The sequence below is a fragment of the Triturus cristatus genome, chromosome 5_2 (genome assembly GCF_964204655.1).
Source record: "Triturus cristatus chromosome 5_2, aTriCri1.1, whole genome shotgun sequence".
Taxonomy (NCBI): domain Eukaryota; kingdom Metazoa; phylum Chordata; class Amphibia; order Caudata; family Salamandridae; genus Triturus; species Triturus cristatus.
Window position 1 is genome coordinate 1,109,010,908 of NC_140588.1, and position 144,179 is coordinate 1,109,155,086.

General features: G+C 43.0%; 1 protein-coding gene across 1 annotated transcript; it reads left to right on the forward strand.

Moving 5' to 3' along the window:
* The first annotated feature begins 32,637 nt into the window (after positions 1-32,637).
* LOC146829794 (nicotinamide N-methyltransferase-like) lies at positions 32,638-86,259 on the forward strand. Its single transcript, XM_085606733.1, has 3 exons — positions 32,638-32,812; positions 35,809-36,016; positions 85,479-86,259. The coding sequence occupies exons 1-3, from the start codon at positions 32,665-32,667 to the stop codon at positions 85,912-85,914; spliced, it is 792 nt and encodes a 263-aa protein (XP_085462859.1). The 5' UTR covers positions 32,638-32,664; the 3' UTR covers positions 85,915-86,259.
* Positions 86,260-144,179: the final 57,920 nt, after the last annotated feature.

Here is a 144,179-nt window from a genome sequence, read left to right on the forward strand (position 1 = left end):
GAGAAATTAAAGCAGACTTTTTTTTAGTGGTGAAGAGAGTATTTACATGCATCTGAAGGTTACTGGTATTATAGTACCTCCATTTACTTTTTATCTGGAGTAACATGGATTTTCTGACATTCGTGCTCAGTAATGATGTATATTTTGTGAATAGGTGTAATATGATTTCATGCAAAATCTCTTGAAGGTCACAGTCCTTGACCTTTGACCCAAATGATTGCTTCTGGAAGTGTGCTAAGGATGTAACTTTGTAACAGTGAAATTGTTTGCGCTAAGTGAGGTATCATTGGAAATGTCATTGTCTGATCTCACAGGTCAACTAGTCAAATATTTTAAGAAGTTAGAAAACTGTGACCTTTGACCCCTAAATACACATTTTTGGACATTTGTTTTTGTTCTGTTACCCTTGGATTAATTTTAGCAAGTGTGGTCTTATCAGACTTGTGAAGAAAAGTTAAAAAAAACATATTTGCTTAAATTGTTGGAGAAGTCAAAAATCTTTGACCTTTGACCTCTAATTACACGTATTGTAAGTGTTTAAAGATGCTTTTTCCATTATTGGTAGCTAATTATTGCAGTGTTTGAATCATCATGTTAGCTTTTTATATTTTCCTTGGCTAAATTGGTATGGGGTCATGTGGTTTGACCTTTGACCTCCGTTACTGTTAGATCATTTGTTACAAGTAAGGTATTATTGGAATTGTCGTGATGTGTACGTACATCCAATTAGTTACTGTGTTGGAGTAGGTTTTTCGACCTTTGACCTCTAATTACACTTGTTTAGGTGTTTCAAGGTTGTTGTTGCACTCCCTTGGATTATTTGTTGCTAGTGTTGCATAATTGTAATTGTCTTATAAAGCGCGTGATCAGGAGGGTCCGCGGAGCCACCGTGGCCATAGATATAGAAACTTTTATTTTTTTATTTTCTCAGCAACTACTGAACGGATTTACTCCATTTAAAAAAAGGTCTCTCTCTGAACCAAGGGCTACCTTTTTGCTAAATTTGCTGTAATTCTGTTCAGCAGTTTCAGCTGTAACCGTGTCTAAAATTTCCTATGGGAAATTGATTTTCTTACCTCTATTTTTTGAATTTCTCAGGAAATACTGAACGGATTTACTCCATTTAAAAAAAAAGGTCACTTTCTAAGTCAAGGGCTACCTTTTTGCCAAATTTGGTATAATTCCGTTCAGCAGTTCAAGCTGTAGCCGTTTCTAAAGTTTCCTATGGGAATTGACATGGAGAAAACACGTTTTAGGACCCTCCTTTTTTCTCAGCCCCCGCTTGACGAATCACCCTGAAAGTTTCAAGACTAGAGCAGGCCACAAGTTTTGAAATTTTCGCGAAGATTCTTCAACCAGCGCAAAAGATATTGAGAAAACAAAAAACAAGTTTCCTATGGAAACTAGTTCCTAACTATAACTACCTATTGGCAACCACCAGTAGGTAATATATATATAATTGTAACATCCACTTTCTTAAGTGAACCTTTAAGATTTTCGTATTTCTTTCTATGATTGGATGTTGGGTATTATATTTGAACTATATACCCAAAACATTTCACACATTTGTGAGTTGATACAACATTCTTACATTTCCAGTGGAGAATATAAATTCAGTAAATGTATTTCACATATGGAAAATTATACTTAAAAGCATTTTTTTAAGTTAAGTTTGTCTAAATATTTATAATTGTAATTGTCTTGAAAGATACTTGCATTTTCATTGGTGAATCATGTCTGTTGACTTTTACCTTTAATTTCACTTTATAGTCTTTCAAGGTTATTAATCCATTATGGTTGGCCCTTTCCAGTCCCTAAACCCCCTATACCTCTACCTACCTCTGCTGTTCTTGGTATCCCTACTGCAACCTCCAGAGCGATGCCTGCAGCTGGTTTGTCAAAAGAAGAAACTCAATTGAGAAGCATTAGGCACCCAACTCTAAAGTGGTACTCTGCACCCGGCCCTCCGTTCTGTTGGAGGTGTATGTTTGGTGCTGCTTTGTGCCCCCACTGAGCTTGTGCTAATCCACAGCGCGTGGCTCCTGCAACCAATCTACTTACCTGTAAGCAGTGTATCCCCAGACACCCCAAGTCTCCTTTGCAATGCATTGGGCCAAGCTCCTACTTTGACCTCTGCACATAGCTGCCCCTGTGCAGCTGGTGCTGCAGTTTTGGTGCCTACATCACCCTTTTCCCTTGATGACCTTTGGTCCCAAAGACTGGAACCATAATTGTGGTACTTATCTGTTTAACCTCAATATTGTTTTCCCCACAGGATAACACCGTACTATTCTGTTGAAAGTGAAAAGCAATCTTATTGAAAAAAAATCGGATTGTGAAGAACTGGGTCTTAAAATAAAATACAAAGTATATTTTTCTAAATTAGTGTGGAGTTCCTTTTTGACACATGTGTCTACTATGGATCAGGTTTGAGCAATAAATGTCCAACACTCCTCTGTGTTAGGCCTAAGGCTCCTCGCCTACACTACCACCAATAGAGCACTTTGGGTTTTACATTGAACCCTGTGCATATTTGGGAATCCCAGGGACTCTATGCATGGTATTACCACCTAGTGGCAATATCATATACAGAGCCAGCTTTCTACACTTTTTCACATAATTCACTGTAAAAACTCCTCTCAGTTTGCAGTCAGAGAAAGAAAAGTAAACACCATTCCTACTGCATTTTATTTTATCAGCAGACATAGCAAGATATTTGACCTCTGTCTGTGATGCAGCCTCAAATGTGATGTTTCTTAACCCACCAACCTTTTCATTGCACCATTCACCTATGCCTACTATCAAACACCAATGTGCACAGACACCCATAGACCACACTGCTTAGGCATACATACACGTTGATTATTGTTGACAAATGGATTGTTTGATTTAACCCTACAGAGAACCCTTTCTTTGTGATAATGTTAAATGCCCAAGTTTTAGATGAGTTATTCACCCCCCTGTTTGGTTAATGTCTCGTAATGTGGCAATCTGATATGCAACTCCCTGCACGGGTCAAAAGACAAACCCACCAGGCAACAATTCACATAAACACCTGACAGAGACAGATTTAACATTACACTGGGCATGTTTGGTACAGTAGTTTGATTCATGTACATATGAGTTTACAGGTGACTCTATCACATGAGACAGCCTGCAGAGGCTGAGACAGGAATAGTCTTGCTCTGTGAAGGAAGGGCGTTCACATCAGTGATGGACTTCTATGGCATTACCGCATTGTCAGCAGCTGCAGGAGCATGCCAGTATGGCCCTGGAGCTCTCCACACCACCGATCCACAGACGTCGCAATCTGTAGCGGAACCACGCCACAGCTTTGCAGGCCTCTTTGCATCATTACCTCCACAGTCTGCTGCTCGGGCGCAGAGTGCAAAATAAATCCCCTCCATCTGCTTCTGGTCTTCAAGGGACAGTATGCTTCATTTTCAATCAGCCATCAGGTCTCCCGGGGCTTGATCATGTCGTTGATTGGTCCCATACTTCAGGAGCCTCACTGAGGAGCAGCCATCTTGCTGGCCCACTCTATAGCGCTCCTGTGACTCATGCAAATTTAGTGGCTAGTGTTCCAATTGCCATTAATACAATACATACTTTTTAACACTGTCAATGTTCCCAGATTTGAAGAGCTGAAGAGATCTCAGCTGTGCACTTTTGGTAGCTATAGAATACCTTATTTCAGGAACAGTAAAAGACGAGTAGTATCTCATCCAATGCTAATGATGATGAGATATGTCAGATATGTCTGGCGTAGAGAACACACCTTATTTGGAGAACAAAATAAGTTACACAAGTACAAGCCTATATGGTGAAATAACACAATGCAACTATGAGACTTAGAGCAAGAATGGGAGAACTATTAGACCAGATGTTTTAACAAGCATTTTCAATGCAATAGGGCTCACATTTTGTTTAGTCAGAGTTATTTACATTGCAAATGACAATGTTTTATTTATGTGTTTTTGTTTGGAGTATAGTGGATGTATGAATAGAGATAGAGCTTCAGCACTGTACAGACGACTAGAATGATGAATTACCATCGGGACTACATAAGCAGCTGCAGTATTGTGTAGAGGATTTAGAATGAGGAATTACCGTTGAGGGAAGAGAAGAAGGTAGCAACAATGTGAAGAGTATTTAAAATGAGGAATTATCGATGGGATAAGAGAAGCAGTTAGGAACACTGGTTAGAGTAGTGAGAATGAGAAATTATTGACGAGAGGATGTAGAATGAGGAGTTATAGATGAGAGCAGACGAGCAGCTGCAGCACTGTGTAGAGGAGTTAGAATGATGACTTAGTATTGGCACCAGAGAAGCCTGTAGCAGCTCTGGCTACAGGACTAAGAATGATGAATTACCAATAGGAACAGATGCTGCTGTAGCACTTCTTAGAGGAGTTAGAATCAGTAATTACAAGTGGGTCTAGAGAAGCAGCTGCATCAGTGTTTAGAGGAGTAAGAATGGGGAATTATTTTTGGCATTTGTGAAATAGCTAGCTGCAGTGGCTATAGGAGTACGAATGAGTAATTCCCAGTGGGAAGAGAGATGCAGCTGCAGTTATGCTTAAAGGATTAATAATTTAGAATTACTATTGGGAATAGAGATGCTGGTGTAGCAGTATTGTATAGAAGGCAGAGTGAGTAATTGTCGATGGGACTGGAGAGGGCTGATTTAACAGGAAACAAATCCTGGATGCAAATACACAGAACAAAAGGAGCAGCAAACACGCCTGACACACTGGCACACATAGCAAACATAAACACAGTGCTCAAAGGCCATTATTACAGGTTCATGTTTAAAAATACAAAATGCAAAAAGCAGTGGTACTACATTTATGAACTTGAAAAGGATGAAAGGCTGGGTGAACCCCCCGGGATGGGAAATTTTGATTTGGGAACAGGCCCACAATCTCAGTTGGAAAAAAATAACAACAAAAAAATGTATAAGTTGTGCCAAATGGACCACAGAAGGAATAATAATCTGGCCACCACAACATATAACATCAGAGGAGGTGTTGGAGTTTTGGACTATGGAACGTCTTACTAAAAGTCTTATGGTCTAAGGACTGTATCACAAGACCACTGCAGCAGTCAGCGTACATTATATTATCAGATAAGAAAGACATGTCACATACAAGTTCTTATAAGCGAATTAAACACAAAAATAGCTCCCTAAATAAACAAAACCAAAAGGCAAGCAGATAAATGAACAAATAAGGAGTTTGGAGCATGAAACTCTCACATAACAAACAAACACGGTGCTACAAAGCCATTTGTGGTGGTTAATGATTAAGAAAGAAAAAGCAGAAAAAGAAATCCTGCACACATGAACATGGAACAAAATGCCCAGCAAGCACGTCTGCCACACCGGCACACTCACCAAACAACCACCGTGCTTTTTATTAGTATTTGAGTGGCGTTACTTTGCTGTTTGTTTGTTGCATTTAGCTTTTTACAGCTAAAAAGCAGCATGAAAGCCACAACCTAAGCAAAGCTGGTCCCCTCTGTGCCAGCTCCTACGTCACCATTCTGTGACTCTTTAAAACTGGTTACAACAATTCTATACATTTTCTAAAATTGCTCCTTTTAAATTGGTGCAGCAGACAGAATTTCGAGATAACGATAAAGAAAGTCCGAAGTCTAATAAAACGAGGCAACTCAAAGTTCAGAGGTCACCCAATGTGAGTCACTGCAAAAAAAGGGGCGACGACCAGGAAACAATTTAAAAACAAGCATACACAACCTGTACAATTAACACATTTAGTATCCTATTCCTCCATCTCTCAGCTAAAGAGCCCAACATAATTATATTGCTATGATGCCAACACAACATAACCTAAGCGTTTGTTCCCCTGGGTGTGGTCAGGGACCTCTTGGTACCCGGCAGTGAAGCCATCTTGGGTTGCCTGACCCCGAGGGCATTGCGTACAAGGTTTGTCCGCACTGGTCTCATAGAGGCAGCCATGTTGTCAGGCATCATTCACTTGCAGCTCTGGTGGCCATCTTTTAGAGGTTAACGGATTCCCTTTGAAGCCTCCATAACGGTGCAGAGAGTTCGGAAAACTCAACAGGAATAGTAAATACTTCATTTCATAGAGAATACACTTTATATTTGAAATAAATACTTTGGGAGAATTCATTGTAACATTTTTTTGTACTAAATCACTAATCCTTTTTGAAAATAAATGTAATTTTCATTTTTAATGTGGTCTCGTTAATGGTTCAACAGTGCCATGTCTCTGCGCTGTTGGTCAAGTACCACAATCAAAAACCAAAATGTCACGTGTGTCCCTTTCCTTGTGACCATTTAAAATGAGGACTGGCGAGATCGGCAGCAGGGCGTAAAAAAAAGTGTTGTGAAAAGCCTACCTCAAATTTACAATGAAACTGTAGCTCTTGTGGAAACCACAGCACTATTAATAAAAAATAAAGTAAGAAGAAGCTAGCAAAAGCAGGCGGCCCCCATATTGAAATTGAAAGCGCACGCCTGGTGATTTGACCAGATATGTAATTTGACCCAAGAAATAAAGTAGTCCTCAGAGGAATACCTAAACTCTGACAGTGTAGGGAGATTGTACTCGGCTGGTGCTCTGTAGCTGGAAAGCGGAAACAGAAAGGAGGTAAAAGAGGAAGAATTGATCAGTAGCAAGGAAGGATTTTCAAAGAACAGTGGCAAAGACAAATAAAAAGTGAAAGCAACCAGGGGGTGGAGTTTAACTCCTCAGAGCCTTCACAGAGTATCTACAATAGGTCGCTAAGCGACAGCGCAAGCGCTATTACGCTCAACCTAAAAATGTATATGACTTCCTCATTAAGGAAAATTTGAAAAAATATTCAAAGGTGCAAGACGAGATTGGGTTCCTACTCCCACATTTTGAGGACTACCAATGTCTCAGTAGGCTTTTGGGCCCATTCCCCTGGATATTCCCAACCCAACTATTCTTAAATATTTATGAAAGTGCGGATCATACAATGAGGTGTCATCCAGACTATTCTTGAAAATGTAGTGGTTGAATAGGTTTCAATGGACCTTCTTAATAAAGAATGGTCGGTCCTTATGGCATCGCATGATAAAACACGTATGGAAACACATTTGAAACTGAGCTAATACAAAGTACAGAGTGGATGGCGCTGCTCCCTACGAAAGTTGAGTGCTGCCAAAATTGTTCTTTTTAACAGACTTCTAGAGATGGTACACCACATAAGGGGACATTGTCCACCTGCTTTGGTAAGGTACTATGTTTAATAACCTTTAGATAGAGGTGTGGAGAAGAGGGATAAAGTGGACATAAGAGTCCCCTGACAGTGCAGACAGTTCTATGTCACTTTGACCTATACCCTGACATTGCACATGAACAGACACTGCAGACTGCAAAGCATTAGCCACTGCAGTTTCTGCATCCATAGACTTTGGAGAATGGAATTTTGCCCTACCAATCAAATCTTGGTTACAGGAAATGTACAATGGTGTCTCTTATGAACATGGGATGTATACACTGTATGATCTGTTAGATACATTTCAGGTTACCTAATTTAGTATTGTTGGTGATCTATGATGCCCTATTTTTCTAGATTGACAGTGAAGATTACCTGCAACTGCCCTAGCATAAATGCGTAGTTGCTGCTTGATCAAATTCCTGGTCCACCTAGAGGGAAAAAAGAGAGAGAGAGAGTGTGCCTACGATCTGACCCTTTACTGAGCATTGTTCGTACAGCCAGGAGAACCCAAAGCAGAGTGAGGTTGCCTTGAACAAACTGTACAAAGTGGTGCTGTGTGTCTTCTGCCACCAAAAGCACCTCAGTGAGGGCATTAGCTCAAGGCAAGCTACCATAAACCTAGAAGCTGTATATAGGCTAAACATCTGTATTTACCAGTTGTTGAAGTTCCTTGTCCACTATGCTCCTCTTGTTGAAAGAGTAACAACTAGACCCAGATTACTAAAGCGTATATGAAGATGCTTCCCAGGAGGCACACAGACTTGGTACACCTTCTAGCTACCGACTTACCTGAATGATGTTTCTTTGGCACATTCCAACAGTCTTGCCAGTGTGACATGATTGTTCATCTTCTTCACCTTCATCACAAACATCATCAAAGTGTTTTCATGGGTACCGTTTCCACCATGTGAAGAAAAAAGATAATTTAATGATAAAGTACTACTATTTACACATCCTCAAGCTGCACCCGTCCATTTATTGCACACTCACCCTCTAAACATGCAGAGGTAGATAGTAAGTAGCAATTTCAGATGCAAAGCATCCCATCAGAAACTCACATGCAGAACATGATTGGTATTAGTGAAACCATAAAGTGCTAACCCAAGATCAATCAAATCACTGCAAAAAAGGTAAAGGTCACCCTCACTTACCCCCACATCACACACATACCAGCAGACAACCATACCCACAATAATCAGGCATCAACACATGACAGGCAACCCATAAATGATTCCCATACATTCATAACAAAAAGAAATATAACACATACTCTCTCAAACATCATTAAATATCAGCACACATAATTAATCAGTACTGTATATTTGTTCAATCATCAAATGTGATTGGACACCCATGCACATCAGTTATCAGTATTCATGTGTCCAATCACATACCCCACAGACAACAGTTCATAGTGTCTGACCCTTACTCAACCCAAAAAAACAACATTCAAACACCCAAGCATTCCAACAGACAAACTTGAAGGTCATCAGACACCTTTGCAGGCCATCAGAGAGCTGTGCACAACATCATGTACCCACAAAATGCACCTATGCAACATGCACCTTTCCACATTCACAAACACATATGAACCATGCGTATTTAGTAACCCTGGGCGTAGTTTGCGAAGTAGCGCTGCGCGTAGGAACGTGAAGTGCACTTCGCACTACCTGAGCTACGCGTAGCTTCGCAAACTGCATAGTGCACTGTGCAAGATGCTGTTCGCACTGATCGCACAGATCCGGATGCTTGTCCGCACTGTGCAATCAATGCAAACTGCATCTTGCACAGTGCAAGCGGTCGTTTTCTGCGGCTCGAGTAGATTTCTACTCAAGCTGCAGCTTTTCTCAATGCGGACTAGTAGTTTCTCATAGCGAGCGGTCGCAAGCATACGCAACCACACGCAATGAGAAACCTGACCTCCACGCGTTGAGAAGCTCACCTGGAGGTTTATTTTCCACACTCGCGATCGGCAACTTGATGTTGCTGATCGCAAACAAGGAAAAAGTCTCGCCAGGATGTCATTTTGGTTGCTCGCGGTCTCAAACTAAGGAAGTATATATAGATTAAAGATGCATTAAATAAACTCCAGCTTTCAAGTGTTGTTGTACTTAAAATGTATTTTATTCACTGGTTTTAAAACATAATTGTGCTATGCATTTATAAAAAGCAATATACATACATAGGTACGTATCTATAGTACAAATAATGCTTATATACAGAGGGATATGCTGTCAATTTCTGTTTGCATATGGTGCTTCCTCTAAGCAGAGGTTCCTTTGTTGAATGTGTTAGGTGATTTTATTCCAGATGAAGATCAGCCCTGTACCATGTATCGCGTTGTGGGTGATACAAATCAGCTTGAATGTGTATCTTCTGGCTACTCGTAAACAATGCAGGGCTTTCAAGGCAAGAAAGATGTGGTCTTGCAGTGTTATATGGAAGAGTAGTCTGTCAACCAATTTCTGAGTCCATTGTAGTCTTTTCATGGTCGTTAAAGGTGATCTGTGGTAGAGGCTATTGGTGTAATCGAGTTTGGACAGAACAAGGGAGATGGTATCTTTGACCTTGTGCGGAAATACCAAATGGGGAAGATTCATCACAGAGTTTTTATAGTAACAAAGGTTGATCTAACTGGTGTGTCCACTTGGGTTTTCATTGATAGCTTGGAGTCCACAGTCATTCAGAGGTTTCTTCTTCCTTTGATACTTTAGATGGTGTTCCCAGTTCATTAGGCCAGACAGGGAGTGGGTCATAATGTTTTTAATCACTATACATGAGTATTTTTGTGTTTGGAAGTATTCAATTTGAGATGGTGGGATGGTGTGACATCATCCACTGATTCATGTCTCTGAGTCAACTGAAAATTGGAGAGTTCCCAAAGTCTTTAGAGCATTCCAGTTTATGGAGTATTTGCATGTCATCTGCATAGTTATAGTATGTGAGGTGAAATTGATTGATCAGTGCTGGTAATGACATCATGGAGATGTTGAAAAGCATGGGTGATGTGATAGAGACTTGAGGGCCCCAGCTTTTGTAGAGTACAGTTTGGTTGAGAAAGGTGGGGTATGGATGACATTGGTTCTGTTGCGAAGGTAGGATGTGATCCAGTCTAGGGCAGTACCCTCTATGCTGCATTCGTAGAGTCTTTGTATCAGAGTGTCATGGTCAACTGTGTCAAAGGCAGCCTAGATGACCAAGAGAAGAAGCACCTGTGCTTTTGGTTCAAGGCAACCTCGCTCTCATTTTGTTTCTGCTGTCTGTGCCAAGAATGTTCAGTTCAGGGACAGGCTGTAGTGACACTTTTCCCTCTTCTAGTTGAACCAGGAACTTCGACAAAACTCAACTACACATGTTTAGCTTAGGGACAGTTTGTAGGTGAATGCTGGTTGTGGGGACTCCCAAATAGTGTGAGTGGTCCCTTCTTGGTGTATGTGGGTCATAGATAATGATGATAGTCCTGATCAGACTACATCCTCAGGGTAACAGTCCCAAAAGCCTGTTGCCCCCTCCTGGTATACAAGAGGTCACAGACACAGGTGATGGTCCACAGTCTCAGTTGAAAATGCAACAGCCAAAATCTCAGTTGTATGTGTGATGGCTCACCACACAGGGTCACTGATTTCCACAAGAGAACACAATCTCATACTCTGTTGACTTGGATCCACTTGCCAGTGTGCCAGCTGTGCCCCGCTCCCTCCAGGCTCTCTCATTTACCTTACAGTATCTGCTGGTGTTCCATGCAGAGGCCATGTTTTATGGGCGATGGGTGATGGCCCTTGACCCATTTGGGAGATTGGCACACCTTGGTCCTGATTCCAGTAGAAAGAAGTCTTGGTGAGATTCCCTTTCCTGATGAGGCATGCTTTTCAACAAAGTTTGGTGCACGGGGTACCATCATTCTACTCAGTCACACATGTGATTTTGTGTCTTACCTTTGGAGTTCACGTTGGAGGTGTTGACTCCTTTGAATTGCTTCCTCCTCTGCACTGCCCTTTGTCAAAAGGACAGTTTTCCACATGATACATGGCTCTAATTCTGAGTGACTCACAACAAAGGCCAAGTGAGTAACCAAGGATCGTCCCTGGCTAACTGCCTTCACTGATATATACGCCCTAAAAGTTCAAAGGACTAAGCTGCCTTCTCTATCGGATTCCCTGGTAATGCCAGCCTTTTCAGTCCCACCATCTCTCAGACAATGAGCCCAGTCCCCACTGTCGGGTATTTCTGCCTGGAATCAAACAGCCCCTTGATGTGCACAGAGTATGTCCTGCTCCTCTCCCTTCAGTGTGTGTATGTGCATGTGGCCCCCATCCTAGCTCTCAGGAATGTTAGCAATACACATCTCCTCTCTGAAGGTTCCAGTCATCTCCAGGCCATGGACCTCTAAAATAAGACCTACTGGCCTACGTCTTAATGTTGTGTACCACCCACAGGCACACACATGCAAACCAGCACATACTCAAGTATCATGTTATGTTATGTCATATTGATTTGTATAGCGGACTTATCACCTGAGAGGGTAACCAGGTTCTTGGGCAGGTGTGTAGGTCTGTGGGCCCCAAGGTGCTTCCAAAAAGAGCCAAATCTTCAGCTTCTTGTAGAAATCAAGAAGTGAGGAGGAGGCTCTGATGTGTTGCGGGAGGTCGTTCCATGTCTTGAGTGCAACGTAGGAGATTGAGTGACCTCCAGTTTTGCTGATTGGGTGGTAGGAAAGTTGGAGGAAAAATGTGGTGTGAAAGATTGAAGAGAGCTTCGTCCATGGTCTGACCTTTCTAGGTGCTACTGTTTTGAGGCCTGAGGATTCTCCCACATAGAGATAAAATTTAAAAGAAAAATGGTCTGACAGACCTGAGGCATGGGTGTATCTACTTGTAGGTTAGGAGAGTTCATGAATATGAGTTCCAGTGTGTGCCCAGTTATGTGCATTGGGCCTATGACTTGACTATTGGCAGCAGAGGATACATTGACTGCTCCGCAACTATTGATTAGTAAGATCCGCTCCGTGCTGATGGAAGACCCAGAAACAGTGCAGCACATGTCTCCTAGCCAGGCCTGTAGCAATCCATTTTGAGAGCCGAGGTCCTGGAATCAGGACCAAGGTGTGCTTGATTTTGATATCAGGATCCATGAAGAGCTTAGAAACAACTGATAAATGCCTTCCCTTCTGAAGACGTGTGCGTGCTGGGCTGCCTCGCTCAGTCCATAATCTGTGCATTGTTATTCGTTCATTGAATTCTTAGCAAAAACTGATTGCATATCCATTTTAAAACTACAAGCCTGATTTTACAAGAGCAACAACCATATAAAACCAACTTAAAAATTTCATGGACAGACTGGGACTGAAGGGCAATAATTAACACTTGCATTTGTCACTCTGATTGCAGTTGAGTAGTTATTTGCTTTACTGGCCTCAATTAGGCAAATTGGCAGCTTGCATTCAAAGGCAGCAAGCAGCATGAGCCCCGAGCACCGGTTGGGGGCAGGGATGTATAGACTCTTCAGCTTTAAGTACTATTGGTTACTGAAGTCCTCCATACAGTGATGTAAGCCCCAGAGACAGTGCAGAAGTGACCTTGGCTTTTGTTTGGGTCCTACACACACCCTGCATCCTGTACTACCAGGTATTTATTGTACTGTTTGTCTTTCCTACTTGAGTGTATAGCCTTTGCTTGCACCAACTGGTTACCTGTTCCATAGCATTAGCCATTCAAAGTATGGTCATTATTGTGGGCGCAGTGCCAGGCATCATAACCAAGGGATGCCCAGCACAACATCTTTTGATTCCTCTGTGGTCTGTGGGTAGGAAGGCATGCAAAAATCATGGCATAGGGATTTTTCAAAGTCAAGGTGAGCTCAACGTCAGAGAGGATGCGTCTGAAGTGGAACAGGTGCAGGCTGAGGTGCGCACTGTCAAAATTCCAACTGGTAAATCCCCTGAGGCTGGTTTTTATTTTCTACTAGGTTTTATTACCAAGTCATGACTCATTTGGCTGGGTGTGGAGCGTGCATGGTATAAAATGCAGTGAGAAATTGGTAGCAACCTATTTCCCAGCTGGTGCCTGAAGAAATGCCCATCCTAGCAGGTCTGTCCTTTCATGGGCACCTCTCTAGGCCACTGCGTGTGCAAAACCTTAGAGGCATATTATCAGCAGCTCTCTTCAGGTCTTCGGTAAAGTTGCACCAATATTCGTAAAGTGTTAAAGTATGGCAGCAGGATCCTATTACACCCTCCTTTCTCCAGAGAAGCTGTCATATGAAAGGGCCAGTGCCAAAGAACATCAGGCATTTTAACTGAAGTAAGAAGCCTGCAAGACCCCAGGATGTGGAGACCTCCCCGTATTCTAGAACTGCTTTATGGAACTGCCTTATTGAAAAGCGATGCAACTAACCCTTATAGCAGAGTTGCCTTACATTATTACAATACTGTCCAAAGGAGTTGTCTAAAGGTTTAGGCAAATATAAAGACTTGTGGTGGATGTAACATGATATACAGACATACCATAATAATAACAGATTCAGCTGCAGAGCATATACATTTGTCTGATCATTTTGATATAGACACATTTACAATCATCAATTTAGTGTGGTAGGAGCATGCAGTTTGTTTCCTGGCTATTGTTAGTCTCAAGATTTTACCCATGACCTGTGGATTATCAGTGATTCTCTGAAACTTGTTAGGATGTATAAATGTATAGGTAATGTTTAAGTGACCTTTCTCTTAATTTGGTGATGAATTAAGAGCTCCTTAAGGTTGGTTGCGTTCCCATTGTATATTTTACCAGGTTTTTTATTGTTCTTATGGTCACACTGTTTGTAAAATATACATTTTAATTGTTTGTAATGTGGCACTTTTTACGGCTATATATGCCAAATAAAAAGAAATATAACAACAACATCTTCTACCTCAACTCTCTGACTCATTTCAAACTTCTTGCTACTACTTTTTCCAGTGCACTCCCCTATTTATCACCATATACCTCTAGCAATATATGCTCTACCTCTACTCTCTCATTCAACCCAAACCCCATACCACTACCATGATATCCAAAATACCCCTTTCTAGACTCCTCCCTTCTCTAACCCTCCTTGAATCACCTCAGACCTCTTTCACTATAATGATCCCCAATAACAAGCCTTTCTAAACCCGTCCCTCCGACTCTTCCACCTCCACATCCCTTTTACTCATCCCAAGCTTCCTCCTACTGCTATGACCTCAAAAACAAACAAAAAAGTCTAAATCCTTCCCTCTTCCATCCCTCCACTCTCATTTTTTATCTAAATAACTGACTAACACGTCCACCTCCCAAATCAATTTAATATTTCACTATACTAATTATCCACTAATGCTTTATGGGTTTCGTATTAGCGCGCTACTCGCCAAAAAAGTGCTTCAACACCACATCAGGGGTAACAAGCATTATATAAATGCAAAAACATTTCCCTCTTCTATCCTTCTATCCTTCTGAATCTAAATAACTGACTAACATATCCACCACTCAAATACCTTTCATATTTCACTATACTAATTCACCATTAAGCCTTTTTGGGTTAGGAGTAGAATGCTACTCTCCGAAAAAGCACTTTAACGCCTGGTCAGGGGTAGTAAACGCTATGTTAGTGCAATTATGATTTCCCTTAAAATTCAAATTCTAAGAATAGACCTTTCTCCAGCCTCCATCACTACTATGTATGGGTTGCCACACTCCAGCCACAGAAATGCAGGTAATTTACTTATACACATTATTACCATCTAGTGGCAATATCACGTACAGATGCAGCTTCCTATATTTTTTCACATAATTACGTTAACAACTCTCACTGTGCAGTCAGAGAAAGAAAAGTAAACACAAATCCGGCAGCAATTTGTCAGAAGACATAGCCAGACATTTGACCTCTGTCTTCGAAGCACCTTCACATGTGAAAAGGTAAACACAGACAGGTTCAACATCACCCTGTCGTAAGTTGATATGCCGGCTCTGCTATTTTTGAAGCACAGTATTTTTGTGGTTGATGTTTTGTCATACAATCCAGTGTTGCAGTGCCTTCCAATCAGTAACAATGGCTTGAAAGAGTTTAGCTAGCCGAGGCACACATATTTACTAGCCCCTTCCACATAGATTTCTGCTCTAAAAGCCTTTTGTGTTTTATGAGTGTCTCAAAAGGTCCCTGTTCCTTGTGGTTCTTCCCCAGACATGCATCTTTATACAGTGAGCCAAGAGATGGCTCGTGTTACATAGTGTGTACATGTTTGTGGCACTTCACTTCCTCAATTCTTCCTCCCAGGGCCCTCATTACAAGCAGTCCTATGTGGTAACTCTTTATTACCGCACATATCACAATTATGAGATCTGTGATAAAAATCAGCAGGCCAGATATGGCGGTAGTTATTTGGTGCAGTAAGTACCAACATCTTCATGTTATTGCCTAAAAGCTCATGATGACACCAGAATAATATCAATCAACTCAGGTTTTATCAGGTGTAATAATTGTTTCATCAGAGAGTGGCTATCTCATAATCAGGATTTAGGTGTGCAGTTATGTGTGTGTCACCCCTTTTACTCCCTCTGCATGGTAGTACTAGGCATAGGAGCGCTTCCTTCTCCCCTGTGTGTACCATCAATTTCATTAGGATATTTTCTCATCCATTGCGTGCACTACCACATGCTCAACACCTCCAAAAAGAATTCCTTATCATGACTCCCCTTATCACACTCCCAAGATCGACCTCTGGATGAGACATCTTACAGCCTTCAACTGCTCTCCGTACATTATTGAATCAGCTAAATCCCTTGGAATCACACTAGACATGCACTTGAACATGTAGAAACACATCAGCAATGCAACCAAGGAAGCTAAACACCAGATCTAAGGAATCTCAAACCACTACTTTCACAGGATGACTTCAAATTGCTGAGACACGCTCTAGGATTGCTTAATATAGACTATGATAGTTCCACATTCTGTGGTCTTCCCAAACATAACTTGGCCCCACAAAGGGCTTTGATTAATGCTGCAGCCAGACTGCTTACTAGTGCAAAAAGAAATTATTACATATCCCCAGCCCTAAAATCCATAAAATAATTTGCCATATGAAGCGAGAATACAGCTAAAGATTGCGTGCATGACTCACAAAGCCCTTCATTTCAAGACCCCTATTTATCTGTCTCAAAAACAAACATTATCATGGGGTTGAAGACTGTCCCGAAGTGCAATTTCATTGCTCCTGAAACCACAGATTTTCCATGAAAAGAGAAGAAGTCGCATTGCCCAGATGATTTAAAACTCTCTTCCTGCGGAGGTTTGTCGAATCTCCTCCACCGCTTCTTTCAAAAAGGAAGTGAAAAAAATCCTACTTAACAAGTTTCTGCCCTAAAACCCTTGGCTCCTCTGCTTCATTTCTGCCCTCTATTCTGATGCCTTGATTACCTACTACATTGTTGTAAACCTGGGATTAACAGCGTTAGTATGCTATGCATATATATGTATTAAATGTTCTTCTCCCATTACTGTATCCATGCTACCTTAAATGTGAAGCACTCTGATACCTACTGGGGTCATATTTGCACCTCACACATATATTTAACAAATGTTATTTTCTCACTATTGTATCATACCTACCCTAATTTTGAAGCTCTCTAATACCCCCTGCGTCATATTTGTGCTATACAAAACTTTATAAATACAAAACAATTGGCATGCACATAACTGTTTAATCCTTTTAAAAACTACATTAGAAATAAAGATGTATATGGGAGTTTGATAACAGTGTATCGCAGTAATGTGAAAAAATATATGAGATGAACTGTATCTGTTAGAGAGTATGTATTTAATAGGTTAGTGGTGAAGGTTTTGGGAAGTAAGAGAAAAATAAATTATTGCCTGTTTATTACATTGTATATTTAACAGAAAAATAGCAATATGAGTAACCCTGGGCGTAGTTCGCGAAGTAGCGCTACGTGTAGCTACGCAAAGTGCACTTCGCACTACGCGAGCTACGTGTAGCACTTTGCGAACTGCGTAGTACCATGTTCGCACTGTGCAATATGCCATTTTCAATGATTGCAAAGTGCCGACAAGCATCCGGCACTGTGCAATCATTGAAAACGGCATCTTGCACAGTGCGAGCTGTAGTTTTCTGCCACTCGAGTAGATTTTTACTCGAGCAGCAGCTATCTCAACGTGGACTGGTAGTTTCTCATCGCGAGTATACGCGACCATTCGCAAAGAGAAACCTGACCTCCCCGCGTTGAGTATCTCGCCGGGAGGTTTATTTTCCACGCTCGCGATCGCCAACTTGATGTTGCTGCTCGTGTACGATGAAAAAGTCTCGCCGGGATGTCATTTTGCTTGCTCGCGGTCGCCACCTTGACGTTGAGGACTGTAAGCAAGCAAAAAATGACCTCTGCACTACGCAACGCTACGCGTGTTTGCACTGTGCTACGTGCAATTTGCGTAGTGCGAAGTAGCTCAAACTTCACGAACTACGCGAGCGTAGCGTAGTGCTTTGCCCAGGCTTAAATATGAGCCCATTCTTATCCATGTTATACATCCATTTAAGGATATAGTATGTATGGAGCCGAAGACAGGCAAGTTACCCCCCACAGAGCTGCAGAAAGGTATAAAACGTACATTATATTAGATGTCAAGAAAAAAATGATACAATAGTGGTAGATAGAGATTTAGAGGAAGGACTAGTAATTCTTGTAAATGGTGTGCCTACCAAAAACAAGATGATGTGATGAGAGTGAGCATATGTTACCAAAGTTAAAAAGCAACTTTATCTCTGGTTTACTAAGAAATGTGGAAAGCCTGCAATATATATCACACATGTGGAGCATCAGACATTTACATCAACAGGTGAGATTGAGAAGTTGGATCAGTCAAGAACAGAAGAAATATATGAACATTAAAGCATCCACCCTTTGCACTTTGCATTCTAAAGAGGTTGTTGGTGACGTCATTGAGCTGTTTCAAATGAAGGAAGCAAATGAGCTCCATTAAAGTCCTCATTACAATGTTGGTCAGAGTTTCCTCCACCCGACACCACCTCTAAATCAGGAAAACCAACTTGCGGTCGTCAGCTCCCCATGACCTGTTATGATGCGACCAAACACTGATCGGTCAGAATCCATTGAGCCCATGTTCTGCCCAACAACCCATTCTCCTATGTGGAAATGGGGAGGGGTGTGGAAAACTATGCACCCTGTTGCAGTCAACCCAAGATGCATGGTTTTACAGGGGGGTCCCTTAGGTACCCCATTGGCCCTTTACCGTAGGCCGCATGATGAAGGGGGCCCTGCTAGGGGCCCCATAAGTCACTTTCAGACAGCCTTTTCCTCTCAGACAGACCGACTCAGGAATGTTGTTGGAAACCGAAATTGTAATCGCTCAGTCAGAAATGCAGTCTGTAGAGCATCGATGAGGGTCCGACTGAAACAAATTACCCAAGAGCCGGTTGGAACTGATTCGGAAAGACCATGCAGTTTACATTCAGACTGCAAACATTGTGATAGATCGGTCAGATTGGAAACCGACTGAGTCGGTCGGATGTTTTCCAACACAGTGTAGGAGATTCTAAATGTCGGGTGGAGACTTTCCACCCAACATCGTAATCAGCCCCTTAGTGAATGGGAAAAAAATTTAGAAGCTCAGTTTTTCTTACATCTTTTTCTTACTGGAGTAAGTGGCAGATATAACGAGCTGCCTGTGCGAATACCTGCCGCTGAGTATATATGTAGTAGACTTTAATCAGAAGACCCTAAATTTTGTCAGTGTATTCCATATTTATTTCACCTATTATTTGAGAGCGACTTGTCTGGCCTGTCATATGCCATGGATCATGTTCTGAAAACAGGAGTTCAAGGAAAGATGAGCACTCGGAATACAATTTGATAAACTTAATGCAGGTCAGCTTGTGACTAATGAATATTGGAATCAGCGTCATGGTGAACTGAAGTGCATTTTATGGAACCTTGGATCACCTACTTGGTACCTGACACTGAGTTGAGCTGAATATGCATGGGATGGCAATTCACAGAACAAATGGCAGTGGCAATATAGCACTGGCCAGCACCTCAACTTTATTTATAAACAGTACTGCACTTAATGTGTACCAGTGTGCTCAATGTAAAACACTGTGCCATTACCCAGTGTTAACATATATAGAGTAAAAACAAATCTCACCCTATTATTCACGCCACAAAATTGATCACAGCGCGTAACCACAAATCTGTCAAGAAGGCCTTATTATCAGGTTGTTTTAATAAGCATCGTCCCATGCAAAAGTCTAAATTATGTAACCTTTGGAATACAGCAACAAATTGGAACACAAATGATCTTGAATGTGTAGACACGAAGTGTGAAGTGTTGCTAGAAGACAACTGACACATGTTTCGTCATTTATACGACTTTTTCAAGGCTTTTAAGAAAAACATTATAACCAACACTTTGAATTACATGGTAGTGTACAAGAGGTTACATATTTCTCCTAATTAACACCAAGCAAAAAGATAATTTAATGGTGTAATTACTCAATGTCAGCTTCAAAAAGAAGGAAAGAAGAAGTAAACAAGAGAGATATCTTAATATGTTTTAGGTACAAAAGTTTGTTTGAGAATAACCAACAAGTTGTTGAAAATATCTCCAAAGCATCCATGTGTGAATAAAATTGAAAAAGAGGAGGGGAAAAACACAAGGATGAAAAGTGCATAGGAAAATAAGAAATAGGTATAAATAGGTATAAATAAGAACCATGAATTTTAAAAGTGCAAGAAAAAGAGCAAAAAACTAATAGTGATAAGTAAAAGAAATAGCAAGTGTGACTTGCTCTACAGAAATGGAGAGTTTGGAGAAATTGTGCAGTTTTAGTTTGAAAATGCCTTCTCACGGGGGGCGTGGCCAGCAGCATGGCGGAGTAGACATGCTCCACGAGAGCTCCGCTGGCCCCGCTCGTGATCCTGTCTGTATCCTGGGTCTCTTCGCCGTTGAAACGGCTGTTTAAGCAGCTGAGTACCGGCGCAGTGTAGCGGTGCCGCCGCCGCGACTTCCGACCTCACCCTGCCTGAGATCTGGGTGGTTTATGGCGCCCGGGACTGGGAAGCGGCCGATTCCAAGATGGCGGCGCCGATGTATTGAGGTGAACTCGGCCCGAGGTGGCGCTGAGTGGTCGTGGTGCTGCTGGAGGCTGATCCGCCAGTCTGCGGCGTCGATCCCCACCAGGAGTGAGGCCTTCCCCAAGGTGGACGACGCGACGAAACAACCCCCCAGGATGTCCCTGCAGCAGTGAGGCTGGCAAGTGAGGAAACGCCATACATCGCGGGGGTGGTGTCGGTGCATCGGACTCCTTCTACGGCCCTGACTAGTGTGGAGGCAGCCGGTCACTCATCACTCCCCCTGGGGTGGCCTGCCCTGAATAAAAAACGTCCTCTCATGCCTCCCCTGACCCATGCGGCGACTGTCAGGCATATATCCCACTTGGGAGGTGACTCTGGAGTTAGCAGTAAGGTTTGTCCGCTCTCCCCCCTTGCTCTGACAGCATGTGATGTTTGCACCCGCGTGGAGGTGGTAAATCTCCGTGTGCAACACCTTGACCTATAGCGCTATCTGTGTGCCTCACCCCGCCTGTTTGGTCTGCGATATCAACAATGTAAGCACTAAGCTGCGCTTTCCAAAATACCATGGGCGAGCCGTCCTGTCCTTGAGGACAGACTATGGGACACTCTGCAGACAAAGTGTGAATTGACTACATGGCCACGAGGGTGGGCGCACCATCCCCCGGAGGTGAGTCACCATGATCAAATCCTTGAGGGTCCTGGAGGCCAGCCGCGCGGCGGCGCTTTGGAACCAGGGATGGAACTATCTGGGAGGGACACCACTATCTCAGATTCAGCGTGTTCAATGAGGAGGCCTTGAGGGGCGCCGCCGGCTCATATTAGCCCTGCTTTCCGTGACATGCTGTGGGTCGCCTATCCCCCGTAGACTTCTCTGTTGACCGCCGCCTTCGTCCCTTCTCCCCTCCTCTTGTGGACTGGTTGACAGCATATGCGGAGGTTTGGATCCCCTGACTGCGGAGCCCTCCCTGTGAGCATAGAATGGTGTCGTAAGTGAGAGTGCGTGGCTGGTTTGCTCCCATTGCGGTCTGGCTGCATCCCTACACTGTGGGGAAAGCCTTAGCGGCCACCGGGCTGCGGTCTCTGCTGCAATACCCTAAGTCAGTTGACACACCACTCGTGCCATAGAGGACAGCCCAGTGATCCTTGTTGGTGCCAGTGTAACTGACCTTCCTTGTGTCTGCCCACCATGACGAAGGACAAGTAGAAAGATAAAGAACCTCATCCGTCCCGGCAGGGTAAACTGGATAGTTTCGCCAAAGTGCTACCAGCTGCACAGGGTACGGAGAGTGGACCTTCCACCGTCCCGGATACGGCGTCCATTCTCCAGGCTATCCGGGAATCCAGGGGGAGCTTGGAGGGGAGAATAGCGGAAATCCGCTCTGAAGTGACACTTCTGCGGCACGATCTCCGCAAGGTCTTGGACAGGGTGACCGAGGCAGAACACCGCATCTCGGAGTTGGAAGATACTTCCCAAGTCACGCGAAAAGATGTTGTGGGCCTTCTCTCGTCTGTGGCGGAGGTGGCATGGAGAGCAGATGATGCAGAAAACCGGGCCAGGAGGAACAATCTTCGATTTGTTGGATTTCCTGAAAAAGTGGAAGTAAGTATTCCAGAACAATTCCTTCTGACCTTCCTGAAAGACTTGCTGCCCCAGGCACCATTCTCGACCTGTTTCATAATAGAACGAGCGCACAGGATGCCCGGCTTTGCTCCACCACCAGGGGCCCCTCCATGACCTCTAATAGCGCGCTTTCTGAACGTTCACGATCGAGACTTAATACTCAGAGAAATCCAGAAGAAAGGAGAGATCCGCTACGAGAATTCTAAAGTGATGGTATTTCCGTATTATTCTCGCGATGTGCAGAATCAGAGACGGACTTTTGATCAAGTTAAAATCAAACTGCGTGCCATGGGGATCCAATATATGTTGCTGCTTCCAGCTAAACTGAAGGTCATTCTCCAGAATAAAACGCTATTTTTCCAAACTCCGGAGGAGGCATGATCCTCGGTGGAGGAACGACCGCAACTACAAAGGCCACCGCTGTCAGGCTCCGCCACGTCCCCACTCAAACGACAGATACGGTCCTAAGACAGGCTCGGGGACAGGCGTCTAGACGGGATCTGCGGCCCAAGTCATCAGCTGGGGCAACACCGGGCAGGACCCTGCGTCCCAGAGGCATGGACATGCTCGTATCGGATTCTGGGGAAGAGACGAGCCGCTCAAAGTCAGCTGATCCTCTGCAGGGCCTGGAGGATATGGGCCACACCGACTTGTCTGAGGGAGATGACTCTGATGGGACACCCAGTGCCCATCCGCTCCTGAACAGTATCCTGGGATTGGAGGCGGCGGATCAAACCTCCCGGGTTCCAGATGACCAGCGCAGACACCCTCGTGTGGAAGGCGAAAATACTTGAGAAGTGGGGCCTGCTGGCCGCTGTCGGACAGTAAGACTTTCCTGAGCTCCAGTGGTTTTCCACTGGTTTACCATTGCACTGGGAAAGTGACTGACGTGTTTGTGTGTGGGGGGTTCTTGATATTGGGTAGTTAATTGGGAGGGAGGGGCGGGGGGATAACAGACCTCTTAACGGATGATTCGCTCCAAAGTTGTCATGTTGACGAATGGGGGGATGGGGAGAACGTCAGAAGAGAGTAGGGTGGGGGGGCTGTTTTCTCGTTTTGCATGTACTTTGGAGATTATTTGATGGGAAAGGAGTTTGTTTGATTCAACCAAGTGCTCACACTGATGCGCAGAGCGGGGGAGGTAGGAGGGGGGAGTATTTCTATTGAACGCAGACACTAGGACAGTACTACATTGCCGGAAGATGAATATACAATAATGACATGTAATGACATGGAATGTCAATGGTTTGGGTAACAAGGTGAGACGGGGATTGGCAACCAAATATCTCAATAGACATAGGCCTGATATAGTATTCCTACAGGAGACGCACCTTTTGGGTACTACATGCTCCTTTCTGGGACGGGGGTGTTACACTACTCTGGCACACGCAGGATTTACCAAGGGCTCCTGTGGGGTGGCGATCCTTGTTAGGAAGTTCCCACCTTTTCATGCTACGCAGACGTGGGTGGACACTGAGGGAACATATGCTGCGGCCGGGTGGGTTTGGAACTATAGGACTTATTTTCTAGCTAGTATCTATGCACCGCCTCGCCTCCAACAACGCACGTTCGACAAATTGACTGGCCTCCTCTTGCACTCTGGCCCCGCCATACACATCCTTGGAGGAGACTTCAACGATGTAGTGAATCCCCTCCTGGATCGCTCCTTAGCCCGAAAGGGCACCCCGGATATCACACCTTTGGCTGTTTTTCTAGAGTCACTGGGCCTATCTGACCTGTGGCGGCGCCACCACCCGCTCCGGTGTACATACTTTTATTTTTCCGGAGCCCATAGGGTGTTCTCCCGCCTGGACTACCTTCTCGCTCCGGCGGGGGAGATGCAATGGGTGGCCAGCATTGACTACCTGGCTAGGGGGATTTCGGACCACTCCCTCTTGCTCATGAAAATAGGTGGTGGAGGTGGATGAAGGTTTCCGCAATGGAGGCTTACTGCATGGGAACTACGGGACGACACTGTAGCTGAAGAGCTCCGTGTTGACTCCCAGCTACATTTAATTGAAAACGAAGGTTCTGTCCCTTCTGCCATTACTCTGTGGGAGGCCTATAAGGCTGTATTGCATGAAAGGGCTCACAATATACTGGCACACAAGAAGAAACGTGCGATTCAAGAGCTTGAAGAGCTAGAACATGCCCTCCTGGACTTGGAAGAGAAAAGTCAGACCACAATGACAGAGGAGGATTTGCGCTGGCTTGAAATAACCAGGCGCGAATACTTAGCGCTTGCGACTAATGAGGTTAAAACATGCCAACTAGCAACCCAACATCGCCTGTATGAAACGGGAGATCGGGCGGGGAAACTGCTGGCGTGGCTGGGGCGGAAGGAAATTGAGTCACGGTGGGTAGGGTCGATAAGGGACCAGGAGACTATTTATACTGCTCTGGAAAATGTCGCGGTCGCGTTTGAGCGCCACTACAGGGCTCTTTAGGGAGCCCGCATTCATGCGGAGGACTCCCAGATACGCCATTACCTTCAGAATATTGACATGCCTGCCCTTACACCCGGCGAACAAGATAGCCTAGAAGGTGACCCGACACTGGCGGAGGTTACTGAGGCCATAGGTCATCAGAAAGCAGGCAAGACTCCGGGTCCTAACGGCTTGCCGAGTGAATTCTTTAAATTGAACACCACGCAGCTGGCACCCCATCTCCTAAAGCTGTTCGTGGAATCAAAAGAACAAGGATGTCTCCCCCAAGACTTTCGTCTAGCCACAGTGGTGGTCATACATAAAGCTGGCAAACCACCAGAGGACTACGGGTCCTATCGCCCCATATCACTCCTTAATATTGAAACAAAAATCTTGGCCACGATTCTCGCACGTCGCCTGCTAAGCGTGATTCTTTCGTTGGTGCACCAAGACCAATCTGGCTTTATGCCCAAACGTGCCACCTGTCTCAATTTGCGACGTCTTGCTAATTGGATGGATACAGTAAGGGGTTGTGACACTCCCCATTTTCTTCTCTCGCTTGATGTGGAGAAAGCGTTTGACATGATCCACTGGCCCTTCATGTGGCATACTCTGGAAACAATGGGCTTCGGCCCGGGTTTTCTAGGGTGGCTGGCGTTATTGTATAATGCACCTGAGGCGCGAGTACGGGTCAATGGCACTCTCTCTGCCAGTTGGCCAATACAACGCGGCACCAGACAAGGCTGCCCCTCTCTCCTTTATTATTTGCCCCCATACTGGAACCCCTACCATGTGTGGTTCATTCCCGACCTGACTTAGGGGGCTTCCTTGGTGCTCCCGGTTCGCTGGAGAAGGAACGCATATGGTTATATGCAGACGATATTCTGCTCTATGTCACGCGGCCTGCTGACACCCTGCCCCGTCTTCTCCACATCTTTGAGGAATATGGCAGCTACGCTGGCTACAAGATCCAGTAAGTGGAGGTCCTGCATCTTACACTTATCCCAGCTGCCTACAGCTGGCCGAGGAGGGCTTTCTTTATTTGGGCCTATATATTACCACGGATACCGCCCTTCGCGTGGGACGCAATATACGACGGGTATTGGTGACTTTTCAAGCAGATGGGAAACGATGGAGGAAATTACTTCTCACTGTCATGGGCAGAGCTGCCATGTATAAAATGGTGACTCTCCCTCAGCTTCTTTATGTTCTTCAGAACACTTATCACAAACTACCTGATACGATTTTTGCTTCTCTTGATAGTGAGTTGCGCCTCCTCCTCTGGGATGGAGCTCACCCACGAATAGCTCTGCGGACCCTGCAATGGAAGCCGTGCCAGATATCAGAGCGGCTCACCTTATCATTATTAATGAGTGGATTCATGCACCAAGAGATCATCCGGCATATCGACTGGAACGGCTTCAATTCCATGAACGCTCCCACCTACACTACCTATATGGGTGTGCGGGCACGGTGCGACTCCTTCCCGCTACCCATCTGGTGATAGAGGCTTGGAAACTTGCTGGGAAGTTGATAAGATAGGAAGGGAAACCTATACGGGAGACCCCATTATGGGAGGGAGCTCATCTGCGTGAGATCAGAAAGCTGAAGGGTTTCAAACAACGGTACCTCATTGGCATTTCCAAAATAGGAGACCTCCTGGAGCGAGGCTCCCTGGCCTCCTTCTCATTCCTTCAATCCAAATACCAAATGCAAAGGGGTTGGACAACAGGGCGCTGCCGGAATATGCTCCCCTTGAGGGCAGACTCCTTCAGGAGGAGATCCAGATGCAGGCGATTTCGCTGACATACAAAACACAGCTCAACAATATGCCAGATAATCTCGGCCCAATTCGTGCGAAGTGGGAACTCACCACAGGACCCCTTGAGGATATAGACTGGGAAGCGGCCCTCATGCATCCACGTGAGGTGGCGATCAGATTAAGATTGTGGCTCATCCAATATAAGATCCTTCATAGGGTCTATTATGATAGGGAACGATTGCACAGGATGGGGAGGGTGGAGGACCCTGCATGCCTCAGATGCTACAAGGAACATGGTACATACATTCACACCCTTTGGGAATGCGCCCACATCCAGCCCTACTGGCATAAAATAGTGGGCAAACTAAATAAAATACTTGGGGCAACAATTGAGATGGATGTGAAATTCCTGCTATTGGGTATTCCCACTGATGTCGATCTTCCATGATATGGGCTCTTACTCGTTAATCTGTGGTTGGTGGTGGCGAAACGGGACAAAGCCAGGTACTAGGGTGCACAACACCTTCCTACACTTACAGAATGGAAATCTAATATGGATTTATACATGGCTGCGGAAAAATTGATATAAGGCGAGGGGCTGCCCACGTAAATTTAGGAAAATTAGGTCCCAGTGGCTAAAGTACTACAAGATCGATTTTGATGTGGACCAGGGAGCCCTTACACTATCTCATGTGAAAGCTGGTTCTGGCTCATGAGAATTGCTTTCCCGCCCTGTGTTTGCAAACAGACCTTTTGGCAGAATGGTCCTATGTATTAGTCGGTTTGTCACTGCTGATATTCATGAACGATTTCTCTTGAGCAACCCTGCTGCGGGATTCGCCAATCAATGCAGTACCTCCATGCCTAAGGTTGATCATACACCTTGTATTGATGACTTCTTATCCCATCTGTCAGTAGTATTGTTATTAAATTGCATTAAATTTATAATAAAGTTATTAAAAAAAAGAAAATGTTTCTCACAGAGAGATAGGCTCCTATGAATGTGTATACCTGTAAAGCACAGCTAGTTTGTTTTCTAACTCTAGAGGAGTTCTATTAGTGAAAATCAATATCTTGCAGAATTTGAGCCACACATGATACATATTCTGAAGAGTAACGTGCTGGATATTAAGGGGCAGATTTTCAAGCCCCTTGCGACACTTTGGTGCCGCTATTGCATCACTTGTGTGACGCAGCAATGGCATAACAAATGCGGCCAATTTAGGGAGATGCATCACATTGTAAAGCCCTGCATCACATTATACCTGCCTCAGGTAAAATGTACGCAGGGTGGGCTTTCCCATGCAAAACGCCATGTAGAACTGACTCAGTGAAATCTACCAGATTTCACTGCATTGCTCAAAACCTTCACTGCTTCAAAATCCCAACACTTGTTCAGATCAGGCATAAGGAATGACGCACAGCTTTTTGAATGGGACTCACCCATCTGTTATGGCACATTGCTGGAGTTGCTTCACTTTCATGAGGAACTCCAGCATTGCATCACTTTTGTGCCAACAGATGCGTCAGAATTTCTTACACATCTGTTACTCCTTGTGCCACGGAGCACTGTATCGTAAATACAGCACATTCATGGTAGCGCAAGGACATTTGGCACTGGCGCAAGGAAACTAACGCATATATGCAGATACGTAAGAGTTGGGTTTCCGAATAGAAATCTGTGTTTCCTTACAAGTTGTTTGTATAGTTTTTGTAGATGTAGCAGGTAGAATAGATACTTCATTTTTTTATATTCCCAACTGGGAAGTAGAAGCTTCAAAATCTTCAATGGGACTTCCTGTATGTAGTGAGTAGAGACAGGTAACTACTCAGGATCCCACATGGCCTACTTTGTAAAGCCGGCATAAGATGTGGTTTTATGATATCTATTGACACAAATCTCTTGTAACAGCCTGAATAGGCACAGAAACAAATTATTCCTTGTCCGTAATTTTCTCCCTGAGCAGTTCACAAATCAGAGGATACTGTTGTTTCCTTCACTTATCCAGTAGTGATGCATTTTATTTGGATGTTGCTTTAAAGATTCAGTTTCTGTGAAGCAGTCAAGCATTCATTGAAATCAAATAGTGCTTTTTCCGCCACTGTGCTGTGACTGTTGAGGTCCGGTTCCTACATTTTAACCCCAAAGAGGATCTCTTTGAGAGTCTGTCTACCTTTGGATTATCTAGGCAGATTGTTTAGTTCTCCTTATAGGTGATGGACCCAACTGAGACCTGAGCCTAATACTCTGGCTGTTAAAAACTTCTTTAGGTCTCAATTTTCCCTTTCCACTACCATGGTATTTCCTAATATTAACTGATGATATTTGACATCTTTCCTTTGGATGGGATAGGGCTTGAGTAGCGTGCATAATGACTCAGCTGCTATTTTGTATGCAGGAGTGGGACAATTCTGTCACACGCTAAACTCATGCGAGTGAGAGTCCAAATCTGTGCATCAATCTTTCTCCATGATGTACTTTTGTAGCATGTTAGTTTAACCCCTTCACTGCTAGGTCTTTTTCCTACCCGGTGCTGAGCCTTTTTATGGCTATTTAGGGTAGTTTGCACTCAGGCCCCCATAACGTTTAGTTTACATAACGTATCCATGCCAAATTTACACCCTTGTTTTCCAACATCCTGAGAATTCTGAAGGTACCCAGTGTTCACATATTCTCCAGGAGAGGACCGGGAAATTAGCTGAGATACAGCTACATTTTGTTTTTATGGCAAAATTGGTAAAAAATGCTGCAGAAGAGTCTGTTTTTTTGTCCTGCAAATGGTATCAGCAAAGGGTGCTGGTGCTAAAGTAAACATCTTCCAAGCTTTCAGGAACAGGCAGACTTGTATCACAAAACCAACATTTTCTACACAGTTTTGACATTTAACTGGGACATATTCTATTTTCTGTGCTTGCAACCTTCTTCCAGTTAGTGGTAGAAATGGGTGTGAAACCAATAATTGATACTGGAAAGCTATACAAATCTAAAAGGTAGACACAATTCTGAACTCAGCAAGGTGTCACTTGTGTAGATCCTTTAAGGTTTTCCTATAGAAAAAAATCTGTTGAAATAAATTAAATATTGAAATTGAGTTGAAACAAAGAGCCATTTGTGCCTACATTTTCACCTTTGAAAGCAATATAATGGTATGTCTGCGGGACCCTTCTGGTTGCAGGGATATCTGAGGCTTATAGGTATACCAAGAACCCGAGGAACCTAGAGACAATAACTGAGCTGCACCTTGCCATGTTATATTATTGTGCATCAGGTGTACAGCAATTATTTTGAGTAAATTATAAAGAGTGAAAAATAGGTATCAAGGAAACCTATGTATTTCCAAAATTGAAACAAGATACAGAGTTTGCACATCTCTGGATTTGTGGGTATCCATAGTAGCATGTTAATTAGAGGGCATTTTTCAAAATTACTTTTTTTTTAAACACTGTCTTATATTTGGAAAGCAGAAATGCATAGAATGACAATTGGTAACAACACTTTTTCAACTATTCGGTATTCACCTTAAACTCCACAAAAAAGGTACCTCACTTGTGTGGGTAGGCCTTGTGCCCACAAAAGTAAATGGGCCAAAATGCAATGTGGACACATCATATTTTTCTACCGAAAACTGACCCTTTTTTTCAAATGTGCTTAGCTGAGGATTTTGGGCAGTAGCTCAGCCAGCATTAAGGGAAACCTAGAAAACCTGTACATTTTGAAAGTTAGACACCAAGGAAATCCAGGATGGGGTGACTTGTGTGGCTCTCGCCAAGTTATGTCACCCAGAATCACTTGGAAACCTTAAAAGTTGTCTAAAACACATTTTCCACACATTTCTGTGATGGAAAGTTCTGTAATCTGTGTGGATCTACAAACTTCCACCCACCCAGCGTTCCCCCAAGTCTCCTGATAAAAATAGTACCTTACTTCTGTAGGGAGCCCCAGTGCCTGCCACAGTAAGCGTCTCAAATCACAACATGGACACATCACATCTTTCCACTGAATAATGTACCTTTCTTTTTACAGTGTGCCATGCTGTTTATTTTGGGCCCTAAACTTAGCTGGCATAAAGCCTAAACTAGTAAATCTGTACATGTTTGAAAACTAGACACCCAGGGAAATCCACAATAGGGTGACTTGTGTGGCTTTCACTGGTTTTGTTACCCAAAATCCCTTCAATCCTGGAATTTTGTAAAAAAACAACAACATTTTTTTCTTCATTTCTGTGATATAAAGTTCTAGAAACTGCAGGTAGCCAGAAACTTCCATGCTCCCTGCATTTCCCAAAGTCACCCGATAAACAGAGTACCTTGCTTGTGTGGGTAGGCCTAGTGTGCATGAACGGGATCGGCCAAAAACATATTGCGGAGACATCAAAATTAGCTATCACAAAGGCCCTTTTTTGCAAGAAGGTCACCAGCATTATTGGTCCCAGGCTTGGTTGGAATATGGGGAAATCAACCAAACCCAGATATTTCTGAAACCTAGACACCTGGGGGAGTCCAGGGAGGTGTGGCTAGTGTGAATCCCCCAAAGTTTACTTTCACAGAATCTCCTGCAAACCTCAAATTTAGGTAAATAAAATCAAGTTTTGCCCACATGTCTCCGATGAAAATTCGGCCTCACTTGTGTGGGTGAGCCAAGTGCCCACAACAGGGAAGGGACCAAAACGTATTGTGGAGGCATCAAAAAGATCAATCTCAAAACGACCTGTGTTTTTGGTCCCGGACTCGGTAACCATCTAAAGAAACATACCAAACCCAGACATTTCTGAAAACTATACACCCCTCAGAGTCAAGGGATGTGTTGCTTGCATGAATCCCCCAATGCTGTTCTACCCAGAATCCCCTGCAAACCTCAAATTTAGTTAATAAAATAACATTTTCCTCACATTTCTGTGTGGGATCACTGCCCCAGTACAAATCTCCTACCACCCACCATTCCCCTCAATCTCCTTAGTAAAATATTACCTCATTTCCCATTGTGGGAGCTTGTACATGGGAGGCCCACAGGGGGATCTCCAGCACTTCCCCCCTGGGCTGGGACAGTTCCTAATGGGTACGTCCTCAGCATGTGAGCGCCATGGCTGAGGATGTAACTGTTATGCCCTTTGGACCCAAGCAATTAAGAACTTTGATCTGCTGACACAATTTATAACCAGTCTTCTTTACTTTACAGTGTTTTGGTCATTTAATCACTAATAAGGATTGACTTAGGGCTACTTGCACAAACCATTTGAGGAGTTGCAAACGGCCCAATTCACACAATTGGTCTATTCCCAGTCACAAAAATGCTTAGCAAGGGGCATTTTGAATACAAAGTGGAATGGTACATACAAATGTCTTGTGACTGAAATACTGTAACAAAACATTTGCAATTTACAGCTAATTGAAAGCTGTTAGGAATCCATTTGCAAATGTGAAGGTGTCACTAAGAGACCCCTTTCCCCTTTGATAATGGTTGAAACATTTTTTTTTAAGGGGAGGCAGTGGTCCAAGAGACCAGTTCCACTACCTAGATTTTCGCTCGGATCAAAAGAGAGTCAGTGGGACATCTTGCCAAAGGCACGCAGCATTGTGGAGCCTTGCTCAGCCTTGCCTTGCTGGAGGATAGCAGCTTCCAAATAGGGACTAAGTCCAATGGTAAAACCTTGAACCAGGGAAGGGGATACATCTTTCTGCCTGGTGAAGCACTCTCCAGTGGAGCATAATCCAGGTTGGTCCCACTGAGAGCAGATTGCTGACAAAATCAGTTTATCCAGCACATCTTGATGATGTTACATAAAGTTTGAAGGACCCTAATGGACCTTGTCAAGAAGGAAACAAGTTGACCTAGATGGTTTTCCTAGTTTTGTGCTGCTTCAGCATAGCTCACATTTCCTTGAAGTCTGTTGGCTACGTGTGCTATAGCCACCAAGGGTTTAATGGAGATTCTCTCAGAATGTTGTTTTGATATAACTAAAGTATTTTTTGTGTTTTGGTATGAGTACCTCCTCTCAAATAGTAACCCCATTTTTAAAAGACATGTTCCCAAAGTGGTGATTCCCTACATCGGAACATTGATCAGATTTTGAGTGAATCTCATATGGTTCTGCTTCAAGTTTTGAGTATTTTTGTGATACTCATAATTTCATTGACAAAAATAAACTAAAAAGAAAAAGCCCAAAACCAAGAGTGTTTAAAGAATGAATATCAAGAGCATATTTTTGAAGGACTTTTATAAAAATTCTATTCATTTTATTGGCAGAAATAACATTGCTGTATCTGTTTCAGTTAAGATGATGGGACATGTGGCACACCTGATAACATTATGCTTTGCAAACAGTATGCTAAATATGTATAATCTTTACTCAGCTGACAGCAAAGAGTAACAGAATTTTGAATGAGGTTTGGAGCAAACGCAAATCAAACCGTTTTCTGTTCCTCAATAATTTGCAATTTAGATTACTTTATTATAAAAATAGGTGCACACACAGAAGGTGTAGATTTTGAAACTTCACATTATTGAAAATGGCATCATTTTCTGAGCTGAAAGAGCTCCATGATCGACACTTGGATCCGACTGCGTTGGTGACTGAATATTTGGCAAAGGATTCTGCCTTCCTCGATGATGTGATAACACGGATATTTCCTTCGTTCAACAAAATCTTCACCTCAGGTCTGTTTTTAATATCTCCTGTCATCCAGCTGAAGGTGGGGAGAAATATTGCGGTTGACCAATATGTAATCTATGTTTATGCATTGAATTCTTGCTTTTGGTGCATCAGTTGTTTAATCGGTTCTGGTTATTCAAAGACAAGAATGATCAATATATGTAAATGCAAATTGATGTAGCTACTGAAGTCAAAAGGATTAATAGACAAAAGACAGAAAGATCAAATTACATTTTTGTGCTTGGGGCAAAAAACACATTGATAATGAAAAGTACATTGTAATTTATATACGTATTTACCATTCATCCATAGATTATTGTTCATTGTGCATTGAAAAGCAAGATGAATGTCAAGAATGTCATTTATTTTGACTCATGTTGCACAAATAATGTACATTTTGAGACTGGAGAATCGAAATAAAATACAGGAGGCTGTTTCTACAACCCAATATGAAAAATGCACTAGATGAGACCATTAAATATTAATGATACTAACATTCTGATGCCTCATGAATGAAATAAGCAAATATATTCCCCTGGTTCTTTTAATGAATCTTGTATATCTCAGTATTTCATGATAATACAATTATGAGCATATGTGCACAGTTTCATATATTCTAGCCTAGATTACATAAACTAGACTTAAATTCACACCAGGCATAAAATGTAGCCCCTCTTTACCTTTAGTTTGCCCTGAGCATGAATAGTGCTCGTTCAAGGGCTGCATTCAAAGGTACTTCTGTCTCCCACATTTATGTAGTCAGCAGTGCTTTCCTATTGCCGCATATTTACATTTTGTATTATATTGGTTTACTCTGGCGTTATTCACAAAGGTAAATCTACTACTAGTAGAATGCACAATGGGTTTTTACTTCTGCGGGTATTAACACAATAGGAGTGTAAAGTCACCCAGGCATTTAGAGCCTAATCACGAGTCTGGCAGTCCTTGGACTGCCAGACTTGTGGTGGGACAGTTTTATGACTGCCACATTACAACCCTAGTGGTCCTGCCACCCTAGGAGCACCGTCTCTGCTAGGGAACCACCGTTCCGGATCTGTTGGCTCAATGGACTAATGCGTCCACTGCAGGGGCCTGTGTTTGACCTTATGGTCACATGTTCAAATACCAGAAGGCCCACTCAGCCTTTCATCCATCTGAGGTCGATAAAATTACTACCATTGAGTTGGGTAACAATAAACATCTGTTTTTCAGCGCAAAGATACCCCCGCATACAAATACACATTCCCTGGCTGTGGCGCAGAGGGCTGCCGTGGTCCAGGCAAGCATATTACAAGTTTCTTCTCTATTAGGGTTATCATGGTGGTTTCTATTCCTTGAAAACCCTGGTAGAAAGGAAACAAAGGGGGTCCTAGAGGGCCCCCTTGTGCCTCATATCCTGTAGATGCAGACGGTGGCAAAACATGTGCCCCCCTCAGTGCTGGAACTTTTTTTGATGTTCTGATTGTGGTGCACTTACTCATTTCGGTATTCACAGAAGTTAGGAGTCCTAACTTTAGGACTCCTAAATGCCTTCTGTGAATACCGAAAGTCTTAAAGTTAGGATTTTTCTCAGTTTAGGAGTACGAGTCACCACACCCATGATATGTCAATCAGTTGCCTCAGGCCTAGGCCTAGGTCACTGAGTCTGCCTGATCACGTATTTCTGACTCGGTGTTGATGAAGAGGTTGTATTGTGTGTTCTGATTTCATTTTTGATCACACATATATCATTGTATTAATTTCCACGTCTTGACGCTCCATTCACTTGGGTGAAGCAGACGGAAGCAGACGGACGCTGGCAGTACTGGTACCAATCTGAATGCCCGTATTGGCTCCTTTCCCTATTCTCCAACTGTGGTCGTCTCTCTACTTGGGAATCTAATATTTTAGCTTATACATGCTGCTCAAATGGGACGACAGGGATAGATAACCTTCGGTACTCATGAATTTGAAACATTGAGGAAGTACACTGCTGTGGGTTTTCTCTAGGACCTATATTGGGATGCTTCCATTTGGCAAATCTCTCTCATTTACAATCATATTTTCCCTGAAGAAGTCCATTTACATGGATGAAATGTGTTGCCTGTCTTCACTGCATACATAGTATGCTCTGTAAAAACAATAAAATAAAAAAAAACAACAATCAAATCCATGCTTTGTGCTATTGTTGTGGTGCATCTCTACATCTTATACTACTATTTGTAACCTATTCAGTGTATGCACCTTTGCAACAGGTGCCTGTAGTGTGTGTGCACAAATTGCATACATATGTTTAAAACTGTACTCTCAGACAACGGGTTAGGAGCAGACTTTATGGTCTGCTGCTCTTTGCTCGACTGAAATATGTGTCATTGCATACATTGACATCATTATTAAAAGCCATGTGTACCTTTAATTTTGACTTGTGAAATATTGTCTAAGAATGGGATTGCACATGTAGAGACCCACAACAGATATGAATATGAGTCCAGTACGTTTTTTGGCCTGACTTCAAGTCATACATATACAGCATCCACATTGTGCTGTGCTGATACAGAAAGAGTGTGTCACCTTCATCCTGTGGATTGACGATGACACATCAAGCTTTTGCTTCTCGCATCTCACCTCCATCGATGACACAACTAAGGTAGTTTGCAGCTGGCCAAGCCTGGTCCCAGTATCTGGCCAAGGCTTCATCATGGTTGCCCTGATTTTTTGTATTTGTCCCGTTCAATCGTGGCCAAATATTCCTGTTGTGCAGTTTATGTTTCTGACCAATACATTTCAGTTTATTCTTTAATAATTAATAACTCAAGGTCAACTTTTTGGATTATTGACATTGTGGTAGTGTTTTGTTCATTTAATTAAGCTCTAGTTGTCACACCAGGTATGTTACACGTTGCCTCTAAAGATAAGCCTTACTGCTCTGTGCCGAGCTACCCAGGGGTGTGCAGAGGTTGATTTAGTTTAATTACTTCAAAAACATAATCAATAATACATTTCTGTATATTTTTCTTACCAGGTGCTGTCAAAGGGGAGCTCCTGATTGAGCTGTCCTGTGGTCCTTACTTCCAATGGACCTTTCCAGCCTGTGACTACTTTTCAGACATCATTCTTGGTGGCTCAACTGATCAATGTGTTGCAGTGATTGAGAAGTGGCAGAGAAATGAGCCCGGAGCTTTGGACTGGAGTCATGTAGCAAAGGCACTTTGTGAGCTTCAGGGCAAAAGGTATGTATTCTGCACCTGATGATGTATTTCAAATGCCTACCTATGTTTACCTTGCCAGCAGTCCTAGCACCAAGGGCTTCAGGATTACTTTCTTGAAATCAGTTGAAATTTGGTGAGCAGCTGGTTCTTGCCATTTTTCTATTGTTGATACTAGACATTTTTAGGGCACTCATAAAACAGTTTTCCATCTTTGAACCTGTAAGTGAGCAAGCATGAACTGTCTCTCACTTTTTCTTGAAATGCATCACATCAAATGGTGTGCAAAGTGGTTTGCAATTTGGTAAATATGTATTTGATCGCACAGATGTTTACCAACTCATTCTGCATCACAAATAGGAGAAGTCGTGATTGGGCATCTCCTCTTTTTCTTATGATTATCAATGAGATGTATCACTGGTTTGTGACTGCAATTGTGGTAATATAAGTTTAAAAAGTTACCCATTTAGGAATTGTATAGGTGTGCCTGCTCCTGTAAATGATATTCCCAAATGGGTTTTTGTTTACAACAGCAGCAGAGCTTTGAAAAACAAATCCCATTTTGGAATTCACCTAAAGGGATGGTGGTATTTTGTTCCCCATAAATGGTCATCCTTGTGTTTGGAGCCAGTCACTGGGAGTCACAAAATGTGCCCCACCTATTGACTAAACATTGGGCAGCTTTTTACATACCCGATGTAACTAAATTCTGCAATGTAACTATATTAGTACAAATGTTTTATTGCAGCTAGTTCAAGAGAACTTGGTATCCAACCCCCAACCACTATTTGTGACCTATCAGTTTGTACAACATTCTCTCAGCTTATCAGCAAATATAAAAGATGAAATGTCAACATTTTGACAAATATAAACTTGTGATTGAGGAAAGAAAAGTTGAGATGAGAAGCATGTGAAGATCTGGAGAGTTGAAATATTTGTTTTTTACTGAAGAAGTGAGGCAGATAGACTTTTTTTGTCACATAATTGGGTATCTCACTTTTCTGGTATCTTTAATCCATTAGGTAAAAAGGTAGAACATTCTCCAATGGATTGGCCTCAAGATCTATCTGTAGCCACCCAAGTTAGTCTCTTTATCACAGTATCCAAGGTGGAGGAGGCGATGGCACAGGGGATTTGCTTGAAAGCGCCAGGCCCAGATGGTGTGCCCTTTGAGCTTTTTGCAAGCAACTCTAAAATGTGGGTACCACTGTTGATTAATGTTTTTAAGTCAGATTTGAAGGCCAAGAAGGGTTCAATCCATTTGTCCTTCATGAATTTGTCCAGTGCCTTCGACACAGTTATCCGGGATACATTGTGGGCCATGATGAGAGGTATGGGTGTAGAGGATGCACTAGTATCCCTTCTCCAGAGGTTTCACCTTAACACTACGGTCGCCATAAGATATGGCACCCGAGGAGAAAAAACTGTGTCAATCGCAAAGGTTGACTGGATCTCAGACCGACAAGCCTACACACCGGTGCCTGACTTCCGGTTGTTGGGGTTACTGCGTCTGCAAGGAGAGGCAGGGAAGTGGCAGGAAAGCAGCATTGAGAGGCAATTGTGGGGCCGTTGCGGAGGCTGCGGCATCTTTGCGGCTTGGACAACGGATTGGCAGCGAGATTGGCCATGAGACAGGGGTGAGTCCAGGCTAGACGTAGGCTCATGCAATACTGCTCGCTAGAGCTTGAATAGAGCTTGTGCCCCCTTGGGAGTGCCCAGCCCAATTTTAGGCACCTCCCGTCGAGGCACAAAAGCACCAAACAAGCACTAAATAAACCTGAGCATCAGTCTCGGCATCAGCACAACCCAGCAATGTGAGCTGAGCATAAGCTACAGCTGACCTTATTCTCACAGGCGACCTAAACTTAAATCTAATAGGTTCTTCCTTGGATAAAGAAGTGTCCTTACAAAATACAATTTGGAACATCCCAATGCAAGGGAAACTTCATCCATGCAAACAAACTAAGTAAATGTAAAATGTAAATGTCAAGGTACTTATAGAGCGCACTGTCACCAGACGGCCACCTTGCGGTGTCGCCTTTGCGGTTTCCTGGCGCTGATACTCATACCGCTGTGGAACCACTCCTGGCTTTCCCTGTGAAGTGTCCACTCCTGGGCACCCCCAGGGTGAAGCCAGGCATCCTTAGCGCGTTGGGGCCGGTGTGGAGGCTAAGCAAGCTATTGCCCAGAGTTGCAGCGTGGGACCCATGATTAGAATAGGCACCGAGGCGAGAATAGACAGGTCCGAGGAAATTGAGCCTGAGCCCCGCCGAGGCGGGAATCGAACCCTGGTCCCTGGCCAGAACTCTGCTTCAGGGTCTGCCACTCTAACCATTGAGCCACACTCCTCCACTAAGGCTGCACAGTTGGCCCTGGAGGAGCTTGAACATCTAAACTTAAGAGCACTAAACGGCAGATCAAGAGGCGACAATCCTTCTGTAACAACACACAGCTCAACAAGAACAAACTCAATACTGGACTATACTTTTGTCTCCCTAGAAGTGTTCCACCAAATTATCTCATTTCAGTTGGGTGACAAAGGAGATAGCAACCACCGGCCACAAGAAATCGAGCTCAGAACAATTGTTCCTATGTTCATGTGGTGCCGGGCTCCTCAAGGATCAGATTTCACCATTGACCTTAAAAGAATCAAACGCTTGACAAGATGAAATGAGGAAATGGGAACATTTCACTCAAACTATGTCAGTTTATGCTACTAAGATCAAACCTCAAACCCAGCAGAGATTCGGCGGAGTGAAGACCATATCACAAACCACTAAGAAAGAAATCAAGCTTACTAAGAACTCCATCTATTGCTCATTGAGACAGCTTTGACGTAAGCCACATGATAAAATACAATTAAACTTACTGTGAAAGAACAAGGCACTATTGAAAAAACAATACAGGGATACAAACAAAGAAGCAGAGAACGCCCTCTGGGCAAAACTACATGCCGACATTAAACAAAATAACAGTGTGAGTTTTTGGAGAACCATAAACCAATTTATTTATCCTAACCATGATGGGATCTCTGGGAGATTTGTGTAAAGGGGAAATAATTCTCGGGATGTATCAGAAGGTCATACCATCAGAATGGTGTGTGCAACAAGTAACCAGACCACACCTGGGAAATCCGAAGAAGCCTTCTTAACTGAGGATTCACCATCGAGCCAAATTAAGATCATTAAATTAAAAGGCAAATAGGCAAGAGCAGGAGAAGGGGCACCCAGCCCAAATGGAATAGCACCGGTACTCTACAAGCAAGAGTCAACTGTTTGGGCTGAAGCGCTAGAACCACTGTTCAGGGAAATAAGGATGACAAACATCTTGCCAGACTCTTGGAGAGGATCGATTATTTCACCAATTTACAAGTCAGGGGAAAGGTCAACTCCACAGAACTATCGGCTAATGGCTTTAATGGACAACGAGGCAAAAAAAATTGTTGGAACGGTACTTGAGGAACTTCAGGCATGGACGAAAGAGAAATCCACAATCCCATGAAACCAGACTAGATTTGCGAAAGAGATGGGGACAACTACAAACATAATAACAATGGCAATGCTTTTTGATACGGCTGAGACTGCAAGGAGGCCCCTGCATCTATGTTTTATCGATTATAAAGCAGCCTTTGATCACACTAATCGTAACAGACTATGGTCCAAACTGCTTCGCTGGGAGCTCCCCCAGTGCCTTCAAACATGCTGATAAACCTGTATACCGACACTTGGGTTCAGATTAAACTGGGCGATGGATCATTCATGTCGAGACGCATATTAACAGACAAAGGGCTTAAACAAGGATGTGTTTTAGCACCTACACTCTTTAACTTGTTTATAACTGATCTTGTACCGATATTAAATGCCTCTAACTCACATGCTCCAAAATTGGGAGACATCTTATTGCCATGTCTCCTATATGCAGACGATATAGTACTGATTAGCTAAAGGAAAGTAGGCCTTCAACATCTTATCAATGCTACACAGGACTATTACAAAGCAAATGGCCTAACAATAAATCTAGATAAAACAATAACCATGACTATCACTAAAAAAAGGGAAATATTTGCAGCATGGTTCAGGGGGGAGACCCGAATTGAGTACACTTCGAAAAATAAATATCTTGGCATGAAGATAGACAAGTGTGGCCAATTTCCTGCACACAGGAGCAGCATTAGTCATAAGGCTTGGCACTGGCAATGCCTTTAAAAGCTTTGAACTCTAAACGGCCCATCGATTCTACCTATAGTGCACGTGGTTCGTGCAAAGCTACTGCCAACAATCACTTATGGCAGTGAGGCGCAGAAAGGAAGAGATGCCAAAATACTTGACTCCACAGTATGAACTACATATAGGATCATATTTAGGGGGCCTAAATATACTTTACCCTTGCAAATCAGACTTGAGTTTGGCATACAGCAGCAATCTATCGCAAGACAAGGGGTATACATCATTACCTGGGATAAAGTACGGAAAGCCCCTCCAGGAACTTTAAATGAACAGCTATGGAAGGAGATAGAACACCATCCCACTTCACTTGCAGCGAGTTATCTTAAAAATGGCTTACTAAAATTGGGATTGAACCAACTCTGGGAAACACCTACAAACACCAGAGTGCTCAAGCAACTGGTTTGGAAAACAGTCAAATATCTTTCATGGCTGCAGGATAAAGCCTGACTCTCAAAAAGGGCTCACGGATGGTTGACTCTGAATACCTACCAGGAGCCAGTCGCTCAAAAGTACTTACATTTGATCTATGCCAAGTATATAAAAATTAGCTTTATGAAGTATAGACTTGGTCTGCTACCCCGCATACAGCATCTCCCACCCTGGTTAAAGGAGAAGACAGGCCCTATGTGCCGCTTATGCGGTTCTGCACACGAAGATCTGCTGCATCTATGTGCCTGTAAAGAACTTTTACAAGAATGGAAACAACTACTGAAAGGTAAACGAGTGGTCCGAACCAGGAGGCAGGCAGTTCTGGCACCTAGGGACCTACAACTGAACTGCTCCTTGAGGATATGCGAAAAGAAAATGCTGGAAACATAGTTATTGAAAAATTAAACCGCATACTCAACTCAGCCTATTGATGACTCTGAATAGTGCTTACAGCCGCCATTGTCATCAGGAACCGGGTCTAGAGTTTGAGGAGGATCGCATATCTAGTGCTCCCTTGTTTCTATGGGCACAAATATGACTCTCAGGAGCGCTAACGTTCTCTTTTGAAGTAAGTACAGATCGCAAAAATGTGGCTCATGCCCAAAAAATACCATGGCTTCACTTTGTGAAGGATACTTATCATGAGATAGGACTGGGGTTTTTAATGATAACGCGGGGAACATTCCATTAAATGCTAAAGCCATTATTTTTCTAGGGCAAATTCGTGCAATCTTGTACATGGGCCGACTACAGTTGCCCCTTACCCGGCTGCCATACTATTTAAATTTTACTACCAATTTACAAACCAGATTTTACTTAATTAGATTTTGTTTATGCACTGTGCACTTTTTATTGGCATTTCCATGCCAAAGTGGGTGGGCTGATAAGTTTGTACCTTGTCCGGGTGACAACTTAACGGGCCAAAGCACTATGCACTTCATCTTATTTTGCACTTCGTATGAAATGCAGAGGAGAACAATTTTATTTCCATTATGAAGGAAACATCGCCTGTGCTCTTTGGCACATATGTTGATGGTTTTAATTTTTTGCACTCACTGGCTGCACCTGACATTTGTATTATGGTAGCCAATTAAACAAAGTTTCTTTGGCTATCAGAAAATGCTGCATAATGATTGGTTCTTATAGTACGCTGCCTGAAATTGACTATTATAGATCAAGAACTTTTATGAATTTGTATGATCCATATACTACTATGTTGTTGTAATGTAATTATGGTATGTAAAGATTTTTTTTGTGGTATTTTATTAATTATTCTTTTAATTTATTGGTTGCACTAGTTAAGTCCATTGTCCAAATCTTATTTTAAACTTTTATGGTTCAGATGAACCGAATAAAGCTCTTCTTGACTGACTGCCTTTGAAAGAGAACATTAAAAAATGGAACCGGTAAGTATATGTTTCACCTATCATTGTACAGTAGCAGCCATATCGAATCAAGGGGAGAATTTTAAGATACCAAACCAAATTAAATATTCAGGGGCCTATTCACAAAATGCATTAGTAAGATGTTTAGTTCTACTACAATGGTACTACTATCATAATACAAACTGCTGTTCACACACCTATGTGTAGTGGTTCCACCTTTGCCTCCCATATCTTTCTTTGTGCAGAGATCTTCACCCCTGCTATAGATAAGTATACATTTTACTTGCAAATATGAGAGGCACAGGGAGGAATTGCTGCAATGGGGAATACTAACTGCGGAAGGGGAGGGGTTAAGGAAGAAGTATAGAGGAGTTAAGGAAGGGTTAGATAGGGGTTTAGATAGGGATATTCACCCATCCACAAAAGAGTAACACCATTACTTTACACAAACTGCTACCTCTGAGGCATTTAGATTGACCAGTCCTGATGATGATCCCATAACCGCTGTTGGGGACTGAAACGTCATCAGCAACAACATCTTAACTCCGTTTAAAAAAAGAAATATATATTATTGTGGAGTACAAGATGTGTTTTCTATTGTGACTACTGTAATCTTTATCACTGAAAAGTCACCTTACCACTATATGCCTGAGGTCAGGAAACTTTTATTTCCAGAACCCTTTCACTTGTTAATTAGTTACTTTATTGTATGTTTGCTTTTGTTTATCAAATGAATAAATAACTGTAATAGGTCCATTGGGACAACAATACACCCAACGCTGATTTCAGATTTGTCGTTATAGACTAAAATCCTCCAAAATAGGGACCGCTGTTTCTAATAATATACTGCTACCCTTGGTCCCTTCCGACCTCCCGTGTTCCTTTTCACAGCCTGTCACTGCCAGGCATACAAAAGAAATAATTCTCTCAAACCGCAATGGGAAATGACTCCCACGAAGGAGGTGAGTTTTTTTTATTTAAAAAGTAATCCCACCATAATCTTTTGTTTTTAAATAAAGAGAAAACTATTTGATCATGTTGCCAGTGCCCTGTACCAAAGATTAAAAGACTTTGACAGAAACTGTTGTGACTGTGGTCTCTGCCAATGTGTTATAAATGGCCACCAGCTTGGTAGGCATTTAAAAATCTGTAGAGCGGTACCTCCACCAAGGTGATAGCCATATTTACTCCATCTCCCTGGTAGGAAAATGGGCTGTCCATTGAAATCTAAATCCGGCCAAAGTTTTGATTGCTTTCCTGAAGACGGCTCAGTGAGGTTCTTTACTGAGGGTCAATTTTCCTAGCGCCACATCAGGCACCCTTCAGTGTTGGCGCAAAGGTGCCTGCACTGTAGGCTGGATTGTTTCTGCACCTTCCTTCACAAAAACAATCAGACATGTTTCCTATTTCTATGTGTAAAGTAAAAAACTAGGAGGAATAATATTTTTCTTGTGCCAAAGTCCAGGGGGGAATGAATGGGAGCACCCACGATCCATTCATGGAACGCCTCCCTGGTGCAGAGTAACTCAAGGCAGCGATTTGCAGGCACATGCAAGGTAGCCTTGCATTACTTGATAAATCTCACATGCGTGGCACAGGGATGATGCACAACCTTAATAAATCCGGCCCTAGATGTCCTGTGCATATATATACATAGAACTGTGCACATAGAGGATGGACACTACAGGCTGGTGTTTAAATGCTGGCCATATTTAAAATTAAATACACTAAATTGGGACCACATTATGTGGCATCACAATTACTCCTACACCCCGAAGATCTCCAACATGCTGCTTTCATGTTCTTTGGAGAAGTTAGTTGAAACCATGGCACATGGCGCACATTCCTCAGCAAACAAGTTCAGAAAGTATGTTCTTATAATGATGTAAAGTAATAAGAGCATAATATGTGTTTGTATCCATTTTATTTTTATGTCCTTTCCTTTTGTTCAATTTACACAATTTAATAATTTTTCATGTCATTATAAGTAATATATAAGGAAAAAATAAATACTCAATATTATATGGCTAACCATTTTATATTAGGATTAGGATTGGGTGAACATAAGGGGTTAAAGGTATTTGGTTATAAGTGATAGGTTAAGATTAGGAAGCAAGTGTGCAAGGGTTTAATCGTAAAAGGTTATGGTGAAGTGGCTTAAGGGTAAACTTTGAATCATTAGGGTAAGGGATTAAATGCTGTTCAGCCTGTACATGGCAACAATTTGAGTGCAGTTGGTATGTTATACAGTTTTAGTTATATCAAGTGTATGTTACACAGTCACAGTTATATCTAGTAAATAAAACTCATGCCCTACGGTAATTATACACATGGTTTTCTGATCCATAACTTCTCTGCAAATGTTGCAGTGCTATTATCAGTGCTATGCTATGTTATATTGATTTGTATTGCACACTAATCATCTGAAAGGGTATCTAAGCTGTAGGGCAGTTGTGTAGGTGCAAGGTCCCCAAGGTGCGTATACAAAGAGGCAGATATTCAACTTCTTGCTGAATTCAAGAAGTAAGAAGGAGGCTCTGACGTTTTGAGGGAGGTTGTTTAATGTCTTGGATGCAATGTAGGAGAATGAGCAGTTTTTATCTTCTTTGGATGTGGGAACCGGGTGTTAGGGAGAGGCAAGCATAACATTTATGTCTGGTTGGTTGATGAAAGTGTATGTTCTGGTCCAGTGCTGGTGCTTTGTATATGTGAGTTTTTGTTTGTGAACGAGGAACCAGTGAAACTTCTTGAGATGTGGTGTAATGTGCGTGCAGCATAGAAGGTCGGATATGAGTCTTGCAGTGGTGTTCTGAATTCTGTGTAGGAGTTGTTTGGGGATTTCAGCATAGCGAGTGTTGCCATAGTCCAGCCTGCTGGGGATGAGTGCTTGCATGACATCCTTCTGGTGTTCTGATGCCACCATTTGAAGATCTTTCACAGCTTGTATAAGATGTGGAAACAGGAGGTGCACACTGCATTGACTGAAACCATTATATTGAGCTTGCCATCTAGGATGAGACTAAGATTTCTATTGTGGTCTGTGGGTGTGGGAGTGTTTCCTAGCTCCAACGGCCACAATGTGGAGTTGCTATAGAGTTGCACAAAGTTGGATCACCATTAGCCTGCTACCATGGTCATGCAGTTGATGAATTTGATCCTGGTGGTGAGTTGGGTGTCATCAGTGTAGGCGGTAACAGTGATACCTTGTGATCTGATGATGTTGGCCAGTGGTGTCATGTATATGTTGAAATGTGTGGGACTGAGAGATAATCCCTGTGGGACTCCGCATATCAATATCTCAGTCTCTGCTGTGAAGGGTGGCAGTCTGACCCTTTGGTTGCTTTCTGTGAGGAAGTATTAGATCCCTCTGAGAGCAGTTCCTTTGTGCCAAGTTTTTGGAGTCTTATGATGATGTGGGTGTATGGTAAACAGTGTAAAAGGCCACAGAGAAGTGAAGAGGGATGAGGGCTGCTGTTTCTCCTCTCCATGCATTGAATGTTGTCAGTGGCCACAATGAGTGTGGTTTTGGTGCTGTGGTTCTTTCTGATTCCTGATTCAGTGTTGTTTAGAAGATAGTGAAGTTCAAGGTGGGTTGTGAGTTGCTTGTTAATAGCCTTAGAAATTTCTTTGGATAGATAGGGGAGCAGAGAGATAGGTCGAATGCTGCTAATTTGATTCAGGTCTGTGGCGGAGTTCTTGAGGATGGCATTGATTTCTGACTGTTTCCATTCATAGGAAAAAGTAGCAGACATGAAAGAGGTTTAGATGATGTGTGTGAGGGTGCTGCTGATTTGTGAGTGAGATCGGGTGTCCCCTATCATGGGCAGTCACAGCAATTGCACTCAGAAGGCTGCTTTTTGAGTAGATTTTCTGGTGCTTGAGTGGATTTTCTACCCCAGCGGGAGCAAAATCAACTTGAATGGCTGTGCACTTGTGCACACCACATACTGACGTTGGTGCTGATTTTTCAGCTGTGTTCACGCAACGGCCACTGAATTGCATCACAAACAGTGTGACATGCGTATCTCCACCCATTTGTGGAAGTGCAGAGTTCTTATGTAACTCCATGGAATCCTAAAGAGTGAAGCTCAGTGACTTCCACCCACCCCTGAATATGAATGCCTAACGGCAACCTTTACAAAATCAAAGGCAGCCATATTCTTTTTACAAAACCCCAGAGAAATCTTAGAAACCACAGGGAAGAATAAGGAAGAGAAGAGGTGGGGTCACGGGGCAAGGACATGGACACGGACATTGACGCCATAAGCGTCTCACCAAGGACAAGGCTGGCGACCAAGTCTGAAACTGAAATAAAGATGGAGGTAAAGACCAAGTCTGCGCCCGACCCAGAAAGAGAAATTAAAACCCACTTAAAACTCCATCTAAACATCGCAAAGCAAGGGAAGTTGAGCCCTGCCCCCTACTTAGCCGAAGACGCCAGTGCTGTAGAAACAGTGGGTAGATCAGTTAAAACCAAAAAGGGAGTAAATGAAGATGACACACCCATAACCGTAAATTGCACTGGCACTGGTACTGGCTCCGGCTCTGGCACTAAAGCCAGTAAGAGGGCTCTGATAACAGACTTTCGAAAAGTATGTCACAGACTCTTATCCGGGAGCCGCAGGGACCGCACGGAATGCAATGAACTCAAGGACCCCAAGGAACTGAGACAGATCAAAAATATATCAGGTACTCAAAACAAAGGCAGTGTGGTATGCAGCACAAACAATAACAAAAATGAAGACAAAAAACAAGCTTAGGGAGCATCGATATCTGTCCTCCTGGATTAGAAGTCCTAATCTAAAGCTCTGGATCCTTTTTCAGTCCATCAAGCTCAACATCTCCAGCAAGCAGAGACTCTTTTTCATTGGGTGGTAGAAACAAGTTGGGACTCCCTCTCCATCCAACAAACATATTTGGAATCATCGCAAATGCTTATGAAAGAAACAGAAGGGGACGTCTTCTATCACCACCAATAGGACCATCAGGACCAAACTCCAAGTCCGTTTGCAATGGCCTATTTTCCCTCTTAATGGCAGACCCATACTTATTGTAACAAGGGGGCTCGGCTGAAAATTACGACCAACTCGCCTTACAAATAAAACTTGATATTCCCAAAACCCCCAATGTATGGAAGATTAACAACTCATTCCATATCAAACCAAGCAGGTGCCCGTCACAAGACACCATCAAGCCCTGTCCTGCAAGGGCAGGGGCAACAGCAGTTAAAGCTCTATTACGTAATAAGCCACTATGTGAGCATAATGATCAAAGGTTGCATTCAGAATCAATTCAATCAAATCCAATACAATTGGAGGCAACGTTGAATCCTCCAATGGCTTCTTTTTGGCCCCAACTACTAAACACTATGGAAACGATTGGAAATGCAATGACATATCATTCAGATAGACTCGACACTCAAGTCGAACTTTCAAACATCCTAGCCATCCACGTACAGGGGATAGAAGCTAATTTGCAAGAACTGAATGACATGATAAAGAAGGTAAAGCTTGACATGGATATCACATTTCATACTTGTCACTGCCCCCAAGTAATTGATAAACTGGCAACGGTACCAACAATGATGTCACAGATGCTAAGGGCTGTCAGGGAACCTGTAGTGAAGTAAGAATGATTGTAGGACATCAAACAGGGATACTTCATGTAGTGTGTTTATTAGCCACAGCTGCTGCAGACCAGAGCAACAGTCACCTCTGGAACCTCTGAGCTACAAGCTCACACAGGACACTCCACATTCCACAGACATGTCTTCTTGATGGAATGAATGCAAGATCAAGACACTATCTCTCTTGTTTACAATGAATAAACCAAATAAACAACAATAAAATGACACAGCATCAATGCAACAAATCATAAACTTACAGTAGACACATTAATAAACATGCAAATGAAACATCATGACATTAATGCACCAAATCATGAACATACAATAAATGACTTAATGAAAATACACATCAATTACGATATCTTAAAGGTTTGACAATATTTTGTCTATCACTCCTACGTACAGGTTCAGGATGAAAAGAACCCCTTGATTCTAACACATCAATATCAGAATGAGAAGATGGAGGAGAAACACAGGAGTGCAAGACCGGTTTGGGTGGAAGAGAAGAATCATTGGGAACAGCAACGTGATTGTGCACTTTCACCACTCCTCCATTATTCGACCATTCATTCTTGCTAGTCCTCACTGCATTCCTAGACACAACCTCAATCCTGACAGGAGGCCTGAATTTCGACAATCCTTTGGGAACGTGACTGGGATCCTTGATACGAATCCAGTCTCCAACCTGCAATTTGTCTTCCACAGGTTTGACTCTGTGCGTAAGGTCATAATGTCCTTTCATTTTACTCTGAGAATTTTCCACCTTTGGCCTCACGACCTGGTCCATTTTTAACATATGATCATTCTTATGTTGACACTCTCTCAACCATGCAGGACATAGTCTAGAAGCAGGTGGGCGTCCTCTTAACATTTCAAATGGTGTAAAGCCTGAAACAGCATTTGGACAACATCTATGTGACCAACGCATTTCTTCAACAGATTTACAGGTATCAAACTTATTCTGTATGGCCCATTGAATACACTCAACTAATGTGCGATTCATTTTTTCCACAAGACCATTTGCCTGTGGATGGTATAGCGCAACACACTTGTGTTTGATGGCATTGCAAGCAAGAAAACACTCCATTTCTTTTGACACAAATTGGACACCATTGCCCGATACAATTTCTTTTGGGAACCCTTCTCTTAAAAATAGATTCTTCAAAAACTTGATTACACTGACAGTATTTGGCTCTTCTACGAACTCCACCTCCCACCACTTGCTGTAGTAATCTACAACCACAATAGCAAACCTTAATTTCCGTGGAAGAATGCTAAAAGGACCAATGAAATCTATAGCAAGCTTGGACCAAACTGTATTTGGTAATTCTACAGGCTGTAAAGGAACCGCCTCCGTTTTAAGACTTTTGTCACTGGAGGCACATACAACACATCCCCGCACAATGGCCACAATGGCAGAATCTATGCCGGGCCACCAATAGCTATCCCTAATTTTCCTTTTTGTTATTGTTTGACCCAGATGACCCTCATGACCATAAAGGATAATGCTTTCCCTCAAAGAAACGGGTGGAACAAATATATCTCCCCGTACAAGCATACCCTTTTCTTCAATCGACAACTCATCTGCAATTTTAAAGTATGGTTGCAAGTTTTGTGGCAGACTTTTTTCTTTAGGCCACCCATTCATGACATACTCTCTGACACTATCCAATTCCAAATCCTTTGAAGATTCATCCAACCATACTGTTGCTCTGGTCTGCAGCAGCTGTGGCTAATAAACACACTACATGAAGTATCCCATCCTCGTCGCCAAATTGTAGTGAAGTAAGAATGATTGTAGGACATCAAACAGGGATACTTCATGTAGTGTGTTTATTAGCCACAACTGCTGCAGACCAGAGCAACAGTCACCTCTGGAACCTCTGAGCTACAAGCTCACACAGGACATTCCACATTCCACAGACATGTCATCTTGATGGAATGAATGCAAGATCACAACAGAACCTCCCACAGAGCCCAACAAAGATCCTAAGCTGGAAACAGACAACCAAGAAGACCAAGGAATTGGCAGGGCGAGTAACAGCCTAAGAGACAAGGATAGATTGAAATCCCCAGAACCTCTATGTGCTCCTATTACAGATGATCCAAGGAGGCCAGATGATCTGACCGGTCAAGCCCACTTCGGAGCACAAGAAGTGGTGTTAATTAACCATGCATCTCAACAATAGGTACACTCAAGCCCCAAACAATCCATCCTTGCAATCTCCCTCACAAAGAGGGAAAGAAAATGCCTGAGGAAAGCAAGAAAACCCAAATCAAACAATTGTGGGCCGAACGTGATGCACCCCAAAAAAATAATGTCCAATGCAAAAGATAAGGAATCGACGGAGAGGGACAACACAGGAAATAACACCAGGCCTGTGATCGGGGTATGGGCACCCCAAAACTCTACCTCAAAGGAGGTCATAATTCCAGAAAGCCCAAAGCAATGAACCAGTGGGAACCAACAAGCAAGGAAAATGTACAGCACATTCTAAGCTCAGGCAGGGCAATAATCCTTCAATCCCCCCATCCTAGACATACAAAAAAACACACTTACTGCCCTGGGTAACACAGCCAGCACAGGTTTCCTCACTTCACAAGAGGTAGAAAAGTGGACCCAGAGGAGAGAAGCAATACCACAGGAGGAAAAGAAAGGGATCAGTTAATGGGCAAAAACAAGGCAGTGCTGGCCGCAAATTCCTGAGTTCCAGAGGAAAAAGTGCACTCAATCACCTAATTCAAGCCCCACCGGACAAAGACGCAACCTGGGCATCAGTAGCTACATCAAGCAAGTGCTCAAAAAAGCAACATACAGACTCTCCAAGGCTAAACATAAGCACATGAATAGAGTTAATTCTGGAATACAGTTTGAGGGGGTCACAAAACATCTTGAATAGAGGGTCTATATTAAAACTATTGGAAGCAGTACCATCCCTGAATCATATAAAATCTTGCGACCTGGACAGAATAGAGTTCAAATCAAATCCCAACCAAACAGGCCACAATTCCACAATAGTAACTTGGATCGACCATAACATCACAGATCAGATATTGCAGCACTTGGAAGAGTTCTCTAATTGGGGCATAGATCTAAAAAGGTAGAGCCTCCCCCCCCCCGGGTATCCCAGCCTGTTACAAAAACAAATACAAAAACAGGGCATCATAAAAGGAGCTAAAGGCCCGGACCTGACAAGCTCTAAGGTAGAAGAAGGTCATTTACGCAGACAAATTACAATAACTATAGCTCAACAAGAGGCAGTGAATCTTAAGGGGCTCCTCCAAGTGACATCGGAACCAGAGCATTGGGAAGTAGCATGAACTAGACTATGCTCATCTCCAGAGAAAACGTGGGGTTGCAGGATCTGCTCCTGGAGTGTAAATGGTTTAAGCATAAAGCTAGAAAAAGCCGACTTCGAAGAAATCATCAATCAGCTTGACATACTCCTTTTCCAAGAAACTTGGCAGATAAACAACTCTCCATTAATTGGTTACAAAGAATACTTCATTCAAGCAAAAAAGGAGGCACAGCACGGAAGGGCAAAGGTGGCTTATCAACCTTCATTTATATCGACTTCCGTTGGACAGATCAAATCATCGACCTTGATTCACCTTGAATGCAATGCACCAAACTAGATCTTCCGCCCTCAATGTGCCTGCTAATTCTGAACATCTACATCCATCCAGCTGGAATGCAGAAGGGGCAAAGAATTAAGCAATTAATCACCACAATCAAAATGTTGAAAGGCACTTGCCCAAATGAAAACATAATAATAACCGGGGACTTCAACATGAACTTAATTCAAGGCCAGGAGAGAAACCTAGCGAGCTTTGTACAGCCGAGATTGGGTAATACAAGCAGACAAGACAGCATGGGAAAGAAATGTGCAGGAAAATTGCACAACCTCTGCATGCACACATTAAATGACTCGTTGGACAGCCCAGCAGCATTCATGCGGGTTGCAAGGAAAACAGGTTCTACAATTGATTTCACCTTAGTAGACCCTGATTTGTTTCCTTATATAACGGACTTTCAAAGAGAGGAACGAGTCGAAAGCAATCACTACCCCCAGACCTTCTCACTAACCATCACCCAATCGGGTCAGAGCGGGCCAAGCCTCTTACATTAGTAACTTAACCCTACAACCTAAAACGGTTAACCTGGAACGTAAAAAGCAGTGACTTCATTATGGAGACATGTAGCACACTATTAACACCTCTAGATGCAAATCAAGACATAATCAAGGCCTGGGAGTCATTTGTAACCGACTTAAACAAAAAATTGCAAAACAACTACACCGGTCACAAAACTGCAAGAAGAGGAGGGGGGCAGTGGTTCACCCTAAACATACGGGCAATAAAAATGTGGCTAAATGAACAACTAAGGACATTCCAAACAAAGGGCTTTCAACCAACACAATTGATCCTTACAACTAAAAAAAACGAAAAAGGAGCTAAAACATGAAAAAAAGTTGGCCAAGCAAACATATAAAGAAAAACTCGAGATCAGAATGATCCAAGCTAGCAAGCAGAGAAATTCAAAACAGTTTTGGGCAAACATTAATTCCATGCTACACAGCAAACATCGCCACTTCAACTAAGACATTATGGAGAAAACTTGGAGTGCTCACATCGAAGCTACATATAACTCCATAGCTCCTCCGAGCGCAGTTACCACAGTCGACGCTCCAAACAATATCAAATGCAAGAAAGTAGAGATGTAACCAAGAATGAGCCAAGGGAAGAATTAGCCCAGATAACGGAAAAACAGGTTTTAAACAAAATCAAACACCTGCGATCTGATGTAGCCCCAGGCCCCAATGGCCTACCAAACGCCCCGTTCAGGGGTATTTCCAACATTTTGGTCCAGCCACTTAACTCCTCTGTTTTCACATAGCTTAAAGACCGGTATTATACCGTACTCTTGGAGGGACAGTATTCTTCAGCCCATACACAAATCAGGGACACGTTCAGACCCTAACAACTATAGACTGATAGCCCTCAAAGATGTAGAGGCATAGACCTATGCATCAAATTTATTAGCAGACCTGGAGTCCTGGTCCTGCAGCATAAATCTGATCCCAAAAACACAGACCGGGTTCCAAGCCAGCATGGGCACCCTGACAAAGTGCCACGATCTAAGCTATGGGCCAAAATGAAAGCTTGGGGAGCCCCTTCTAAATTATTGGGAGCTATCTTCAACTTATACTCGCAAACGCAGGTCCAAATAAAAAAAGGGGGCGACCGGAGCTTACCAAAGACATTTCTGACAACCAACGGCTAATGCAGGGATGTGTTCTGGCGCCCAGCTTATTCAACATCTACACCACCGACCTAGAGAGCAACCTCCGTCTTATTCAGGGTGACCCACCTAAATTGGGAAAGACAACAATAGTGAGCCTGCAATACGCGGACGATATTGTGCTGTTCTCCCAAACTCCACTGGGATTGCAGTGACTTATCGCACAACTAGCGCTATATATTTCAAACGAACAACTGATAATTAATAAAAAAAAATCTAATGTCTCATGCTTCTCTAGCACCCACAAAAAATGCCCGAATTTCATCTGGAGGATAAATTCCAGCATCCTCTTGCAGGTGGATACATATAAATATTTGGGGGTCCTTCTAGACTGTCAACTAAGCTACAAACAACATCAAGACCATGGTCAAACTACAATAAAACCATTATTATTTGCCTTTAAAACTCTGCAGAAAAACCTAATCAGCAGCACAACAAACCATCTACTAAAGGTTGTAGCAGCCAAATCTTTGCCATCTATTATGTACATCTCTGAATTGTTAAACACTAAGGACTCCTCAACCCTAAATTTAGCCCAGTCGAGACTATTCAAGAAACTGTTCATTATCCCACGTCATATCTCTCAGGCACAGATATGTCTGGAATACGGATTAAAAAATCAGATACCAGCCAGACAAGGAGCCATGGTCAAGTACTACTGGAGAATGAGGGCAGCCGAATCCAACATGCTGGCCCACCACTGCTGGGAGGAGGTTGAAAAACAATCAAGGCAGCACCTGTCCATAGTTCTATTTTTAAAACAAGCTCTTTTAACATTGAACCTTGAGGAAGCTGGCACATGCTAATGCCATACTCCGCATTCCAAAAAATGACAAATAAAGAGAATCAACAAACATCATTGCAAACAGATAAAGCCCTATTGGCCGGCAAAAGACATGCATGGATGGAGATGCCAGCCTAGAAACAGTTGAAACCGCCACCATATCTACAAGAAGGCTCCTGAGATCACTACAAGCGGAAACTAACTTTCCTAAGACTGGGGTCCTTCACGACAAAAGATCTCACTCCAAAATGGCCACGGATCTGGTCAACTTCAGATTGCCACCTCTGTGGTAAGGGAGCAGAGTCTCTTTCACACATACTATGCATCTGCCCAGCTTTACACAATGAAAGGAAGATCCTCTTATGACCAGCCCTAAGGGAAACTTAAATAGGGACTCATAAAAGGCTTGAGTGGCTCCTCTGTCCAACTGTCTTGTAAGACTATTACATTCTTGAATTGGGCAGCTCAAGAAATCAAAAACAAGGATTCAGGGTCAAAAGAACTTGGAAAGAAGAATAAATGACTGGTATTTGATCATGAAGTTGGGCAGACTCCTTTCCAGAACTTCTATATTGCACTTCCCTTCACTCCCCTCCCACTCTTAAGCACAAGCACTTTACTTGAAGTTGGAAGCATAGATATGTCCATTCTTGAAATTAGCAGCTTGGAAACAAGGACTCTATGATCAAAGAACTCGGAAAGAGTGACAGAAGACCGGCACTCCATCAAGTAGTCGGGCGGCGTCCCTTCTAGAATTTTATCTTGCACTCTCTCTCTTTCCTTTTTCCCTGTTAGCACAAGCACTTTACTCGAAATAAGAGGGACAATCATGTCTACAACTAATTATTTAAATCTTGTGGTCGAAATACATCATAACATATTTAAGCCTGGGCAAAGCACTACGCTACGCTCGCGTAGTTGCGAAGTTCGTGCTACTTCGCACTACACGAACTGCACGTAGCACAGTGCGAACACGCGTAGCATAGTGTTGAGTAGTGCTGCGGTCATTTCTTGCTTGCTCGCGGTCCTCAACGTCAAGTTGGCGACCGCGAGCAAGCAAAATGACATCCCGGCGAGACTTTTTCCTTGTTCGCGATCAGCAACATCAAGTTGGCGATCGCGAGCATGGAAAATAAACCTCCCGGCAAGATTCCCAACACGAGGAGGTCAGGTTTCTCATTGCGTGTGGTCGCGTATGCTAGCGACCGCTCGCGATGAGAAACTACGAGTTCGCGTTGAGAAAGCTGCCGCTCGAGTAAAAATCTACTCGAGCAGCAGAAAACTACAGCTCGCACTGTGCAAGATGCCATTTTCAATGATTGCACAGTGCCAGTTGCTTGTCCGCACTGTGCAATCATTGAAAACGACATCTGGCACAGTGCGAACAAGGTACTACGCAGTTCGCGAAGTGCTACGCGTAGCTCGCGTAGTGCGAACTGCACTTTGCGTAGCTTCGCGAAGTGCTACTTCGCGAACTACGCCCAGGGTTAAACATATTCTTGGCCTGTGAATGAATTAGACTATGTGTGGGGCATAAATACAAAATTGTTTATTGAAGTTTTTGACCCAGTACACTCATGTTACATTGTATATCTTATGGTGGTATGTTCCATCCTTTTATGAATTTAGGAAATCATATAAAAGTATATTTTCGCTTTACGACACCTTATTGGTGTTTTGGGTTAGGCCCTCAAATATCAATAGGAGTAAGTTATTTTGTTGTTCCCTACCTATATTCACTTTATTAATGTGGTAATAGGCAGGAAAATGTATTTTTTTTCTGCAATTTAAAAAGAAATGTTTTCGGAGAATAGCTCAAGTACGTATGTGGTACTGTGTTTTTTAAACTAACTTTTTTAATAGTTGTAAGTAGTGAAGAAATATCTTGGTATTTCAGCAGAACTCTGTCCAATATATTTTTGAAATGATTGAATATTTTGAAAATTACATTGTTTTTTATTTGTTCTACATATTAAATTTTTTGGTACTTCATACGTAGTTCTCTGTAAATTGTTCAGAAATATTCAGAAGATATATAGAAACTTTTTATAATTTTCCTTACCTATTACCACTTTAATAAAAGTATAGGTAGGGAGAAAATATAAAACGTAATACTTACCTATATCTAAGCCCCTAACTCAGAACACACCCCAAAAATTACCATTTGCCACAGATATCTCTAAGTTAAAATGACTTATGAGCAATTTTCCCTCTAATTGTTTTCCTCTGTGTGAGGCAGTGTGCGGTCTCTGTGCGCTCCACCCACAGCACTGAGTGCCAAGAACCTGATCGCGTGTGTGGGTGAAGTGACAGGGGTTCTGCCTCGGGTTTCCTGCTTGAATGTACAGATAACTGACCTAGGTACTGGAACGGAGAGGCCTGTTTAATTGGGCAGGCAGGGCCGGACTGGGAACCCAACGTAGCACTGGCAATTTTGCTGCACCAGCTCCCACCCCCCAGGGGTGGGGTGGCGGAGGGGGAGTGTCAAGCAGGACTGCTTAAAACTGGTCCCCACACTGGCGCTTTTGTTACTAAGGGCCGATATGGCAGCATTGCTGCAAAACTGCCCCAGTAACAAAACTGGCCCCCACTGCTCCAAAACTGACCACCACCCTTTCAGCCTCCCAGGCAAATGTCTGATGCCTGCTAAGGCCAGTTCAGCCAGGGGGTAGCCTTCATATTGGTGACTGGCGTACAACGGTTGTGTCATGTTCGAAATGAGAAAGCGCAGTGCAGAGCATCTTCAACCACGACAAATCTACACTAACATATATTAGGAAACCCGGCAACCGGCCTCATTCCGCAGCACCAGTGAACCTCTGCTCTCGAAACTACCTACACAGCGGCGGCTCAGGGACATCTTAAGGATTTTAAGGGCCCTCAGCCAAACACATTTTGGGAGCCTCTGTGCGGATCAGCTTTGAATTTATGATCCAGTTTCAGCTTTCTTGTGTCCTTTCGGCCAGATCACAAACAGTGCACAGACACACTGGTTCAAATTCCAAATATGTTTTTAGTTAATATTCAGGAATAGTGATGTATTTTTCCAATATTGTAACACAGTAGAAACTCACTAATACAACTTCAAATAATCACTGCAACATCCTCCCATTTCTCATATCTGAGATCCTGTTTGGATCTAAAAGAAACATTTTTTATGGATGTTTAATGAAACAAAACACATTTGTCATAAAATGTCTGTAATACACTCTCACACATTACACAGATTAAAAATAAATGTAAAGAAAATGCTATTCTTAATAATCTGTTTAAGGATTATTCAAGGTCATCAGGGCAAGACGGGGGTTACTCCACTCTTTAAAACTGATAATCATGAGTTCACTTATCAGCTCTGAAGATGGTTTCCTGTATACACAGGGGGAATGTACACCATGTGTGCTTTCAGAGTCACTATTATTTGTTAGTGATTCTGAAAGCACATGTGGTGTTTTAGGCTTGGTCAGGGCTTTAAGTGGGATGAAAAAACTGGGGGTTCTCTCAAAGGGGCGTGCCTAATGTAATTAAGGGCGTGGCTTAAAAACACGTAAGCTAAAAATCTGTGCTTAGCATAGTGTGCCGCCCTACTTGAATTTTGCTGTTTCTTTCATTTCATTCAGATATATGCCACAACTAGTAACATTATACCTACAAGACAGGACTATTGGCTTTGTCAAAGGTTGTTAGTTGCATAAGATAAATAAGCAAAACTATGGCTGTGTTGAACATAATATTGAAATGCATCAGTTCTGAAATGATCAGACTGTGAAAAAACTATAAAAAGTCCTCTGAAGTTACACCAAAGGCTTTGAGCAGTTCCACTGCTGCAGAATTGAGAATTCTTTTGACCCTGAGGGTGAGAGCAGAAATGAAGAGCCTGATAGGGACCTGTCTCAGCACCAGCTTTTAAAAACTCAGCATCGGCAGGACCCAGCTCACTTAAAGCCCTGGGCTTGCCGCATGCTTTTTGTTAATAGAGTGTGGATGCCGGCAGATTGTGTGCATTTTTGAAAATATACATGTTAATTGTAGAAGCAGGACGTGTGCTTTCAGAATCAGTAACATATATTAGTAATTGTAAAAGCACACGGAATATGTTTAGGCTAGCTGCATTCCTTTAGTTATTGGAGGGCATCAGATTGCGTGTCTTTTTGAAAGTTTTCATGTTAATTGCAGAGCCCGACATACTAATGCACGGGGCTGCATTTAACATTAAAACTTTCAAAAAGGCTCACAATCTGCAGCGCTCTATTAACAAAAGGTGTGCAGCAAGCCTGAAATATCACTTGGGCTTTATCAATCACTAATCCATATTTGTGATTGTGAAAGCTTTTAGGCTTGCTTCAAGCCCTTTCTTAATAGAGTGCGGCTGGGCGGAGATGGCTGCTTGCAGCGTCTGTCATGGTTCTACAGGGATCTGTGATTAACATGAATACTTGTCTCTCAGGGATGTGCTGTGTGTGTGTGCTTTAAAGAAGACAAGGCACGCTCAAGGGTGACATGGGTACGCGCATGTGTGCATACCATACAGGGATCAGTGGGCCTGGCCTACAAGTGTCTGGATTCAGAGTGTACTACTCCCTGCTTGTTGGAAATTGGGTTGTGGTTGAGTGGGGCGAAACCCTACTCAAACAGCAACCACATTCTGTCAGGATGAAAAACAAGCAAATCCCAAATTAACCTGTGCTTAACTCTCTGGTATCATGGCAAAAAGCAGTAAACCGTAAAAATTATTTGACACCAACATGACAAATATCTAATCGGTAGTACCAGAGATATGCAAGTTTAAAGATTTAAGCAAAAACAGTGCCTATAAGCACTAAGCGCCAAATATAGATATCTAGGCACGTCAGACTGGGAAAAAGTCACAGGTTCAGGCCAACCGTGACGCAGCACTGGTCAGATACAGGGATCCAGTTAGACCCGCTGAACAAGAGTACCTTAAAGCGTGGTTGTAAAGCGTTGCGAGATCCCACGCCAAGGATCAGTCGTGTAGTGGAGGAGATGTGAGGTTCTGATGTGGAGACGCGTCACTCAGCAGCGGTTCCTATAAGCTGCAATGCTGCACAGCAAGGTCCTGCATCGTCATCAAGGATGCAGCCAACGAGGGGCTTGTGATGGGAAGTCCCGCATCGGAGATGTGTAACATACCGGCTGGTTTCAAGGACATTGCAAGGATTGTGATGAGGAGTCCTTCATTGTTGTCGAGGACACCATCGACAAGGGGCTTGCAGTGAGAAGCCTGTGTTGATGGTACGTCGCACAGCGGTGGTTCCGATGAGGCCGCTGGCTGGGATGTGAAGTCCTTCGTAGATGTGTCATGTAGCAGTTCTGATGCAGACTTTTGTGAGGTGATTGCATTATATTTCACAAAGTCACTGTTGGATTGGGTGTTAATTACCTCAACAACACTTGCATTTGAATTTCCTACCTCCTTTAACAACTGAGCCCCATTCTGTAGCTTGCACTCAAGATGGCAAAGTAATGGCCAGTCTCCGAAATACCTCTAGGTTGTCTCTTATGCAGCACAGAAGGAAGTGCTTGGAATGTCTGATGATAGGCATGACACGGGCACGGTAATAGGAACCAGACCAGCTTTTAGCAGCCACACATAAGCCCCATGAGCAGAAATAATAGCCTCTGGACTGACTAGCAGAGATATTGAGACTGAACGTGGTGCTTTTGGACTTACTACATTTCTTCTCTTGAAGGAGCGAGGCTGCGGGATGATTGTGGGCCATTCTGAAAATATGTATGTTGATTGCAGCGCATGACGTTGCTGCAATTAACAAATATTTTCACACAGGCCCACAAACAGCCTCCAGCCATGCTTCAAAAAGAAGGAAATGCAGCTAGTGAACCCCTGCAACCATGAAATTACAATTTTTTGCCCCTCTGCGTTGTAAAAGCTGCGGCGTGAATGTTCTCTCGGGATGTGCTGTGGGTGTGCGCTCCACACACAAGACTGCGTGCTCGGGGGAAACAGACGCACGCGCGCGCAACTTACTGGAAACACTGATTATGAGTTTTAAAATACTTACCCTAGTTACCTCCTCTACCAAAAAGGTTAATCTGAAAAACATAATATAAAAGCTTGTTAAATTTCATCCAAATCCGTTCAGCCATTTTTAACTGATATCTCCAATACACATTTCTATGTAAAATGCAAAAGAGTAAAAACTCGCTTTGGGTCACTCCTTTTTATTTGCACCCCGTTGACCAATCACCACAAAACCTTGTATCCTCTCTCGACGTAGTAAAAGCAATGGGCATGCACAGTTTTGAAGAAATTCATCAAATTGGAACAAAGCTATTAACGGACAAATATCAGAGGCATTACCGCCTCTGGAAATCCTAACTACAAATAATACATACAAATATGTGGTAAATGTTACGACTTCATTGCGATAATTCTCTATAAGGGAATTTTGTCACTCCAACTTCCAGACTGTAAGTAGGCAGGTAGAGTCCAATTACTACAAGAGAGAAGAGTTTGGAAAATATATTGATCACTGAAAAATTGTATATTGATTACTGTGATCAAGAGGGGGAAGTGGCAGTTCTTAAGGTGGTGATTGGGAATCACTTGAAGCTGCGCAACAAGTTGAAAGGGAGGTGAGAATTCTCTGAGCATAGCACTCAGATGTATTGTCTAGGTGTCTAAATACAATCTAAAAGAAATGGTGGAGGAGGGCAGTAATGCAGTTATAAACTGAAATATTGATCACAGGAAGCCTGGAAAATAATGTATTAGTAATCACAAAGATCATTCAGAATGCTTGTGTATGTGCACAAATGTATGTGGTTCATGTGTATGTGTTTGTGTCTGTCTCCATGGAGCATTTGCTATCAAGACTGGATCAGTCACAATTTCGTTTAATGTCTGTGTCATACAAACCCCATATGGGTGAGAGCCATGTGCACTATAGGGACAGAACCTCCTACAGTATTATATGTTTGAAATTATTTTAAAGGGTGTTTTTCAAATGCTTTAATCTTGAAACATTCACTTTATTCCTCAGCACGATCAATCAATCAATGAGTTAATTTGTAAAGCGCACTACTTACCTGTAAGGGTTTCAAGGCGCTGGGGGAGGTGCTGCTGCTACTGGTCGAAAAGACAGGTCTTGAGTTGTCTCCTGAAGGTCAGCAGGTCTTCAGTTTGTCGTAGGTAGAGGGGGAGGGTGTTCCAGGTCTTGGTGGGGTGGTGGGAGAAGGACCTGCCTCAGGAAGTGTTTCTACGGATGCGTGGGACCGTGGCCAGGGAGTGGTCAGTGGAGCGGAGTATCCTGTTGGGTACGTAGAAGGAGAGTCGACTGTTGAGGTAGGCAGGGCCAGTTTGGTGCAGTGCCTTGTGTGCATGGATCAGGAGCTTGAAGGAGATCCTTCTGTCGATGGGGAGCCAGTGCAGGTTCCTCAGGTGGGGGGTAATGTGATTGCGGCACGGGACATCGAGGATCAGGCGTGCAGAGGCGTTCTGGATTCTTTGTAGTCTGTTGATGAGCTTAGACGAGGCTCCGGCGTAGAGGGCGTTTCCGTAGTCGAGTCTGCTGCTGACTAGGGCCTGGGTGACTGTTTTCCTCATGTTTGTCGGGATCCATCTGTAGATCTTACGGAGCATGCGGAGGGTGTTGAATCAGGTGGAGGAGACTGCGTTGACTTGTTTGGTCATGGTGAGTTTTGAGTCGAAGATGACTCCCAGGTTGTGAGCGTGGTCGGTAGGGGCCGGGGGGGTCCCCAGTGATGAGGGCCACCAGGAGTCGTCCCATACTTGGACCCGAGGATGAGGATCTCTGTCTTGTCTGAGTTCAGCTTAAGTCAACTTTCCTTCATCCAGTCGGCGGTGGCCTTCATTCCCTGGTGGAGGTTGGATTTGGAGGTGAGAGGGTCCTTGGTGAGGGAGAGGATCAGCTGCGTGTCGTCGTCATATGAGATTATGTTGAGGTCGTGCTGTCGGGCGATGCGTGCTAGTGGTGGCATGTAGACGTTGAACAGCGTCGGGCTGAGGGAGGATCCCTGTGGGACGCCGCAGATGATCTCGGAGGCCTCGGATCGGAACGGGGGAGGCGGACTCTCTGAGTTCTGCCAGAGAGGAAGGAGGTGGTCCAGTCCAAGGCCTTCTCCCAGATCCCTGCGTCTTGGAGGCACGTGCGTAGTGTGTGGTGCCAGACGGTATCGAAGGCGGTGGAGAGATCCAGGAGGATGAGGCCATCTCGCCGTTGTCTAGAAGGATCCTGATGTCGTCAGTGGCAGCGATGAGGGCGGTCTCGGTGCTGTGGTTGCTGCAGAATCCTGATTGGGAGGGGTCCAGGATGTTGTTGTCTTCGAGGTTACGGGTGAGCTGGATGTTAACTATCTTCTTGATGACCTTTGCTGGGAATGGAAGCAGGGAGATGGGCCGGAAGTTCTTGAGGTCGCTGGGATCCACCTTGGGTTTCTTCAGTAGGGCGTTGATCTCTGCGTGCTTCCAGTTCTCAGGGAAGGTAGCGGTCTCGAAGGAGAGGTTGATGATTTTGTGCAGGTGGGGTGTGATGGAATTGACGGCTTTGTTGAGGATGTTGTGTGGGAGAGGGTCGGACGAGGATCCGGAGTGGATTGTGCCCATGGTCTTGATTGTGTCCTCGATGCACACGTTGGCCCAGGTTGTCAGGGAGTCGTGGACGGTGGGGTGCGGTGGGTCCGGTGCGACGAGGCCCGCAGGGGTTGTCCGGGGTTTGAAACTGTCATGGATGTTTGTGATTTTTCAGTGAAAGAAGGTGGTGAGGGAGTCGCACAGGACATGCGATGGCGGAATTTCGTTGGCGCTGGTGCTGGGGTTGGAGAGTTCCTTCACGATGTTAAAGTGCTCCTTGCTGTTGTGTGCGTTGTTGTCAAGGCGGTCTGTGAAGGAGGTCCTTTTGGCGGTCCTGATGAGGTGGTGGTGGTTGTGGATGGCATCTTTGTGGGCAGCGCGGCTGTCCGGCGTCTTGTCGCTATGCCATATGTTCTCCAATTTCCGGCAGGTGCGCTTTGAGGTGAGGAGTTCCGGGGTGAACCAGCTGGCTCTTTTGCTGGTGTCTCTGTTGGTGGGTTTTTTTAGCGGGCTATGGTGTTGGTGCAGTCGTTCATCCAGCGTTCGAGGGTGAGTGCACCATCATTGGGGTTGGTGGGGTTGGTCGGAGGGTTGAAATGCGAGGCTTGTCTGTAGTTGTTCTTCACTGACTTTGCCCCAGCTGCGGCGGGGGATCTGTCGGGTATGGTGTTGTGTGGGGGGTTTTCGGAAGGAGAAGTGGATGCAGTGGTGGTCTGTCCAGGGGAGTTCGGAGGCATGGCTGAAGGTGACATGGGGGCTTGAGGAGAAGATGGCATCAAGTGTGTGACCGGCGATGTGGGTCGGCGTCGTGACAAGCTGTTTAGTCCGAGGTTGGCGAGGTTGTCAATCAGGGTGGAGGAGTTGTTGAGGTCTCCGAGGAGGATGTAGTCGGTGGAGGTCAGCGCGTGCGTGCTGATGAGGTCGGCGGTGGAGTCGCAGAATTGAGTCCGGGGTCTGTAGACCCGGGTGCCCCTTAGGGTGGTCTTGGGGTCCGTGTGGATCTGGAAGTGCATGTGTTCGGCAGTGCTGAGGGTGTCGTTGGTGTTTGTTGAAACCCTGATGCTGTTTTTGTGGAAGATGGCGAATCCTCCTCCGGCCCCATTGGTGCGGTCTCTGTGGGTGATCTTGTACCCGTTGAGGATGGCTATGGTGATGTCTGGCGAGGAGGCTTCGTTCATCCAGGTCTCGGTCAGGAAGGCGACGTCCGGGGATGCGGTGTCGAGTAGGTCCCACAGCTCGACGGCATGTTTGCATGCGGAGCGGGTGTTGATCAGAATGTATCTAAGCTGGTTGGGTCCTGTCGTGGTGGGTGTCTCGGCACCTTCGAGGCAGGAGAAGCTGCAGTTCAGGCAGGTGAAGGGACCGTGGGTGCGCTTCAGGGCGGCCTTGCAGCAGGTGTGGGTCTTTCCTGGGTTGAGAGCGACGAGGGTGTTGGTGTCGTAGCGGAGGTGGTCTTCGTGAGTGGTGCGGGGGGCAGGGGTTCTGGCGCTGGGCGTGGTCCAGGTGCGGACGGGCGCAGACGGGCTTGCCTTAGGCATGCCAGCAGCACGCCCGCTGCGTGGTCGCACAGCGGCCGCCATATATGGGAAGGTGGGGGAGGGAGGAGCAGCTGGGAGGTGTGTTGCAGGGGCAGCGAATGGGTGCGGAGGGGGCGGGGCCACAGGGGAAGCAGCGGCGGGGCAGGGAAGCAGAGCGGAGTGGAGTGACTGCGGGAAGGAGACAGGCAAGGGGCAAGGATCAAGAGAGCACAGAAGTCAGCAAGAGGGGCCCAGAATCAAGAGGGGGCACATCAGACAGAAAAACGGGGCACAGAATCAAAAGGGGGCAACAGCAGACAGAAAAACGGGGCACAGAATCAAAAGAGGGGGCAACAGCAGTCAGAAAAATGGGGCACAGAATCAAAAAAGGGGGCAACAGCAGACAGAAAAATAGGGCACAAAATTAAAAAAGGGGGCAACAGCAGACAGAAAAACAGGGCACAGAATCAATTTGTGGAAGATGGCGATTCCTCTTCCGGCCCCGTTGGTGCGGTCTCGGCGGGTGATCTTGTACCCGTTGGGGATGGCTATGGCGATGTCTGGCGAGGAGGCTTCGTTCATCCAGGTCTCGGTCAGGAAGGTGACGTCCGGGGATGCGGTGTCGAGTAGGTCCCAGAGCTCGACGGCGTGTTTGCATGCGGAGCGGGTGTTGATCAGAATGTATCTAAGCTGGTTGAGTTCCGTCGTGGCGGGTGTCTCGGCACCTTCGAGGCAGGAGAAGCTGCAGTTCAGGCAGGTGAAGGGACTGTGGGTGCGCTTCGGGGCGGCCTTGCAGCAGGTGTGGGTCCTCCCTGGGTTGAGAGCGATGAGGGTGTTGGCGTCCGGGGATGCGGTGTCGAGTAGGTCCCAGAGCTCGACGGCATGTTTGCATGCGGAGCAGGTGTTGATCAGAATGTATCTAAGCTGGTTGGGTTCCATCGTGGCAGGTGTCTCGGCACCTTCGAGGCAGGAGAAGCTGCAGTTCAGGCAGGTGAAGGGACCGTGGGTGCGCTTCGGGCGGCCTTGCAGCAGGTGTGGGTCATTCCTGGGTTGAGAGCGACGAGGGTGTTGGCGTCATAGTGGAGGCAGTCTTTGTGGCTGGTGTGGGGGGTAGGGGTTCTGGCGCTGGGTGCGCTCCAGGTGCGGACGGGCGGAGACGGGCTTGCCTTAGGCATGCCAGCAGCGCGCCAGCTGCGCGGCCTCTCAGCGGCCGCCATATATGGGATGGTGGGGGAGGGAGGAGCAGCTGGGAGGTGTGTTGCAGGGGCAGCGAATGGGTGCGGAGGGTCGGGGCCACAGGGGAAGCAGCGGCGGGGACGGGGGCAGGGAAGCGGAGCGGAGTGGAGTGACCGCGGGAAGGAGAGAGGCAAGGGGCAAGGATCAAGAGAGCACAGAAGTCAGCAAGAGGGGTCCAGAATCAAGAGGGGGCACAGCAGACAGAAAAACGGGGCACAAAATCAAAAGGGGGCAACAGCAGACAGAAAAACGGGGCACAGAATCAAAAGAGGGGGTAACAGCAGTCAGAAAAACGGGGCACAGAATCAAAAAAGGGGGCAACAGCAGACAGAAAAATAAGGCACAAAATTAAAAAAGGGGGCAACAGCAGACAGAAAAACAGGGCACAGAATCAATTTGTGGAAGATGGCGATTCCTCCTCCGGCCCCGTTGGTGCAGTCTCTGCGGGTGATCTTGTACCCGTTGGGGATGGCTATGGCGATGTCTGGCGAGGAGGCTTCATTCATCCAGGTCTCGGTCAGGAAGGCGACATCCGGGGATGCGGTGTCGAGTAGGTCCAGAGCTCGACGGCGTGTTTGCATGCGGAGCGGGTGTTGATCAGAATGTATCTAAGCTGGTTGGGTTCCGTCGTGGCGGGTGTCTCGGCACCTTTGAGGCAGGAGAAGCTGCAGTTCAGGCAGGTGAAGGGACCGTGGGTGCGCTTCGGGACGGCCTTGCAGCAGGTGTGGGTCCTTCCTGGGTTGAGAGCGACAAGGGTGTTGGCGTCGTAGTGGAGGCGGTCTTTGTGGCTGGTGCATGGGGGGAGGGGTTCTGGCGCTGGGCGTGGTCCAGGTGCGGACGGGCGCAGATGGGCTAGACTTAGGCGCGGCGGCGCAGCGGCCGCCATTTATGGGAAGGTGGGGGACGGAGGAGCAGCTGGGAGGCGGGAGGTGTGTTGCAGGGGCAGCGAATGGGTGCGGAGGGGGCGGGGCCACAGGGGAAGCAGCGGCGGGGACGGGGGCAGGGAAGCGGAGCGGAGTGGACTGACCGCGGGAAGGAGACAGGCAAGGGGCAAGGATCAAGAGAGCACAGAAGTCAGCAAGAGGGGCCCAGAATCAAGAGGGGGCAAAGCAGACAGAAAAACGGGGCACAGAATCAAAAGGGGGCAACAGCAGACAGAAAAACGGGGCACAGAATCAAAAGAGGGGGCAACAGCAGTCAGAAAAAAGGGGCACAGAATCAAAAAAGGGGGCAACAGCAGACAGAAAAACAGGGCACAGAATCAAAAGAGGGGTCAAAAGCAGTCAGAGAAACGGGGCACAGAATCAAAAAAGGGGGCAACAGCAGACAGAGAAACGGGACACAGAATCAAAAAAGGGGGCAACAGCAGTCAGAAAACTGGGGCACAGAATCAAAAAAGGGGGCACAGAACAAAACAGCGAGCGGGGGCAGGGGGGCACAGAAGAGGAGTGGACAGACAGAGATATGGCACAGCAGAGCGGATACGAACCTAAGGCCACCACTGGCCACCAGGGATGAGGCGCAGGTGGAAGCCTGCGGGTGGTGGAGGGCCTCGACTTCGGCGGCGATCAGTACACCTCAGCGGGGGTGCAGGCGGAGCTGCAGATGGGAGGAGCGACCTACCAGGAAGGTCATGGGTCGCACAACATACCAAGTGGATGTGGAGTTATTATTCTAAATGTGCAAATTGATGGCTAGAGTGTATATATATATATATATATATATATATATATATATATATATATATATATATATATATATATATTCACTGTAAAAACCATAGGTTTCACACATGTTATAGTTAGCTGGACATTTTACTGATAAAAAACCAATGAAATTCCCCCGTTATAGTTACTGTAGGCAACTATAACTCACGCGACCGTAATCCTCTGCTGATGCTAATACTGTATTTAGACACTTATTTGCCCATGTCTTCTTCCATTAAATTTTAGCTATACATATATTACAAATATTTTTTTTTCATAAAGACACATATGTCATCAGCAGAAGATTACGGTCGCGTGAGTTATAGTTGCCTACAGTAACTATAACAGGGGAATTTCATTGGTTTTTTATCAGTAAAATGTCCAGCTAACTATAACGTGTGAAACCTATGGTTTTTTCAGTGAATTTGCAAGGTTTTTTAAATGCTAATTACTAACTATTACATGTGTGTGAAACCTATGGTTTTTTCAGTGAATTTGTACGGTTTTTTAAATGCTAAGTTACTTTACGCCATTCGTGGCGTGCGCGCCCACTTAACGCAGTTCGTTCCGTGCGTGCACAGTGAGCACGCGGTGCGCTTCGCGCACCGCGTGCCCACGTTACGCTAGATGGGCCATGAACGCACGATGCGCTTCGCGCACCGTGCGCACATGGAGGACATATGATGAGCATCGTTGTGACAGGTAATATATATGTTTTGCTTTGCAGTTATATGCCATGCACAAATGGTGCTCTTCGGGCACCATTTGTGCATGGGGTGGGGAGAGTGTGGATATTATTTTTTTTTTTATTATTTATTACCATACGCGTACGATAAGCATAATCGGCGACATTTTCGAAAAAATTAAAATTGCCTTTTTTCAATTGGGGGATCGTTGGGGACTCCCTCAACATGGCTAGGTGCTTGGGAGCCCCTTTACATGTTTTTGCCCTTTGTTTTTCAACCCCCTGTCAGAGTGCGAGAGAGAAAATGGCGGCCGCCGCTTCCTGGTTTCGACCGATTCGAATGTTTACTAAGATCTAAGGGCCAATCAGAATCGCGCTCGCGCACGTCACCGTACGCGTACGGTAAGCGCACCGTAAGCGCACCGTAAGCTGGCTCAGATATATATATTGATTTAAAGGCTATTTTCTCAGAATCTACTGAACAGATTTACACCAAACCTACAAAAGGCACTTCCTTGACCTGTAGACTACCTCTCTGCCAAATTTCAAGGAACTCTGTTCAGCCGTTCGGGCTGTAGCTGTGTCTAAAGGTCCTATGGAAAAATGCATGGGAAAAACGCGTTTTGGGACCCCCCTTTTATCTCAGCCCCCGCTTGATGAATCCCCCCGAGACTTTCAGGGTAGGAGCGGAGCATAGCGCCCCACCTATTTTGAAAATTGCGCGAGGATTCGTAGACCGGCGCCAAAGTTATTCCAAATAGAATGTTGCGGATTTCCTATGGAAACGTGGTCCTAACTATAACTATCTACTGGCGACCGCCAGTAGATAATATATATATATATATATATAAATATTATCTACTGGCGGTCACTCTCAAGTGAGGTTTGTCTCTTTTCCAGCCCCTTTTTACACCTCTCTGCAACGCAGCTCTGTGGCGCTTACTGGAGGTACCTAGTGGTCTAGTTTGACCCTAGGGACCCTTAGGATTCAAGAGGACTTAATCTCTAAACTTAGAACAGCCACAGGGCGCGTTTACACAGTGGTAAAGGGAGGGGACGGGGCCTGAGGTGACGTGTGCAAACACGCACTATGGCACGTTTTAAATTGGGGATATAATTTTCCTTCAATACTGAGGGCCCCTGGGGGCTAACTAGCCCACCAAGTGCTTCCAGTAAGCGCCACTGAGCTGCATTGCAGAGAGGTGGTCCAGGCCGTGCCACTTTTTACACCTCTCTGCAACGCAGCTCTGTGGCACTTACTGGAGGTACCTAGTGGGCTAGTTGGACCCTAGGGACCCTCAGGATTCAAAGGAACTTAATCTCCCAACTAAAAACGGACACAGAGCGTGTTTACACTGTGGTGAAGGGAGGGGACAGGGCCTGAGTTAACGTGTGCAAAAACGCCCTGTGGCCTGTTTTAAGAGGTAGTTTTAATCACCCTGCCCTATTATATACTAGGGGCTTACAGAGGAGGTCATGCTAATCACAGGGGGACCCCAACGCATAATGTTCCCTAGTGTATGTAGGTGTTTTCACTGTATTCTAAGTGTCTTTTAACTAGGGCTGGGTGTAGTTCGCGAAGTAGCACTTCGCGAAGCTACGCAAAGTGAAGTTCGCACTACGCGAGCTATGCGTAGCACTTCGGGAACTGCGTAGTACCTTGTTCGCACTGTGCCAGATGTCGTTTTCAATGATTGCACAGTGCGGACAAGCAACCGGCACTGTGCAATCCTTGAAAATGGCATCTTGCACAGTGCGAGCTGTAGTTTTCTGCTGCTCAAGTAGATTTTTACTCGAGCTTCAGCTTTCTCAACGCGAACTGGTAGTTTCTCATTGCGAGCGGTCGCGAGCATACACGACCACTCGCAATGAGAAACCTGACCTCCTCGCGTTGGGAATCTCGCCGGGAGGTTTATTTTCCATGCTTGCGATCGCCAACTTGAAGTTGCTGATCGCGAACAAGGAAAAAGTCTCGCCGGGATGTCATTTTGCTTGCTCGCGGTCGCCAACTTGACGTTGAGGACCGCGAGCAAGCAAAAAATGACCGCAGCACTACGCAACTCTACGCTACGCGTGTTCGCACTGTGCTACGTGCAGTTTGCGCAGTGCGAAATAGCGCGAACTTCGCAAACTACGCGAGGGTAGCGTAGTGCTTTGCCCAGGCTTAATTTTAGCATAGCACTGGCTCTAGGACTGGTTAGTCAGACTCAGTTACCACCAGTATCCGTCTTCTTTCTGCTCTTCTTTTTGTTCTTTCTGCACGTTATCCTTCTTCCTGCACTTTTCTTCGTCTTTGAGGACTTCTGTTGCTTCTTTCTGCATTTTTTCTTCTTTCTTCACATGTCCTATCTCTGTAGGCATAGTTAGAAATTAGCATTTAAAAAACCTTTGAAATTCACAGAAAAAACCATAGGTTTCAGGCACGTTATAGTTAGGAATTAGCATTTAAAAAACCTCAGAAATTCACTGAAAAAACCATAGGTTTCAGGGGTGTTGATTTGAGATGTCATCAGTGATGTCATGAGTGATGTCACTGACCATGTCATGAGTGATGTAATATGTGACGTCATCAGCAGTGCATTGCCGGCGCGTGAGTTATAGTTAGCTGAACTAACTATAACGGGGGAATTTCAATGGTTTTGTACAAGTGAAAAGTCCAGCTAACTACAACACCCCTGAAACCTATGGTTTTTTCAGTGAATTTCTGAGGTTTTTTAAATGCTAATTCCTAACTATAAAGTGCCTGAAACCTATGGTTTTTTCTGTGAATATATATATATATATATATATATATATATATTCAATGAAAAAAACAAAGATTTCACACATGTTATAGTTAGCTGGACATTTCTCTCGTAAAAAACCAATGAAATTCCCCCGTTATAGTTAGTTCAGCTAACTATAACTCGCGCGCCCGCAATGCACTGCTGATGACGTCACATATTACATCACTCATGACATGGTCAGTGACATCACTCATGACATCACTGAACTAACTATAATGGGGGAATTTCATTGGTTTTTTACGAGTGAAATGTCCAGCTAACTATTACATGTGTGAAACTTTTGGTTTTTTCATTGAATTTCTAAGGTTTTTTTAATGCTAATTCCTAACTATAACGTGTGTGAAACCCATGGTTTTTTCAGTGAATTTGCAAGGTTTTTTAAATGCTAATTCTTATATTTACCTTTTTTTTTTTTTTTTTTTTTTTTTGCAATGTTTTTTACATATTTTTATTTTAAATTTATATCCTCTTTAAAGACTATGGTTAAATTTTAAAAATTCTATAATATATTTTTTATTTTTACCTTTTTTTTAAACTAAACCGGTAAGATATAGTAGTATAACATAGTGAATCTTTTTTTCCCTTTTTTTTTTTTTTTTAGTATTTTTTTAACGTGCGCGTACAGTAAGCGCACGTCTTGCTTTTAGTACGTTAGATTTCTACGCTGTTTGCGTTCAGTTACGCAATTTGCGTAGACGTGCGTCACGTGCACGCGGCGCGTAACGCGTACGCTGCACGCGCATGTTACGCGGAAGTGAAGGGGCGTGCCTGTTTTGCGCAAGCGCGCGTGCGCGTGTCTTTTTTACGCGCATGCGTACTTTTACCGTAAGCGCTCCGTAAGCGCACCGTAAGCGTAACGTACGCGCACGTTGGGTCATGTGATCAAGAAACAACACTTTTGATTGGTTTTTACTACTTTCAGTTCTAGAAATCTCCTACACCACACCCATTCCCCTAATTTCTGCTTGTGATCCCTTAGGAGAAGGAGCTGAGTTGTCTTTGTGATACGATGGCAGAACAGCAGACCTCTTCTGAGAGTGAGGCTAGCAGCACTACCATGAGGCAGAGAAGGAGGAAACAAAATAGCTCTTTCATATGGGAGTATTTTTCTTTTCCAGAGGGCAAGAAAAAGGTAAATGCACCTTTAGTGACTTGAAAGCTTTGTGACCGTGTACTTTCAAGAGGGAATCCTAACAAGAAGTATTCCTTCGGGAATCACACTATGTTGAGACACCTTCATGATGTACACGGTAGGACATATGCTCGACATACTGGAGGTAACCCTTCAGTAAGTCAACCATGCACATCCACAGCAGCTCGGCCTGGTCCATCATCTGCAGGGCCGAGTCCATCTTCGGCAGGTCAGCTGAGCCCTTCATCTGTGGGGGGAGCATCTCCTTTTTCTGGTCCTCTGGAAATTAACCATCGGTTTGCGAGGGTTACAATGCGGTGCGCCACTTGTGCCAATTGCGCCAAGATACTCCCTGGAGTGATAGTTGCGCTATAAAAGTGGATTTTACATTTACATTTACATTTGTTATGGTCTAATTGTTCATAGGGAGACCAGTGTTGCCCTAGTTAACAATAAAATAGACCAGCACATTTGTCCTACCGACTAATCTTCCCATTCTTTCTTTCCTCTGTCCCTGTACGAACACAACGGCTCTTTTAAGAGCCAACCTTACCTTTCAACTTTTTTTAAAATATTTTTTTAAACTTTTTTTTGATTTTTTTTTTACCGTACGTGTAATTAAAAAAAAAAAAAAAAAAAAAAAATCAATTATCACATTACAAGTTCCTTGAGAGATTACAATGAAAAACTGAAAATGTGATTGTGGAGAAGTGGAAAAAAGGGACCATGAAATTTCTGACTTACCATACCCACTCAAAAAATTATTTATTAATTAAAATATCATTTTATTTGCTATAAAAATGGTTCAAGTTTTCGAAAATGTTCTTTGTCAATCTGAAAAAAAAGAAAAAAGTATTAATATTTAATAAAACATTTTATAACACAGTACACATATTTACATATTTTCCAAAAACAATTTTTTGCCTTTTTTTTGCTGTTTTCAGAATATATTGCATTTCACTATAAATCGTGAAAGCAATTGCATTCATCACTTAACAGCGGGCATAAAAAAAATAACAATCTCAAAGATTGTTTAATAAAAGCCCAGAATCTCTTCTCAGTTAAACATACTATTATCGAAATGCAAAATATTATTCATTAAAAATATCATCTAATAACAAAAACTATTTCTAAAAAATACCGTCTGACAATTTTCTTACAGAAGTATAATCTCAAAAATAATATATCTCAAATAAATCCACAATACATCTAGTTTCCTTTCTTTTAGGCCAAATGTTAATTTTTGAAATTAATTTTCGATTAAATTTCCAACGATAATCCAATAAAATTCCAAAATTTAAATTGTACGGATGTTACCGATTCTCTCTAAAATTTTGGTTTCTGAAAGATTAATTAGGATTTAATTAAGTCCACAATACAATTGGATACCTTTCCTTTAGGCCAAATGGTAATTTTAAAAATCTTTTTTGATTAAATTTCCAACGGTAATCCAATAAAATACAAAAATTTAAATTGTACAGATGTTACCGATTCTCTCTAAAATGTTGTTTTCCGAAACATTAATTAAGAATTATATAAGTCCACAATAAAATTGGTTACCTTTCCTTTAGGCCAAATGATAATTTTAAAAATCTTTAAATTTGAAAATTCCAATGGTAATCCAATGAAATGGTAAAATTGTTTTGTACAGATGTTGCCAATTCTCTCTAAAATTTAGGTTTCAGGAAGATTAGATAGGAATTTGCTAAATCAAACGGCAAACGTTTACTTAAAAACCAATTGGGAATCTTTACACAGTGTCCAGCCTTTTTCACATTTAAGATAAACTGTGTAATGTCCTGAAGTTACAGTAGGTCCTTCATGGAAAATTATTGCAACTGTTACAAAAGTTGTTCCTGAAATTGATAATTGCTGTCCTGTAAACTTCTTTATTAAAGTATCCAATTTTGAACCATCAGCTCTACATCGTTGCATCATTAAAATTACATACTGTCCGTATTCCTTTAAAATTAACGTTGAAAACATTTCAGATTTACACTCACCACATTCCATGCTATGATTAGCATCTTTAACTAATTTAGCAAAAGTGACTGTTTTACTCTCTGGCAATGTTAAATAAATAAACCTTTCAGAATCAACATTAGAGCCACATGTATTGAAACAGTTTTCACAACTATGTTCCCATTTATAAGAGAGACCAAACACATTTTCAATGTGTACACCTTCTTCTTCCAGTACCTGAAGAAAATACATCAAGAATTCCTGTGCGTCTTGCTGTACATTTTGAGAAAACTGTGTACATCCTGAACATACATCTAAAAGTTTTCTAATTTCAGTAGCACTTTCTATTTGAGTTTTATCATTACTCAGCTTTTGAAAAAGGAGACTCAACTCAGAACAGAATCTTTTTCTCTGATTTACTATTATCTGCTCTTGCAAACTTTCCAAATAAAATGCAACATTCAGCACTACATTAGCGTAGCAGTTGACACCAGAGCTATTTTCAAAATGACATCCTACAACCTCTTCTTTATATTCCTTTTTCTTTTTGCTTGCAATTACATCACTCCTCTTTTTTTTCCTCCTCTCTACATCCTCATTACAGATATTCTCATTTCTCCTTTTACGAGAAACTACACGTTTCTCTAACACAGGATACTGACCTAAATGAGGAGTATAGGTTCTTCTTAATCTATTGTACTCCTTTACACAATTTGCATCAGCACTAACTTTTGAGTCATCAAAATCTATCATGAATAAACCAGATAATGTTTTCACTCGTGACAAAGCTACATAAGCCATACCTTCTTTGAACACAGTTGAACCAATGTTTACAAATGCACAATCTACAGTCAATCCTTGAGACTTGTGAATAGTTACAGCATATGCTAGAGAAAACGGAAACTGTTTCCTTTGTACATATAAGTCTTTCACAAGCATAAAACGAACTGTACAACGACAAATGTCTATAACTTCTTCTATCTCATCAAATTTTATTTTTAAACATTCAATTCCATCTTTTTTCTGATAATTAATAAAACCCACAACTCTTCCCATAGCTCCATTAACTAAACCTTTTTCAACATCCAAATTTCTCCTTAAAAATACTCTACAGTTCATGCAAACATATAGATTTTTTTCTAATCCAGCAGTTTTGGAAATGTTCTTCTCTAGTGAATCCAATTTATTTTTCAGTGTGCCTGTTAATGTGATAGTAATTCTTCCATCTTGTATTGTGTCCACTGCTTCCAATTTCCTGATATCTTCCTTTTCCGATTTCAAAAGCTCCTCATTGAATATTGAGCATTCACGTAGAGTTGGCATTAAGCAGATGACACTTTTCTTTTCTGCAATGTTCTTGTATATCTTCTCTGCAACTATGTCTTCCTTTGGAAATAAATTATGTAGCAACCGACTCTGTAATGCTTTTGTGCCAGCTTCAGTGAGTAGTCCAATTCTGATATCTTTCAGAATACTTCCATATTCTTCATCGTTTGCTTGTCTCATATTAGTAGTAAGTTCCTTGTACTCAAAGAAAGACCAAATATTTGCATTACCGATGCTTCCCAATGACTTCTTTGTGTCTTCATGTGTCACAGTATAGAACACTGGTTGTCCTTTAACTGGAGTAAGCTGTAGAAGATCCCCAAAAACTATGACATGTTTTCCACCAAATAACACGTCATAGTCTGTCCTTAGAGTTTGCTGCATTCTTAAATGCACAAAGGCAAGCATTAAGTTTGATACCATGCTCACCTCATCAATAATGAGAACTGGTAACATTAGCAAACGATGTAAGGTGATTCCTTTCATGTTATATGCTGCTAACCCAGTTGGAGCAGTAACCACACAAGACAAAGTAGAATCCGTTTTTTGCTGTAGGTAGCTTCGGATTACTTTTATTAGGAAACTTTTTCCAGTTCCAGCTTGTCCGCTTACATACATCCTGATTGGATGAAATGATGTGCATGAGCACTCTTTTTTTTCATGTAGAAATCCGTGATCAATTTTGTTTCTGATCTCTTCATAAATTTGTTGCTGCTTTTCATTCAGTTGTCTTTCCAAATTTGGTAAGTCTATAAATTCTTCTTGAGCTTGATTCATAGCCGTTTCCACTTCATTCATGGCTATTGATGCTTCATTTTCAACGATTGGTTGTCCTAGGGGATCTTGACTGAGTGTTCCTGAACTTTGGCTGTCTTGAGAACTGTCTCTAGCTACTTCAGCTGCAATTGTAGTTTCCTGTTCAATTTCTTCATTTAACATTTGCACATAAGTTGTGAATGTACTGCATTGTATGCTGTCTTTGCAAGCATTGAAAGAATCTTCATAGCTTTGAAATTCTCCCAGTAGTTCATCCTCTGTACGCCATGGTTTAAACAGCTGTAAAAGAGCCAAGTAGTAAAATTCCTTTTTGTCAGTAGTGTCACAACTCAGCTTCCTGTGATTTATCAAACTTCCTTTTGTTTGCTTCACCAAACATCCTTCCTCACCAATGACTTTATATTTTCCATTGTTGATGTCTTCTGCGGCTTTCTGTGAATACATGTAGTTCTGCAGAACTTCATAGAGACACATGTTCTCCAGATGATGACTTCTCTTGGGATAATATGTGTCCAACATGTTTGATTTCAAAATATCTGTACTTTCTGGGTCATTCTCGGCCAAATATTCAATTTCTCCAACAGATTTCAGTACCCGATTTCTTATTGCTGCAAGGCCTAAACTTGCCCAAATTCTTCTTCTTGATTTCGAGTAGAGACTTGCAGAAGATAACCTATCTGAACATTCGTAGGATCCAATTTCTCGATGCGATAACATCTTTAAACTGAAACTGTACAGCTTCTTACTGACAGTCTTCTCGTGAGAAATTTCTTCCCACATTTCTTTCAATTCAGTTTTTTCAGATTTAGTAATGTAAGACGTTACATATCGAGCAACAGCAATGGAATTGTCAGCTACATACTGTATATCCATGTTAGCATTCCACATGGATAAAATGACTGGGTTGTAGTCATTTATATTTTTTGATTCTTCTTTTCTTTTTAGGTTGTAGGTATTCTTAGGTGATTTTCTTGTGATAGTATGTCTCACAGATGACATAAAACTGTTTACTCTTCCATTTGAAAGAAGAGGTCTAGGAAATCCAAATCGACATTTAGTGTAGTATTTATCTTTGCTCTTGTATTTCCGTCAACAGTATTTTCCACACCGATGACTTTGGAAACGTAAAACTTGCTCCTTTAACTTTTTTTCTTCTGTGCTTTTTTGTATAGCACATGTTGCATATTCTTCAATGTAAGATAACACTGCTTCATCAGTATCTGTTCCAAACTTTGGGGCATCCTTGATCCACAACAGCATATGAATATGAGGAGCACCTCTTGCCTGATACTCTTTTCTCCAAAAGAAATCCACTACTTCTCCAAGAGGTGGATTTTTTTTATTGCAGACGAAGGACATCATAGCCTCAAATCTATGATTGAAATATCTGCAAACATTAACCGGATCCAATGAGCACAGTTCTCCTGCTGTCTTGTATTCAATGTTTTTAATGTTTGAATTTGCCTCTCGTAGAAAATCCAGTAAATCATCCCAAGTGTACTCAGCACAGCTTAGGGTAAGGAACCATGTTGGTGTTCCTAAATTTCGTAACATGCATTTTAATTCACCATGGCGTCGGTACCAATATTCATTTGTCCCACGCTGACAAGCCATCAGATTGATCAGTTGTGTTTCCAAATGATCATCTCGGTGCTGCACTTTCTCCATAAAATCCTTAGCAGACACATTTTGTAAATGTACTCCACTTTTTAAAATGTGATTTACTGCATATGATAATGCAGACAAGTCGCTTTCAAATAAAAGATGGAATAAATAAGGAATACTTTGTCGAAATCTGGGATCTTCTGCATATAGTCTTGTAGTTCGATACTCAGAAGCTGGAATCTGTTCTGGACGTTCATCGTATCGTCCTCCTTTTCCTGTAGGAAACAGCTGGGGAAAACATCGAGCTTCCAAGCTCTCCTCCCATACACTCACGGGAGTTGCTTTTGCTTTCTTCATCTGAAAGAGATCAATATTGTCTCCCATAACTTCTTTTGAATGAAGAGGATGTATGCTAAAATGTTCATAAATTTCTTCTTCCTTTGACTTGTCCACTTTTTTAATTTGTCCAGTTGGTGTTTCTGTGTCTTCTTGTAAATCTTCTTCTTCTTCTTCTATATAAATTGGTTCATACCATTTGTTATTCCTTTTCAAATACAAATTTGCTCTTTGTACTTTCCGTACATCTACCAGCTCCTGCCAAATCTTCTTATTCTTTGTAGGTACACCATTAACCAGAATAACTAATGGTTCAGTTTCCAAAGTATCTGCATCAATAGTTTCCATATTTTTTTTCAAATCCAAGGGCAAATACACCACTCTACCTTTTAAACCTCTCAGTAAATCTGAAGGAGGTAATTTACCAATTTTGGGCTCCATACGTACTATGGTCTGGAACGGATGAACACATTGAATAAGTATAGACTCATATGTATTTAATTCAGAAAGTTCGGCAGGAATAACATCCAATTCTAAATTATTATGTACAGCTCTGGTCGGCATTCTATTTTCCTCTAACTTGTTGTAACAGTATTTACAAATACGCTGATCTTCACCCAATTCAAAACAATTTTCAAGAAATATATATGTAGCAAAATCCTTCCACTTATAATTATCTTCATTTTCACTTTTTCTGTAGAGATCAACATTCCTAGTTTGTTTTCTATAATGAGTTCTGCGGCAACAAATACAAGTTATATTTGGTCTTTCATTAGAGATTATTGCAAATTTTGTTATGTGATCATTAAATGTTTTACTTACAGAGGGTTCTACATTCTCTTCCACTTCTTCCTCATTTACTGTGTCCTTTTCTGCACTGTCTTGTTCAGGACCAAAGTAACAAAACTGAATTTCATCAATAACCTTCTCTACATCTGATACCGATCCACGGAACAGAGCCCTATTCAATTCATCTAACGTTATTGCTGGACTTTTAGCAAAATACAACCGTCTCACAAACTTTCTCATTTCAGTATGATGAACAGCCAGCATCCTAAAATGATGAAAAACACTTTTACACACTTTTCTAGATAGACAAGCCAGAGAATGACCCTGCACACCAGTATTCTCTCTCACTCTGCATGGATCTAGACTTTGAAGCACCTTAATCTTCTGTTTTACACTTTTTTTACTATATTCTCTTAGAAACTCACGAAATTTATCAATAGATTCCTGACGCACAGTGCAAATACTACTACAATTCCAAGTGTACACTGGGGCTTTAGGACGTCTCCCCATAGCCTCATCCGCCATCACTTGTACCTCATCTCTTGGAACCATTATCTCCTTCTCCATTATGCAACCATTTTTCACTTCATAAGCACGACCTCTGGTGTCAACTGCATGGAGCAAACTATTACTTAGAAAATAACTCTCTTCATTTAAAAAAGGTTCACTACTTGAACTATGCATCCATTCTCCTAAAAACACTTTACAAAAGTTTGTTCTTTTCACTACTCTTTTCCTTTTGCATTGTGATTTCAGTACATTAACCATTTTATCTAATGTACGCATCCTATTCAAAATTAAAATGAATAGTTTCCTTTTTAATTCTAATGCCTTTGCTGCAATGGCTTCAATTTCTTTTTTTCTCTTGTAATATTTTGCCTTTTGCTTATATTTCTTCACATCCTTTATCAAATTGGACATAACTCTTCTCTGAAACATTTTTCTACGTATCTCTTTAAACGCTGTTTTTCTGTTTAAGTTAATCTTTATTGTTGCAGAAGGTATATTTGCATTAACTAAATTCTCAATTTTTTCCTGTTCTTTTCTATTGAAAACATTCTTTCCAGTACAGACATTTTGTACATTTTTCCTTTTTTTGAAGATGTTCTTTAAAAAATCTTTTGTCTGCTTACCAGAAGACTTTCTCTTTTTCCCAACATGAGCATCTCCAACTAACTTAGGTCCTCCAGTTGTCTTCAAATATAGTTATTTTTTGTGGTTTTTCCTTAGTCTGGATTTTGTAGGCATCTTAAATTTTGTTCACTGCTCTTCAGCAATACCTGAAAAAAACTAAAAAAAAAATCATTTTTTTTATTTAAATATATTACTACATTTTTTATGATCTTTTCAAATCTTAAAATACTAAGTACCCCTTTCCTAGAAGTGAAAATCACAATAACACCTTCACAAATTAAATATCTAAAAACAATTCCTGTGTGCACACAGAGTCATGCTTTGAAATTAGGCAGAAAACAAAATTTCTTTGCCAATTGGAAAGCACAATTTCTACTACTTTTTTGGCAAGTGATAAGTACTTTTACAGTCTGACACATTTTGAATCCACTTTTCAGATTCTGATAAAAGCACATGTCCAAACTGCTTTTTGAGACCAGCACCATGTGTAACCTGGGTGACTGACTACACTCCAGCAAGGGCAACCAGCCTTAGTGATGCTGAATGTATTTGCATTACTGACTGCAACCTCAAACCCCACTTGGTTGTGAATACTGTGCATGATTCCACAGGATAAGCAGCTGGGTGTGTGCTAAGAGTCTGCTTCTGCATAAAAAAATAGCTCCCCCTTTCCATCTAATGCAAATGTAAAATGACCAGAGCAATACCAAACAGCTTTCTGAGACCAGCAACATGTGTAACCTGGGTGACTGACTACACTCCAGCAAGGGCAACCAGCCTTAGTGATGCTGAATGTATTTGCATTACTAAGTGCAACCTCAAACCCCACTCGGTTCTGAATACTGTGCATGATTCCACAGGATAAGCAGCTGCGTGTGTGCTAAGAGTCTGCTTCTGCACAAAAAAATTGCTCCCCCTTTACATCTAATGCAAATGTAAAATCACCGGAGCAATACGCAATAAATCTCTGCCTGTAATTCCTCTTTGCACACAGAGTCATGTTTACATATTAGTCAGAAAACAAAATTTCTTTGCCAATTTGAAAGCACACTTACTACTCTTTTTTTTGGCAAGTGATAAGTACTTTTACAGTCTGACACATTATGAATCCACTTTTTAGATTCTTAAAAAAGCACATGTCCAAAGAACATTTTCAGAACAGCAACATGTGTAACCTGGGTGACTGAGTACACTCCAGCAAGGGCAACCAGCCTTCGTGATGCTGAATGTATTTGCATTACTGACTGCAACCTAAAACCCCACTCGGTTGTGAATACTGTGCATGATTCCACAGGATAAGCAGCTGGCTGTGTGCTAAGAGTCTGCTTCTGCACAAAAAAATAGCTCCCCCTTTCCATCTAATGCAAATGTAAAATCACCAGAGCAATACCAAACAGCTTTCTGAGACCAGCAACATGTGTAACCTGGGTGACTGACTACACTCCAGCAAGAGCAACCAGCCTAATTGATGCTGAATGTATTTGCATTACTAAGTGCAACCTCAAACCCCACTCGGTTGTGAATACTGTGCATGATTCCACAGGATAAGCAGCTGGGTGTGTGCTAAGAGTCTGCTTCTGCATAAAAAAATAGCTCCCCCTTTCCATCTAATGCAAATGTAAAATCACCAGAGCAATACCAAACAGCTTTCTGAGACCAGCAACATGTGTAACCTGGGTGACTGACTACACTCCAGCAAGGGCAACCAGCCTTAGTGATGCTCAATGTATTTGCATTACTGACTGCAACCTCAAACCCTAAAAGTATTCCTCATTTATACCACTACACCTTAATTTATGGTGAAAACATAGTCCATATTATTTTACATGTTTGTATTTGCATTACTAAGTGCAACCTCAAACCCCACTCGGTTGTGAATACTGTGCATGATTCCACAGGATAAGCAGCTGGCTGTGTGCTAAGAGTCTGCTTCTGCACAAAAAAATAGCTCCCCCTTTCCATCTAATGCAAATGTAAAATCACCAGAGCAATACGCAATAAATCTCTGCCTGTAATTCCTCTTTGCACACAGAGTCATGTTTACATATTAGTCAGAAAACAAAATTTCTTTGCCAATTTGAAAGCACACTTACTACTCTTTTTTTTGGCAAGTGATAAGTACTTTTACAGTCTGACACATTATGAATCCACTTTTTAGATTCTTAAAAAAGCACATGTCCAAACAACATTTTCAGACCAGCAACATGTGTAACCTGGGTGACTGAGTACACTCCAGCAAGGGCAACCAGCCTTAGTGATGCTGAATGTATTTGCATTACTGACTGCAACCTAAAACCCCACTCGGTTGTGAATACTGTGCATGATCCCACAGGATAAGCAGCTGGGTGTGTGCTAAGAGTCTGCTTCTGCATAAAAAAATACCTCCCCCTTTCCATCTAATGCAAATGTAAAATCACCAGAGCAATACCAAACAGCTTTCTGAGACCAGCAACATGTGTAACCTGGGTGACTGACTACACTCCAGCAAGGGCAACCAGCCTTAGTGATGCTGAATGTATTTGCATTACTGAGTGCAACCTCAAACCCTAAAAGTATTCCTTATTTATACCAGTACACCTTAATTTATCGTGAAAACATAGTCCATATTATTTTACATGTTCCTCACATTTAAATTTCTCCCAAAACAGAAAATGATAAACACAACTTCAACAAAAGGAATTCCAATTCTATTATTCATTTCTTAATTTACCATATACATCCCCTCTCAAACTCTAAACTCACCTTTAAAATTAGTTAGTTGTGAAAGAAATGTGGCACTCAAACAGCAGATTATCAGAGCCAGGATCTCTGTTCTGTACACCTCTCTCCTCTCAGCATAACCAGATAATGGCAAAGTTTCCCTCTCTTTTTCCACACATATACATGTTAATTTCAAATCTCAGTGCTTCCCCCTTTTTTTCAAATGTAATCACACATTTCTATTGGTTGAAAACCAACCCTTTTCCAAAAGTACCCTTCCCCCAACTTGACTTCAGCCTAGTACCCTTCCCCCAACTTGACTTCTGCCTGCTACCATAGCAACAGCTCATGGAACACTGCTGTGTGGAGTTAGGTCAGAAGTTCGCCAAACAATGTTTCAATTCCACAGAGCAAGAGTGCTTGACTTTTCAAACCTAACAGCAAATCCATAGTACTGTTCTTTGGTAACACATTTTTCTGTACCAATACAAAACATGTTTCTATAAATTTACACATACAGCCTAGTTTTTATTGTAGAATGGTATGAAACAGCCAATCAGTTCTTTTTTTTATAAAAAAAATATGTATGCCTCCATTTCCAAACTGTCTTTCATTTCTTTTTACCATTCTACTGAATTACACCTCCTGAGTGCATCCAGTTCTCCTTTGAAGATGTTCACAGTGTGGATTGTAGGGCACAGCTATGTCTTCTGGAGTGAAAAGTATGCAGAGAAAACAGGTATGGTGAGAGACCTTGCTTTGCCAAATGTAGACATTAAATGGATTGGTCAGAGAGGGTTAAAGTGGCACCAATTGATGCCATTGGTGAAATCCTTCATGCAAATCCAACACCCTGACCTCATAATAGTGCACTGTGGTGGCAATGACCTAGGCACATTGACTAGGGTAGGTCTGGAAATGCTTATGAAGGAGACCTTTGCACAACTGTTTTCACTTTTCCCTAAAACTGCCTTTGTGTTTTCTAACATATGCCAAAGGCAAAAATGGAACTGGTCCAATCATTTTTGTCCACAGATTGACAAAGCAAGAAAGCACGTCAACAAATCTGTTTCTGCTTTCCTCCGTGACTATGGTATGGGTTCCATTTACCACAACAACTTGCGTTACGACATGCAAGACATTTATAGAGGAGATGGTGTACACTTCACTGATGAAGGGAACAGAGTCTTCCTCTTGAACCTTAGACTCTGCATCGGTACTTACTTGTAGGTACCACTAAAAAATCACTTAATAAACACAACAGCTCTTTTTAGAGCCCCCTAATATCTAAACACTTAAATCTGCATTTCATTTTTTTTTTTAATTTTTTTTTTACCGTACGCGTACGGTGAGCTTCCGTACGCGTACCCCGTGATTTTTTTTAAAATTAATAAATGTTTTTTTTGTACTTTTCTGTCCTTCTTTGACCCCCTTTCAAATGTTAGGGGGTCTGTAACACTCTTCCTTGCCCCCTTTTCAAGTTATCACCCTTTTTTTCTAAGTGAAACACACAAAATGGCGGCCGCCGCTTCCTGGTTTCGACCGATTCGAATGTTTACTAAGATCTAACTGGCAATCAGCACCGTAAGCGCACCGTAAGCTGGCTCAGATATATATATTGATTTAAAGGCTATTTTCTCAGAATCTACTGAACAGATTTACACCAAACCTACAAAAGGCACTTCCTTGACCTGTACACTACCTCTCTGCCAAATTTCAAGGAACTCTGTTCAGCCGTTCGGGCAGTAGCTGTGTCTAAAGGTCCTATGGAAAAATGCATGAGAAAAACGCGTTTTGGGACCCCCTTTTTATCTCAGCCCCCGCTTGACGAATCCCCCCGAGACTTTCAGGGTAGGAGCGGAGCGTATCGGCCCATTAGTTTTGAAAATTTCGCGAGGATTCGTCGACCGGCACCAAAGTTATTCAAAATAGAATGTTGCAGTTTTCCTATGGAAACAGGGTCCTAACTATAACTACCTACTGGCGACCGCCAGTAGGTAATATATATATATATATATATATATATATATATATATATATATATATTATCTACTGGCGGTCGGTAGGTAATATATATATATATATATATATATATATATATATATATATATATATTATCTACTGGCGGTCGCCAGTAGATAGTTATAGTTAGGATCGTGTTTCCAAAGGGAAATCTGAAAATTCGATTTGGAATAACTTTGGCGCCGGTTGACGAATCCTCGCGAAATTTTCAAAACTAATGGGGCGCTCCGCTCAGCTCCTACCCTGAAAGTCTCGGGTGATTTGTCAAGCGGGGGCCGAGAAAAAAGGGGGGTCCCAAAACGCGTTTTCCCCATGCATTTTCCCATAGGACCTTTAGTCGAAGGTACAGCCCGAACGGCTGAACAGAATTACTTGAAATTTGGTAAAGGGGTAGTCCTCAGGTCAGGGAAGTGCCTTTTGCATATCTGGAGTCAATCTGTTCAGTATTTCGTGAGAAAATTGCATTTAAAAGCATATAAATATCTATAGCCGCGCACCGTGCGCGCACCGTCCGCGCACCGTGCGCGCACCCTAATGTGCGCGAGCGTATTTCTGATTGGTTGTAAAATGTCAGTCAACATTCGAATCAGTCGAAATCAGGAAGTGTCAGCCGCCATTTTGTCTCTCGCACTGAAAAGGAAAGGTGGAAAAAAGGTGGAAAACGTGAAAAGGGGGCATGGAAGAGAGTTCCTGACCCCCTAGCCTTTGTCAGGGGGTCACGGAAGGACCCCCCAGGGTGAAAAAAAATGTTTATTATTTTTTTAAAAAAATCGCGGGGTGCGCGCACGGTGCGCGCACGGTGAAAAACCTTAAAAAAAAATATATATTAATATATACATAACTTAGCATTTAAAAAAACGTACAAATTCACTTAAAAAACCATAGGTTTCACACACGTTATAGTTAGGAATTAGCATTTAAAAAACCTTGCAAATTCACTTAAAAAACCATAGGTTTCACACATGTTATAGTTAGGTGGAGATTTCACTCGTACAAAACCAATTAAATTACCCCGTTATAGTTAGTTCAGATAACTATAACTCGCGCGACCGCCACTCTATCACAAGGATGATGTCATCAGTGATGTCATGAGTGATGCCACTGACCATGTCATTAGTGATGTAATATGTGACGTCATGAGCAGTGGATTGCGGGCGTGCGAGTTATAGTTATCTGAACTAACTATAACGGGGGAATTTCATTGGTTTTGTACGAGTGAAATGTCCACCTAACTATAACATGTGTGAAACCTATGTTTTTTTAAGTGAATATATATATATATATATATATATATATATATATATATATATATATATATATATATAGCCCCTTTGCAAACATATAGTTTATATTCATACAAACTGGTTTTGAAAAATTGACATAACTTGTGGCAAAAGATCACGTTTTAATCAATAATAAAATCAAACTAAAATGTTTGTATTTTATTTTCAGAGACGTGGGGGCTGAGAACCAAAATCTGTTAAGAAGAAAAATCAAGCACATTCTTAAATATGACGCCAGCAAAAGTAACCCCTTGTCTCCCACCATCCTGCCTCAGGCTGACTGTCTGATTTTGCCTCATTGTTTGGAGGTCCACACGAAAGATGAAGAAGGGTTCTGCATTGCTTTAAGAAATCTCTCATCACTGTTAAAAAATGGAGGGCATTTAATCCTGATAGCGGACCTCGATACCACTTATTACATGAGTGGGAGCTTTAAGTTTCCCCATCTATGTATGGATGAGAGTTTTATAAGGAAAGCGTTAGGAGATGCTGACTATGTCATTGAGGAGCTGCAGGTGTTTCCCAGGAGACTTAATCAATTGTATGACGTGATAGATTACAGTGGTCTAATACTTGTTCATGCTCGAAAAGAAATACCTGTTTAATGTACTTATGGATCCTAATTTATAGACATAATATTGAAAGGATTAGCTTGTACCTGTCCTGCATCAAATTTCTTTTTTCACCGCCTTTGTTGACCCTATTGCTGCTGAAGCCAGTGGTGCTCTGCTCTCTGCCTCTCCTCACTGCTTGACAACTGGACATTGCTTTTCCTGGGACCGCCTTCCCTTGGCTCTGCCAGGTTCTGTCTCAGTCAATATCCCCTTGTCCTTTACTGCTAGGTGAAATGGAGTCAATAACGTCCTGTAGTAGTAATGATTGATCTTGCATTTGAATTGCAGCTAAAAAGGTTGATTCAATCTTACAATAAAATGATGGTCCATTCTCTCAAACAATTGAAATCTTGCGCATTTTGTTCTGCAATGTTCTAAGTCTGTGTGTGTGTCCATTACTGCCCATACATAGATGGTTTAGCTATCCAGTGGATCTTGTCCATTGGAGAACAGGATATAGCACTCTTTTCACTATTTATGAATTCCAAATGTGCATTTTATATTTAAATACAGCTATAAAAAAACAAAATGCACTCATTTTAGGGTTAAATAATGTTTTAATAAATAAAACAAGGACAGTCCACCCCACTGTATTCTTTCCAGCACCCTTCCCTTCCTCTGAACGCCGAACCTTTTACCCACTGCCCCCCAAGCCACCTATACCTTTTAAGTGCCTGACATCATCCCATGAACCACATCTGTTCAGTAATGTATTGACATCTCACAATTGTCAAAGAATTTGCAATCTACGGGCCTGACTTCTATCTTGGCATTATGTCCATCCACCCTTCATGATGGAGGTTTCAATCTGCTCATCTTGTTTGTGGAGGTTTTTCCTGCCTAATTTATATATGCAGAGAAAATACTCCATCAGCCTTATCATCTGACCAGCAGGTCTCCTCTGTCCCCAGCACACATCTGTCTGTCCTTCAGATCTGCAGCCTTGCAAGAGTGTAGCAGGAGATTGATCATGTTGCGGTCCTGGTTTCCCCTTGCCATATCCATCAGTCTTCAAAATCACCTGAGATGAATGTGCAAAGAAATCACACCTGCAGACCTCTTTGTAAAGCACACCTATTTTCAGGCCATGACATTTTACCTTTCTCTTTTAGAAGATGCAGAAATCAAAGTGTATTTCTTACCTTATCCTTCTTCGTTATTGTTTTTTTTTGGAGTTACCTCAACTAATCTTGATATTTGTAAAATTATATTTTTGCTTGCCTCATGTCTATGGAAAAGAACCTCATATTTTCGGATACAAAATGAACTATTATGCTAGAGGAGATAATAAGGATTGAGCTACAGTTGTTGGTGTTCTTGTGCAACTATTAACCAGGCAAATGTGAGAGAGAATTGTCACAAGAGTGAATGCTGTATCTCACAACAGGCACTCACAGGAGGATGCATTGGAATGATCTGCAAGGGAGCGTGCACCCCCTGGCCTCGAAATCCCACCTAGAGCCCCAGCAGAAGGGGGGTTCTTCTCTCAGGCCCAAGAACCTCTTGCCTGGGAGAAGAAGGTGTAGGGAATCTTCCACATTGAAGGTTTTGCAGGAATCCTTGGTGAATTTGAGACTGTATGTCATTGAAGCGCTATGAGCTCATGTGTTTATAGTTCCGTATTTATAAATATGTTCTATGTTTTTATTTTTTAAGATGAATTTTTACTCAAAGAAGGGCATCATTTAAATTTAAGTGAATTTTAATATAGTTATCAATCTTATTTGTTACCGTGTATATCATCTCGTCATTCTCAATAGGTAATCTCTACAGCTATTCATACTCATGTATATTTGCTCTAGACTGCTGACAAGCACCATTTCTTTTTGTCTTCCCAGCATCTTAATTATTTGTAGCTTAACACATGTTGTATGTTTGTGTTTATGAGAACCACAAGGAGTAAATCTCTTACAGGTGACCGAAAGGAATCACCGCAAGACGCTGCACAAAAGGGCTCGATAAGGCACTTTCTGAGGAAAAAGGATAGCTCCAACACTAACCATGACCAGGGGGGAACCCCTGGCACTCTACCCCATGGCCTAAGTATGGCACAAGACAGCAGTCTCAAAGAGCTCGGTAGATCACCCCCGTAGCATACTTGCAGAGAGGGACTATTCCTGAGCAAAGAACCCAGTGGACAGAAGGAAAGGGAGGGTGTGGCCCGAGGCCTCCCCGACCTAACGCAGCCTAAAGGTCTAACCATGAGCCCAACTCCTCCTCAAATCTAAGCCATGGGAGGAGACGTTACACCCAACATGACACACAATTCAGTTCCAATTAAGGACGTATGAACTTTAACGACGAAAGCGCAAATTCATCGGGCCACAGCTTACGGTCCAGACTCCCAGAGCATGGAAACTGAAGCAAACCACACAAGCACATGGCCACACTCAGTCACCGAGGAACCAGACTCCCCAGTGGGAGGGGATCTAACAGCCTCATTTCTCCCCAATCTGCGCCAAAAGATTGGAAGAACCCTTGAACTAACCCCAAATTTGCTGATGCCTTTGACACCCCCATGGGGCGTTAATGTAAAAACTGGCAAAAAACCCTGCATCATAAGTATTGACGCGGACTGGGAGAAAACTCCCCTCACAGAGATGAGCTATACCACTAACAAAGCCCTGCTATGGCAGTCATCCAAAATGGAAGTTCAAATAGACCTCCTTCAAGCCATCGCAGCCCGGCTAGTCAACATAAGCTCCAGAGTGGATGAATTTGATAACAAGCTCCACCAGTACATGACTTCTAGTCGGGGCGACTGCACCTGCTGTTGCTCAACCCTCATGGATAAATGGGCCTCCATCCCTGAGATCCTAACGAATATAGTAGAAACAGTCAAAGGATGCCGGAAGACATTTAGTACATCCACCACAGATGACATGGTGCTAACAAACCACAACCACCTGGAGGCAAGACAACAAGTAGGATGGCGAGTGGGCACGGATTCAAAGATTCCAGACAACCAGGGCAGCTCCAAAAGGGCCAAAGGGACATCCAGCATAATCAAGGGGCACAGCGGAGGGGATGAGGCTCCGGCACTAGACTCGCAGGAACACATCCCCAGTACAGTGAAAGCATAAGATACCACCCTATCGAGGCGAGAAAAAAAGAAGCTGAGGAAACAACTGAAAAAAACAAAGACAAGAGGGAGACAACAGCAGTTGATGAAGAGTACAACCCCGCCCCCGCAAGGGAATACCAATCCACCTCAACCTTACCCAATTTTCATTGCCAAAAACTGGAGCAAAAAGGAGTCCCAGGCCTGCCATCTTCTGGTGGAAGAGCAAATACAACCGACTTCCCCGACCTCCCGCACTGGGATGGCCCAAAAACCCTTAACAAGGCCCGACCAGCCCAGCGGCCATGATTCAGCAGTCAGACTAAGCTTGGCAGTACATGAGGCAAGCCCCCAAGCAGAGACACCCACAACAGCGCTAGATCAGATGGATCCGTCCCCACTTCAACCAGAATCTGGACAAGAGTCTGACACTGGGGTCAACCAAGGCCATAACAAGTGGTCCCAAGCAAGACAGCCTATGATCAAATTAGGAAGGCAAAGCACAGGGTCAAGGCTGGCAGAGCCCCTACCTCACATGGGCAGAGTGGCTCCAATCCATGGCCAACCAACAGTGGTCCATGAGGTACTCCTCATCCCAAGGTATCACAGCAATGGACAGCACGACATCTTGAACAGGAGCAATATACTCCACCTCTTTAAACACCTGGCCACCCTAGAACAAATACAAACAGGCAACATAGAATGGGTGACATTTCTGAGTACAAAGAGGGACACACATGGCGACTCATCAGTGGTGGGATTAAACCACATAAAAATACAACAAGCCATTGTGAACAACTCCACACAACTTGCAGAGTGGGGCATCGATGTTCAGACGGTGCCACATTCAAAATACCCGTACGTCCTGGCACCAGACAACAGGGAAAAGACCCCTTGGTCAATCCTGCATGGGACAAATAGTCCGGGTTGCTCGGGCATTACTCGCACCGCTCTAAGGGTCACAATGGACAGCAGGATTTTGGGCCAAAACAATTATCAGGTCATTAGTGCAGGACCCTTTTCTTCAATTCCATCAGGAATTCCAAATGGGGGGCACCAGCATCCCTAACGCCAGAGAATTCCAACTAGCCAGGGGAGTGACAAGGCGAAGAGCAGCCCACAAACAGCAACTAACCATAATTTCCTGGAATATAGCAGGGATAAGTAAAATCAGGGGCAATGAAATTTTGAAGCAGTTTCTGGAAACAGGCGATATACTCTGCCTCCAAGAGACGTGGGCCTCGTCCAGCACTCCACTGGTAGGGTACTACGAACACTTCATGCCAGCCATAAAAAAGGATCTATTTGGCCGACCAGCCGGCGGTCTTTCAGTTTTTATAAAGCACAAAAGCACCCTGGAAGCTATGGCAATTGACTTAAACATACCTGGACTGCAAGCCTTACACATCAGAGGCCTGTACCTTAATTCATATCCAATGTCTCTTTTAATAATTAACTGTTACATCAACTCGGCACAGCCTACCATGAAAGAGAAGCTGAAGGGACTGCTGGGGAAACTTGAAGATCTCCGGTGCAAATACAAAAAACACCAGGTTATGCTAGCGGGGGATTTCAACCTGAGAGATCTGGACACAAACAAACCCCCTACCCTGAGATCCAGTAGGGCAGCCCCCCTGTCCAATTTCATTAGCAATCATAAACTGACCTCCACTCACGCACTGAAAAAGGCCCACTCGAACACATGGGATCCTCTCCCCACCTTCAGAGACATCTCAAGAATTGACTACATCATGGTCAGCGAGGCACTGGCGACCAGACTAGATGACTTTGAAGTAGAAGATAGGTCAGAAAGTGACCACAGGCCATTTAGAGCGGTCTTCCAGATGACACTTGCATCTGCTCTCTATCACCAAACCATTGGAGCATCAAGAGGGGTTGAAAAATACAGCGCTCTCAGGAGGATCAAATGGTCGGACAATACAGGCACAACGCTACAAACTTGGCTTGAAGAAACACAGGAAGGCTATTTGTCTTTGTCGCTCTCACCCATAAAGGCCTGGGAAGACATCGTGGAGGACCTACAAGCTAAGCTCGGGAACCCACATTCACATCCCCCAGGCTTAATGGGCAACCAAGAAGGGGCAGGATAGGGCCAAACAAAGACATACAGCACAGCAAACGGCTCCTGCGTAAGGCCCTCGCAAACAAGAAAAGAAGGGGCGGCTTACCGGAGGGACCATCAGTTGCCTCATTGAGGGCAGCACTAAGGAAGAAAATATGGGAACACAAAAACGCCACCAGGTAAAGGGAATGGCTCAAAGTTTTCTCCCTGCTAAAACAGAACAATCCAGCACATCTGTGGAGACACATAAACCAACTGAGCAGCAGAGGAATCTCAAGAGAGAACGGAGTAGCAGAAAAGGACTGGCTGATCTATGTCAAACAGCTTTACACAACTACCCCCGCATACAAAGATAGCTCAGACGGGGCCTGTAGTGGTGATGGCCCAGACTGGCAACCAGACATCATGCCAGAAGGCACGAAAGCCAGCCATTGCAACCGATCTGAGGGTAATAGATCGCCGGCGGCCACACATAGTGTAGTAACAGCCCAGCAAATCCATCAAATGTTCATTAAGACCATCAAGAACATGAAGAATGATGGGGCCCCTGGGCCAAACGGGATTCCAGCGCCGGTTTTCAAAAAGGCCCCCGACCTTTGGGCTGCAATATTAACTCCCCTATACAACTACACTCTCCAGACAGCAACAACGCCTGATGCCTGGAGGGGCTCCATCTTGGTCCCTATCTTTAAACAAGCATTGGCATAGCCAATAGGTCACGCTTTTGGGACCTTGTAAGTATTTAGTTGTGCAACACAATATCCTTGGTGCAACATCAACCGTTGCATGGCTAAACACTTATAAGTACGAGTAAGAGACCTATTGGCTATGCCAATGCTTGTTAGATTTGCGTGTGTGACTAGATAGGCACTCTTGTTTTGGGGTGCAGTGTTTAATAGTGTTCATGCATACAAGTGTGAGGTGGAGGAGACACAGTTTACATTGAGTTGGCTGTCTTGTACTTTTAAAGCAACCAGGCTATATATACTATGCAGGGCCCACCCGGAAGTAAACCAACCACTGGGGGCTTTTAAGCTACCGGGGTTATAGGTTTTCGAGGTTAGAGCAGGTGGGGTATACTGGGACAGCTGCATCGCGTCAACCAGGCTGGAGGGGAAGAGGGGTGCTGTGCTCTCACTTAAAGGGGTGGTGTCCACAGAAGGCAGAGTAATGCGCTTGTGAAAATGCGCACAGCAGGAACACTTGTAAAATGGTGGCTGAAATAAGATTGTCAGCGGGAAGGAAGGCTTGTGCTGGGCAAGGCCTGTAATGTGCCCATTGCTGTGCCAGCACGTCTAAGTGAGGAAAGTGCTGGAGTACTCCAAGTTGGCAGACTGCGCAGATACTACACCATTAGTGAAGGCCCAGACATTGCCTACTCCTGCAGGGTCCAAGAAGCCTCGGGGTTTGTGCATGGCTTTGCACCCCAAGCACTTCTAAAGCTCTCAAAGGTGGAAACACGTCAGTGTGGTAAACCATGGCATGGCCGTGGCCTGACTGGCACCCTGCACATGCTGGTGAGACATGAAACATTTGGTGAGTTGCTGCCTGCCTGAACAATACTGAGAAGGCATCCCTTTCTATTCTCACGCTTACGTGAACTGACGTCTATTGCAGGTGGGGGAAGTATGCTTCACATGCCTGCTGAACCTGTAAACGAGGGGGGCGCAAAAGGCAATTTTAAAGGCAGGATGCTTAGTAAATGTACAATTTGTTTCGTTTCGTTTTGTCTTTATTATCGATAAAATTTCATCATAAAAGACACTTACATACAATTAAAAATACAAAGAACAGATGCGAAAAAACATAGTCCATAAAATCACGATACAATGATGGCCATTCAAAGACAGGGCATTACACATAAACACTATTACCTCCTATTCCTGATTATCCATGTCCAACCCAAAAATGTGGCCACTGCAACAACAACACATTCACTGGTATCAAATCTCAAGATACTAAGGGCTACAAACCCCTGTCTGGTACCCAGATTACGGCAGATAGGTTTAAGCCATTTGGCCCTAGGGGCAGTATAAGCAGGGCAAGCAAAAAATATGTGCCCTACTGAATCAACACAGTCTGGGCACCAGCTGCAAAACTCAGAAGACCCTCCCTTCCATTTTTTGGTAAATGATTTTGTTGGTAAGGTACCAACCCTAAATTGATGGTAAAGTTTTCGATCACTAGGCCTGGAGATAGTGTCCCAGTAGGCTTCAAGAAGAGGAACTGTTTTATATTCAAAAAACCTGCCGGACAAAGACTCTACTTGAACCAGGGACAATTGTTTTTGAAAAACCATTGACCAGTAGAGATTTTTAAGATCTGTCTTAGATGGGAAAGGGTTGGCACCTGGGTCAGTCCAGAGTAATCCTAATCCCATAGATTCCAATAGTAATCTGACCTGCCTGAACCATATAATGTTATCGGAACCCAAAATAGAGCGAACATCTAAGAAAGCCATGGCATAAGGACCCAATTCCGGAGTCGTCCAGAGTCTCCTCCAAAAAGCCAAGGGTTTAAATCTTGCTATGTCATCAAAAGAATAACATCCTAGATCCAACAGAAGCGGTTTCAAAGGGGTGGAGCAGGGGAGGGCCGTAAGTTTTCTTAAAAATTTATATTGAGCCTTGACCAGGGGAGAAAGATCAGCAAAGCCCCAAAGTTCGGCACCATAAAGGATAGCTGAATTTATCCTAGCATTGTAAATTTTAATGGGGGGCCAATCAATTTCGTCTGTGACTGTCTCTGATCTTTGACCAAACAACCGGAAAGTTGAGCAAATTTCAAGGAAAGAACATCTATTTGTGGCCTCCAACTAAGCTTGTTTTCGAATACTACCCCCAAATAGGTCATGATGTTAGTTCGTTCCAGAGTGTCGTTGTTCATAGACACATGCCCTTTCACATGCTTCCCCTTGTTGAATACCATATATTTGGTTTTGGAAACATTGACTAGAAGGTCAAAGTCAGAGCAAAAATTGGCAAACACATTCAAAGCCGTCTGTAACCCGGACATAGTCTGGGATAAGAGTAGGGTGTCATCTGCAAACATAAGGAGGGGTATTTTAGAACCACCCACCGTGGGGGCGTCCGTAGAGATGGAGGAAAAATATTGCACAACTCTATTAATAAAAAGCAGAAATAGAGTAGGCGCAAGGACGCACCCTTGCCTGACACCCCTACTTACTTTGAATCTTTCAGTGACCTGGCCTTAATTACCCCATCTAATTTGGGCGAAGTTGTTTTCGTGCAGTCTAATAATGAGGTTTAAAAGATCATCAGGCATCCCAAGTACTGCTAGTACTTCCCAAAGTTTGGTCCTATTAACTAGGTCAAATGCAGACTGAAGATCTACAAATGCTGCATAAATTGTTCCACCACAAAGAAACACCGTCTTCCAGACAATCAATTCAAATTTGAATGCCTGGTCTATGGTACTAATATGGGACCTGAAGCCCGCCTGCAGAGGGGAGATAATATCGTCCTGCTCGATCCAAGACTGGATCCTTGCCAGGATCATTCTTGCAAATGTTTTTTGGATTGAGTCAATAAGACTAATGGGGCGATAATTCCCCGGGCAGGAACGGTCACCTTTTTTAAAAATCGGTAGAATCTCGGCACCCTTCCAAGATTCTGGGATGGGAGCCCCCATAGCTATAGCATTGGCCATGCGAGCAATGTAGGGCACCCAAGTGCCAAGATCGGATTTAAAAAGGTCCGCAGGGACAGTATAGATTCCTGGAGCCCTGCCACCAGGCACCTTGGAGAGAGCAGACAAGACCTCGACTTCCTCAAATATAAAATTTGGAGAAATCGACAGATCCCTGCTGAGCGAAGAAATGGGGGCTTCAACCTGATTTGTGTCCGTAAACTGGGATTCATAATGTGCCACCCATAAGTCCGGGGCTACGTTATTAGAGGGAGTCTGCGTACTCGGATGTTTACCCCACTTCAAAATATGCCAGAATAATGTTCAGTTCCTATGTTTGCTTGCCGCCAAGAGTTCATTCCAGTGATCTTTGTCCCAGTCTTGCTTTGCTTGTATTTTGGCCTTATTATAATTTTTCCTAGCAGATCTAATAATTGCCTGATTTTTGGTATTAATGGCAATTTTCAGTTGACTGTAGGACATCCGGCAAGCTTTGGTATACCAGGAGCTTGGTTTTGGGATGTGGTGTACCTTAGCTTTACAAGATTTTGAAAAATGGGACTTAAGGCCTGAAAATAGGGTTTCATGAATGTTAGTAGAATCACCAACAACATCCTCCGGGTCCCAAAGAGACTGCAGTTCTTCCAACGCACAGGAGACTTTTCGGTTGATCTCGAAAACTACTGAACTATCAATGGCGACTTTTTCCCAATGCACTCTCCGCTGGTTGTTAGCAAGGAGAGCGTCAGCTGTCACTAACTCAGTTTGTGGATTTCTATGGTCAGGGCAAAGCAGGAGTGACAAGACTAAGGGGTTGTGGTCACTCTCAGCGTGGTCAATAACCATCATATCGCTTAGAGTGGGCCAGAACTCCACCTTAATTAGAGCGTAGTCAATTCTGCTACTACGGCCGCGGCTATCAGACACAGTCGCCTTGCCATTTTTATCCGAAGGCGTGCGTCCATTTGCGGCCCGAAAGCCACGTTCCATACATAAACTCATCCACTGAACAACGGACTCAGTCCACCTCTTAATGGGTGGAAGGTCGAGAGTGGGGATGTTCAGGATGGTATCCACCTCCAAAGTGAGTGATTCCCAAGCGGGGTGCATTGGCTCAAAACAGCAATTAAAGTCACCCACTATCACCACATTGAAGCTTGGGTCGACAGTATCCAAAAACCCGTCCAATTGTGAAAAGGTGTTTGAACCACGCCCACCCGGTAAGCCCCTATTGTAAATGTTAATAATCAAAATTTTGGGGTCATTGTTGTGTTGCAGGGAGACGATCAATAAATCGGGGTTATCAATAGCCAATTTGGTTAAGGCAAACCTAAGGGTTTGCCTAACCCATATGCAAAGTCCCTCCGAAGGACGACCCCTAGGACCACTGGAAGCCCCCTTAAAAAAGTTCACATACCCAGGAAAATAGATGGGATCCACAGCCCACGTTTCCTGAAAAGCAAGGATATCGTGGGAGGATGCCCAAACCGACCAGTCTTCCGTAGAGATTAGGCTGCGGAGACCGGCGATGTTCCAAGAGACCAGGGTAAGGAGGGGGGAGCTGGAAGATTCGAGTGGTAACAAAGATGGTAAAGATCGAGGGGCTACTAAGTGGGAAACACTAATATCTGATGTCATACTATCAATCACTAAATCACAGGAAACAACGGACAAGGTTTGTGGAATGGCAATAGGCGCCACATCCACGCAAGGTGTCCGCTCAATTCTTTGAGTGTTACCAGTTATACAACTGGGGGGTGAGAGATTTTCATGACATACCAGAGCAAGAGGGTGAAGAGCTAAATTACTAACTGGGGCAGTAAAGGGATCGTACACAGAATTCAAAGGCAAAATACCCAGCCCCAAAGAAGCCCTCCTGGGCCCACCCCAACTGGCAAACCCAGGATAAGCAGAGTCAGCAGAATCCTTAAACACACTGCCCTGGGTGTGCCAGTTTGTGAGTGGTCAATCAACCCCATCCAGGTTGTTCAAGGGGGCGAAAGAGTTGAACAATGGGAGGTGGAAGTCTGGACCTGGGTGGCGAGAAGAACCCCTATTGACCCTTTCCCAGCCAGAAACCAGATCATCAGAAAAATCACACTTTCCAAGAGGGTAAAAATGCGACAAATCCAGAGTGATTATACCAGTATTGTTCGTACAATTGGAATAGGAGCATATATAGGACACTACCTTAGGATCCCGAAAATTAATAATCACACAATCGCCCTCCACACCTTTGACCCCCTTGCCCAACCAACACACCCTACGGACAGTAAAAATTTCGGCACAGAGTCTAGCTGGAAGTGGTCTGTGACGATTTAACCAATACATTACTTTGTTCTTCAATTCATTGTGGGATTCAGTTTTAACCTGCAAAAGCCTAGGAACACCCGCCATAATGACTGTGTATTGTTTCGACTCTGGGGGGAGATTTATACAAGGAAATTTGTAAAAACGACTGCCGTCGTCGGTGTTTGGGTGGCCGGTTGCAGAGTTACTTAAATTGGGAGGAACATTACGGGATGGGTCAACAGACGTGGCAAGAGTAGATGGAATATGGGAAGCGTCCGCAACAAGTGCATTAGAAACAGGTAAGATGGAAGATGCACTAACCTGAGGGGTGGCACCCCTAGAAGCGACCCCGACATCGAGAGCAATATCGGGAGTTAATGAAGTCGTGGGGACAGATTGAGATACCATGATCTTCTCCATTAGAGACGAATTAGACAACACCATACTCTCTAACTTCTCAAGTGAGGTAGAAAGACGATTAACTCTTTCATAAAGGGGTAGAAAAAATGATTTGAGTAGTTGCTCTAAAGGTTCAAGATGTCCGGAAAACAGGGGGGTGTGAGATGGAGTAAAACACCCATCATTGGACATCTTGGACACTTTAGCACATTTACCCCTAGGATGCACTCCGCCACATTTCCTTTTCCTATTAGTTCGCAGTGGTTTGCCACCCCGAGTTAAAGTCTCAGTACCAGGCTGCTTGTTGATGGGCAGCGGGTGGATAACACTAGTATTTGAGGGCTGGCCACAAGGTTCAGAAGTACCGGCGATGACAGATGAACCATCCAGCGAACTCAGGGTTTGAGAGACCACTGGCCCGAGCTCGTTATTACCTGATTGGTCGATTAGTGTTTGAGGCGGCCTGGAATCAGGGGAAGTAACTTCCATAATATTTCCAAGAGACGATCTCTTAGAAGAGATTTCTAAGGACAGTCGTTTTTCTGTCAAAATAATTTCCTGCTCGAGGAACCTGGTTGCTCTCGTGATAAAATTATCAAGGGTCCCAGTAACGCGGCCCATGGAACTATTCTGCATGAACTTTCTACCAGACCTAAGAGATGACATTTTTGGGAAAAACAGCACACAAACCAAAGAATGGCCAGAAAAAGAAAACAAAGGAGAGAGCCTAGAGACAATTAATAAGCAATAAAGAAGTAACAACAACTGCTGCAATTGTCTAACAATCCACTAGTATAAGTGATTCTCACTGGCACAACTGTTCGTATGAAGTAAGCAGTGTCGGCCCCAAGGATATGGACCCGTCCCGTCCACGGCCGACCACGAACGGCCACAAACGGCCCGCTCTTTGCCCGGTCTTCGCCCTGGGCTACGTCCCGCGCGCGTACCGCTAGCGCGCTGGGGCTGGTTCGATTATAAGCCTGGGGCGGAGTCGAGGGCGTGAGCGGGAAGAGGAGCCAGGTGAGCACAATCAAGGAGCGCAGTGCTCCGTGGTCCTCGCAGTCCCATGGGTGTAGGGTTCTGCAGCCTGCCCCCGTTCAGCAGCGTAGCGTCCAGGTAGGAGGGGGAGCACCCAAGAGTCGCACACACAATGAGCACCAGCCGAGATTTAAAGGTTCAGGCCGGCGAGTGGCTCCCGCGCAGCGGGGGCCACGAGGCTCTGTGTGCGAAGTTGAATCCAAGGCGGGAAGAGGAGCCAGGTGAGCACAATCAAGGAGCGCAGTGCTCCGTGGTCCTCGCAGTCCCGTGGGTGTAGGGTTCTGCAGCCTGTTCCCCTTCAGCAGCGTAGCGTCCAGGTAGGAGGGGAAGCACCCAAGAGTCGCACACACAATGAGCACCAGCCGAGATTTAAAGGTTCAGGCCGGCGAGCGGCTCCCGCGCAGCGGGGGCCGCGAGGCGCTGTGTGCGAAGTTGAATCCAAGGCGGGAAGAGGAGCCAGGTGAGCACAATCAAGGAGCGCAGTGCTCCGTGGTACTCGCAGTCCCGTGGGTGTAGGGTTCTGCAGCCTGCCCCCGTTCAGCAGCGTAGCGTCCAGGTAGGAGGGGGAGCACCCAAGAGTCGCCAATTCTAATTGGCTATTTGTAATTTTTAAAGTAAAAAGGGAGGCTAAAGAAACGCATGTAAAATGTTTCTCAAAAAAAAGTTTAAAGAGAGTGTTAAGCGCCCCGGCAGACCCCGCCCTAATTTAATCTTTTTGCACGTATACATTTTACGGCCTTAATTTCACTTTAACGGAACAGTTTTGCACAGTATATTGCAAAATAGTCACAAGACTGATTTAAAACAAATGGGATTACGGGGAAGTAGGCAGTGTTTAACACCGGCTTAATATGATGCCCCAGCACGTGATGACATATAAGGCCCCTGAAAGCGATAACATTATCTATATATTATACTATATATAACGCCTATAAAGGTGGGAAGTTGAAGAGAAGACAATCCTCTCCGCTCAGCTCCCAGACCCCTAATGTTCACACGGGGGATAAACGGATTAGGGGTGGAACACAGACAGAGGCAAATAGTCTACGGAGAAAACCCCACGATAACACAATGCAGCAAGTTACAAATTAATGCAATAGACCCAAATATAAAAAAAAAAACTGCTGTTTCACACCGCTTCACGTTTCACGTTTGACTGGCGAGAAAGTCTTTACAAACATTACAGTCTGAGAAAGTTCCAGAAATAGACAGCACAGGTGAAGGACAGGGTGTGTGGTGCAGGGGATAGCACGACTCAGGCACGGTGTCACCCATTACCTCTAACCTGGGCTCAAGGCCTTGTTATCTTTCGCGCCCGTCTCCGCGGGAGTCAGCAAATGAGCAGACGGAACGGTGGCTAGCTCCACCGCTCCACACTCAGTGACTAGTCTATTCAAAGTGTCTCCGAAAGCAAAAACCTTTGTAAAACAAGCGGCGCGGCTAACTTTGCCCTCCGCCTTGGGAAGCTGATTGTGAAAATATAAATAAATAAAGTGAGCGTGGTGTCCCTAGCGGGCGCCGTGGTCGTGAACGTAATGCGCCTCGCTCAGCAGCAGGGGGAGGGGAGAGAGGAGGGGGCCTGCGCGATTCTCTTGCGGGAGCGAGCAGCAAGGTGCGATAATTGATAACATATGGCGCCAGCTGCTCGCCGTCATAAGCACAGCCCAACCGGCGTGCATGACGGAACCGTTCCGTCATCGGCATCGAAGAGGTTAAAATTCAAGATCTTAACGGGGGCTTTAAAACTTCTAAAGAAGATATACTTGCAGCATTTAATGAATTTTATCAACTGCTGTATCACCAACCGGACAGTGTATCTGATCTCGCTACAAAACATTATCTCGACAAGATTAACACTTCGAATATGTCACCAGAACATGTGGAACGTCTCAGTGCCCCAGTTACGTGGGAAGAGATCGAATTAGCCATTACCGGTCTCGCGGTCGGCAAAGCTATGGGCCCGGATTCCATTCCTTTAGAATTTTATTGTGTATTTAGTGGAATTTTAAGGTCAGAATTAATGAAAATCTTTAGCTCTGCTTTTGCTGGTAATCCACCTGAGTCATGGTCTCATGCTATTATTGTTATCTTTAAAAAGAAAGGCAAAAACAGTGAAGAATTAGGTTCATATCGACCTATCTCTATGATTCCTACTGATAGTAAAATCTACTCGAAAATTCTTGCCAATAGATTGAATCCCCTGATGACGACTCTTGTGACCATCAGACAACATGGCTTTATACTGAAAAGGGACACCACAGACCATGTAAAAAAAATAATTGCATTATTAGATTGGGCTCAGACGCAGAAAAAGCGTTTGACAGGGTCTCCTGGGAGTTCCTATGGTCTGTCCTGTTATGGATGGGTTTCCCCTCTCCTTATATCAATTCTGTTAAAGCCCTCTATACTCAACCCAAAGCTGCTATAAGAATAACCAACTCTCTCTCTAAGGGCTTTGCGATAACAAGGGGGACTAGACAAGGATGTCCGTGTTCCCCCTTGCTATTCGCATTATATTTAGAACCATATCTACGGAACTTATCCTCCGCGGCAGATATTATACCTGTAACAATTAACAACAACTCGTTTAAAATTTTCGCTTATGCGGATGATGTTGCCGTAACCACCATAGACATTAGACGTGCACTACCAAAAATCATCCTCCTGGTGGAAGAATTTGGCCTGTTATCTGGTTATAAACTTAATGTAAATAAAACCCAATTAATCCATTCTGATTTTGGCCGACCTAATGAATTAGTCTTTGACTCCGAAGTCCAATATTTGGGGATAACGATTTCATCTAAGGTCGAAGAGATTGTACGTTTAAATATTGAGCCTGTCTTGGACTCTTCTAATACAATTTTGGAGAGATTAAATAATTTGCATTTCTCCCTGCACGGCAGAGTCAATATAATTAAAATGTTAATTTTCCCAAAGTTTTTATATTTATTTCGAACCATACCACTCTTGTTTCCGGCATACTACTTTACAAAAATTGATAGAGCGATCTCTAGATTCCTGTGGGGGTATCATCGCTGAAATGGTGCTCTCTACCCAGGTTGAAAGGGGGGTGGGGAGTCCCTAACTTGCGGTTGTATTATTGGCTTATCTCTTTAAGATTTATGAGAATACTTCTTCTTCCGGATACTGCTATTGAAGAATCTGTTTATCCCTCAATCTATGAATTACTGTTAGGTAAAGCTGCTCCTCAATGTTTAGTTAAAATCATTGAACCCAGTTATTATAAAAAAAACAAAATTTAAGATTATTTTAGCCTGTGCTACAATTTGGCGACAATTTAGGAAAATAATTCTTTGCTTGGGTGAAATTAACTTCTACTTTTCAATAATCCTGCTTTACCCTCAGTCTTTCATGACCGAATCATAAGAAAATGGCTGCTCTTAGGAATACGGATTTTGGGAGACTTATATGTAGATGCTCAATTTTCTTCATTCTCAGCTCTCCAAACCAAATATGGTCTATCACAGCATCATTTTTTCAAGTATCTACAGATTCGGAGTTTCCTAGAATCAAAAGGTCTCCTCACTCATTCCTGTATGAGCTCTAATAAGATATTAGAAACTCTGAGGAAAGCACAAAAAATAGGCCAAGTCTACCAAATGACTATTAATCAGTTTGAAGATGATTTATCTTTTGTGGAGAATAACTGGCGAAGAAAGTTAGATTTAGTAGATATTGATATGGGTAGATCAATTGAGTTATCGATTAAGGTACTCTTTAATGGATCCCTTCAAAGCCAACATTTCATGTCTATCTTCGATCTTTATTATTCTCCCATTAAGATAGCTAAGTGGAAGGTTGGCGGTGCATCAAGATGTAACCGTTGCACTGAGGCGGATGCGGACTCCATTCATATGTTTTTTAAATGTGAGAAATTATCTTGCTTTATTACTGCTACTGAATCTTTTATTAATAATAATCTAGGGATTGCTGTGAAATTCTCTCCTGATTTGGTAATTTTTGGTACTCAGGCAGACCAGTCTGGGATTAGATCTACGTCTGAAGAAGCTTTTTTGTTTATTTGTATGTCCGTTTTCCGCTTCTGCATTACCTCTCGCTGGATCGATAATGAACCCCCAACCTTTCATCAATGGCAATGTAAGTTACTCTCTATTTACCATTTAGAATTGGCTATGTACAGGCTTAAGGGGATAAGGAAAAAAAGGCAAGTATCAAAAATCTGGGATCCAGTTACAAAATGGATTTAAGATATCTCCTTCATTTGCATTTTCTCATTGTATATCTTTTTCACGTTTGTTACTGTTATTTCTCTCTACATTGCTCAACATATGACTGTTTTGTTGAAGTAAAACAATAAATAAAATTCAAAAAAATTATAGGCTTATTGCCCTACTCGACCTTGAGGCCAAGGCCTACGCACGCCTGCTACTAAAGGACCTGGAGGAGTGGGTGGAGGAGAATAGTATTATGCCTCCTTACCAAACTGGCTTCAGGTCACAGGCATCAACAATGGATGATGTACTGGCACTGACCCATCTATCTGCCCAGGCTACCCGGAAGAACCACCCCCCACTCTTCTGTTGCTTCGTGGATTACAGCACAGCATTCGACAAAGTTGTTCGCAGAAGATTATGGTGGAAGTTAGAAAACTGGGGAATTCCGCCAAACCCACTGAAGGCAATATGATCGCTCTATGAGCACACCTGGGTAAGAGTCAAAACCAGCACCAGCATAGTCTCCTCGAAAATATTTACAGAAAACGGGCTGAAGCAAGGGTGTGTGCTGGCACATATTTTGTTTAACCTATACACGGCGGATCTGGAGGACGCCCTAAAAGGAGCCTGCCTAGTAGCACCAAGAGTAGGTAACTTGAGGTTGCAGGTGCTTCAAATGCGCCGACGATACAGCCATAATGGACCATACAAAGGTTGGTCTACAAAGAGCCCTAACCGCACTAAATCATTTCAACAGAATCAATAACTTGACAGTAAACCAAGGAGAGACCAAGGTCGTCATCTTCGGGACCTATCACCAGAAAAAGAAAGCGCAATGGCAAATGGGCAACTTGCATATCAATACAGCAGAGTCATACAACTACCTGGGGGTCTGGCTGACGGAACGGACAAATATGAAAGCCCACTTGAAACACCAGAGTACTAAGGCCAACATGGTGATACATTTACTCAAGCAATTAAACCACCACCTGATCAGCCCGACTGCCGGCCCATTACTGAAAGTTCTGAAAGCGAAACTTCTATCAGCAATCAGTTATGACCACTTTGCTTTCTCCGGGTCACAGCACGCTAGCTTAAATTCAATACAATCTAAGTTATAAAACGGTGCTCCAAATTCCGAGGTCAGCAAGGAATGCAAGGCTAAGGCTGGAACTAGGCTTGGCAAGGCCCGATTTGATGTGCCAGGGGGACTTTATAAAACTTTATCTCAGGATTTTAAGGACCCCAGCGAATTCATTAAAACACCAACTGAGATCCATCTTTGAAGAGCCACGCACGCTCTGGCACATCGCCCTGCACAAAGCAATCAAGGCATTGAACATAGTGGAAGAGAGCATATCGAGGCCGGAAATTCCAATGATCGCCTGGAAAAGAGCTATAAATAAACAAGTGGGCGAAATCTCATTCGATCTCGATTGTAAATCCCTCCGCTCAAGTCCACACCTAGACCCGTTGAATAGCTCCTATATGGTAGGCAAAGCCCAGGTTTACGTAAGTGACGCTTTCACTCCATCAACCCGAAGTAAAATACTGTCCATGAGATTAATCACTCTAGGAATTGCAGGCTTCAATCCGGCATGGGCCCAAAGGGGAGATGCCACAAACTGCAGACTCTGCCCATATAAGAAGGAATTGTGGCTGCACCTCTTATGCTGCTGCCCGAATCTCAATGACGAGCGCCCAATCTGTAACATCTATGGAATAAAATCCTGTAGCACAGTGTCAGCTATGTGCTTTTCCAAGTCTAGCACAATGACCTTAGCAAGACTGGGGAATTGATCTACAGCATCAGGCTCACCTTTAAAAATGGCAAATGAACGAAACAAAACTCTGGAGCAATGTATTACAAACCCAAGGAATGACGGTAGGTGGCCTCATAACTGCATTGACGCTTCTCCATACTTCTAGCACCCCCCTAGGACAGAGTCATACAGGAATTCGGACCCATAGTCAATGGACATCTGCCACAGTTACACAATGTCATCCATCCCCATAGAACAATGTGGGCTTTCGGATTGCCATAAGGCCCTACCTCCGCATCCACAAACCCTGGGGAAGGCTGATTGTGGTGGAACTGGGGAGGGGAAGCAAACTTATTTTATAAAAAAATGTAAATGCTTTTTTTACTCACTGTTTTAGCTGTAACATGATAACTGCTTTTACAGTTAACAATAAATAAAAATAAATAAAGAATTGTCTTCAGACCAAGTTTTGATCTTATTATATAAGACTCCCCCCTAAGATTGTTGAGGGTGTTGTCTATCAGGGAAATTGGTCTGTAACAACAGGGCTGAGAGTGGTCACACTTTTTAAAAAATTGAGATAATGATGCTGGTTGGCTAAGTGCCAGGCAGTGGGGTGCAAGATAAGTTGTTAAAGACATTCAAAAGCAGGGGGGCCCAGAATTCGGGTTTGTATTTAATGAGGTCGATTGCTAGCCCATCAGGGACAGCGGCCTTGTTCCTCGAAGTCTGGTGCATGGCTTCCTCAATTTCAGATAAGGATATTGGGTTCCCTATAGGGATTTGGGGCCAGGGGAGGACTTCCTCGTGTGAGGGAGAGGCATAAATCTTTGAGTAATTAGCTTCCAAGGCCTCACTCGTTATATTGCAGCTAATTGGTGTTAATGATAGCCCCATTGATTCCATGTCCTTAACAGTTGCCCAGAAGGTTTTCCCGTTCCTCCATGTGGCGGCATTAGCAAAAGCGGCCCATCGATCTAATAATCCCTCCTCCTTCCTGTGTGATAACGCCAACTTATACTTTTGTCTAAGCAGGAGCACCTCGGATTTGTTGATAAGGCCTTTTGCAATTGTCCATTGGCTGCTGAACACTCGCCATTGAACCATCTGGAGCCGAGGGGTTTTAATAGTGCAGATTTAAACGACTCATAGAGTTTGACAAATGTGCTAATCACCTAGGGATTGGGTTCTTGTTCAGACAAGCAGGAGTTTATGAGATGCGGGTTATTTCTGACTACGGTATGGAGCAGGTCTGCTTTGTTAGCCCTCGCCACACCAATCTTTGATTATCGTTTTAAGGTACCAAATCACTTTCACTGCACTCTACTTTGGGTTTCGGTCTTGGGGACAATTTAAACACACTTGGATCGGGTTATGGTCACCATGATGAGTAGGAACAGCAGCTGCTTTCACTAAAAAATCTTCAAGGGTGGGAGAGATGAAAATTTAATCTATAGTACTTGCTCAACCCCTCCCTCGAAATGTTGGTTCGGGTGAATTGTTGTCATTGGTTACAGGGCTATATCCATGACATTACTTAAAGCATGGTTCTGTAGACTTTTTTACTTCCATGCCTCTGTGGCAAGTTTGTCCTCTATTCCCTCGCCCTAAAGCTGATATATCTTCAATATCCAGACTGTTACTTTTCTCTAATTTGGAAGAATTTAAGTTAGGTGAGTTGTGAAAATCATTGTTATAGAAATTGATTATGTATATAGAGGCCCCCCTTTTAAATAACAATGCTTTGATTTGTTGCAGTGAGTATGTTAAACCTTAATGCTTCCCCCGGCAGTGATGTTCACCCAGAGGGACAGGCCACCAGATGGGAGATGGGAGGCCTAGTTTGGGGCCCAAACATGAAAACATACAAACCCTTCAAGATAAATATCTTTGGTGGCCCACGTTTCTTGAAGCACCAGGATATTCTGCTGTCTAACCAGTTCCATCCAATTTAATAAGTCTATTTTTCATTCTACGCCGGCAATGTTCTAGCTGTGTATGTTTAAGTTGGTGTGTGCGCTGGCTTTAGGGGTTGGTGTGGCAACACAATCCTGTTGCTCTAATGATGCAGGTGGCTTTATAATGTGTGTAGGTATGTAATTATCACCAGTGGTTGATTATGGTGGCGATGGTCAATCCTGAGAGTCCATGTCCGACAAGGCCAAAATGTATTTTGTACGGCTAGAAAAGCGGGTTTGTGTGAAAAACTGCTTGGGGGGAGGTTTATAGAAAAAAAACAATGGTAGTGAGTTGTGGTCTCCTGACAGTTCAACAGTGACTTGACCATGGACGGTCTCTGTAAATGAATGACAATACAATCCCCCTCAATATTCTTGGGTGAGTCGCCACCAAGCCCACTCTTCATGCCATAATGATCTCTTGCATATTTGATGCCCTAAACCCCTTGTATATGGCCAGCCGGTCCATGCATTTATTGCGCAGTTGATCCCAAGTTTCCCTCTGATCCCTGATGGCACTCCTGCCAATACCAAGACATATAGGCAAGCTGCTGGTGGCAATCCCAACACATCTTTTTTTGGCTTGTAGAAAGTTCTGCTCGGAGGTTCAGGCATGGTGTTAAGGGGTGTTTCCAGACTTGCTCGCTTGCCAATTGAGCTTTTAGTGGGTGCGAGCGCTTCGATGAGTAGCGCATTGGTAAGAGACCCGCGCAGGGCAGGCATGATCAGGGAGGCAAGATTTTGGCACTGTGTTTGTCTTCGGTAGAAGATATTCCCTTACTTGGTTGCAAGTATTGCAACTATGGCGGAGGGTTTTGCCTACGGGTCCGACTGGGAGGTACTCAGTTGCAGTAGATGGATTAGCTTTATTTGAGACGCTTGTTGAGTGCCCCGCCGGATGCAATTTTAATTGGGCCTCTTCCTTACCACAAGAACAGCTTGTTTATTGCAATGTCCAGCCTATCTAATCACTCCCATAGGGATTTAGATTTCAGGTTGATTATGGTGACAATCGGGATGCAGGCAGAGTTAATGAAAGCTGCTCCAGTTTCTAATGCAGCTGGGCCTGCTTCTGTTTGTGTGTAGATGGAGTGGGTGGAGTTACCACTAAGTCCCCAGCGCCAGTTGTTAAGGAGAGTCGCATCCATGATGACAAGCAGCTGCGATAAGAGCTAGCATGAGGAAGCTGTTTTTACCCTTAGAGCTGGCCTGTTTCCCCCAGTTTTTTTGCATTTGGAGGTTACAGCAACGGTAACTGTGGCTGCAACATCCAAAGTACCTGTGGATTTTGTTGTCCTTGATGAAGTGGGCACATGGTCTTCAGAAGTGCCCTCTCGAAGGGGATCAATGTCATTAGCACAGGCTGCCTGAAGTGTAGAGACGCGAGGAGTTCTACTTGGTGCTAGATTGTCTGATACTCTCCCGAAGCCTACCAGATGTGAGGGTGATATATACAGTATCATTCCCCAAGGACAGTCTGCATTCTTTCAGTCTGATTTCAAAAGACATGATGCTAACAACCCTCTCTAGCAATCCAAGAAGTTAGGATCACTTCCATTTTCACTCAAGTGGAGATTTACCTGTGGCACCTGCTAGTGTTTCTCATTAAGGAGTCATTTATCTGAAATTAACATCAGGATCACAGTGGAATCTTATTTTTTCTAAGAGGAGTCCACAGTTTTGTGAAAATTATCTACTCAACTATATTACTTTGTACTGGGAAATGAGCTATTATATTGTCATTGTATAAATGTTAACTGCATATTGTACACAACACCTGCATAATGGACCACCCATTAATGTATTTTTCTGAGTCACTCCTTGCCATTAATTTAACTGGGTATACATTTTGTGTGTACATTTTTTATTTGTCTGTAATTTGTCGTGAAATATTACTGCACATATGTTCCAGTTTCACAGAAAAGTCATAAAAATAGGGTGTTTTCGAGAAAAGTGTAAAACACCACAGCTGTTTTCTAATATAGTGTTTAAACTTGTATTTCCGTTATTAATATTCATGTACAGCATTTTTTTATTGTACTTTATGTCGTCGCGATGATGCCGGTCTTCGTGATGATGTTAATGTTCACTAAGATTATGCTACCTCATAACAAAGAGATATAATTGGAGAAGGTACTTTTCAGTAACCTCCAAAGTAAGTTCTCATTTATTTTTTCCTTCTTGAAGGTTTCAGTTGGTATTTGTTTTTGTTTTTTTAAGGTGTGCTGTACTACTTGTGCAGAACTCTGTTTGGGTATGTTTTTGTCATCAAAAATGGCAACAGGAGGCAGTGAGCAGCAGGAGGTGCCACAGCAACCAGAAGAGCAGGAGGCACAAGAATTTCAGGAAGACTCTGGGGACGAGGAACCAGTCTTTAAAAAGCAAAGTATTGCCTAGGATTTCTTCACAATTAAATCTGGGGAATCCAAAAATGTTGCTAAATTTGCACAAATCAAATTGTGCAATAAGACCCTTTCAAAGGGCTCTACCAAAAAATATTCTTGTGGTACAACAAGTAAGTTGTACCACCTTAAAACCTACCACAAGACAAATCTGCAGAGGACACAGAAGGAGAGAGCTGGAGAGGGGCTTTCTACCTTGAGGATTGTGCCACCTGCTCCAGGAGAGAGAGTGCCAGCTAAAGTGGACATTCAACTTCTAGAAATGTCTTCTGAGTTAAGACGTATTCTGACATATTGCCTTGACTGCAACATTATACTCACTGCTGGTGAGCAGTCTGTCGGTGTGATTTCGGAGTGGCTTTCCTCTCCTGTATGGCATTATTTTTCCATTTCTTGTGCTATTTCATCTGGGAACCTGTCATATTAATTAACAAACGTTATCCGCTGGAGTTATGGATACAGCCCAATCTATATACAGATTCTTGTACAGGGGAGTTCCCCTATAGTTCAGAACGCTTTGCAACCATCAATATGTTTCTCAGGATGTATCCACTGTTGCCCTGTTATCTATAATGTTTGCTGATGAAGAAGGTGTGACCAAGACTGTGGGTCTTCACCGAACCGCGCGTCGGCACACTACCAGGAAACAAGACGCGATAATTAGGAAATTTACTTGACAATACATTTAGGGGCATATTGGCAAGGAAGTGGCGGAGAGAGGCGTTAGCCTTCTTCGCTTAACGCCTCTCTCCGCCACTTCATAAACGCGAGGCTGTACCATATTATCAAGGATATAGTGCAGCCTCGCGTTTCCCCCTGCGATGGCGCTAAGTTTTACACCTTAGCGTCAACGCAGGCACACTTGCACCAGAGTGCAAGGGTGTCTGCGAGCAGGGATGTTTGTTTATGTACAGGAAGGTGTCCCTTTCTGCCCATAAACAAACCTAAGGTGCCAGTTTGTAGCTTAGGTGTGTGCTGCTTCATTACACATGTAAGGTACAAAATGGATTTTTTTTTTAAAACGTTTGTTTATGTACAGGAAGGGACACCTTCCTGTACATAAGCAAACCATGGTATTTTGTTTTTTCCATGTATGCTGCACAAGGCAGCACACATGGAAAAAACAAAAAAGAGGAGAAATAAAGCATTTCTCAATTTTTTCCATCTTAAGACCAGGATTTTCCATGTCTTTAGTTCGGTGCTACCACCTATTATCACCACCCTTGATAATAGGTGGCAGCGTCAAATTCAATGGGTGTTGTGGTGGAACGCCCAATGCAACACCCACTGCATGCCCCTTTCACTCTAAAATGAGCGTGAAAGGGGCACTATAATCAAGGCAGCATTAAGCCACTTAACGTGGCTTTAAGCCATGTTAAGTGGCTTAACTCTGCCTTGATAATAGGGAGCTGACCCTATCGCCATCACAACGTCACAAAAAGTGACATTATGGTGGCGATAGGGGCTTGATAATATGCCCCTAAGTGATGATTTTTAAGAAACAATTTCATTACATTTTTGTATGCAAAATAAGAGAATAGCAAATCATTTCTCACTCTCTTTACAGGGTATACTGTATATATCATTGTGATGTGTTACCATTTCTCTATTTGCTGTCTTGATGGTCTGTGGGTTGTTGGAATTTTTAAGGGTGGTCCGTAGAACTAATGTGGTGTGAGTGATATGGATGATTAGCTGAGCATCAAAGGGGCTATTTCAATGGGAACTCCTGAGTCTGTGGTGATCTCTTTTTATATTTATGAACTCTTGAAATGTCTTATTTTGTGATGTGTATGGATATTTTTATATTTATTTGGCTATGATTACAATAAACAATATATAGATATTTTTATAAAATTTGGATGAAGACATGGTGACTGACTGTGTGCGTAACTGTCATAAGCCACCTACCTGGATTCCAGATGATTCCAATGGGGTGGCGATGCTAGTTCCTGAATCCTCTCAAGACTTGCCCTCGGTTTGGAGGAGGAGACACTGTTTTGGTGGCAAATCACAGGGGGATGGGGGTTGGCATGGAGACACCGTGTAGAATCAAATATGCTGTGGCTCGTCTACTCAACGGCAACACTTCAGCAGGCATTCACACCAGTCTGATGAATGGTGCTGGCAGATATGGTACCTATAACATTCAAATAATAAGGCTTTAGACTAGCTTTAACTCTGTCTCTTAAGGTATCACTTCAAGAAAGCTTCTCAACCAACTTTTAGTTTTGCTTTTGTTCTTTGTACATTTAGATTGTCAGTAGAAGCTAATTTATCAACATTTTCAAAACGGTAGTGATTATGATTTCAGCATCAAACCCACAAGCAAATTTGGATGGGGTTACTTCATACACGCCCTCTCTGGCAGAGCCCTGCCAACAACATGTACAAGTTGAACAAAAACACTGGTTACCTTTGTTTTCAGCATCTCTCCTTTTCTTCTTTTTCTGTTTTCCATCCAGGTGTGTGACTAATGTGCGATGTTCTTTGTGGTGAGATTGAAGCGGGAGGATCAAGGGGGCTGGCAAGACAGAGTCCCGGAAGCCGAGAATCAGGTAAGAGGCAGGCAAAGAGGTTAAGCAAAGGTTAGGAATGTTGACAGTCTTTAAATAAGACTGCTTTAGAACATTCATAAAGGTCATATTCTAATTGTTTGTAACAAGGAACACGGGCAGATACATAACTTGATGAGGCTGCCTTCTAGAAGGTGCTTTAGAATGTTCACAAAGGTCGCAGTCTAATTGCTCATAGCAAGGAACAGGTGCAGATGATTAATTTGATGAGGGCTGTCTTCTAGAATGTTCATGTTGAAGTCATCTATGCCTGTTGCTTGATGCTTATTATGGTGGATTTTCTGAAATTTGACGTGGCACCTGAAACCTGACCTTGCATTTGCATGGCAAAGCTTTCTTAAAAGCTTTTATGCCTTTTGAAACAAACCAGGGAACACCAGCTGCAGCTAGCTATTACTAACAGCATTTATTATGGTAAATAATCCGGGTCAAGACATTTGTTCATTCATAAGTGTTGGGAGGAATGATATGAGATCATACTGGTATATTGCTATAGTCATGAGAGGTGAGCTGTGGAAGGAATCCTGACAGTAAGTGTCTATATAGGTGAGTGTCTGACTGTATGAGAAAGTGACTGGATAGGTGAGTGCCTTTATTAGTGTGTGAGTGACTGTATGAGTGAGTGAGTGTAGGAGCTGTTTTGTGAGTGAATGAGTGAGTATATGAGTTGCTATATGAGTGAGATAGTGAGTGTGTAAGTGGCAGTATGAGTGCTATAGTGTGTGAGTGCTCCAATAAGTATGAGTAAATGAGAAGCTGTGTGTGACTGAATGAATATATGGCTGACTCTATGGGTGAGCGAGTGACTATGTGAGTGGCTGCTGGGTGGGTATTTATATAAGTTAGTGACTGGGTATGTGTGTGCCTCTAGGCATCAGTGACTCAGTGTAAGTGGCTCTTTGAGTGAGTGCATGTGTAAGTGGCTGCATGAGTGAGTCAAAATCTCTGTAATTTCCTGTTTCAGTCAATGAGTGTGGCTGTGACACCTCACTGATAAAAATAGTAGGTATGTGAGTGGCTGTATTGCTTAGTGAATGGTTGTGTGATAGGTTATATGGGTAAGTGACTGATTGTGTGAGTGCCTTCATAAATGAGTGATTGTGTGAGTGTGTGACTGGGTAGGTAAGTGCCTTTAGTAGCATTAGATTAACTGTATGAGTGACTGATTTGGTTTATGAGTGAACAAGTGGGTAGACAAGCTGCTCTATGAGTGAAGTAGAGGGTATATAAGTAGCAGTATGAGTGAGTGTGTTAGGAAGAGGTGCGGCGCCGCGGCCAGGGCGACTGACTCCGGAATCTGGGGATCACGGTTCGATCCCCGGCGGCAGATTAGCCCAGCACCATGTGACTCTGGGCAATAGCTTGCTTAATCTACCCGACGGCTACCAGCGCCTAGAGACCCTTATGGGTGATTGTTCGCGCTTTACAAATGTGGATTATTATTAGTGAGTGAGTGGGTAAGTGTTTGTATGAGTAAGTGAGAGGGTACATGAGAGGATGTATGACTGCATAAATGCATGATTTTCTCTATGGATTAATGAGTGACTGTGTAAGTGGCTACATGAGTGAGAGTGTAAGGGTATAAGTGGCTATATATGGGAGTGAGCATATATCTGAGTGCTGGCATAAGCACCTGATTGGGTGTGTGAGCATCTGTATAAGTGAGTAACTGGGTATTTTTGTAGCTGTAGGGGTGAGTGTCATGTTGTGTGTGGCACTTTGAGTGAGTGTCTGCATGAGTTAGTAGCTGCATGAGTGAATAATTGCCTTTATCAATTGCTGTTTTAGTCAACAAGTGGGGTGTAACCCACAGAAAGAGTGAAATAGAGGGGATATTTTTGCCTGTGTGAGTGGATGTATAGATGAGTAATTGTGTATGTGAATGCCCAAATGATTTAGCGAGTTGATGTGTGACTGACTACGTAGATAAGACATTGCATGCTCCTGTAGGAGGTAGTGACTGGGTGGGAGATTATTTATATAAGTAAGTGACTGGGTGTGTTAGTGGCTGTAGGGCTGAGTAAGTGGGTAGGTAGGTGTATGTATAAGCCATTCACTGGTTATGTAGTGCTATATCTGACTGAATGGATGTACAAGAGACTGTATAAGTCGGTGACTGACAGCGTGAGAAGTTTTGTGGGTGAATAACTAACTGTACAAGTGAGTGAGTGAATGTGTGTGTAGGTACTTCAATAACTAAGTCAGTGTGTTTCCATCATTATGTGACTGGATGTATCAGTGGCTGTATTATTTTGTGTATGGGTATAGTAGTGTATACAATAGTGTGGGCTTGGGTATATCATTGTATACTGAAGAATGTCTCTTGGCGTGTCCATATTTGGCTGGGTATATCGATCAGTGTGTGGGTTGATGTATTATTTTATCAATGTGTGTGTCCCTGAGTGCACAAGTCTATATATGGGTGCCTGTCTGTGTGTGTTAGGGTCTGTATCAATGTGTGCCTAGGAGAGGTAGTGCATACAACACTGTGCCTGGATGTGTCACAGTCTGCATCTGTGTGTTAAAGGTTGTGTGGCTTTCTATATAGATGAGTAAGTGAGTGCATTAGTGTGTGTATCAATGACTAAGTAGCTGGTTGAATGGCTGCATAGGTGATTGGTAGAGGTGAGTACATTTTTCCAAGTAGGGACCCTTGCTTGTAGTCAGGGTAAGGAGGATACATACACTAGATAATCTCTGCTCGCTCCCTTGGTAGCTTGACACAAGCAGACAGTCTTATCCCAAAGGCAATGTGTAAAGTATTTGTACTCAAAACACACAACAATACAGTGATAACACCACAAATTGACACCACACTAGTTTTTGAAAAATAAAGTATAATTTGTCATTTTGGTCAACAAGAACAAAATGACAAAAATTCAACATACATAAGATATGACTTTAGAACAGTTATTGCAAAAATATACCTTGTAGAACACAAATAGCATCACCTGAGGCTATTGCGACTTTTTTACATCAATAAATCCAAAGTACAACACTGACAGCGAGGAGCACGGCATTAGCATGGAGTCACACAGACCCCATATAAACAGCACCTTTAAAACAAAGTCTATGCACGGTATCCTGGAGGTGAGGCGTCAGTGCCAAGGCTGGCTCCCTGGCTTCCATGGGGAAGGCAAGGAATTGTGTCCATGAGGAGGTGACATGTCGAGTCCAGGACAGGGGAAGACAGTTGCATCAGCAGTGAGGCATAGGTTTTGGTGATGATGCGAAGTTGTTGAGTTCATGGAATCCCCCTCAGTGGTTATCGGTGTCATAATAACAAGATGCAGGCATTGGTGATAACGGAGATGGTGCGAGCACTGGCAAATAACTGCAGGCGTTGGCCAGTGTTGAGATGCATCAGAGCTGTGGTGCGGGCTAGGCGGTGTGTCGGTCACTTCACGAGTGGTGCCCCTGGCCTCGGTGCATTTCTAAGCATCACAGCGGAGTCGCTGATGGGATTGGACACATGTTTTCTTGCTCCCAACAGCAGGAACAACCTGCAGAGGCATAAAACTGGAAAAGGTACCTCCTGGTAGGTCAGAACTACCAGTAATATAGTTCAGGGGAGCTGTGGGTGAAGCCTTTGTGTTCCTCAGACTACAGGACAGGAGGCCATCCCACACAGGCCCTCGAAGATTCTTCTTCAAGTAGATTCACACCAAAGTTACAGACTTTGTCCATTCCTTGGCAGAAACAGCAACTGCAGACCAACCCCACACAGCACACAGCAAAGGGGCAGTATTCCTACTTACAGCTCTCCAGCCCTTCTCCTTCGCTAAGGTTCCTCTTGAGTCTGGAAATTATCTAACGTTCTGGGGTTTACGGTCTACTACTTATACCCCATATTGTTTTTGTTCTTTTTGTGCAAGGGTCTCTGAGCCCAGTCCAAACCATGTCTGTCTTCACTGGAGCAGTATGACCATGGGGGATGTAGACAACATTTTGCAGGGGAGACAGGTCTTATTCAGGTACAAGGAAATCTCCTCCCGCTACTCTAAATACAACCATGCCCCAGTCAGCTCAGCTCTGAGTCAACCAGGAAGGGCCAGGCACACCTCAACCCCCCAGTGCCTGTGTACAGTGAATGCACATCCCCAGCCCCTGTCACTCCAAAACCAGACAGTCAATCCATAAACAGGCAGAGGCACATAGAATGGTTAAACAAGAAAAAGACAACTTTGTAAGAGTGGCATTTTCCAACACACAATTTAAAAAACATCTTTACTTAAAGATGTATTATTAAATTCTGAGTTCAGAACAACAAAACTTTATTTCTCTATTTTGTCCCAATGGGAAGTTATACTTGTAAGCTGTTACAAAGTATCTCCCATTCTATCCTATGGGACAGACAGCCTTTCAATAGTGAAAACAGAAATTGACATTATTTTACCATCAGGACATGTCACGCATACCAAACATGTTCTACCCTTCTCATGCACTGCACCCTGCCAAGGGGGGTACCTTGGGCATACGAGAGAGGTGTTTTACATGTGAGAATAGGGAAGGTTAGGTTCTGGCAAGTAGGTGCACTTGCCAAGTCAACATGACAGTATAAAACCGCACACAGACACTACAGTGGCAGGTCTGAGATACCTTTTAAGGGCTACTCATGTGGATGGCACAATCAGTGTTGCAGGTCAACTAGTAGCATGTGATTTACAGGCCCTGGCACACTCTGTGCACTTTACTAGGGACTTTTCAGTAAATCAAATATGCCAATCAGGGAGAACCAATTGTAATAACAATTTACACAGAGAGCACTTGCACTTTGACACTGATCAGCAGTGGGAGAGTGCCCAAAGCATCTAAGCCAGCATAAATAAAATCAAGCACAGCATTGAAAATACAGGAAGTAGAGGCAAAATGTCAGGGGAAACTATGCCAAAAATGTCAAGTCTAACAGTTATTAACTGACAAAGTCAGTGGATGTATGTAATATTGAATATGTATGGCACTATCTTTAGAAGAAACTGACTGGCTGCATTAGTATTAGATAATTAAGTCAGTGTCTGCATCACTGTTTACAGAAGTGAGTGGATAACTTTGTAGGTGTATGGCTGAGTAATTGGCTGTATCAGTAGTTACATGTACATGTGACTGATATTAGTGATTCTATGCATGACTGACCGGTTGTATAAGGTACTGTGTTGGTCACTGAGTGCACATTTTAGTACCTGTAGTTGCATGTTAACTAAGTGTTTAAATAGCTATATGAGTAAGTAAAATCACATAGTAGTAGATGCACCCATAAGTGTGACAGTATGCCTGTTTTGCCTGTGACACTGAGTTAGTGGGTGAGTAAGTGGTTGATTGGATGAGTGACTGGGTGTATAAATTGTGTAAACAGTATATGTGTGAAAGTGTGAGTGACTGTACAAGACTACCTTGGTGTATAGTTTTATAATGTAAATGTGCTGAACTACACTGACATTTATAATTATAAAATGGGCAAAATAAAGTGATGGCAAGCTATTGTAAGAGCACTTTATGTTTGCCATGGAAATCTCTAAGCAATATGTCTATGCTGGTAGAAGTGCTTTGAGACATTTAAAGATGCTCAACTGCAGCCACTATTGAAAAAAAGAACAAAGATATGTTAGTATTTCAACTTCAAAATTACAGAAACATAATATTCAGGCACTATTTTTGCACTCATCCATTCACCCATATACTAAGCATGCACATATTCAATTACCCAGGTTCTACCCATGCACTCATCCATTCATACAAGCAGTTCCCATGCACTTATCCAATCACCCAGGCACTAACTTTGTACTCATCGATTCAATGAGGTGCTACATATACACTCATCCAATCACCCAGGCGCTACTTACATATTCATACAAATAACCAGGCACTACCCATTCACTAATCCAATCACCTAAGCATTACCCATACACTTATCCATTCACTCAGGCACTACCCATGCAGTCATGCAATCAACCAGACACTACCCATGTACTCATCCATTCAATGAGCTGCTATCCATGCACTCATTCAATCACCCAGGTGCTACTCTTCTACTCATCCAGTCACCCAGGCACTACCTGTCTACTCATCCATTCACTCAGGCACTACCCATACATTCATCCAATAGCCCAGCCACCATCTAGGCAGTCCTGCAAACAATCACCCAGGCACTACCCTTGCACTCATAAAATCACTCTGGCACTACCCATGCACTCATCCATTCACTCAGGTTCTATACATGCACTCATCCATTCACCCAGGCACTACTCATGCACATATCCAATCTGACCCAGGCACTACCCTTGCATTCATCCATTTACTCAGGCGCTATGCATGTGTTCATTCATTCACTCAGGCACTACCCCTGTACTCATTCAATGACCCAGGACCTACCCCTGCACTCATCCAATCAACCAGGTGCTACTCTTGCACTCATCCAGTCACCTATGAGCTACCCGTACACTCATGCAAGCAACCAGGAACTTCCCTTGCACTAATCCAATCACCCAAGCAGTACCCTTGCACTCATCCATTCACTCAGGTGTGAACTATGCACTCTCGCAATCATCTAGGCACTATCCATGTTCCATTCAATCACCCAGACACAGCTCTTGCAATCATCCCTTCACTGAGGCACTACCCATGCATCAACCCAGACCCAGGCACTACTCATGCACTCATCCAATCACCAAGGCAGCACCCATGCACTCATCCAATCACCCAGGTACTCACCCAATCACCCAGACACTTTCCATGCACTTATCTGATCACCCATGCAGTATCCTTGCACTTATACATTCAAGGAGGTGGCACCTATGCATTCATCCAATCTTTCAGGTATTACTCCTGCACTCATCCAGTCACACAGGCAGCACCCTTGCACTCATCCAATCATTTAGGCACTACTCATATATACTTCTAATCACCCAGACACCGTCAATGCACTTGCACAATCACCAAAGCACTACCCTTGTACTCATCCAGTCACTCAAGCACTACCCATGCACTCATCCATTAACTTAGGCATTATCCATGCAATCATCCAGTCACCTAGGCACTAGCCATTCACACATCCAATCACAGAGGCACTTCCCTTGTACTCATCCATTCACCAAGGCACTACCCATGTGCTCATCCATTAGCTCATGCACTACTCATACACACATCCAATTACCTAGGCACTATGATTGCACTCATCCATTCAATCACACACTACCCATGCACCATGCAGTCACCCAGATACTAGCAATGCACATATCCATTCACTTAGGCACTACCCATGCACTCACCCATTCACCTGGGCACTATCCATCCACAAATCTAATCACACATGTATTATCCTTATACTCATCCATTCACTCATACAATACCATTGCACTCATCCATTTATTCAGGCACTACCATGCAATCATCCATTCACCCAAGCACTACACATGCACATATCCAATCACCTAGGAACTACCCTTGAACAATGCCATTCACCATTCTAGATAGCGCAATGATAGCATTACAACACAGATAAATATATTACTTTATCCTCATTGTCATTGGTGCTCATCCAGTGGCATTCTACTCTTTTTCAGAAAGATGTTTCTGCTTTAAGAGCATCCGAGAGCAAAGGTGCGGGAAGAGAGAGTCTGCTGGAGGAGTTCTTTCTGGTGGGGGGCAATGGTGTTTAATGCAGAGATTAGCCAGTTGTTGAAGCTGTCGACATCAGATTCCAGAATACCATTGCTGATAAAGGCGCTAGACTGTAGTGCCTGCACCAAAGATGCTTCTGTTATCTTGCCCACAGGCTAGAAGTTTTCAATGTAGATCCTTGAGCCTGTCTGAGAAGTAGAGAGCGAATGTCAAAAGGGGTAAAAAAAAGAATGGTCAGTCCAAGAAAGCTTTAGAGCTGGTCTGACCCTAATCATAAAAAAAAATAGATCACCTGTATGGCCTGCCGAATAGGTGGGCTCCTTGACCTGATGTTCTAAATTACAATCACATCATAAAATTCTATCCAAGGCATGCCTTCTTTGAATACTGTATTCTAATATTAGCAAAAGAAGCATCTACACTTAAACCTTGTGCTTTATGGAAAGTTACAGCATACACTAGAGAGGGTGAGAAACTGTTTGCACCGCACATAAAAGTCATTATAAACACAAAACGTGCAGTACATCGGACAATCTGCTTCTCACCATCAATCTAATCTCATTTTATTCAAGCTCATCTGTATTTTGAAAAATAATTAAATCAATAACTTTACCCATTGCACCATTTACTAACCTCTCTTAAAGCTTGTAAATTATGCCTTAAAATTACTCGAATGTTCTTGTACACGCCTAAACGCTTTTCTGATTATGCATATAGACCTCTCTAGTTTTTTGTTGGGAAGTATTGTCACTCCCCGTTGCTCCATTTTATCAACAGGCGTAATTGTTCGTTAAAGTTGGAGCACTCTTGCAGTGTAGTCATATAACAGAGTATGGATTTCAGGGGCATATCAACAAGGGCTTTATCTCAGCTTTTTTGGCTTTAAAAACCAAAAAAGCAGAGATAAAACTAGCACCCTATCAAAAACAGGGTGCTAACATGCAAATTTGCATGTTAGCACCCTTTTACTCTACGCTTCTCCTTGCATCTCTAATGAGATGCAAAGGGGGCGTTCCAGAGTAAAATATTAGGAGAAATGTCGTTAAGCGACATTTCTCCTATTATCAAGAAAATCGCTAACCCTGTTAGAGACAAAAAAAGCAGCGCTAACCGCGGTTAACGCTGCTTTTTTACGTCTGGTATTTTTCTGACTTAGCCATGAGATCCTATGGAAGGAGGATATCATGGCTAAGTTTGTCTGTCTCTATCAACAAGCTAACGTGAGATTATCGCTGGGTTTCCAGCGATAATCTCACGTTAGCCACTTAGCGTGAGGATTTTATCGCTATTGAGATAAGCGTTGCTAATAACACGCTATCTCAGCGATAAAAATCAACGCTAGCCGTCGATAATTATCCTAGCGCTAAGTGCGCTTAGCGATAATTATCGCCGGTTGTTGTTGATATGCCCCTCTGTTCTTCAATGAAATTGTGATATTAGATGGTAATAGTTTCTTGATAAGTTAACATTCTAAAGGACATTTTCCATTGTTTGTAAGCACTCCTATTCTTACGTCCTTATGAATATTTCCATAATCCACATCAGATGATTCACACATATTTTTCAATAGTTCCTTCTTTTCAAAATGTAATCAAATATTTACAATATTTGTTTTATTATGGACAAGTGTTTTGAAAACAGGTTGAGCACATCATAATTTGTTCTTAAAATGTTTTGCATTCTTAAGTTTATGAAAGCAAGTATTAAGTTGAATACCATTCTGAACTCATAAACAATTAAAAGCTTCAGTTTCTTCAATGTTAAAACTCTTGATATGATATGAATTACCACGCACTCCTTATTTGTAAGCAAGATAAGCTGTTTGAAAAGATTCCTGAGCGTGCTAAAGAGGAGTCGTCCTCTAAACCAAGGCGAAAAAATAGACAGCAGTTGCACAACTCGATTATGAGTGGTGTCCCTCTAGCAGCACAGCTGTAGTGATGCGAGAAAATCGCTAAGTATCCAAATGAAATATCACTGAAGTTGATCATGAAATTTTATTCAAAACAATATGTCCATTGTCATCATGAATATCCAACCATGAAGTTACTTGATCCATTCTATTAACTTCAAAAAGAAAACAAAGGATAAATCCCCAATGCATTTCGGGCGGGCAACCCTTCGTCAGGAGGAATCCTGAGAATATAAAGATAGGAGAAAGTGTCACTACCCTCTGGCCTATGCGCAAATTAAGACTTAGGCATTTTTTTTGACAATGTTCTCACTGAACCATCTACACGAGCATCGAACTCTTTGCAAGGTTTGAAATTGAAAAGCATCTTCATGGCCCCTGTGAGCCACAAAGTTCTTGACACCTTCGAGTCCTTGGTGAAACATGACCTAAAATCTATTTTGAGGCACAATCAGATTAAACAATCTAATGTAACATCCAAAGACAAATCTCTGTTAAGAAATCTAGCAAATGACCCCAATATCATTTTTTTGAATGCTGACAAAGGGGGAGCACTTGTTGTAATGGATACTGATCATTACAATCGTAAACTAGAGGAGCATGTATCTGACACTCTGACCTATTCTATTCTTGATCATAATCCCACATTGGATATTCAAACAGTTTTGCAGAACATCATTGACAAAGCAGTCCTATTTGGTACCATTGGAGAAACCGAGCGTAAATTTCTTATCACTAAATTTCCCAAAAATCCAACATTATGCATGTTACCAAAAGTTCATAAAAATTTAACTGATCCACCAATGAGACCGATAGTCTCCACCCGGGGCTCACTTCATGAACCCGTCGGGAAGTACCTTGGCAAACATCTTCAACCACTGGTCCAAACCATGTCTACGTATGTCAGAGACACAACAGACTTTTTGAACATTTTGTTGAATTTTGTCACCCCATGGGAGGAAGACATGTTTTTTTGTACTATAGACGTCACGTCTTTGTACACTTCAATTCCACACAGCTTGGGTATGGAAGCCGTTTAATATTTTTTATTGGAGTCAAAGATACCACTTGATCTACAAGTTTTTCTTCTTGAATTGTTACATTTCACGTTGTATCACAGTTATTTTTGTCACAATAATGTTTTCTTTTTGCAGCTCAACGGTACTTCTATGGGCAATTGTGCAGCTTCCAGCTACGCAAATTTGTTTATGCACAAATTTGAGTTAGATCACATCATCTATAACGATCCATGGAAATCTCACTTACTCCTTTTTTTACGGTATATTGACGACATTTTTTTGATTTGGCGTGGTCCAAAAATGTTGTTAACACAAGCCATTGATCAACTCAACCATATTAATGAAAGATTGAAGTTTACATTTAACATTGGTGAGTCTCACATTCATTTTTTGGATGTGCTCATCTACATCAAAGACAACCACATACAAACCAATCTGTACCGTAAGGATACTGATCGCAACAACCTTTTACACTTTTTTAGTTTTCACCAGCCTTCTCTCAAAAATCACCTACCATTTTCTCAAATTCTCAGGATTAAACGCATCATTTCAGAATCCACCCAATTGTCACAACAAATCTCAAACATGGAACGTGTTTTTTTTGACAGATGTTACCCACCTAAAGTTCTGGCTAGGTAATTGAAAAAACCTCAATGAAATCCAGGACACAACTATTGGATCAATCTCAGATGAACATCAAATCCACTTCTAGATCCGTTATTGTAACCAAATTTTCCACAGAAAATTTCGGTCTCAAAAAACAATTCTCAAGCATTGGCCCATGATACAAGTTGAACCTGATTTCAATAAAATCTTTGCAGAGAGACCATTGTTCGCCTATGAAAGAAGTAAAAATTTGATGGAATTACTGAAACCACCTATGGAAAAACAATTATCTTCACCATACAAGGGCACGACACCTTGTTACAATTGCGGAAACTGCAACAGCATCATCAAAGGGAACTGTGTTCAACATCCTACATGTGGTTATAACATCAAACTTTTTGTCTCCGCCATGTGCGGTTCGAAAAATCTAGTCTATATGTTGAAATGCCCATGCGGCTTAGCATATATTGGCAAAACAGAAAGGAAAATAAAAACACATTTGAATGAGCATAAAAGTAACATCAGGAACAACAACTTGAAATCTACAGTAGCCGTACATTTCAATGAATATAACCACAACATCAATCAACTACGTTTTCTTGTTTGTGAAATTGTTCCACTCAAAGATGGCAGGCATAACCGAAAATGTTTAATTCAACGTGAAACATTCTGGATTTACAAAATGAACTCCTTGGTACCTACTGGACTCAATAATAGAATTGAACTCAGTTGCTTTATGTGAAATTGTATTGTGCCATATATTATGTTTCTTGTTAATCTTGTCACTACACGTTTCCTTTCATGTCACTAATTCCTTTGTTTATCTGTCTCATTCGTTTTTAGTCTCTTCACATTTAAGTCAACTTTTCTTGTACTTTTCTTATTTTTTCAACCTTTATTATTTTTTCAACGTTTATTGTTCACACACACATATTTTTCTTTTATTTCATTTCCCTTACTTATTTTCTCATACTCCACCGTCAATTTTACTTCCACTCCTCCATTTAATACACTCTTACTTTACCTATAACTGCATTTACACCTAATTAGGACGTATATATAATGTCATGAACAGTGCTTTATTTGTTTTAGCATTCCCATTCCAAGATGGCTACCATTTACGCGTTAGATTAACTGTCCGCTTTTTCCACTTATAACGTGGTGAAACAATTGCCAGCACTAGTTTCACCAATCATGCGCACATATAATGTTATGAACAACGGTCTTACTTGTTTTGATATTGTTATTCTAAGATGGCCGCCAGTTGCGCGTCAGATTTCTTGTCCGTTTTCACTATTTATAATGCGTTGGAATAATTGTCAGCACTCGTTACACCATTCGTGCGGATATGGAGTGTGTTCGTTTGTGATACTTAACAAAGGTAAACCCAAATTTACCGATATTACTTTCACAGCATTTTGAGTATTCTTGTTCTTCCACGGTGGTTTGGTTGTTTTCATACCCAATCTCCGGGCTAAGCATTTGTTTACGGTAAAATTATTCCGCACTTTTTGAATCACAGTGTTTTCTATTCATTTGGTTAAGGGACCTTGTGTCTTATTTTCTTTGCTAATTCAATCACGGTGGTCTGTATCATTGCGGCAGACATTCTATCGTTTATCTAATTTAATTTTCACAATTTCTTTAACGTGGATTTTCTTTTAGTCCCTAGCTTCTTCTTTCTTCCCTCTTTTTTCACGACATTGTTGATTTTTATGTATTTTTTCTAAGCTTTTATAGGCCAGAGGGTAGTGACACTTTCTCCTATCTTTATATTCTCAGGATTCCTCCTGATGAAGGGTTACCCACCCGAAATGCATTGGGGATTTATCCTTTGTTTTCTTTTTGAAGTTAATGAATACTCTTGATATCTCATGGCAATCTTCACCAGATAGTTTCTGGCATTCCAGTTTATTGTCATGTTCAACAGGCAGCAGTAGTAGGCAATCTTAAGTAATCCCTTTAAAGTTTTGTACAGCTAATCTTTGTGATGCTGTTACTACACATGACAAATTTCCCAGTGCCCGATTGACCACCGTTGTATACTAATATTGCTTTATATGTAGAACATTCACATTGTTTCTTCTTGTTGAAAAATCCATGCTCTTTTTTGTCTTTAACTTTGTTAAAAATGACTTTTCTGTTCATTGGTCGGTTGTTCAACTAACTGTTCCTAATTAACAGTTTCCTCTTCTGCTTGTTGCATGAACTCCCCACCTCATTAACAGCTATAAGGGCTTCATTTGTAACATTTGATTTTCCAAGAGCTCCAGAACATTGGTTGCTTTTTTAACTCTCCTTCGATTTTTCAGCAGCAATAGTTTCTTCCTGTTCAATCTCATTTTTCAACATTTGCAAGTAGGTTGGAAAAACTAAGCACTTAATACTGTCTTTTGCAGCATTGAAAGAGTCTTTAATACAGTGATAGTGTCCAAGTAAATATGATTCAACTTTCCATGGCTTGAACAATTGCAAAAGTGCCAAGTAGAAAAACTATTTTGTCTCCAGAGTTTGTCAACTTAGCTTTCAGTGGTTAAATAGATTTCCTTTCTAGTGTCCTGCCAAACAACCATCAGATGCAAGTAGCGCATATTTCCCTTTTTAGATGTTTTCAGTACATTAATTCTATATGTGTAATATGGAAGTACTTCATAAAGACACATTTTTTTAAGATGTGGACGCGTTGTTGGGTATTATGTGTCCAACATATTTGTTTTCAGGATATATCTACATTCTGGATAAAATTCCGCAGGGTACTGTATTTCTGGGAAATACTTTAGTACTCTACTTCAACTGCTTGTAAGGCCCAGACTCACCCATACATTTGACCTTGACCTTGAGCAGAAACTAGCCGAGCTCAAGTGGTCCAAACACACATAGGACTCTCATGTGAGAAATTATCTTCCTGAAACTGACCAGTTTCTTAGTAAGACTCTTTTCTGCACAAATCTCTTCCCACATCCCTTTTATTTCTGTTTTTTCTGATTTCATCATATATTAAGTCACGTAGTGAGCAACAGCAATGGACTTATCTGCAAACAATTATAAATGTATGTGCAAAGGTGGCTGTCCCCAGAGTTGCTAAATAAAGTATGTGTTGTGGGAGGTGGTATTCTACAGGGCAGAGGGGTAGGACCCCTGCTTTAATATTGAATCTATGCCCAGGAAGGTGGTGGGCCCCTCTCATAATTATTTAATCATGTCCCCGGATCTTGGCTCACCCATATTTTTTTTTTATATTAAGCAGAAGTCAAGTATCCAGTGCAACTTCTGCCAACATTTAAAAAAAAAAATTTAGACCCCTCCCCAGAAGAGGCCTTGTGGGTCAGTATGCATCTATCCTGCCCACTTTTCTTTTTTTGTAAACGTTTTTTCTTCTAACTCGGTTCAACTGAGTCAGAAGATAGCTGCCAATAGTTTTTGGTTTGAAGTGTTGCCAGCCAATCAGATCTTAGGCACAAGATCCGGAGGGGTCACCGGTTCATTGTGACCATGTATATACAAGTGGGAATTTCAGCAAATTACTAATGAACACATTTACACTAAATCACACAAATGGAACTTCCTTGAACCAACATCTACCTTCCTGGCAAATTTGGTGTAATTCCGTTCAGCAGTTCAGGCTGTAGCCTTTTCTGAAGGTCCTATGCGAATTAACATGGGGGAAAACATGTTTTCAAACACACCCTGGTTCTAGTCCCCCGCTTGATGGATCACCCCAAAACGTTCAAGAGATCAGCTGAAGTAAGCATCGTAATAAGTTGGAAAATGTTGTGAAGATTTGTGAAGCTGCCCTAAAGTTATTGGCAAAACAAAAAACGCTTTTCTTATGGAAACTGCCAGTAGGTATTTATATGTATATATTCACTGAAAAAAACAAAGATTACAGGGGCATTTCACTTGTACAAAAGCAGATAAATTTGGCCGTTATAGTTAGTTAGTAACTATAACCCACACCCTCACAATGCACTGCTTATGACCTCACATATTACATCACTCGTGACATGGTCAGTGATATCACTGATGACATCAATGATGACATCATCCGGTGACTGTATCTCAAATGTTTGTGTGTTAAATATATATACCATGGGGTCTTGGTGGATCAGTGGATGTATTCAAAACTATAAAAAAATATGCAGAGTCGTGAGCCTGTGGGGTGCTCGAGGTAGCCACATCCACGAAAATCTGTTGAAAACCTCAAAAAATATTTAACAGATACACTATTACAATTTTTTTATTTCAATAGTAAACCTCTTACCTAAAAATAAATCCTATTTTTTTCTAAATATGTATTTTACACTTGTAACCATATGATGGATTCAGAAATGACTCCCCCCAAAATGATTATATTATAAAAAAATTATTTAGAAAGTAACACAATAATATATTTTACACTGCTAATAGTAACCTCACATAAATTACTTGTCATGAAAACAATAAAAAAACAAACAAAATATTCCCAAAGACCGAACACAAATGTTCTCTTTTTTAATGTAACTTTATCATAGTATAACAAACTTAGTAAAACTAATAATAATAATAATAGAACACTATCAAAAATTTCGAAAACTACAAAACATACAAATAAGTAACATTACCACCATATTATCACATATCTATACAAATATTTTTTTTAACTAATTAGAAAAAACACATTAATGTTTTTAAAATTTAGAGAAAACATAAAAAACAATTAAAAAAAAGATTAGAGGTATCTTCTAATAATTAAATGCTATTTTAGAATATTTATATATATGATACTGAAAACTATCAGTAGTAGAGACATTAAAGTTACACAATAGATTTTTAAAAACCTTAACATGTCACTGAAAATGGTTACAGGGATGTTATAGTTAGGAATTAGCATTTAGGTTGACATTTCACTAGTAAATAAACCAGAGAAATTCAGGTGTTATATTTAGTGAGGTAAACATAACTCAAGCCCCGTATATGCTGCTTATGATGTTACATATTACCTCATTGATGACATGGTCAGTGACATAACTGATGACATCTTGAATGAAATCACTGATGACTTCATCTACATCATCTCTGATGTACCCACTCACACCCCCAAAAAACCTTTCAAAATCTACTCAAAATCCATACCATTACTTACACAGCCACTCACTGATTCATATCGTACTCACCCATAAAGGCCTTCATAGACCCACTCACTCACTCACTCATACAACCACTGACACATCTATTCATACATACATGCAGCCACTCACAAACTTAGCCAGTCACCCACAAATCAATTCACACATCTACTCACTCACCCACACAGTTAATCGCACAGCCAGCTACCCACTCATACAGTTGCACACACACTCACTCACTTATTTTTACAGATAATAACAGGTACTCACACACCTATAAAGTCACTGACACAGGCACACACTTACCCATACAGAAACTCTCACATTTACTCAGTCACCTATACAGTAAACATAGCCCATCACTCATATATACTTCCTGTCACATACCCAGGTGCTCACACATACTACTGATACATGTACTCCCTCACCAACACAACCATAAACACACATAAACAATCATACAGTTTGTTGTCTGACGATGGAAGCAAGGGGGGCCATGTAGGTGTTGAAGAACCTGGGGCTGAGCAATGATCCTTGGGATACACTGCAGTTGATTTCCATGGGTTCGGAGAGGAAGGGTGAAAGTCGGATTCTGTCTCAATGACAGAATCTCCTTCCATGCACCCAACAGGGACTGCCGATCCACTGACCTCGCCCTCCCTGAACCCCCGCGCTTATGTTCTCACATATTACATCACTTGTGACATGATCAGTGACTGTGAGTGTTTTTATAATGTTTATGTATGTTAAATATATATATATATATATATACAAAGGTGTATTGATGAATCAGTGGGTATATGAGTACCTGTAACGATGATTCAGGAGGTGCGCGACTGTCTGTATAAGTGAGTGAATGTATGGGTCACTGACAAGGTTGTCTGAATTTCTGTATCAGTCTGTTGGTTGGTGTTGAAGTGGCTGTACGGGTTGCTGAGTGGGTACATGTGTGGGTGTATCGGTGATGTTTTTTTTCAGGTATCTGTGCAGGTATTTCCACACACAAGCCATGGTTTATAGGGTATGAATTTCAGCCGGGGTTCTCCTAAGTCCACATGGAAGGATAATGGAAAGTGTGTAAGGACGGCCCTGTGTGTGTTCAGGTTTCAGAAGTTGAAGGCACGCATCTGGATGATACCAAAAGTAGGCGTAATGTGCCTGAGCTACCAAATAGTACAAGTAAAAATCAGATATCCCAAACCCTCCCCTTTTGAAAGCTTGAATGAGTGTTTGCCAACCTACTCATGCCTGTCACCAGTCCCATATCAGTTGAGTCAGCAGCCCTCTAAGGGTTTTAAAAATGTTACTGTGAGGGGATGGGAATGTTTAAAAAAAGATTAATAAAACCTGGGCAGCACAACCATCTTAATTACAGCAATGCGTCCCGCTATTGACAAAGGCAATGCAGTCCAGAAATCTATCTGTCCGGAAATTTTATCTATAGCCAAACCATAATTTAACCGCACCACTTCCAAAGCCACATGTTGTATAGTTACACCTAGGTACTTAGGGGGTTTATCACACCATCGCAACGGGAACTCCAGTGTGAAGGAAATATCTCTGATTTGCACTTAATTCCAGGGATGTTTCTTGATGCAGGAAAGTGGTCCACAGCGCCAACCAAGGATTCATATACTCTGGTTTTCCTCTTGGGCACTGGGACTACAACTCCCACAATGCATCTGGTCATCTTATGGAACTTTTGACAGAAGTTGCTTCAATTTTCAGGAACTTCTTCATGAAGTTCCACTTGTGGGTTCAAAGTGTCCACAACACCAATCCAAGGTTCTAGAAGCTCTGAGGTGGTAATGGGATGTTTGGGCTACGTTTCCAAAAATGTACCTGGCCAAATACTTAAAAGTCAACTGAACACATTCCAGGTGGGTCATTCTTGATGGAGATAATTCATGTGCAGCTCTTTAAACCTTTTGCTTTCAGGGAGTCCACTCCTTCCACTTTTGAGGCAAGGCAAAGTCCTTAGGGCTGTGGCTCCTAATGTGCAGCAGGTGCAGCCATCCAGAGTGCAATCTTTTGGGTGCAGGCCAGGGTTCCAGCAGGGGAGTCCTTGTTCTCCTGTTGTGTCAGGCAGGGAACTCTTGTAGCTCATTTGTACCTGTTGCTATTAGAGAATCTCTTCTTAAACTTTTTAAGCAGGGCAAAGCCCTTAAGGCTGTAGCTCAAAAGTGCTCAGCATGTGCAATCCTAATCAGAGCATTCCATTTAAGGTGCAGACCTGGGGTTCCCACATGGCAGTCCTTCTTCTCTTGACTATTCCAGGAGGGATCTTATTTGCTGTGCAGTTATCCTATATTCATCAAATGTTCCTGTAAGACAAGCAGGGAGGCACCCCTGACAACTGGGGTATAGGGTGACATCAAGAAGTATGACGACTTCCTCCAAAGTGCAGCATATTCATGCCCAAGAAAGCGCTATTCTTCCAGAATCCAAAATGGCGAAACTCTCTCCTGGAGGGTTATATCTGGACAAGCAAACCCACTGGTGTGGCTAACTATCCCTAACACACCCTTTCCAGCCCCTCTGTGAATCTAATTACTGGTGCTCATTTGTATCTGGGAGTTCAGGATGTGGGAGTGACCCTGTACTTCCCAAACCTTTCCTTCTCTCTTTGAAGACCAGTTTGGATACTTCACCCTCATCCTTCCTTTTGCTCTTTAGCTTGCAATTCTCCCCCCACAGGAAAACCATTGTCTCTAGTCAGCTACTTCAGACCTCATTAACCCCTTCGCTGCCAGGCCTTTTCCCCCTCCTGTGCCACACCCTTTTTTGGCTATTTGAGGTAGTGTGCGCTGAGGCCCCTGTTACTTTTTGACCACATAAGGTATCCACGCCAAATTTGCGTCCTTTTCTTCCAACATCATGGGGATTCTAAAGGTACTCAGGGTTTGTGGATTCCCATGGAGGGGTCACAGAAATAAACCAAAATACGGCAAAATTTAGTTTTATGGGGAAAAATGGGAAAAACGGGCTGCAAATGAAAGCATCTGGGTTTTTCACTGCAAATGTTATCAAAAAAGGGTTTGTGGGGCTGAAATCAACATTTTTGAAGCTTTTAGGGGATACCAGACTTTTGTCAGAAACGCAACATTTTTTACACAGTTTTGCCATTTTTCTGGGCCTATTTTTGCCATTTTTTGTGCTTTCGACCTGATTCCAGTTAATGGTAGAAATGGGTACAAAAGCAATAATGGATCCTGGAAAGCTATACATTTCAGACAAGTAGACAAAATTCTGAATTCAGCAAGGGGTCATTTGTGTAGATCCATCAAGGTTTCTTTATAGAAACTAACAGTTAAATATAGGATAAATTGAAAATTTGTTGAAAAAAAAAGCCTTTCGTGTCAACGTTTTCACCTGTAACTTCTTCTAATTATGACAGCTCTTTGAAAGCAATATACCGTTACATCCGCTGGACATTACTGGTTGTGGGGTTATATAGGACTTGTAGGTCCACCAAGAATCCAACAAACCCAGAGCCAAAAACTGAGCAGCAACTTGCAATGGTTTTTTATTATGTACCGGGTATTTAGTAATTATTCTGTAAAACTGTGTACATGGAAAAATCGGTATGAAAGACACCTATGTATTTATGAAATGGGAACAAAATATAGAGTTTAGAAACAGTAGATATTTGCACATTTCCGAAATTGGGAATACTCATACTAGCATGAGAATTATCAGTAATTTTTTAGAATGACTTCTTTTTTAAACAATGTCTTTCATTTGGAAGGCAGAAATGCATCGAAAGTCAATAGGTAATAACAGTTCCTTTACAAATCTGAATTACCCTAAGTCTCCCGATAAAAATGGTACCTCACTTGTATGGGTAGGCATAGTGCCCACGACAGGAAATGGCTTAAAACCCAACGTGAACACACCACATTTTCACAATGCAAAATTACCCTTTTTTAGCAAAGTGCCTAGCTGTAGTTTTTTAACCCTAGCTCTGCCGGCACCTAAGGAAACCTAGCAAACCAATACATTTTTGAATACTAGACACACAGGGGAATCCAGGACGGGGTGACTTCACTGCCTCCCACCAGGTTCTGTTACCCTGAATCCCTTGCAAACCTAAAATATTGCTAAAAAAAACACATTTTCCCCACATTTCTCTAGTGGAATGTTCTGGAATCTGTGTGGATCCACAAATTTCCACCCACCCCGTGTTCCCCAAAGTCTTCTGAGAAAAATGGTACCTCACTTGTGTGGGTCGGCCTAGTGCCCGCGACAGGAAACAGCACAAAACGTAACGTGGACACACCTCAATTTCGTAGCGAAAAATGACCCTTTTTTGGCAAAGTGCCTAGATGTAGTTTTTTTACCATAGCCCTGCCGGCACCTAGGGAAACCTAGCAAACCTATACATTTTTGAAAACTAGACACCCAGGGAAACCCAGGATAGGGTGACTTGACTGCCTCCCACCAGGTTCTGTTACCCAGAATCGCTTGCAAACCTAAAACATTGCCAAAAAAAACACAATTTCCCCATATTTCTGTGGTGGACAGTTCTGGAATCTGCGTGGATCCACAAATTTCCACCCACCCAGTTTTCCCCAAAGTCTTCAAAACGCAACGTGGACACACCTCAATTTCGCTGTGAAAAAATGACCCTTTTTTGGTAAAGTGCCTAGCTGTAGTTTTTGAACCATAGCTCTGCCGGCACCTAGGGAAACCTAGCAAACCTATACATTTTTGAAAACTAGACACCCAGGGGAATCCAGGATGGGGTGACTTGACTGCCTCCCACCAGGTTCTGTTACCCAGAATCCCTTGCAAACCTAAAAAAACTGCCAAAAAAACACATTTCCCCAAATTTCTCTATTGGAAAGTTCTGGAATCTGCATGGATCCACAAATTTCCACCCACCCCGCATTCCCCAAAGTCTTCCGTGAAAAATGGTACCTCACTTGTGTGGGTCGGCCGAGTGCCCGCGACAGGAAACGGCGCAAAACGCATCGTGGACACACCTCAATTTCGCCGTGAAAAATGAACCTTTTTTGGCAAAGTGCCTAGCTGTAGTTTTTGAACTCTAGCTCTGCCGGCACCTAGGGAAACCTACCAAACCCACACATTTCTGAGAACTAGACACCCAGGGGATTCAAGGGAGGTATGGCTTGCGTGGATCCCCCAACGTTTCCTTACCCAGAATGCCCTGCAAACCTCAAATTTAGCTGAAAAAAATCACTTTATTCACACATTTTTGTGTGGGAAAGTTGTGGCATCACCGGGCTGGCGCAAATTTCCTACCACCCAGCATTACCCCGGGTCTCCCCATAAAAATGGTGCCTCACTCATGTGGGAGGCCCAAGTACCCGCGACAGGCAAGGGCCCACAACGTAGTGAGGCAATATGAAAATTGCCTATCTCAAAACGACCTGGTTTTGCAAGGGGGGTCACTTGGGTTTTTGGCCCGGTGCTCGGCGGCCCACAAGGGAAACCTACCAAACCCACACATTTCTGAAAATTAGACACCCGGGGGATTCCAGGGAGGTATGGCTTGCGTGGATCCCCCAACGTTTCCTTACCCAGAATGCCATGCAGTTTCAGTGTAATGGCGTTGGCGCGACGTGCGCGCCTATCGTCATTTCACGGAAAGCAGGGGGGGGGCCTCGGGAGCTGGGGAAGCTCTTCCCCAGCTCCCGAGGCTATTTTGAATTAAAGGGAATCCCTCTGGTGCCCGCACCAGAGGGATTTCCTAGGGAATGCCTCATGACGTGCTGGACTCGTCATGGTGTGGAAATATGGATTTTTCTGGTCAGTTATGTCCCCTATCTTGGACCCCAACGGTTCTATGTGCATGTCACAAGTACATGTATGTTCCCTCCAGTTCCAGTTATGAAGACGCAAATACATGTGCGTCCACCATCAACATGTCCTCTGTCAGATCCGCCATGAATAGGCCGGATATTCCATTCCTAAATATGAAAGGCCACCGACTTTATATGGTTCACTTATGCCATTTTACAGTCCAGGCAAGTAGGCCCTGATTCTGTCATCAAACTCCTCTTGCCTTCTGCCTCTGAAACCTCGAGTCTGAGCCTGCATCTGTGACCATGAACTTTGTCTCATTCTCTGCGCGGCTCACGAAGCCTGACATCAGCCTATCCTCTTGCCAAGAACTCTATTTCACCTTCGAATTATCTGCTTCCCCCTCAGCCGATGCATTCCTGCCTAGTAGTTTAAGTAAACATTCTTCCAGTTACCGAGCAAAAGGCCCGACTTCTCTGTCCTCATGCAAGTAATTCATAGCCCTGTTACCATGGAATATTTCTACCCCCTCGCATTTAGTGTAGACACTTAGACGCTTGTACACGCACGCACAGTCAGTATAGAATAGATTCTGTCCGAGAGTCCTTCTTTCGTGGATAACATAGTTCTTTAAACATAGGATGTTAGATATGATTTGGGATTAGGTTGACTCGACCCCCCAGACTTTCTGTCTCCACATGTAGAGCTAAATGTCAAGTCCCCTTCACCCCCTAGTTGCACGTCAATTACACGTCATGCTGCTGCGCGCGCAACTATGCCAAGTATAATCTTATAGATCCACCTATATATGACATCATAACCAATTATGTTCCTTTTTACTCCTTATTACACCCCTTTTCGGTTACGCAGATAAATCGTCATTTTCCTTATCAATTGTTACGCCTACTGCATTTGCTTCATTGTAATGTATGTACTATAAAAGTTACTTCTTGTCAATAAAGTATGTACTTCACTTCCTGAACCTCCGTGGTGATGGAACTTGGAGCAACCGATTATAATCGATCACTGGAATAAAGCCCATTCCGAACCTCTAATACCACGGATTCTGCCTCTCATTTTACTGAGCTATTTTATTATGTTTCTGTATCAAATTAAGTCCAGGTAAAGGAATTTTATTTACCACATGATGGCGCCCGAACAGGGACACTTTCTCATCTCACGCGCCGGCGGTGAGTTGCAGGCCCGGTCTCCTGCCACAGCTGGACGGACAATAACGCGTACCAGCAGGATTTCCTGTATCTCCCTCCGGTCAAGCGGGGGCGACTGAGACTGCGATCAACACCCAGACGAGGCGGTGAGAAGTGCGAAGTATCCCGACCAGAGCCTAGCTGAGAGAGCAAGATCCGAGGTATACAGAGGCCCACCAGTTCGAAGTCGAGTCCAGTTTCCGACGAGTCGAGTCGAGTCCAGTCTGGTTCAAGTTCAAGTTACCGAGGCCTTCCGTTTCCGAAGCTACCCGGTGAGTACCATTACTGGGGAGGCATTTTCTGACGTGCACATAGGTTGTGCCGGTCAAGACGGGTTTGGGTACACAAATCCGGTCTGCACTGTTTTAGCAGTGTATCTGTACTGTTTAGCAGTATATCAAGTAGTCCGAAGTATCTAGTTATTGTTAAGAATTAAGCTTGGTGATTAGTTATGCAGACGATCATCATTGTTGGTTATTTTAAAGGGTAGAAAAATGTTTAATGTTTAAATGTTTAATGTGTTGAGCGTCCTGCATATTGTGGTATGAATGGTTGTTCATTATTGTGCTTTTGTATTAAGTCTGTTCAAAATCAAGTATCAGGTCAGTTGTTCAAAATCAAGTATAAGGTCAGTTGCCAATATGCCGCTCTTTTCGAAATTAAGACAGATCACTACTAGAAAAGGGGTTCTCGAAGAAGCCGTCCCTATCCCTCCTAGGGATACTCCAGGGCATTTCATGTATCACAAACATGGCTTGGACGCTATATTATTTCTTGATTTATGGGTAGACTACACCAAGGGATTACCAGAAAGTCAGAGGTGGCCCGCAGCGGGGACCTGGGATGCAGAGTGCATCATGAAAGTCGAGGAAGAGTTATGGAAAAGGAAAGTCAGACAGTCACAGAAAGACGCCGTTGAGTTATGGCGTAAAGAATCTCATAGACGTACAGAAAAAGCACGTAGACAGGAAGAGAAGAGTAAAGAAAGTTCAAACAAAGTTCGGGAGAATCTATTAATTGAGGAAGGTATCCGAGTGAAATCAGAACAAGTAGATAGGCAAAGAAATGCCCTTATGAATGGTATGTACCCCCTTCTAGCCGAAAGATTACCTAAGGCTACTCCAGAGATACCGAAAGACTTGCCACCCCCATTATTCCCGATCAAGGTACATCCTAAGGGGCATCCTAGAACCGCAGTAGATGTTTTTCTTTCCTCATATTTAGATGACGCAGCTCCCGAGTATGCTAATTCCGCCCCACATAGACCGCATACCAGGGAGGTCCAACGCCAAGATCCAGTACCCGTATCCCTACAGCAACAAATCGAGCCACAAGTTCCGGCAAGCACATCTGTTTCTGCATCCGCTCCTACAGCTACTTCTATAGCTGTGTCCACACCTGTAGTTGCTGTGTCACGTTCAACGAATCCTTTCACACCCGACACCCCAGATGGGGCCACGGGAGGTGCTACCAATATTTTTTCTACGCCACCCAGAATAAATAAACTTACTTTTCAAGAGTCAGCACATTCACGTACACCCAAACTCATAAGTGCCCGTACGCTGAAGGAACTTCTTATAGATTGCAGATATGACCCTGTGCCCGGTAAAGAGGACGAAATGACCCTGGCATCATTGCGTATCAGATGAGCCGCAGTGTATTTAGGGAAGTTACCAGGAATGACTGCGCATCTATATAAAATATATCATTTTGTCCAAACAGGGCGAGATCCAGAATGTATTAACAGAGCTATGGAATACCAGAAAGTAGAGATACAGGGGGAACTGTTACGTTTCCTCATAAATTGCGTGATCAGAAATCAAGACCGACCGGGGGTAGACCCGGAAGCAATGCAAATTCTTACAAGATGGAGCCAGAATATATCAGAAGGGAGACATGATAAACAAAATTGTATAATAGCCATGTGCCGAAAGATCCGTAAAGAAATAGAACGCCTACACGAAGAGAGATTAGAGGCAGACGAATTCGAACAAAGCGAGGAAGAAGGGTCAGGACTGTCCACGGGACAGTCGGACACCATAGCCTATGTAGGTAGAGGAAGATCTTGTAATAGGAATCAGACTAGATGTCATACTGACTCAATACGTCCGATATGTCCAGATAATAACAGGAATTTCCAAATACCGATAATTAATATAAGGTCTAACGAGCATTCGTTCCAAACCGCCGACAAGCTACTCCGAGAACGAAGGGGTTATCATTTTCTCGATTCTATGGATGAACAAGATTTAGCCAGGGCAGCTGTCCATTGGGTGGACAGCCCCGGAAAATATAGTGATGATACAGTAGTACGCACATTTTTGAATCTCACCCCAGATGAACAGAGGTTAGCTGGGATTTATATGATTCAACAACTCATTATACTATATCGAAGTCAGCATTCGGACCCTGGTCCCTTGCCTGACATATTGACTGAATTGCTTATGAATAAATGGAGAGGTCCAGGTACTAAATTAATTAAAGAAATTCTAGAATCAAGAAAGCAGTACATTCTTTTTGTGTGCGCAGAGCATGTCTCATTGCCCGTCAAGGAAAGAACCACGTATCACATGGATAGACAGAATCCCTTACGAGAAGTGCACCCAATAAAAGGCGAGGACAACGAGTTTAGGCGCGTATTTGTATATACGCCCATATCAAAAATAGAATTGTTACAAATGAAGAAAGTGGTACCCAGTCATGACAAAGATCCAGCGGGTTTTCACCGAGAAATTAAAGACATGTTACTCATGGGAGAGTATACCTATCCCGACATTATGACAATATTAAAGGTATTGATGCCTGCTGGTATTTATGAGAAACTCAAGGAAAAAGAGTGGGAGGTAGGAGACCAAAAGATAGAATGGTCAGTGTTGGAAGCGGAAGAAAAGGCCCGAACTGCAGGAGCAGGACTTGGGGATAAAACTAAAGCACTACCAGGTTTACTAGTACAGGTACTGCCACGTTTGTTAACTACGAAAAAGGAAGATTGGGGTACAATTTCAGCCTGTAAGCAAAAGCAAGATGAAGACACTAGTGATTACTATGCCCGATTTGAAAAATGTTTTGGTATAAATAGTGGCATAAAAGCAAGTAGCGAATCATACCCACATCTGTTTGTGACAAAATTAGTAGAAAATGCCCTGCCCCCAGTAAAGAATAGAGTATTAAAATTCGAGAGTACCTGGCAAGGTAACACTCCATCACAAATGTTACAAATGTTACAGTACCATCACAATAGAATTAGAGAGGAACAAGAACATGAACACAGACACATGAAAGACACGAAAATGAAAATGCTAGTTTCCCAGACAGTTCCAGCTGAAGGACATAAAAAGGGTATGACACATTCCGATTCAACAGGACCTGTAAAAGGGACATGCAATTATTGTAAAAAGCCAGGTCATTACGTACACGACTGTCCAGTTTTGAAACATAATATCGCCATAGGTAAAACACAAGAAAGATCACGGCCACTCAGACAAGATCAGAATGAACAAGGAGCTCTGCAGCATGCCCAGGCCATGCCAGCCGCACAACAGCCAATACAGTTTGTGCCCGCTGCACCACCGTTGCCTGTTGCTGCCACACAGACAACAACACGACAAATGTATCAGACCGCACAGTATGAATACCCTGAGTATCAGCGTTACGCATGAACTAGCCTAGAGAGGGAAGTTGACTTACCCCTTATCGAGATTCCTGTAGATCAAGAAGGACCTTATGTACATAGTGAATTATTAGGCCAAGATAGAAAATTTTTACTCGATACAGGGGCAAGTCGAACAACTATAAAACGTAGTGAAGTTCCAGGGGCACCCCTCTCAGGCTCTCAGAATATTTCCCTTGGTTTTTCAGGCAAACCTATTGTTAATGAAGTGTCACAACCTCTTCCACTTACGATAGGACCCCTGACCCGAACTACAGATTTATTGCTTACTAAATCATGTCCAGAAAACTTGTTAGGAATAAAGACCCTGAAAGCTCTAGGGGCCATAATATGTTGTTCTCCGGAAGGAGTAAGGTTGTTTTTACGTGATTTTAAAGGTCACTATGTGTCTAGAGACATGGATCCCCGACTGCAGACTTTACCTACACATCTATGGGCACAAGGCCCTACTGATGTTGGTTGCATGAATATTACACCATATCGAGTCACATTAAAGGCAGGAGTGGTGCTACCACGAATGCGACAATACAAGTTACCACCAGATGCTGTAGTGGCTTTACTACAAATCATTGACGAGCTTATTGCCCAAGGAGTAGTTATAGAAACAGACTCCAATATATGTAATTCACCGATAATTCCGATTCTTAAACGAACAGATCCAACGGCCCCGCCAGTATATCGATTGGTTATTGATCTGCGCGAATTAAACAAGTGCATTGTGCCACAATTTCCTGTGGTCCCAGATATCTCGTCATTACTGACAGCTATTGATTCCGAAGCAACATTCTTTACTGTAATTGATCTCAAGAATGCCTTTTTCAGCGTCCCAATAGATCCGGAAAGCCAATATTTGTTCGGATTTAGTTTAAATGGGCGTAGCTTTAAATTCTCACGCGCACCTCAAGGATTTACAGAAAGCCCCAGCATCTATAGCCAAGCACTGAAACGAGAACTCGACAGTATCCACATGCCAGTTAACACTGCTCTGCTCCAATACGTCGATGATCTGCTGATCACCGCGAGAAGCGAACCCGAATGTGAGAAAGCATCACTGACAGTTTTGCAATTTCTGGCCGAAAAGGGGCACAAGGTGTCCCCTTCTAAGCTACAATTCTGTGTCCAGCGAGTTGTTTATCTTGGACACTCGCTGTCCAAGGAGGGAAGGCAGCTTACACCCGACCGCATTCAGTTAATAGCTAACATGCCAATACCCAAGACACAAAAGGAAGTACGAGCTTTCATAGGTCTCACTTCATATTGTAGGCAGTGGATCCCTCAGTATGCATTTCTAGCAAAACCACTCATTCAGTTGACAACACAGGAGGCAGCCACATCGACTGTCCTCCCTTGGACTCAGGAACATACACAAGCTTTTGAAAGCTTAAAGAAAGCTTTATGTCAAGCACCTGTTTTAGCAACGCCATGTTACAGAAAACAGTTTACACTCTTTGTTACAGAACGCGAAGGTACTGCCTTGTCAGTACTCACACAGGAACAAGCAGGAGCACACAAACCATGTGCTTATTTTTCTAGTACATTAGATCCCGTAGCTCAGGCTTTGCCCGCATGCCTAAAATCAGTAGCAGCGACAGCTTTAGCAATCAGACAAAGCGATGCCATAGTGTTAGGACATCCATTGACAGTTCAAGTACCACACGCAGTAGAGGTTCTTGTAAATAGAACGCAAACACAACACTTGACTATAGCGCGACTTACAGGGTACGAACTTACATTGTTTCAGCCACATATAGAAATCAGACGCTGTAACACATTGAATCCTGCCACACTTTTGCCAGTAACCGGAACAGACCCACTAGCTCATGACTGTATTGAAGTTATTACAATAACGACAAAACCCAGACAAGACTTAACCGATGTCCCATTGTCAGATCCAGACCTGACCTTGTATGTAGATGGTTCATGCATGAGAACAAGTACAGGAGAGTTAGTGGCCGCTTACGCAGTCACAACAGATACTGAAGTCATTGAAACTAATCGTATAAATACTTTGTCAGCTCAAGCCGCAGAGCTCATCGCTCTGACACAAGCCTGTATTCAAGCCACAAATAAAAAAGTCAACATATACACTGATTCACGTTATGCATTCGGAGTTGTACATGACTTCGGCGTGCTGTGGCGAGAGAGAGGTTATTTAACTTCCCACGGTGCCCACATTCAGCACGGACCCCTCATTCATGCCTTATTAGATGCAATACATCTACCCACTGCAATATCAATTATGAAATGTAAGGCTCATACAAAGGTTACTGATATCATTTCCCAAGGCAATGATCTAGCCGACAGAACAGCTAAACAGACTGCTCAAACTCAAACCCCCGACATGACAAAGACAATAGTCCCGACACCGACACATTGTATGACAGTTAAAGATCCTACTCTTGACGTAATTGACATACAGACACATGCTACACCAGACGAAATAAAGAACTGGACTGAATTAGGAGGGATCCAAACGGATCAAGGATGGATGATGAAGGAAAAGTCTGTATGGTTCCTTCCTGATTCAATGGTCCAAGTTATAATTAACACTATACATAGTCCAGCACATCTAGGAGAAAAAGCTATGCTAGACAGCATTCAACACATTTGGTTCAATAAACATTTACGAGCAGCAGGCAAACAAAAGGTTCGTACCTGTATGATCTGTTGTCAGTTTAACCCAGGAAAAAGCGTTCCCGTAGAACAGGGTGGATTTCATCCTCCTAATCACCCTTTTGAAGTCCTCCAGATGGACTATATCCAGATGGAACGATGTCGAGGATTCAAATATGTTCTCGTAGTTGTCTGCGCTCTGTCCCGTTGGACGGAGGCATACCCGGTTTCAGATTACACTGCCCCGACTACTGCCAAACAGTTGGTTCGAGAATTCTTCCCACGATACGGTTTACCACGTGTTGTTCACTCAGATAACGGCCAGCCGTTCTCATCCGAATTAATGAAACACGTTTCACTTCTGCTAGGATATCAGTGGAAATTCCACTGTGTCCGACACCCCGAGGCAGCAGGTCTCGTAGAAAGACATAATCAGATACTGAAAATCAGATTGTCCAAAATATGCAGAGAGAAAGGTGTCGACTGGATAGTAGCATTACCAGTTGCACTCTTTTACATGAGAATGGTAGCACACTCTCGAACAGGGCTATCCCCGTATGAGGTGATCTTTGGCAGACCACCAAATATGTGGGGGACGCCCATACCACGCAAAATAACTGATATTGACTGTAATATGCTGACAGATTACTTGGCTTCCTTGATGTCTGCACTACAATCTTGTCGTTCACAGGTTGCTGCAGCATTTCCCGACAACACTGAGGTGAAACCCCATGACGTAGTTCCGGGTGATCTCGTGTGTGTGAGAAATTTCGACCGAAAAACTCAGCTGGAGCCCAGGTGGAAATCACCCAAGTTGGTCCTGCTGACCACAAGGACAGCCGTGAAGATCGAGGGCCGCAAGGGCTGGATTCATTCAAGTCATATCAAGAAATTTCATGGACTATCCCCGGATATAGACATTGTGCCCTGCACTCCCTCACAGACTGATTCAAAACTTCCTTTTGTTGAACAGAATAACTCTGAAAACTACAAACTAAAGCTTAGGCCCAACAAGTCGAGCAATTTGATTGTTTAAGTCCTCTTCAAGGTGAAGCGGTTGAATTGTCTCTGACATGTATCCCTTGGACCTGCGTAGAGAAAATACCCGGAAAATGTTGAAACGACAGGCGTATTGTAAATCACTGCGTAGCCACTGCATAGTGACATTATTAATTTTGTTTTTCTTGAGTCTTTTAATAATTACTGCAAGTATATTGTTGCACATATATTACCCTATTTCTAGGCATGTTTATAATGTTACTGCTGAACATTCTTTTAGTGACTTACCTCCGCATGAATTGTCCTATAGACTTGCGCTGCGCAATAACACTTTCATTAGTATGTTACATCATTCCCATCAGACTAGTAATGCTACTAATTGCTGGGTGTGTGGCCGACTCCCTCCCTATCAGAATTATGAAGGAGTCCTGCCTTTCTTTCCACATCCATGTACACATAATGGCTCCTGTGGAGCATGGTTTAGTTTAATCAATTCCATAGACTCAGACACAGCAGTTTACCAAGATCATTGGGTATGGGGAAACCTGAACCTAGTTTTACTCAAGGTCTGCTACCCTGACAAGGAGGGTCGCCCCAAGAGAACAGGAACTGATCTAGAAAATGAAGTATATGGATTAGGTAATTTTATACCTAATCTCATGATTCTAAACGTTGTATCCGAAGTTGAACTAGTCCTACCCACCATGTCAGTATTCCCAGCGAAGGGTGAATTGTGTGTAAGAAAGGTTGGTTCCATACATATGGGCCATAGTAAATGCACTACTATAGTAGAATTCAGTGATCAAGGCAAATCTTCATTTAGAGCTTCTCGCCACTCCTACTTTATATGTGGTCAGACTGCATATATGCGCCTACCTCCAGATTGGGATGGTACCTGCTACATTGCATTCCTTTTGCCACCTGTTTTCCTAGCTCCTCCTGATTATTACAGAAATATTCATTTAGTACACAACAGAGAGCGGAGAGATCTCCCAATTGTCGATTACACTGAAACAGCATGGGAAAAATACACAGACTTCAATAAAGGCATCTTTCCTTATATAGGTACTGTTACTAATAGTAAGCTGATACGTAGATTAACTAGAACCCTTGAAGCAGTGGTGAATGAGACTATTTCCGCCCTAGGCAATTTAACAGAAGAGCAGTCTGCTATGCGGATTGTTGTGCTTCAAAATCGTCTTGTCCTTGACGTCATCCTGGCTGATAGGGGCGGAGCTTGTAGGGTCATCGGATCAAGCTGCTGCGTATTCATACCAGAAAATTCGCCATCTGTATATAAAGCCATCACTCGCCTTCATAAGATTGTAAACCAGATACACCAGAACCCAGGCACTTGGACTTGGTCCAGTTGGTTTTGGAATGTGGTATCAGCCTGGGGATGGAGAGTTCTATCCTTCCTAGGTATTGGCCTTCTCATACTATTCAGTTGCTGTCTATGTCTACAATGTGGACCAGCGATCTGTGGTCTGTGTGCCACATCGTGTATTCCACCACCAAGATTTCATTCGTCACGGAAGAAGAAAGAAGAACAAATGATGTTATATGAACAGATCAATGGATTGATGAAGATTGATATCTCTTAACGGGCAAGTAGGGGACAAGGAGGGAATGTGGAAATATGGATTTTTCTGGTCAGTTATGTCCCCTATCTTGGACCCCAACGGTTCTATGTGCATGTCACAAGTACATGTATGTTCCCTCCAGTTCCAGTTATGAAGACGCAAATACATGTGCGTCCACCATCAACATGTCCTCTGTCAGATCCGCCATGAATAGGCCGGATATTCCATTCCTAAATATGAAAGGCCACCGACTTTATATGGTTCACTTATGCCATTTTACAGTCCAGGCAAGTAGGCCCTGATTCTGTCATCAAACTCCTCTTGCCTTCTGCCTCTGAAACCTCGAGTCTGAGCCTGCATCTGTGACCATGAACTTTGTCTCATTCTCTGCGCGGCTCACGAAGCCTGACATCAGCCTATCCTCTTGCCAAGAACTGTATTTCACCTTCGAATTATCTGCTTCCCCCTCAGCCGATGCATTCCTGCCTAGTAGTTTAAGTAAACATTCTTCCAGTTACCGAGCAAAAGGCCCGACTTCTCTGTCCTCATGCAAGTAATTCATAGCCCTGTTACCATGGAATATTTCTACCCCCTCGCATTTAGTGTAGACACTTAGACGCTTGTACACGCACGCACAGTCAGTATAGAATAGAGTCTGTCCGAGAGTCCTTCTTTCGTGGATAACATAGTTCTTTAAACATAGGATGTTAGATATGATTTGGGATTAGGTTGACTCGACCCC

Excerpts from the sequence above, each read along its gene's own strand:
- LOC146829794 (XM_085606733.1), top strand. The coding sequence starts at position 32,665 with ATGGCATCATTTTCTGAGCTGAAAGAGCTCCATGATCGACACTTGGAT. Across the intron at positions 32,813-35,808 it reads CAACAAAATCTTCACCTCAG|GTGCTGTCAAAGGGGAGCTC; the intron begins GTCTGTTTTTAA and ends TTTTCTTACCAG. Across the intron at positions 36,017-85,478 it reads TGTGAGCTTCAGGGCAAAAG|AGACGTGGGGGCTGAGAACC; the intron begins GTATGTATTCTG and ends TTTTATTTTCAG.